The following is a 144,179-nucleotide window of genomic DNA, read 5'->3' on the forward strand; positions in this document are numbered from 1 at the left end:
CCTGCTTCACTCTTTTCCTCGGCTTGTGGGGGGTAATACTGTTTGCCTGTTGTTGCAGAGGTAGCCTCGGCTTGGATGATTGTCGGTAAGTCAAGCTGACATGCCATTGACGTTCCCTGCTCACGCTGCACCTACTTGTGACTATCCCATACTGCCTTTATGACAAATATCATCTGGGCGCACAATTTTTAAAGACACAGAAAATATTTCCAGGCAGAATTCAAGTTGAAATCCTGCATGTAATTGCACATGTCAGTCTTGTTTAAAATGTTAGCAAAAAAAAATAATGGCATTCAGCTTGGCTTAATGCATAGCTTTTCACGGCCAATTTTCTTAACTCTAGAAACCTGTCGCCAGGCATTCCTAAATACTAGCCACTTATTAGGAGAACACCACTTTTGGTATTCCAATTTCGGTTGAATAACATTATTTCCGTAACTGGGTCACAAAAAGATATTCATTTTTTTTTTAAAAAAAAAAAAGCCTCATTCCTCAAAAAGTATTTATTTTTGTCATTTTATTTCTTACATTTCTACACCGTCCCATAGCTGAAGCTCTCTGGGTTCACAAAAATTAAAACCTCAAGGTACAGCATAAAACAATATAAAATATAAAAGTTTAAAATTACAACCAGAATAAAACCTGTATGTATTTCACACAGGCAATCAGAATGGTTAGGGTTAATCGTGGATACGTGAAGGCCCTGTTTTGCTCTATAGTACTGCTGAATGGACAACTCTGTTAGCAGAAAACATTGCGGTAATCTAATAACTATTACTAAACAGTGGTTTCCTTTGATATTGTATTTTATATCATGTTTTTATACTGTTGTTTTATACTTGAATGGTTTTAATTTTTGTGAACCGCCCAGAGAGCTTTGGCTATTGGGCGGTATAGAAATGCAATAAATAAATAAATAGTCCCACATTAAGAAAAGGTGTACATACTCACACATTTGTGTGTGTGTGTGTGTGTGTGTGTGTTCTCCCCCTTAGATGCTTAGTGCGTTTCTTGGTTAAGAAATGAAGCTGACCCGCCTGGTGCAAGGGTACTATGCTGCCCTGCCTGCCATTGCTAGGCTGTCTGTGTAAATGCACGGCTGCAGTGAGGAATGCAGACTTGATGGCTAACGTCTGTCTTTTTCACTCAAACTTGCTGCCTTCTGGATGCTCTCTCTCTCTTATAAGTTGCTCTAGCTCTGAACAAGATCGCAAACCATGCACCAAGCCATCTTCTTTAGGGCAAGCAGCTTTCTCAAGCCCGGAGGCTTCGTCTGCATCCGTTTTCCCTCATTTTGAATCACTCCTAACCCTCCCATCTGGTTTTTTGCCATCTCTCCTTGCTGCTTTGAAGTAAGTCAGGCCCATTTCATATCACCCGTGCTGCCCGTATAAGTGCTTGTGTGTTAAGCGTACTTTATTCAAAATCCCCCCTTCACATAGCTGTGATTATGTAGCATGAACGATAGCTGTCCCGATTGCTCTTTATTTTGACGTCAGCTTCTATGTTATGATTAGAAAGGATGTTGTAGTAAGAAACAGTTAGTGGCTTCTCAATGAAGTTCCTACAACTTTGAGCACTTGGAGAGAGGCATTTCAGGGAGCTGTAGGGACATGTCTGTAATCTGTATATTTTCAAGCCCAGTTTCAATATTCCTTTACACTTGAGCTGGCTTCATTTTCTAAAGCTGGGATCTCTAGAGGCAGGTAGCAAGTTTTGGATCCCGTTCCAGCGGGGGAACTGAGTGCACCCCCTGGACTTTCTCCAGAGTGAGGAAAACAGGCTACTTGGGCCCAGAGCTCCATTGAGAGGTATTTCATGGGACAAGATGGAGGTCCAACATGTCTGTGCGCCATGTCTGTGCATTAGAAGTGCACATGCACGCACACGCCCCATACATGAACAGATGGGCCCTCTATGCATCCAGCATATCGCGGTTGATTGTGTTTTGCTATAGTATGTCTGAATACTAGACTGAATTAGAACATAGACCCCAGAGAAGTTTGAATTGAGCGAAAAGAATTCGTGTCCACTGTACTTGAGCATCCTCCTTTTGCTCCAACCTAGGTGATCACATTTGAAGGGGAAGGAAGAAGGGGATCTCTTCCCTCTTTCCCCTACCATGTGACCAGTGCCGTGTGTTTGTGCAAAATCACTGCACACGCACTCAATTTGTACATTCAGTTTTTGCTCAATCTCTGACTACAGCACCCTTTTGTAGATATAGAAGCATGAGCAGAATCCTGTTACTATTCATGGGCCTCTTGATCAGACAGTGAAATGTAGAATACTATGCTGAGTTCTTGCGCCTCAACTGCCCATGCAGCAGAGTTGTTTAAATGTTCCTCTTTGAAGGACTTTAGTTTTCTTTACTTGGAATTGCTGTACAGTGTGCATTTCCCAATTTATTACAAACAGGAGCACCCAGAAAAAAGAATCCTCTGGAATCAGAAGTATAAGCAGCAAAATTAAAGGCGTGTTCAAGAGTACCACAATGGAAGGAGCTGTGCTTCCCAACATGAATGAAGGAGAGGATGACTTTGTGAGTTGCCCTAACAATTCTGATGGCACAGTTGTCCTTTGTCCTGTATCTGCCTGCAGATCTAGCAAACCAATTTATCGTTGCTCCTGTTCTCCCATATCTTAATGTTTCCTCTTTTTCTTCATGTTATTCTTGCTAACTTAGTAACACAGTCGAATCAACACAGTCCCATGAGTTTAATCATTGAAGAAGCACCTTTACTCTCTTACATGTGAGAGAATGATGATAATAAATCTTTGAAAATTCTGAGTAGCATCCTATTGTGCCCAGGGCACTTGTGGGAATGCCCACTCTCGCAACAGGGCGTTCACCAGTCTACTAAACAGGAAATATATTCCATCCTGAAACCAAGAAACTATGAATCAGTTGGGATAAGTAAACTGGTGAAAATAAACAATACCTAAAACACCAGAAAATGTAACTTTTTCTCTACATGCTTCATTTCAACTCAGGATCCAAGCCAGTGTGTTTTGTGGATTCCACGTTATTATTAAGATAATTTATATCCTATGCTTTCTGCCTCGAAAGCGGCATTTGAGGTGACTTTTTAAGTCAGGGTTTTTGTATTCCCCCCACCCCACCCCGCTTTCCCTATTCTAGCTGATTTTCTATCAAAGTGAAGCTCACTCACAGGAACTCACATAAGGCAGTTACTCTGCAGCTTGAAAAAGTACAAAGTCGCCAACAGCAGAGGTTGCAATGTAGTGTCTTGAAAATTATCTCCAAGACGACATGGATAAAATGTAGCCTTTACTAGCACACATACAATGCAGCCCATTAAATATAGGGATAAACTTGATTCGCCCTCCACGGTTGTAGTTGTTTTGTAAGGGTAAGCAAGAGATCCATCAGCTGCAATAGTCAGAGAAGGAATTGAATAGTTCACTATCTGTGTCCAATATTTCTTGCAGCATGTGTAGGTAGGACACTGTAGGTAAATCCAGAGATGCTGTTCAAGCAAGAGACAATTATTTCTGAGATAGGTAAAAAAGAACTGAATGCTTGTTCCTCTTAATGTCAGGGATAACATTTCCAGATATTTGAAGCCAAGGAACACTGTTATCCTACCATCCCAACATAGTTCTGGAAACTGAACTGGGAGGAAAGCAGGTGATAGGTGGGGGTGAGGTTTAAACTCCCATACCTGCCCCAAATTTCTCTGCTGCAAAATGTGCCCTTCCACATCTAATTTCTAGTGAAGCAGCAGCTTGTGACAATGAAGTGGACGATTGCCTTTCATTCATTCATTACGTTCCTATAACGCCCAATCAATATCCAAAGCTCTCTGAGCTGTTTACAAAGATTAAAACCCTAAAAAAACCCACTTCTTTTTTCAAATGCTTTTTAATGCTTTTTAAATGTTGAAGTATGGTACAAAAGTTATTAAGACCATCCAGTATAATATTTCACAGCACATTTTGGTTTTAATTTAAAGAAAATTAAGGGTTGGAGTCTGTCCTATTGTGGTTTTCTAAAAATGAAATCAGTGCAAATCTTCCTTCAGGAAATGGGTGGTAAATTTGAGCTTTGCTTCTTGAAGACCTAGGGCAGTATCCAACGGGGCCACTGCACTTATGCAAGCGTTGTAGTGGTGATACAAGCAACCTCTACTGCAACACCAGTACGATGGGCTTCCTTGGAAAACCCATCATGCTAGCTTATGCTATTAGCGTTGCACTAGAGGACACTTCCGCTAGCAAAACACATCAGTTGTGTGAGCACAACAGCCCTATTGAGCACTGCCCATACTGAAGAGTTCTATTTGCAGAACATTATTGTTAAACTTTAAATGCCATCTTTTAAATTGTATAACAGTATTCATATTTGACACTATAATTTTGAAATTACTGCAAGCCTTTCTAAGTGGAATGGGAGGATACACTTATTTTACTTATCTGTCTGTATCGGCCTTCCTTAATCTGGATCCCACCAGACATTTTGGCCCACAACTCCCATGTGCCCCAGCCAGCATGGCTAATGGTCAGAGATCATGGGAGTTGTAAGCCAAAACATCTAGAGGAGCCCAGGTAGGGGAAGGTTGATCTATATCTATTAAATAAAATAAACTGTCGTGTCCATAATGTAGCTCAAAATGGTATCTTGATGTGTGAATCTTTCACTTAGATTGAGGAAGGGATTATGGTAATGGAAGATGATTCTCCTGTAGAGGCACTTAGCACACCTAATACACCTCGTAATCTCGCCGCCTGGAAAATTACCATTCCATATGTGGACTTCTTTGAAGACCCCTCCCTTGAAAGGAAGGAAAGAAGAGAGCGGATTCCAGTATTTTGCATTGATGTGGAGAGGAATGACAGAATGGCAGGTGGGCACTCTTTGAATATACGTATCTGACGCACTTGAAATGCTTACTTAGTTTGACATTCATTTTATCTTAAGTTGCATTTCCAAGGTGTGTTAGGTCTTGAAAAGGTGAAGAACAAACACATTGAAATCCGTTGTCTGAAACTTGTGCTTAACTGTTCTGGGATAGTGCTTCGGTTCAGGTGGCTGGGGCATTTCCTTAGGTGACTGCTGTTGTTTCAGGGTGCAATCTTACTGGGATGCCCGTCAGCCTCCCAACGCTGAGGCTGATGAGCATCCAGTGCAGAGCAGGAGGTGCGCCAAGGCGATCTTCGCCTCCATGCTCCTCCCGCTTTGCATTTTTGCCCATCTAGCTGGGGCTTTGCAGAATGGGAGGGAAGGAGGATGGAGAGATGGAGGGTTCTTCCCAAGCTGTTCTCCCTCATCCCCTCCTCTGCCTGCCCACAGAACCACACTGTTTCCATTCTCTCCAAGGTCACTTGGAGAGGAAGCCGGCGTGGTTCTCTGCATACTGGTAGGGAGGAAGAGGGGGCAGGGATCCAGGGATCTGAAAAATCCCATGCCCCCACCCCCCCAGAAGCTGTCTAGGGTCTGTGGGATCCGTTCCTCAATTTTCTTTTTAAAATGTTCATTTTAAACGAACATTTAAATGTTCACTAGTGTTGCTATCCATGCTTAATACCTTTTTCTCCATTCTCTTATATTTATATGTTTGGATATAGAATCCTCTAATGGCCTTCTAGGCTGAACAGGGCAGGGGGCGCAAAATCATAACTGTTTTTTCCCCCCCAGTTGGACATAATCCTGAACGCTGGTCAGTCTACAGAAAATACCTTGAATTCTACGTTCTTGAGTCAAAACTAACAGAATTTCATGGTATGTTAACCCCTACCACCTCTTTTGGGGGATTTGGCAGTCTTTTTACTCTTGACATTGAAAGGTTCTACAGGATTGAATTTAGACGTGTTTAAATTTTACTGTATTATCAGGTACATTCCCTGATGCTCAGCTACCTTCAAAGAGGATCATTGGACCAAAGAACTATGAATTTTTAAAGTCAAAGAGAGAGGAATTTCAGGAATACCTGCAGGTACAAAGAAAACTGCATTGCAAGTTGTGTGTGTGTGTATAGTTTTTCTGGGTTGGTCCTCCATCATCTCTCCATGCAAGCAATGTATATTTTTGTCACCTGCTTATTCATGTAGCACTTTTTAAATAAACGTGAACTCAGATGGTTTCTTATGTAAACTGTTTCGTACTGTCTTACTAAGCATAATTTCAAAGTTATTTTTAAAAACAGCATTGCTAGAGAGAAACTAATTTGAGCATAATCTCTAATTTTTCCTTTTGCTTCCCATCCTCAAAGAAACTTTCACAACATCCAGAGCTAAGCAACAGCCAGCTTCTGGCTGATTTCTTATCCCCTAACGGTGGAGAGACCCAATTTCTCGACAAAATGTTGCCTGATGTAAATCTAGGTATGTAAGATGCTGTAGCTGGAATTTATTATTATTATTTTACCACGTTTGTCCAAGTGCAAGTGTTGGCATCTGACTTTCTTGGATCAGTTGAAATGTCCTTTCCCACCTGTCCCTTAGCTGTTTTCAAACATCCATCTAATCTAGGTGTGATTATTGACACTTTTGGAAAATAGAGCGTTGGAACTTTCCAAGAATCTTCCTTTTGGTATAAATAGCATGTATAACTTCTCTATAACTTCAAAGTGTTTTTAAGTTATGCTAAGGTTTTGGGCTTGGAGCCAGAGAACCTACAAATGGAGCTCTGCTCGCAGAGGTGCTGCTGCTGGTAACCCAGGTCCCCCGTGTCCTCTGAAAATGTGCGTCAGAGTCTGGAACAGCTGGGGACGTGGCACAGGGAGTTGTAGGGAAAATGGGAAATCGGTAAACAAATTTCCTCCCCTCCCCTCCCACCAGCGAGAGCTTCTGTTGTATCAGGGACCCTTCCACAAATGGAGCCCTTTGCTCACTCAGAAAAGCAAAGCAGGATCCAAGTTTTTCATGATCTTAGCTTACTTTTAAAGTCACGACTGAGCATAGGAAACATCTACGCAACTAGATAATAGTGTGCACTACTTAAATCTCTCATAAATCAGGGGTGCCTGATCTTTTTGGATCCAAAGGGCTGCATTGGGTGTCAACTCCCCACATATGCAAGTGTACACACTGGTTGGGGGGAGGCTTAAACCTCCCTCCCCCACCCCGACCTTGGCAATCCTGCTGTTTCAAGGTCGCTAGAGGAGCAACCCCAATTGGGAGCACCGTTGGTTTGATGGCATTATTAGTGCAGAAGCAGTAATCCCAATCACTGGATGGGGGTGGTGGAATGGGGCAGCAGCAGAGAGAGGGAATGGGGGCAGGGGGGGAGGGCTGTATGTATACACTTGTCATAAGTGAAGCAAAACTGATAGAATATAGACTCCATATGTCTATAAAAATAAGAAGAGAAACATAGCATTAGCTGTGTTATGAAAAAGCTGTTCATGGTTTATTTTTTCCTATTTTTTAATTGCAGGCAAAATGATAAAATCTGTTCCTGGAAAACTAATGAAAGAGGTGGGTAGACTTTCTTCGGTTTGTTTGTAATCGGTACGTTTTACCAATAACGACTTGTAGATTTGTCCCATATAACTCTTACTTTGAAAACTTGCCCATTGCAACTATTGTCTGGTTAATTTCAGAAAGGCCAGCACTTGGAGCCATTCATTATAAATTTCATTAATTCCTGTGAATCTCCCAAGCCTAAACCAAGTAAACCAGAGCTTACTATTCTCAGTCCTACTTCTGAAAACAACAAAAAGGTACAGTATGTCCTCTGGGGAGAAACTGGGGGAGAAATTGACCAGTTAGGAACAATAATAGATTTTATAAACATAACCTTAGTACCTCTATGAATACCTGTCTGTGTCATGACAATTAATATATTTTGTTTGCATATGCTTATATCTGCTTTTTGGGCTTCTTTCCTTTCCTCGCTTTGGCCCACGTGATTCCAGCCAGCCAGCCTGGAAGGGTCAGCAAGGTCTAGCATTAGGCAATTGGTTCAGGTCCAGAACATTGTGGAGTGATTTTCCAGTAGAACAAATTATTCATTTACTATTTTGATTCAAAATGTGAGTTTGTAAAGCTGGATTTCTATATGCTTAAGTTTGTCTCCTGAGAGGGAGACGTGTTGGATGGTGAGTGGTGGTTGATCATAGGGAGTGTGAAGATGGTCAGAGTGTTATGTGGAGTGAAGATTCCCTTTCAATAATCACTGGAAGGCCCTGGTTTCTGTTACTTCGGCACAAGCTTCCCTTTGCAACTATGAGGTGATGCTCTCCACCTGCCGCAAATAATACTAACAAATTGTCACATCCCAACAAATTGTCACATGTGTTAGCTCAGCCATTGCTATAATCTTGTGAAGTAGCCTAATATCACCCCTTATTCCTGGTGGAGTTTGGCTGGCTTGCCACCTTGCAGGTCTGTGGCTGAAGTGAGATTCGAACCAGGGCTTCTTTCTCATACTCCTGGCCACTTTGCATGAAATGTGTACTCAGTGAATGATTATTCTCCGTGTTCTCAAGAAACTTACCACTTCCTACAGTAGAAGCAGTGTGTTAGCGTAGCCAAGATGCTTCCAGTCTCAGAGATTGGTTATAGAAGTTCATGAGGTTTTAGCAGAGGTATCCAGTTCCGTTTGGCTCGGATAGCTGTTCCGTTTTTAAGAATGCTGCCTGTAATTTCACCAAAGTGAAATTACATACCAAAGTGAAACAGCCTAAAAGAGCCAAGTTCGATCAACACTAATTTAGTGGTTGACGAAGCTATGAAATGCGGGTAATCTGAGTAAAGCTGCTGTTTTAACCTTCAGGTCAGCTTGGCATATGAAAGGATGGGCCTTCTTTTTTGTTTTGTATCAGATACCATTTGAAAACTTCTGATAGTTCCAACAATTCTGCTGTTCCATGTACGGATTCTCACTTTCCATTAAACTCCAACCTGAAATTACTGCAGGCTGCTCTTGTTTGTTGGTGAACTGAATAGCATTTGTGCTTTTTAAAAACTTGACACCCTTTGATTTTAGCTTTTTAACGATCTCTATAAGAACAATGCAAACCGCTCTGAGAATTTAGAGAGAAGACAAAATCAGAACTACTTCATGGAAATGATGGCCGTTGAAGGCGTCTATGACTATTTAATGTATATTGGTGAGAAATCACATTGACTTTTTTTCTTTCTTTTTTTTAGTGCAAAGCATAACCAGTTGCTTGTTGCAATTCTAACTCCATTAAGTATACTCACTAGCTTCAAACAGGATTAGTCTGTCAGTCTGGGGCCTGCAAGTGCAACAAGTTTTTCTTGTTCTTGTGGGGGGGGGGGGGTTGTGCCAGCATCAGATAATTCTGAATTCCAAGATTGAGAGGGTAGATGTTTCCTTGTTGGTACAATTCCCATGGTGCATTTGCATGCAATCTCCATCGTATTGTGGAAAGCTGAGTGAAAAGATTATAGCAACCTGTCTGACTCAGAATTCGGTCGTAACATCTGCTCATGGGGCCTTGCCTGTCTGGCCATTGTGATGTGTGTATGAATAGCGAGGTGATGAGCCAATCTGTACTTGTTGTAGAAGTGGGGTAAGAAGTGCAAGACACACCATTATTTAGGATGGTTAAAACAAAAGGGGACTACAAAGAGCTCCAAAAGGATGTCTCCAAATCTGGAGAATGGGCATTACAATAGTTCAGTGTAAGCAAGTGTAAGGTGATGCACTTTGGGGCAAAAAAATCTCAGCTTCATGTATATGCTGGTAGGGACTAAGCTAGCAGTGAAAGATCAAAGAAGAGATCTTGGGGTTGTGGTGGACAGCTTAATGAAAGTGTCAAGCCAGGGTGCGGCTGCCGTGAAAAAGACAAACTCCATGTTAGGAATAATAGAAATGAATTACGGAAATAAAACTGCCAATATCATACTACCCTTATATAAATCTATGGTGTGACCAAACTTTAAAAACATAAAAAGGGATATTGTAGTGTTGGAAAAAAGAATTGAGGGGCTGGAGCAACTCCCCTATGGGGAAAAGTTACAACTTCTGGGACTATTTAGCTTGGAAAAGTGGTAAGTGAGGGGAGAAATTATAGAGGGGCACAAAATTATGCATGGTGTGGAAGAATGTGGATAGGGAGACGTTTTTCTCCCTCTCTCAAAATACTGGAATCCGGGGTTATGCCATGAAGCGGATTGGTGGGAGATCCAGGACAAATAAAAGGAAGTACTTCTTCACACAGTGCATAGTTAGACTATGGCATTGGCTACCACAAGATGTAGTGATGGCCCCCAATTTGGATCGCTTTAAAAAGGGATTGGGCAAATTCCTGCAGGAGAAGGCTATCAATGGCTACTAGTCCTGATGGCTACACGCTACCTGCAGTATCTGAGGCAGTAAGGCAATGTGCACTAGTTGGAGAAACATGGGCAGGGGGCAGGGATGTTATTGCACTCCTGTCCTGCTCATGGGTTTCCCACAGGCAGCTTGTTGGCCAGCATGACAGAAGGCTGGACCACGTGCACTTTGGCCTGATCCAGCATGGCTCTTCATATGTCCTTAAATCCCACTTGTGATCAGGCTTTACAATTAAAAGCAAAGCAAGGACATGGTGAGATATGAACAGGCTTCAGCTCTGATCGTTTTGCATTTGCATGGGAGAGTCCTGTGCCTGTGGATTCACTACAATAAAAATTGTACAAAGCCTCAGGACTGGGGGAAAAGGACATTGGAGAGCATTGTGAGCCGTAGCATGTGGGCAGTTTTTTCAGACCTACTGAATGCCGGGGTGGGGTGGGGTGGGGTGAGGTGGGCAAGAGCGGAAGGAGAAGGTGCACTGTTAAGAGATGCTATGATTTGCTTGCATTACAAAAGGGAGCCATTTGCTAGTGTTGAATAGAGATAACTCACGGTCCAACCATGCCATCAGTATTGCGCCCCACCCACTTCAAATGATGAGGTTATCTCTTAGCAGCCAGGAGAGCGCCAGCATTATCTGCTTCTATTCCACGTTGTCTTCTTCACTCTTCCTTATCTTCCTTCTAATTTGATAGGGGAAGTAACTAAGACATTCCACGGCGATAGAACACCTATCCCCATGGTCCCACCATTCAGAAAGAACCCCAGTTCCTGGCGTATCTCGTAGTACTCATTAGCTACTACAACATCATACCAATATGTGGCTCGTCTCCATGTGCGCACGCTTCCTACCCAAAAATACCAGGCTCTTTAGGACATGGCTATTTATGTGTTTGTGGCACCAGAGCATAAGAACATGAGAATTACCTTAGTGGGTTAGATCAAGGCCAGGCTAGTCTAGGTCCCTTTTTCAGTAAAGGGCATTTCCAAATAGCCCTGGAAAGGGAATCGGCTATGCATGAAGGAAAAGGCTCTTCTGTTTTGTTTGTCCCAAGTATTTGGTATCCAGAGGCATTCTGGCTCTGGCTATGAAGGTTACCATTTAATTAGCACCACCAATAGCAAGTAATGTATCTTGCACAGTTGGCATCTTTTAAATATCTGCAAGATGAGCCTATCAATAGTATCAATTTGGTTGTTGTTTTTTAACATGGGGGCTTAGTCAAAGGTTTGGCAATTTGAAATGTTAAGTTCTAAAAATAAAGAGAGTGTTCATATGCTAAATGTAATTACAATGACCCTACAGGTAGAGTTGTTTTCCATATTCCTGACTGGCTTCATCATATCTTGATGGGAGGACGGATTCTCTTTAAAAACACTCTAGAGACGTACACGGACTACTACCTGCAGCACAAGCTAGAACAGCTCTTTCAGGAGCACCGCTTGGTGTCATTCATAACGCTTTTGAGAGGTTAGTGACAGGTTGTGCCACCTTAGGCAAATCAAGTGTTCTGTTGATATAGAAGACGTTGCTCCATTTTGTACTTGTAAGGCTTTCATGGACAGGTGTGTGTGTGAATGAGAGAGAGAGAGAGAGAGGAAGTGGGAGAAAGAGAGAGATGTTAAAAAATGGCACATACTGGAGCAAGAGCGAAATAAACGGCATTTATTTAGAAGAGAATGAAGGAGTTTTTTTGCATTTAACTGATTGAAGTTAAGCAACTAAAATAATTGAAGCAATAGTCAGTCTGTGGTGACCGCACTGCATTGCCCTAAAAAATCACTTTCGTTTGTTTCAGACGCTGTATTTTGTGAGAATTCTGAACCTCGCTCTTTTCAAGATAAGCACAAACGGGCAAAGCAGACCTTTGAAGAAATGATGAAATACATTCCAGGTTCAGTGTTTATATGGCTTGATCTATCAGGGAGAGAGCCACTCTAAATGACCAAAGTCCATCAGGTTAAATGGCACATGTTAATATAAACGTCCTTGGTGTATGTTTTTCAAAGCCTTCTAGTTTAAAGGGAGTGTAGGCTTTAGAGATGTATTGCATTGCTAAACCTCATGACACCCTTGGAATTTCTCAGGCAATGGCTGGTCCTTTCCCTTCTCAACATCGGCCCTTCTCACATGGAACTTGTAGTAATATTAGCAGCAAGTCATAAGCAACCGCTGAAAGCTTGTGATTTATTGACTGGAGCATCTTCTGGAAGCCTCATGCAGTTCAAATTCTGTGCTGTGAATTCAGTCGTGTGGAGTTCCGTGTGTAGAGAAAAGCAGTTTCTAGAGAGATGAGACACTTTAGTGCTTTAGATTCTGCTTTATATATAAACTTACAGACAGACAATGGGATTCTCAGTGTGTACAGTGAATTGTTGTTGAAGTTGTGCTCACAGCTTTACAGGAGGAAATGTCGCTATACAGACTCCTGAGGCAGCTGAAGGGAATATCTGCTGCTAAGTTAATCCTTCTGCAGCTTTTCCCTTCTTCCTGGAGGCTCCTCTGCCTGGACCATTCTTGCCCTCTGGAGCTACAGGGAACTTTTTTGGGGATTCACATGGAATGCCAGTAGAGCATCCATTCTTTCTTCATTGCTGAGAAGGTATATGCCACATTCGTTGGCACCCTTTTTGAATAGAAAGGGCAGTAGCCCCCAGCACCACCTTCTGAGAACATTCATCCAGATAAGAGTGGAAACTACTGCAAAATGGTTACCCCAAGTCTCATACCAGCTAAACATCGCAGGATATTACTACAGCATTGAAGGCCACGGAGAGGTCAGCAGAACCAACAGGGACATATTTCCCCAGTCTATTTCCCTGTATAGGCCACCAAGGTTATTTCCATCCTATTTGCAAATGTTCCATGAGGTCAAACAGCACTGTGATGAGTGCAAAGTTTTTCTCTCTCTGTGTGCGTGATTAAGAGAGGACTTGCATGTGAATCAATTTTGATGACTTCAAGAAAAGGCTTTTGTCCTAAGAACCCTTTACCGTAACTTAGGCAAGCTTATCTGATTTGACCGAGGTTGTATCGATCCAGAAGAGGGATTATCAAGGCAGAAACACAGATAAAGGCCTCGTGGGCACACCTGATTAATCATGGCATTTGAACAAAGCATGCTAAGCTGCTGTGCCCAGGAGCAGGGACGCCTCTTGGGTTCACTAACATTGAGATATGAAGCCACTCCTCTGCTTAACCTCTCAAATATATAACAAGCCTCCAGAACAACACACCTGGTAGGAGATATGGTGGCTGCCCAAACACGAGTTGTATACTTAAAGCTATCAAAAATGGTTTTGTGGGAATCGACTCATGTAATTGGCAGCCAACAGATCTCTTTTGTTGAATAGACATTTTGGATATCTTAAAGCTCTGACAATCTGAGGGTTGTGTTTGTATCCTTCCTTTGTATGAATTTTCATAACTGGTTCTGTCTTGACATTTTGTCTAGATTTGATAGGCAAATGTATTGGAGAAGAGGCCAAATACGAAGGCATCCGACTTCTGTTTGAGGGATTGCAGCAGCCTGTGCTTAACAAACAGGTAGGCGCTCTTAGGAGACAAGCAGCTTTGTATGGTGTCCCGGTGAGCCCCTTTCTTGTTTCTTGCCTGTCCTGTTGCTGAATGCTAAAGCATAGGGGTGGAATGCCAGATCCATGATTGCAGTGCCACAGGGAGATAGAACAGACATGCAATTAACTCCTTGCCTATAGCAAGTAATAATTTCTACTTGGGCAGGCACAGTAACGGCTGCTACATTAGCCTGGTCAGTTAAAGGCAGGCTGGCGACATCAAAGGCTCGTTGCAGTTTCCAGTCCAGAAATTCCATGTGTCACTAGGACAGGTACAGGCCCACTCTTTTTCCCTTAATAGCCAGTAGGCCAAAGGAAGACCAAGGATGCTGTACTCCAAGCTACCACTGAAGTGTCCTAGTCTTGATGGCTATGTGCTACCTCTAGTATATGAGTCAGTAAGCGTATATGCACCAGTTGCTGGGGAACATGGGCAATAGGGTGCTGTTGCACCTGTGTCCTGCTCGTGGATTCCTATTCAGCAGCCGGTTGGCCACTGTGCGGACAGAGTGCTGGACTAGTTGGACCCTTGGTCTGATCCAGCAGGGCTCTTACGAGTTCCAGTTATTGGAAGTCAGATGGAAAGCTATTCAATTGAAAAACGCCCTGGGGGCATTTGTCAGTTGGCTAGTACATAAATTTAATAAATAAATAGTAAATAAAAATAAAATAAGGCCAAGAGAGTTGTGATTTGCTTTTCTGGTCCTAGATTTAAGCACGAGTGAGAAGCTAGTACCATGGAAAAGGTCCCACTAGTTAAGACAGGGGAAGTCAAGGCCAGGGGGCCGTGGGTTTAAAGTAGAGAGCAAGGCAACAACACTTGACATCTGTGTTCTTGGTTACCCAAAATGTGGGATGATGGAACTTCGTTGCAGCTGGTTCAGTGCAACGTCTGCTAATGAGGCTTCTTCCTTGAGAACTGCCTGAATGAAGGTGCTCGCTTGCCACTCGTTCTCCTTGTCCTGGCTGGGTGCTCAGGGCAGTGTAGAATCTTAGTTCTACGTAGAATAGAGCCATTGATATGAATGGGACTTAAGTTAATTGTGACTAACTTAAGTCTTATTCATTTCAATGAGTCTACTTTATGTAGGACTAGCATTGGATACTCTCCTCGGTGTAGTAGATTGAGGAAGAGTTATTGTTCCCCCCCCCCCCCCCCGCTCCATCAGATCCTCCTGAACAAAATTGTTTGAAAGCAGGGGTGGGCGACCTCCAGCCTGCAGGCTGGTCACAGCCCACGGGGCCTCTTTACCTAGCTTGCCAGCCTCTCCTCCTGGGCCATGTCCCCTCCCTTCAGCCCCAGGGATGGCACATGGAGAGGAAGAGAGATAGAGATAGACAGAGATCGAGGATGAAGCTTGCTCCCTGTTTCCCTGCTGAGGCTCCCCCTGCCTTCCTCCATGGCCAGAGGGATGGAGGGTGGGGGAGCAAAGAAATGCCAAATGGATTTTGTAGGGAGCAGAGGGGACAGGGAACTCAGAGGAGGACGGAAGGGGGGAAATGTTAGGTGGCGGGGGGAGGTTGGAACCTGGCAGGGCAATTAATTGAGGTGATGTGCAGTGGGCTGAGGGGAGGAGGACGATGACACAGATGAGTGGCATAAAGGTGGAACCTGCTGAAAGCAAGCCGGAAGCGGAGGGGAATGCAGAAAGAGTGAAGGTGGCACAGAGAGAGAAGTGAAGGCGGAAAGTGAAATGAGACATGTGTTTGAGTCACAGAAACCACAGTGGAGGGCAGGCTGCTTACCTGTAACCGGTTATTCGAGTGGTTATCTGTCAGTTCACACAATCCAGTTACAGGTAAGCAACCTGTTGTTACTGGGCAACTATCACAACTCCATTCTCCCCCCCAACCCCGGTCATATTCTGTCTGATATGGTTTGGGAGTTCTTTCAGCTTATCTCTGGGAATCTTCATTGCCATTTGGATAGTAATTCGTCTGGGTTGCTTGTTAAGTCATGCATGCAGGGCTTTAGTCACTGGAGATTATATTACACATTTCTTTTATTTTTTAGTTAACTTATGTTCTACTTGATATTGGGGTTCAGGAGCTATTTCCAGAGCTGAAAGAGGTATGTCACAACACAAACTCATTGTTCTAACTTGTCTAATGACATGTGTTTCAGCTAGTGCAGGCAAAAAAAAGTTATATTTTATATGTAAGTTGTTTCATTCTTAATGGCACACCCTTGTTCTTGCAGTTGATTAATAGCTGTTGATAGGCCTATCATCACTGGAATTGTTAGACTTTCAGGTGATGTAGAATTCTTTGATGTTAGTGTCCCTCTCTGGTCCATGTCCCCATTTTCCTTCAATCTCTATGAAAACATTGGGTTGGATTCAGAAATCTTGAATTGTTCATATGTTGTGTGATGTTGTGCATGTGACCGTATGCAAATGATTGTGCAACACCGTTTGCTAGCGCTCATCTTGTGCAAAACGTCGCCCGGCACCTGGCACAAACAGAAGGGCACCTCTTGATTTCAGTTCACTTTTTTCATGCAAGAATCTTGCACTAAATGAGAAAAGGCTCTTCTGCACATGGAAGAGGCCTTCCATTCATGGAAGGACACCTTTGGATTCAACCCAATAGTTTTGATTCTTGTAAATCTTACAAATTACTGATGTATTACAAATTACTTATGAAGAATGGAGAACCTTTTTCACACTTTGGTTCTCAAACACTGTTAGTGGTGGATATGAAAAGATAAGAATTGCATGATAGATCAAACCAAAGGTCTGTTTATTCCATCATTTTTGTGAATTGCCCAGAGAACTTTGGCTATTGGGCGGTATAGAAATGAAATAAATACAGTTTCCAGTAGTGGCCGGTCAGATCTCTCTAGAGATTGGCAACCATGACAGACTAGAACCATTCCTTATCTTTAATCCCCCCACAAAGTAGTAATGAGAAATAATCCCCTCTGTGCATGAAACTATCATAGCTAATAGGTTGCAACAGAACTATGCTCCATGAATTTGTGTAATCCATTTATTGTCCCTGACCCCATTGTTGGGTGTGTGTTTTTTTACTCAGCTTAAGAGCTTCATAAGGAAAATGCTCCAGTGCCTCTCTTGTTTGGTTTAATTGCCCTTCATGAAGGAATTATGCTCTTAATTTGAGTTGCTCTTTCTCAGCTCTGTTATACCCAGTTGTATGCATAGCATGCTAACTGTGGGCAGACATAGACTTTTGGGTTTATATGCAATTATAAGAATTCCTTAATTGAACAGATGTGTGCTTGCTGCTGCAGAATAGGGATCTCAGTGAGCTTCTACTATGACTTGGGGATTTCAGCCAGTTTATGGCATATCCACTGGGAAGTTTCCTTGCGCAAGTCCCGCTGAAATGAATGGAAGCTTCACAAGGGCTCTTGCATGGTTCCCACTCATTTCAATGGGGTTTATGCGGAACTTCCTGGTAGATTGTACCCCTTGACTCATCACTGAATAAGTGAAGGTAGGTGTTTGGAATATTGTTCCATCAGCCAGTTTGGCGCTATTCTTTTGGAATTTGGCAGTGTTTTAGATTTTACCATCCTGAATGCCTATCTCAATATTTGTCTATGGCACTAGAGAACTTATACCTTGAACAATTTGTTAATTCATTGCTGTGAACTTATTTTACTTATTTACTACTACTACAATGCTAACTTCTTCCCTGGCTGAGTAAACTAAATCACTGGTATTTTCTCTTCTTCCCCCACCCCAAAATATTGCTGCTCAGATTTAAAGGATTCTTCCCCAGGATCATCATGAATGTAAACATCAGAACACTAAATTATCTGCTGTATAGATAGCTGCTATGTACTAATTTAATGAGTAGATCTGTCTATACTCTTGTACATTGCTTGTATATATAATTAATTTTAATTTCAGAAAAATATCTTTACTCAGAGATTGATTAAAGTTTATTATTGACTGAATTTCATGACCCTGTTCTGTCTTCTTCTTTTTTTAATAAAATGATTTTCGCTGTCTGAGCTAAAAGTATAGAAAACAGAATGTTATATGGGAACTGCAGCTGTGTCCTCAGACATGGCCTATATTTTTCTCTACCTCTGCTATTTGTTTCCCGTTGTTTTATGTCTATGGTGGATTAGTTTGGAAATGCTGGCTGGTGAGTTGAAGTAAACTACACCCATTTGAATTTAATATCCTGTCCATGGAGCTATGTGGACGCCAATAAAACTGCATCACGTTGTTCATGCTCCAGAACCAGAATTCAGTTCTTGATTAATGAAGAAATCAGAGTTCTACATACCAACTCTGCCTTCCTCAACCTGGTGGCCTCCAGATACTTTGAATTTCAGTTCCCATCAGCCCCTGCCACCATGGCCAATTGTCAGTAATGTTGGGATCTGTAGTCCAAAACGTGGAGGGCACAAGGTTGTAGAAGGTTGGCCTAGTTCTATTTATTATTCCACATCCTCCGGCCTTTTCTGACTAGTAATAAAATGTACTGAGCTCATAACAACTGTTTCATTTCATAGAATGTCGCTTTTGAGGTAAAGTAACCCCAGGCTCATATTGGAGGTAGAAATATACTCATGAAACCAAAATACTGTGGTGGCGATGCTTGTTCCATTTTTATGGTCAAAAGATACAGAAGGTTCAAGGATAGGATCACAGAAATAAAGACTTGAATGTTTGCTGCTATGAATAATATAAGGAGGAAATGATTACTTAATCAAAGGCCAAAAAGGTAGCATTCCTATCCCCTCCATTTCCTGGGTTCTTTTCCCTGATCCTTGATGTTGTTGGGGGCTTTCCTAACCCTGTCCCTATTCAAACGCTGCCTCATTACAGACGATAACCTACTCTAGCCCTTCCCCAACACAGTTCCCACCAGATATTTTGGACAACCAATTCCCATCAGCCCCTGCCAGCATGGCTAATGGTCAGGGATGATGGGAGTTGTAAGCCAAAACATCAGGAGGGCATCTGGCTGGGGAAGGGCGATCTACTTAGAAGGTGTTTGTTTCCTCTGTATACGGTGTGGGGTTCAGCCAACCTAGGACACCCTCACCCAGGCAATCTCCTGTAAAGCTCTTTGCTGGGGCAGCTGTGTAAAAGCACAGGTAGAAGACAGAGAGAGGATGGTAAGACATGCCAGCAGCATTTCTGGAACACCTCTGAACTTCCACCAAATTAGGTTTAGGTTATGTAATACTTTGCAATATGCCCTCACTTGGGATGAAGAGAGACAATCTGCTTCCTTTTATTTACATTTTTGGTTTACTTTAAATGTTCTAAAAATATATCAAGGTATAAGGCATATATACATATTTATTATAAACATGAATTATGTACATGGTTGAAACGTTACACATACCAAATATTTAATCAATATTAACACATTCCAGCTTACTCCAATAATAGTTTGCATACTTGCCTATGAGAATCCTTGAAATAGCTGATGCTTTGAACTGTGTACGTGGTTGCTAGAAGGTGGGAGAAGTCCAATGTCCCCACAGCAAATGAACATTAAACAATGAAGTATAGAAGTGACACAAATAATCCAAAAATCAAAGAAAGATGTCCTTGGAGTTCAATTCCAGCCGAAAACATCACACGACCATCAACTGCTGGAAATACCCTTCCCATTCTGGTGATATAATTGGAAATAACGGCAACATCAAGGTCACCTATGTTTTTTAAAAAACAAAGTGCATATTTGGCAAATTAAACATCTTAATTACACTAGGCTGGCCAATTAACAGCTATCTGATTAGTAAATTGTTTCAACAGCTGTTCTATGTTAAGTGGATTTAAACCAGGGGTGGGCAACTTGCAGCCCTCCAGTTGTTTTGGCCTACAACTCCCATAAGTGCTAGCCAGCATAGCCAATGGTGATGGATCATGGGAGTTGAAGGCCAAAACATCTTGAGGGCCACAAGTTGCCCATCTCTGGTTGAAAACAACAACCATGAAATGTTCTGAACACAGTCACTTATCAGTGTTGTACTAGAAAAAGAGCTTTTCTTGCCTCTCCTTGATGCCTGCTGTGATGACAGTGTCCTCATAGTTTATTCCCTAGACCAGGAATGGGCAGAAAGTAGATTTCCAAATATTTTTGACTTCAACTCTCAACGTTTGTGACCATTGTCTATGCCATCAGAGGCATCTGACAGTTAAAAGTCCCAAAACATCTGGAGAGCTACCTTCTGCCTAGTCCTGCCATAGTGTATGTTCTCTTTTACTAAAATATGTAATGATGTGTTACTGTAGTTACTTACTGAATGTCATGGCCTCCTTTCTGTTACAAAAAAACAAAGGCAACTTACAACAATGGTGACTTACAATTACTTAGTTGCCCACATCTAAATTGTAACACAGGGCGCAATCCTATTCGTGTTTAGACGGAAAAAAGTTATATAATTCCAAGAATTCTGGGAACTGTATGACTCCTCTGTCTAAATAGGCATAGGATTGCACCCTTAGACTCTCTCTTGGGTGAGGATGCATTTGTTGCTATTTTGCATTGAAGCTCAAAGTAAACAATGTTCTATTCTAAAGACTTGATAGAATACTATGCTGAGACCCTCTTTGTACATGTTGCCTTTCCTTGCACGCTTTCCATTACCCGTGAAGATGCTCCAATGTCAGGGTTCCATCTTTGTCTTTTAGTTTCCCGCTGACATTACAAACCAGACAAGCAATATTTGGACTGCAGGGAGGTCTGTTGTTTGTATGCTTAACATGTACGTAGACTGGTGCAGGTAAAATTATGGAGGTAGCAGCAACATGCTAGCAAAAGCATGTATAAAGGAGGTCTGACTGAAACTTCCTGCAACTCGAAAGAATCCAGGTTCCAGCTGTAGTTATTTCTTACATGTAAAGCAACGTTAGATTGGAGCCAAGCAGATTTTACTAGCCAGTCAATAAACAAAGCCTCTGTTAATATTAACACATTGAACAAGACAAATGAAACTCTTGCCTATGAATGTACTTGTCCTGGAAGCTGTGTGTGATTAGTACTTTCCCCACTTCAAATGTTTCTCTTGTTTCAAACATTTCCTTGATGAAACTTACTTTGCACTCTTCTTCCCTACTTTTGAGTAACATCCAAAACCAACCAACTTACATGATTTCTGTTGCAGATTAAATGAGATGCCATGGAAAATATAGAATTCTGTATTAGCAATATTTTCTACTTGAAAGGCTGGTCTCTTACAGGGTTTTTTAATGGTGGCATACATCCAACCAACTTGTACATATACAGCTCATTAGGAATAATGATACTTACCGCTACTGTGGTTATTTGAGCTTCCTATTAGCATGTGAAATCCATCTCCTCCTCCAGCAAGGAAAGAAGGTAAAAGCACTTTATACGTTTTTTCCATCTGGAGTGGTACATAGACTGGCACTCTACATTCTGTGCAAAGAACGTTTAAGCTGACCACTCTGCTTCCTGGACTTCGGGAGAGGTCATATACCACATGTATACCTATCAAGAAATACAAGTTTTACCATCAGCGGGGCGGGCAGCATAGGAAATTGGAAAGCAGGGGTGGATGTTTCTTGTGTGTCTTCTGCGTGGGGTGGGTGGGGCTCTTCTGCATGGGGTGGATGTTCAAGGTAGTTGTCCTTATCCTCATCATTTTACTTTCTCTGAAAAGGGTGACTGGTGGCTGTCATGGGCTGAGCCCATGGTCCCTTTAAGAGAACGTCTTTTGCTTCATCCCAGGGAGAGGGAGAGGGGTTTCTTTGTGTCTGAAAAGGGAGTAGCAAGTGAAATGCCAAGGCCGTGCTGGGCGAGAAGCGCCTGGCATCTGATAATGCCTCCCCGGACTGGTACCGGGGAGAATAATAAGTTGCAGCTGTGCAATGTCTGGGAGCATTCCCCCCTCCCTTTGGGAGAGGTGTGGGTTGCTATGGGGTTTCTATTGGTCAGGGTGGATCTGGTGAAAAGGGGGTCCCAGAAAGGGATAAAAGGCTTAGGCACCTAAGGGTCCCGTCTCTTTCCTGTCAGTGTTAGGAGGCCAGCGTGTGTGTGGTGAGTCAGAGCATCCAGGCCGGACCGGCTGGATGGCAGAGGCCCCATGCGGCTGCTGAGGGAAGGAGTTTAGCTTGAGTGCCATAAAGCCAAGTCAGGGTGAGCAACAAAGGTTGAGTCACAGAGTTAAGTGTTTTGTTTTGTTTTAGAATAGGTTTGGGTACAATTTGGGCAAGGGACCTTGCCGGACTTACGGCTGGTGGGGGTGGTTAAGTGGGGAGTGAGTGTGAATTCTGTTAGGCTTGAGCATGTGAAAGGGAAGGGTGAGGTATTAGTCCCTGCTGTCCTATGTGTGCCATTCCTTTGTCCGTGTTCTTCCCCCAAATCTCTTAAGTGTTAACCTTAATGTGTGGACCCTTATGAAAGTGTGTAGTGTCAAGAATAAAAGCATTTGGTCCCTACTTCTGGAGTGTGGCGCGGTTTCCCTGAGAACCTAGACTGTAAAGGGTTAACAAATGGCAGTGAAGGGGCATGTATCTGGGCTGGCTGAGTCAGACCCCCCTTTTCTGGCTGGGGAGCAATTCCACTACAGTGGCCACATACAGCAGCCATATTATGAATAGGCATGTCCCCCAGTAGCAGCTGGTGCCCACAACACTAACTCAGTATCCCAAATGTGCCCACCAGTCCCAAAATGTTGAGTACCTCTGAAGCCAATACTAAGCTAGGTGAACCAATGGTCTGGCTTTTTTTAAGGCAGCTTACTACGTCACAGCCCCAAGTATGAATTCAAAGCTGAATGATTTAATTAGCCTATCTTTCCTTAACTGATTCTTATTGTAGCCTGCTTAATGCACCCTTTAGGAAAAAGTAGCATATGAGGGTATTTCTTAGATAAAATTAGTTTTTCCAGAAATGAATGATTACAGGGTATAATATTAGGTAATTAACAGTCAGAAAGGGGTACTGACACATCCTACAACCACAAGGCGATCACCACCTTCTATGTGTGCTCCATAGCATGAAGGCAGTGTGAGAGAAGGATACACAGTTCATGCAGGTGCAGCCGAACCCTTGAAATACATCTGCTTACTTTGCTTTGGTAAACATACAGGCACTAGCATTCCATTCATTTTGCTGTGGTCCTCTGTGACCAAAAATCCCAATAAGCAGGTCTTAATCATGTCTGCTTAGTTCATTTGAACACTATTCATAAATACAAAGGTATTTTCTGTTACAGAGCATGAGTAATGCAGGATGGGAAGAATGATGATTCCACAGCAGGCTTGTGTTTTGTGGAGTGTGTGGCCGTGTTCAGAAGACACCTTAAACCATGGCTTTAACCACAGTGACAAAGGCAAAAAGCCTTAGTCATCATGGTTAAAGCCATGGTTTAAGGTGTCTTCTGAATATGGCCTCTGTGTGTGTGTGTGTGTGTGTGTGTGTGTGTGTGTTTGGTTCGCTTTGCTTTGGGATGAGGATATCCCTGTTGGAAGCTCCACAGAAGCCTGGACTTGTAGATGGCTTCCAGCATCATGAGCAAGCCCCTTGAACTGTGGCATCCATGTGGTTGTTTGTGAGGTAAAGCTAGCCCAGGGCTGATCTCCTCCTCCCTCCTCGGCTCCACCAGGACAGACAGAACTAGCCTCTAGAAAGATGCCGTGCTGGATAGGTCACTGTTTTGAAAACAGCAGAACATAAGCCTCCTTTGATTATTTAATGTTTACAGAGAATCTTTTGGACTTTGAACCGGCAATGCAAGCAAGCTAACTTACCTGAGACCTGTAGCAGTTCACCTGATCCTTGCCCATGTCTGTGAACACTGTGCTCAAAAGCTGCTTTCAGAGATGAACCTTTGATCTGAAGCAAGTCGAAAGTTCCTCCAAAAGGCAAGACAGAGAGCAGCTCTTCCAAGGTTATAGTACCTAAGGGGGATGAAACTTGTATTATACAATGATAAAAGATTTAAACAGCATATTAACATTGTTCATTTTAAAACAGAATACGAATAAAAATCATGGCTGGTCAGTTAAGGAATGCTTCCTGGAAAAGAGTTGTTTTCAGGAGGTGCCTGAAGCAGCAGTGTTGGTACCAGGGACAGGGAATTCCAAAGGAAAGGGGCCACCACACTAAAGGCTCTTCTCCTGGTGGTCTCCAATCAGGTCATCAGTCCATATGGAACCACTAGGAGCACACCCTCTGAAGACCTCAGTGACCAGGCAGGTTGGTAAAGGAGAAGGCAATCTCTCAGGTATCTTGATCCCAAGTTGATTAGGGCTTTGGACACAAGGACCAGAACCTTAAACATGGCCCAGTAGTGAATAGCAGCCAGTGCAGTTCCCTCAGTAAAGGAGTTACATGCTGAAAAGGGACAGTTCCCAGCAACAGATGTGCTGCTGCATTCTGTACTAGCTCAAGCTTCCAGAACAGCCTTAAGGGCAGCCCCACATAGAGTGCATGGCAGTAATCCACTCTTGAGGTTACTAATGCCTGTACCACTTTGGCTAAGTTCAAGTCCAGAAGAGGCCATGGCTGGTGAGTCAGCCAAAGCTGGTAAAAGACACTCCAAGCCACCATGGCCACTTGGCCCTCCAGCGGCAATGATAGATCTAGGAGTACCCCCATATCATATAGTCATATGTCTTCTGGTGCAATATTCACAGAAAAAAATAACAATGGAGAACAACATTTTTTTTATTCAAAGTGGGTAAGGGAGAGAGAAGAAGTCAAATCCAAACAGTGTTGAAATACAGAAGTAAATCATGAAATAAGAATCCCTAACGGCACAATCCTGTGCATGCTTAGACAGAAAAAAAGTCCTACAACATCCAGCATTCCCCAGCCAGCATGGCTGTCTGGGGAATGCTGGGGGTTGTAGGCCTTATTTCTGCCTAAACATGCCCAGGATTACACTCTAAAACTAGTTCGCTATGCGATAGGAAGAGTGAATGGAAGCAGCATTGCCTAAAAATAGCTCTAAAACTAGATATACCATTATTGCTTTGTTCATCAATGGGTCCCCGAATTCCACCACCGTTCATAATGCACATCGAAACATGATTCCACTGATTATCATCTGGATGTCTCAGGTTATTGTAAACCTAAAATATTCACAAAGTAAATAATTTCTGTCATTTTTCAGTCTTTTTGTTTTTTCTTAGCTTCAAGAGCTCCAGCAGGTCAGGCCAGCAATAAACTTCTTGCACAGTAAAAACAACAACTGAACAACTGTAGTTAAACACTTTGAAGCATATTCTTGGAATCTCAAAAGTATGCTCAAATCACAAAGGCTTATTACTCCATAACAAAGGCTAAATCTACAAATATTGATTGTGAGCATATTGTAAGTAATAGAACGAAGTATTTATTTATTACGTTTATATCCCGCCATTTCCCCTCTTTAAAGCAAGGCAGCGTACATAATCCTCTTCTCCGTTTTATCGTCACAACAACCCTGTGAGGTAGGCTGGGCTGAGAGTCTATGACTGGTCCAGAGTCACCCAATGAGCTTCCATGGCCAAGTGGGGGCTGGAACCCAGATCTCTGGGCTCCCAGCCCAATCCTCCAACTTCTACACCACTCTGGCTCTCCAGAAGAGGAAAATGTTGGGTAAGATAAGAGGTAGTGCTGGGACAGCAAGCCTGGATGAGGAGCCTCTCCCTCCCTGTAAAATACTAAGAGCAGACTTGCGTGAACACACCTAGACTGAATCAGATGAGGAACATGTGACCTTCCAGATGTTGGTAGACTACAACTCCCATCAGCCCTAGCCAGCATAGCCAGTGAAGGATGATGGGAGTTGCAGTTCAACAACATTTGGAAGGCCAGACATTCCCTATACCTGAACTAATTTAAAACAACATCAACAAAAACGTTGGTTGTATCCAGTGCTGTCCAATGGCAGACAGCAGATACCGCTGCTGGAATGGATTCTGCAGTTGGGAACCCTCTGGAGCAGATTCAGAGAGGGGGCAGGAAGGAGGAGAAGGAAGGGGAAGGCCCATTGCACCAGTGGAAGTCTGCTTAGGTGCCATTAAACGGAATCCTTTCCCTCTAAAGTCTGCAAGCGCTTTGGGTAAAGAAACGGTGAGTACAAGAGTGATTCCAGTGCACAGGAGGTTGTGGGCAGTTAAGGTCACCTCTTCTATTCATTATTTATTTCATCACCCACCCACCCTTTCTCCCAGGAATTCAGGGTGCCATACATGTTCCTTACTGTTCCCATTTTTTTAATCTGCCCAAAAACCCTGTGAACGCAATAAGGCTGAAAGAAAGCTGCTGACCCAAGGACACCCGCTGAGTTTCATGATTTCGTGGGAATTTGACTCCCTGGTTACAGTCCAGCAATCTACCCACTACATCAGGAGTGCTGAACTTTTAACTTGAGGGCCAGATTCAATTTTGGGGACTGTAGGGATGTCACAACGCCTGGAGTCCTTCAGACAGCAAACTGTCTGGAGATAAAGGGTGGATGTGGCAACCCCTATTGTCTATTGTCTAAGAGCAGTGCGTCCTGTTTGACTTCCAGCTTAAATCCAGGGAACAAACATGGTAAGAGAGCTAGTTTAGCAAACATAGGTAATGAGGAAAGTTAATTTCCTTACTCAAACAGGACAATGGCGGTTGACTCACCCAAGGAGGAGGGAGGAATTGAGGGAGCACGAAAATGGGTATATAAACTCTTGATATGTTCTTAATAAACATGATTTTACCATCATCACCTCTGCCTCTTGCGTCGGTGTGCGAGATTACTACAGGGGACGATCTTGGGGGCCACGGTCCAGTGGTGGGCGGGGCCAAAGCACCCAAAATGCCAGCCTATTTTAGTTTAAAGCTTTTATTGCCAGTAACTAAGACTTTGGAAAGGCATTTCAACCTTCTGCAATTGGGGGTTGTGGGGTGCAAAAGCCAGGAAATCACCAAACAATCTGTTATGGAAGTGCATTTTCTGAGCAGAACAGGATGTACAATTTCCTGTCCAGGTTCAAGCTCGGGGGAAACGGTTGCGGCCAGTTTGTAGTAGGAACTGGCCATGCACAGCACTGAATGACTGGCAGGTGCAACATCCCCTGAGCCCAACCACAGAAGCAGTTTTGCAAAATGGATTTTATTTTTGCTGGCTTTTTAGGGTGTTTAAAGAACAACAACACTCCACTGGTAGGCAATATCTTTATTAGGACCAACCTAAAAGTATTGCCCAACTGTGAATTTTGGATTCCCCCACCCTCCATAGATCAGCACAGCTGCTTTTGTTTTAGATGCATGTTCGATAATAATAAAGCAACTGACAACTATTCAAGCAAATGAAAACTCAGGCTACACCTCACAAATGAAAGGAAAAGGTCTTGCGTACCTAAAGATTGGAGGAGGGCCAGGGGGCATTGCTAGGTACCTAAGCGTTCCCACTCCCTGCACCACTGTTCACCCCATTCAGCAAGGTCCTCTGACCCTCTGTGTAACATTTGCTGTGGGGAGGAGGGGATGGGGAAGTCTGCTTCTGCCATCCCAGCTGCACATGCCAAAAGCTGGATCCAGCACATGTGTGGGTATATCTCTATATGTGTTTATCTCTATGCACACCCATGCATACTTAGAACTACTACAAATTATTTAAACTTCGCCAATGTCAGCAAAAATAACAATGAAATTAAGAGTGCCTCTGGGCATATGCAGAATGCTTTTATCTCAGAACTGAGCAATTACAGCCTCCTCCACTTCCCACACATTTAATAGTGATGGAATATATCCCATTCAGATCAAAGCCTCAGCATTCCCTTTTAAGAGATTAAGCACAGTCCACACCTGCTGCAAGAAAATTACAATCCAATCACATACAATCTGTTCTGCTCTGCTCAACAGCCCCCCCTTGTTTTTCCATCTTCCAGCAATTGTTCATAAGAGCAGGTGGGTTTTTCTTGTTTCATATACAACTCTCCTCTACCTCCTGCTTGTTAAGGGCAAGCTGTTCTTGAGTCTTCCCACCTTATAACTTAATGTGTGCCAAGACATTACCGGATATTTACCAAGGCATCTGTTTGCAAAACTAGGGCTAAGTTATGAGGAAAGTACCTCTGAGCATTTACCAAGTGACTTTCCCTCTCCAATGAAGCTAGAATCCTTGCAAAAAGACAAGTGATAATATATTTATTTATCACATATGCATATGATTGGCCTGAAAGGGTAGCCAAGTCAGTGGTATGGAATGGGGTGTACGGTTTAAGTCTGCAGTGCCATTCTCACAGTCCAGGACTTAGTTCAGAGTAAACATGCTGAAGATCAGGCTGCAAACCACTCCACAGAAATAACTTAGGCTGCAATTCTGTGTACACTTCGCTGTGAGCAAGCCCCATTGAATATAAGAGGATTTACTTCTGAGTAGACATACATTTATTTCTCCACCACTGCCAATTAACTCCTGTTTTATTAAGCTTGTATAATGGCAGCTGACAACCAACACAGACCCAGATGCCTTCCTCTGCAACTCTGTAAACTTATTTCCCCCACAGCTGGACGAGGTGAAAAACAAACATTCCTCTTGTCTGACAGCATAATGTCAAATACTAGGGTGACCCTATTTGGGAAACCAAAAAGGAGGACAACATGGCCACCCCTCAAGGAGGCGTGTCCACCCCAACGTGCCCAGCCCCCCAATGGGGAGGGTCCAGTTGGCCCCAAGGGTCACATGTCTGATCCTACAGTTCACAATTAAGACAAACCTGTTCTACATAATATGTTAATGTTAAAATCACTGTAATAAAGAACAAGTATCTGAAATTAACATGTATTTTAGTTGCTGTACAAATTTCTTTGTGGTAGTTCTTTTTGCTGTCTTCATGCAAGATCAATAGAAAAGAAAATCTATCCTTTTCCATTTTTCTAAAATGGAAAAAGGTCCTGGCTTAGAAAAAAATAGCTAAAGAAAACTGTGGCTAAGAGGGGGTACACCAGTGCTAGACTAAACAGAAAATGGGAAATATGCGATAAAGAAAGATCAGAAAAGGAGGCAAAAAGTGCAATCCTTTAGCCAGAAAAAAATCCTACAACTCCCAGCATTCCACAGCCAGCATGCATAGGATTGTGCCCTAACCAGAAGCAAGCCTCACTATGTTTAATAGGACTTATTTCCAGGTAAGGGTGGAGAAAGAAGAGAGAAAGAATGATTGGGTGGGTCACTGTCACAATCTTTTCTCAGGACTTTTCAAAGTGATTAAGCAAGAAAGAGTGTCTCTCTTTAAAACATTGTAACACTTTAGATGCAATATAAACTAGATTTTCACAAGTCAATTTCTATTAAAGGTCTTGCTCCAGGCATAGCCGTTTGCAGATTTTTATGTGTACACTATTGGGAGAACGCATCCACCATATGGCCTCAATGGTGAGTTTCTACCAAACCCTGTTACTATACCACTATCAAAACATCTGGCTACAAGATTACAGAGTTTACACTTTATTTACTTATTCCATTTGTATTCTGCCTTTTATCCTCCAAGGAACTCAAAGCGGCTATGACTGGACCATGAAGTGTGGAGTATGGTCTCTAATGCCCATTTGGTGGATGCCATGGCAGCTTTTGAATCTAAGGTTTTCTGTATTTAAATTTGATGAAACAACCCCTAAACGAACTTAATGTGACATGCAGCACATGGTTACTTTGTGCCTGAACAAAATGGGATATCCCTCTGATGAAAGGTTCTTATGACTGCTCTGTGAGCATCACAGAATCACTTTTAGCTTTCCCATATGGCCAAGTAGAAGCATGAGCAAGCATCTTTTTCTTTTTTAAAAAAAGTTATATAAATACACATGCACATGCAAATAATAGATTGCAATTTGACAAAGGAACATTCAGAGATATTCTAATTAGATTTTATCTAGTAATCTGTGGTCGAAGTTCATACTTATTGTTAATCAGCTTCAGAATGGGTTTTGCCTCTGTTAAACAAGGCAGTGCAGTCAATTCAATCTGCTATCATCCCTAGTCAATCATTGTTCATGGATCTAAGCAAAATGACCTGTGCAACCAAGTCAAGTAACTTCTTGTAGAGAGCACTATAAATTACAAACAGACTTCCAGGACATGTTAGTAACGCTTGGACTGCTGCCTAATGAACTTTAATGCTGCAATGCTTAAATTCATTTCCTCCTACAAGGCTGCTTTGCGAAGTTAGAAGGAATTTCCCTTCCTTGGACTCTTTAGAGGTTACTGAATCAAAATAGTCAGCACCACTGTGCATTTAAACAGCATATTGTAAAGGCCAGTGTACATGCTATGAGTGCCATGTAAAAGGAGTTTTAAATTACTCCATAGCTGCTCATGTGTAAATGTCTTACCACATAGATCGGTGTGGTTTTCTCCATGCCCCTGCAGAACCTCCAAATCCCCCCTCCCCCCACCCGACACCTTCATTGCCATTTCTGCTGATGCCACTTGTGCATAGCTCAGTCCATGTGGAGAGCAGCTACATGTTGACAGCCCCCACGTGGGGCAATTTAAAGCAGCTTCCACATGGCAGCCATAATGCACATTCTCGCCTTTTAAAACAAAGCAACGGATATGAAGCGACCCAGTATTTCTACTTCCACTTGGCCTTGTCTGAGATTTGTCCTTTTTTAGTTAGTTACTATTTGAGATTAATAGGATTTAGGATACATAAGGGATTTTAAAATGATAATAAAATAAAATAGGTACTCAAGTTGTCTCTCTCTCTCTCTCTCTCTCTCTCTCTCTCTCTCTCTCTCTCTCTCTCTCTCTCTATATATATATATATATATATTAATTATTTGAAAAGACCACTTCATTTGTAGAAGAAAAACTGTTGGTGGGGGGCAACCCTAAAAGGAAAAAGGAATGCATGTAGAAGTGATTCCCCCCTCCCCCAGATGTTAATCCTCTGTAAGTTTGGGGCAGGCAACTTTCTGGCTATCTCAGGTGTTTGCTATTAGTAAACCCGTGACTAATTCTACCATGCTGTCATCAACAACAGCTCCTGATCAATAGTTCCAATGTCCATACAAAGGTCTAATAAGATGTATTACAGTTTCCCTAACTCATCCCCAAGTGTAGACTTCAGACTTCATCCTCGACTGTAATGAAACCTAAGTGCATTTGCACATATTTATGCTGTTACCTTGCCCCAACCTTGCCTTGCTTCCCATCTCTCTGCTCTCTCGTCCCTGTCAGAATTTAGGCTGCAAGCTCTTTGAGGCAGGGACATGATTGCTTAAAAGCGTCACTGATGGTGCTAAATAATAACAACAGTAATGATAACATGAAGATACAATATTTTACTTAGGCCTGAAATCAAACTGATGCCAAGAATCTAATGCTAGCCAGAAGGCATGTGAAGTTGCCAATCACCTCTTTTCCCATTCTTCACTCTTATATTTAGAACATGGCGGATAGTTTGGAAGCTGGCTGAAAAGTGAAAAGCAAGAGCTGTCCTTTTGAGCAACAGCTAGACAAATGTAGTTTTAAGACAGTGTGATATCGTAGTGAGTGTGCCAGACTAGGACTAAGGAGACCCAGCTTCAAATCTCCACGCAGCCACCTTGAGCTCCTTGGAGGAAAGGTGAAATATAAATGTAACAAATTATATCAAAGAAAATAACCCTCCACAGTATCTTGCCTTTCTGAATGGAAATGCCTATAGGCTCATCATCCAGGATTTTCAATGGCCTTCCCCAATAAGGGAAAAACTCAATGGATCAAGTTAGAACAAAATTCCCTGAGAAATCTACTCAGCTGCATGTCTGAGTAGGAAAAAGAGCGTTACCTTCATGTTTCGCTTGTGGCTTCCTGGAGCCAAGTGGTTGGCCACTCTGGGAAACAGGATAATGGACTAGAGAGGCTTTAAGTCTGATCCAGGCAGCCTTTTCTTATGCTGAATTATCTGGGGGATCCAAGTTCGTATCCTAAACATTATGTCTGAACTTCAAACTTTACTAAGTGGATAATTAGAAAAATGGTGCACCTCCAAACTCTAATCTCAATGGTTAAAGCAGCGGCATTAAAAGTGAGACTCAAACGTTGGGGTTTAGCTAGCATAAAATAAGCTTGCTTTTTGATGTTATTTTCTTAAAAGAAAACAATATTTGTAGACAATTTCATATTTGGAATACAAACAACCCTTCATCTACGTAAAAAACTAGCAATGGAAAATTCGTTGGGTTGGTTCTCAAGGTGCCGTTCTACACAAGGAATGTGTTCTCTTGTGCAACACTCTAGTGAAATATGTGAAGCAGCTCTTCTGTGAGCAGAAAAGTGGGACTAAATCCAGAGATGCATTTTTGCTTTCGTTTTGGTGCAAGCTCTTGTGCAAATAGTAATGAAAGCATCATTTGTGACCCTGCTATTATAGCACTACAGGCATGAATTCAATTTTATCAATCTTCAAGGTAAACTTGTCACAGAAATAAATGAATACCATAACACCTACATCAAAGGAGTGTGTGCAGTCTGTTAACATGACAATCTCAAAGAACAGAGATAGTTCTTTACCATATTATGCAAAAAATGTCAAACCAGTTATCTGCAGCCTATGTTATTACTTTCTTACCACAGCATCACAAATCAAATTTCCCATGTTGCATTCTTGAAATCGGCATGCTTGACTGGTACCATTTAGATAAACAATAGTTTTCCCTATTTCCCTGGAAGAAAAATTCTGTAGATGAATCTTCATTTCTTCAACTTTTTCTTTCACAGTCAAATCTAAAACAAAAGATGAGTGATGAAAATAGCAACTTTGTTTTAATCTACAGCACAGCATTAGATTCAGTTTTCTTTGAGTTGAAGGCCACTTAACAGAAACTCACATCCCAGAAGTTTTCCAGCAAAATGAACATGTGGAGGATTTCCACTTTTAATAGGTGGGATCCAAAGAATCAATATGGGACCTGGGGGTCTAGTTCTGTGATTGGTGAACAGCAATCCTCCATTGCATGGAATGCAGTAAATTGTTCTTAGAAACAAGCGGTTTTCAAAAACAGTTTGTATTGTGGCAGAAAAAATCCCACTAGGTATGCCCAAGTCTCAGCCAGAGTGACTCTTTAAACCTGTCTGTAAAAAAAAAAATCATGTTCCTATAAAAAGCTAAAGTTTGTGCCTTAAATCCAGATAAATTATATATAAAAATATATATTTTAAAAGTGGGTTTATAATGATGTCAATTTATTTTGCCAAATGAAACAGCAAAGGAGGAACATTTTTTTTAAAAAAAGGCAAGAGTTCATGTTAGAATCAGACAACGGATTTCAAACCACTTTCTCATACCTTCGGGGATGCTGCTGTCTAGTAGGATAGGGTTTCCAGCCGCTCTGATTACATTTCCTTTATCATCAAATGTAACATTCAAATAACCAAGGTATTTCCCAAAGGCGTAAGCTTGAACAACGGGTACTTGGCGCCCATCATCTGACTTCACCATGAATGGATATTCATCAGCTGGTATATCATTTGAAGGTGGGGTGCCTGTAAAAATCACCAGAGCATGAATGATATTTCCTCCTTCCTAGCTCTCAAAGTGCACAAAATATGGAATAAGGAATATCGGCAGGTGCATCAATTGACTGTTCTGGGTCTCACACAGAGGAGGGCCAGGATCTCTTCTCGATCCTCCCAGAGTGCAGGACACGGAATAATGGACTCAAGTTAAAGGAAGCCAGATTCCAGCTGGACATCAGGAAAAACTTCCTGACTGTTAGTTACCTAGGGAGGTTGTGGGCTCTCCCACACTAGAGGCCTTCAAGAGGCATCTGGACAAGCATCTGTCGGGGATGCTTTAGGGTGGATTCCTGCATTGAGCAGGGGGTTGGACTCGATGGCCTTGTAGGCCCCTTCCAACTCTGCTATTCTGTGATTCAATGATTCTAGAAAGAAACTGGGGTGTGTGCGCAACATGTGATAAAATGGTTTGAGAACACGAGGTGAAAGGAACCGAGCAAGAGATGGAAGTGATCACAGTGCCCACAGTCAGCAATTGTGGAGGGGCATGGGGTGGGGGCGGAACATCCCCTTCCCCCTTTTTTCCCATGTCAACAGTTCACTGGAAGCTTCATTCGGAAATTTCCCACAATGTCTGTCTCCTGCTGGGAATGACAACAGTGGCTGGAGCATGATATCGTTAGCTGCACACACACACATAGCTGTCCAGGTGGGAAAGGCTGAATTTTTGGCAGCATCCCTTTCCTCAGCCCTGCCCAACCCAGTAGCTGCTCTCAAGCCTAAACTGCATTTTGATTATACAAATGAAGCAGAGTGAGTCCAACATCCTTCCCAAGTGGGTTTTCCATTTTTTTTTAAAAAAAAATGCCATTGTCTATTGCCACTGCTATACACACACACACACACACACACACACACACACACACACACACACTCAACATTAGTGATTGAGGATGCAATTTTGAAAGCCTTATACAGGCCTCATACATACTATATAGAATTACAGCAAAAGTAACCACAGCATTTTTATGTTATCTTGCCCATTACATCACTGCATTGCTGTGACAAATGGAGTTTTTCTTCTTCATAGGCCCTGCACTGCTGCGCACGACCTCTGAGGTCAGGCAAGTGGGGACTGGGGGAACACTTCCACTGTTGCGACAACCTGGTTGTAGAATTCTCTCCCCAAGCTAGCTCCTATTCTGGTAGCCTTTAGGTGCCAGTTGAAGACAATCCTGTTCCCTAGAGCTGGCCAGTTGACTGCTCCTCTCTGCATCAAGTTGGGAGTGCCCAATGCATGGCCAGTGAGGTTGAGGAAAATAAAAGGTAGCTTTTGGAGGTGGTGGTAGAGGGCAAAAACACCCATAGGTATCCATCCACATGCAATTGCATACACGCAGCCTGGGTCGGAGGCTGCAGCCAAAGGGGCCCCTAAATCTAAAGAGGTTCCTATATCTGTGGGGTGAGTTTTATTTTAAATCTTGGAAGGAGGAGAGTGCTGAGCATTCTGGGCATGGGACGGAGCTCAAGCACTTACTCACAGAGGGCTCATCTACACCAAGCAGATATTCCAGTATGAAAGTGGTATGAAAGAGGTCTATAAAAGGCAGGCGCCACACTACTGCTTTATAGTGGTATTGAAGTGCACTGACAACTGTTGGGGCCCATGACACATACTGTATACCACTTTCATGGTGTTACATCCTGCTGGTGTAGTTGTCAGTGCACTTCAGTAACACTATAAAGCAGTAGTGTAGATCCTGCAGGGCACTTCAATACCACTATAAAGCAGTAGCGTGGCTCCTGCCTTTTATATACCGCTTTCATACAACTTTCATAGTGGAATATCCTGCTTGGTGTAGATGAGCCCAGAGTGGCTGAAGGTAGGCAGTTGGGAAGGGCACTGTCAGGTTCTTAAAATTATGACATCCAGGCTAGTTTCTCAAAAAAAAATATGCTGCCTTTTGTCAGCTGGCTATAATAGAAATGCATACGCCTTATAGCTGTAATTCCCCCCACTTTGCCCACATTTGGCTCTGGTCTCACACACTGTTGCAACATAGACTTCAGCAGGTCTTATCAGGGCAATGCAGACTTCTGGAGGAGAACATTTTCCCATCCTTGTTTTAATGTATAACTGTTTACTGTGTTATCTTCTATTTTTACAGATGGGTGTGTGTGTTTTTTGGTTATTTGGCAGTTTCTAAACATTTGAATTCTTTTTTGGGGTTTTAGTGCTTTAAAATAGTTTTAATAGCTTTTATCTTTGTGTGTAAAGGTGGAATAAAAACAAATTTCATTCCACTCCAGCAGGATTCCTGGTCCTCAGGGACAAGGGGAGGCTGCAGCCAAAGGCCAGTGCATGCACAGAACATGTACTATGTGCTGCCCTCTGGACCATGACCTTGCAAAATTACAGGGCAAAAAAGAATGCAAAGTCAGGTGCAGTACAGGCAAGCAATAGTTTTCATATAGCTCTTGCAAAAAGTTTGCTCTTTTTGCCTTCTAGTCTGGGGAGTCTCCCCACCCCACCCTTATTTTACTTTGCAAAACTAGACCCCAGAGGAAGCCAGGTTATTATTTTGATATGGAAAAATACTAAACTGTAAGATGGAAATCCCAAAATGGGAAGGGAATGATTAAGGTCAGGTTCTCTGTTTACTAACACAGAAACCACTATTTATTTTGTTTTGTTTGCTAAAGGCAGTAGCTTCCTTTTCAAAAACAGAAAAAAGGAAAAACAGGTTCACAGGATGCAAGAAATACTTTATTTCAAAGGCTGACATGTTTCGGCCTGAGTTCTTTCGAAAGCCTTCCTCAGGGGGCTGGAATATTAAAAATGCATTAGGTTACATTTGTGGGACAACACATAACATACAAATGTATTGATATTTTAAGGTGAATTCAGCACATTGCAACAAGGGCCTATAACCATATATAAGTCTTAATACTCTTAATATTATATGTTGGCACTAGGGCCTATACACATGTATAACGATAAAAGCATACAAAAATGATATAAAATCACTTTAAATAAAAGTATAATGTACATATACTTATTAGAAGATGTCTTCAAAAACCCTGCAGGAATTAAGGCCAAAAAAAAAAATGACCGGAAAGTGTTACCAGGGCACTGCTGACTGCCCTGAAAAAATTGCCACTAGTTTTTATATTCCACAGCAGCCAGACAGCACCTCACTGCCATGAATGATTCTTTGTGAATGCTGGCACTGACATCACTACTAGTCTCAAAACCAGGCTCCTGGACGGATTTGTTAATAGTGGCGGAAAACTCAACACGTAGATGGTTGTGGTTGCTCAACTATGACATGCCTTTCAAAAATCAAACTTTAATACTAGCAAGGGCAAAAGGGCCTATATGGTCTGAACCTGCACGGACTGTATCTGTCTCCAGTTGTGACAAAAGATAAATGAAAATCTGAACATCATGATCAAAAAGAGGCATGTTCCAAACTAGGAAATTAGGGCAGAGGCTGGACTCCAAAAGTAGGGGAAGTCAAATAGGGCCACGGACTGCAGTTTGTTAGAAGGGAGGAACTCATTGACCAAATGTAGCCAATGTAATAACACATGTTGACTAGGTTAGCAGAAGGTCTGCAGGTCACAGAAGAATATTCTCATCCAGAAAAATAGAAAGCTCACAATGAAGTGAGTAAAAATGCAGGAACCAGCAGCAGCACAGTATCTTGCTCTGTCCTGCTAACATTTCAATCCAATTTATGTTTCCTTAGAAGTAAGCCACACTGTGTTCAATGGGACTGACTCCCTAGTAAGTGTGTTTAGGATTACAGGCTAAATCAGTTCCACACTGAACAACTGGTGTTAATGCAAGCTCTTTCTGACTAGAGATGCTGCTGAATTTGAAATGACCCAGTCCAGGTTGCAATGCTGAGTTGTATTATGAATCAAGCACCATTTCCCCAAAATGCTACATTCCAGATCAGAATGTAAAATAATACTCTGCACATACATGGTTAGTATTTCGTTTAAAAAACCAATTATTTTGTAGGTATATTCAGAACATTTCAGGCATTTAATGCCAAAACATTACAGGTCGGGAAAGCATATTTTTTGGAAGACAGCAAGTTTTTTTTTCTGTACACTTGCTGAAAAAGCTCAAATTATCAAGCCAATTTAGAACCAAGATTAGGGAGTTTGCCCATCACTATTTCTGAAGCCTTTTCAAATTAAACCACATTTTCTTTTACAGTACTTTAACATTACAAGCAAGTTTGCTATTCTCACTATAAACCAGTATCTAACAGGAGAGATGGCCAAACAAACCTTGGGAAAAACAAATAAGACAGCAAAGAGATGGCTCATATTGACATAAGTATGGGCAGAAAAAAAATGTCCAACCAAAAAGTCGTGATTCATATGTGACATGCTTGTACAGGCCACTGGAGAAACATCCAGCATCCTTAGTGCATAAAAGCAAACTAAAAGTCAACCACTTCCTTAGGAGAAAGGAAACTCTGAATAATAATAATAATAATAATAATAATAATAATAATAATAATAACAACAACAACAACAACATAGCTGTGACTAAAGTGAATTTTAGATGTAAAGCGAATTTTAGATGTTAGAAACAGAGCTCACAAACAATGAACTTGCAAAAACTGCTGCTGATCATTTCATGATCTTTTATACTCTTCAAACAAATAGGGGGGAAATCCCAACAGGCCAGACTATTTATTTGCTTAAGTCTGACCTTAAACTTTTCAAGGTTTTGTCCAGACTCTGGACTTGCAACAAGGAAGGGCTTTATGAATGTGTTTCTTACTGGCAGCTGTGGAGCATGGCTAGATAGAATGAGCCTTCCACTTTACGCCCATGTTCCAAATCCAGCAAATGATACATGCACTGAAGCCTGCATACACTGGTTGATCTCCTTCCTTGAATCAAGGCATGAGGAATTAAATATTTAGCAATACATCATACATGTGAAAATTTAAATTATTTGTTTAAGAAATTACATACCTGTATAAAGGAATGTGTTTGTATGCCCTCCAATCACAACATCCACACCTTTCACTTTTTGAGCGATGCTCTTGTCCACAGTAAAACCAGAGTGGCCGAGTGCAATAATTTTGTTGACTCCCAAAGTAATAAGTTTGTCTACATGTGGCTGCAATGCTGCAATTTCATCTTCAAAGAATAAATCCTGCCCTAAAAATGCAATGGGGAAAGCATATTATTTGCATTTTATTGTATTCTCACAAAACAGAATTTGCCAGAGCACAAGAACATCCATATTCTATATACAGAATACATGTGCTATACTTTCTGTTCTCTCATGGTGTATGAAGTTTCTTGTAAGCAATGGAAGATACATGGCTGCTGTGACGCGTCCTGTCCCCGTGTCGTCTCAACTTCACCCGAGACACTCACAAACTACCTGCCAGGACTATCCACGCCACTAACACCCAGGACCACTTCAATCCCCCCTTGTGCTAATGACATGTGTGAGTGTTAAGGCCTACTGCTGCTGCTCCTGTCTTGCCTTTATTCTTCGGGCCCCACAGCTCCACAGCCCAGCAACCTAGCCCTCAGTTTCCCATTCCGCTGCCACCATTAATTTTCTCCCCAGACACTCCTCCACAGACCACACCAGTTGTATGTAAATATAATTTGAATTTATTAACTTAAGTAAATGCGTGTACAAGCTTAATGGTTTCCTCAGTGCAAATGCATATTGGTTTCCATCACTTCTTTATTACAAGGTTCCACTATAGAGTCCGAAAAATCATCTACTTCTCTCTACTTCACAGAATTCTAACCTACACACTGTATCTCTCACTCTCTTCACCTACCACCTCATACCATCTCATTCACTTAACTATGTATAGATACATTTCTCCAGCTCCTCCCACTCTTACTCAGCCAGTCTGCACTCGCCCTCAACCATCCAATCAACACTTAGGCATTCAACCCCTCTTTACAAATTGTAAGTACCTTGAGGCCTACTTATTTCCTGGAACTTTATACATAATATAAACAATAACTTTGTATATATATATTTACATTTAAAGCATATAACGTAGCTGAACATCACAGCTGCAACATTTATTTTGCTGGCTCTGAATTTTCTTTGGCGTGTGGTATGGCAGGGAATAGCTTGGTCACTTAAGCGAAGAGTGATTCAAGTGTTTAATCTGGCTGACTGTCTTTCTGCACTTCTCTAAAATGTACTAGTTGTACATATCAAGTGCCAGGAGAACACAAAAAAGATCAATGCAGCTCAACTTAATAACCTGCTGTAGCCATGTGAGTGCAAACAGGTGTTTCTGAACAACCCATAGGATGCTACAGCTAATACAAGCAGTCTAGTTCTAACTTTGATCCATGTACCAGGCAAAGTCTAGTTATATTTTTGAAAGCAGTCAATGGCCACATCATCAACAAGTTGCTCAAGTAGTTGTTATGCTGTAGGGTACAGCAGCAGACTACCCCTTTCCATATTGCACAGTGGAACAGAAGGAAAGGAAAAGCTCCAGACTAGTGAGGCAGCGGGTATTGCTGCACTGGAGCTAGGGGCAAATCCTATTCTGGCAAAAGGCATTCAGTTGTGTTCTTTTGCTAGAGCTCTTTAGATGGCCCTATGCAATCTGTCAGCCAAGAGCTACACCATAGGTTTTCACCCAACTAGTAATGCCTCAGTCATATGAAATACTAGCTCTAGGTAGTCATTCTAATTGTGAATAGTCTTTACACCAAGGGTGGGCAATTGTGGCCCTCTAGAAGTTTTGGCCTACAATTCTCATGATCCCTTCCCATTGACTATGCTGGCTAGGGCTAACGTGGATGGCTGCAAGTTGCCCAGCCCTGCTTTACATGCAAGGAGTGGGGAGTAGAGATAAGCATGCGAACTCTGGCCCCTCAGTTACCATTCTTGGTGCCCTGTTTTTCCAGGGCTCTAAAATGTGTGGAGAGCTTCCAAAGCAGCTTCCTGCAGCAGGCAGTCACTTTCTGCACATGGCAGGTGGTGAGGACACAATGAAGTGTGTATATCTCTGTGTGTGTGTGTGTCAACGTGTGTGTGTAGGGGGAGAAAAACTAGTGGACTTATTCCTGCTCCCCTTTGTCATGTGTGAAGATGACACACAATCAGAATGACTGCATAAGGGCTACTTAGAAAGTAGAATCTACGTAGTAGTACATGACCTGTGCCCATAATTTCTATGACTGTGTACTCTCCTTTTACATTTTCATCAAGTGTTTCAACAATACTAAAATATAGTTATGATGAAAAATATAATTTGTAGAAGAACTTGACTTCGGGGATACAAATATGCCGTATTTCTTTGATTCTAAGACGCACTTTTTTCCCCGTCTCTAAAAATGTCTCTAAAACGTCTCTAAAAATGGGGTGTGTCAATCACGGGTGCGATTATTATTCTTAGAATCAAAGCTTTTTTTTCTGTTGGTGGTACTGAAATTAGTGTGCGTCTTACAATCGATAGCATCTTAGAATCGAAGAAATACGGTATCTTCCTGGAGTGAGGGCTGTAGTATTTAGGTTTTGGTGTGAGTTTTTAATTGCTGAATACCTCAGACAGCAAAATTTACTTATTATTCAACTTATTTTCCATATTTATATTCTGCATTCCCAGTCCACTGGGCTCTTTAAGTGATGTTTACAACAGATAAAAACAAACTGCTACCAAAAAAGCACAATAAAATCAGAGTAACAGTTAAAATAATGAACAGCAGGCTATGGATTGTATCCGAGGTAGTGCTAATGAAAAAAGTGCAAAACATATTCCAGCAGCAGTTACACAAACACTAATGCAAGCAAACACCTAGCATGATAAGTTGTGCAAACACTTGTGCAATAGCTTGCACACGTGTTTGTACAAGTGGAATCAAAGTATTGATTTGACACTTACATAAGGATGAAAATCAAGTTTCCACAAGCAATAGAAGCTTTGTGGTGGCAGAACTGACACCGCTGGATACAAGTTTGATTGTACTATATGTGTTAAGCAGCTCATTAATGCAAGGATGACTGTGTTATCACCCAAAAACTGTTTTGTGAATGGCTGCCAGGAAGGTAATTATCACTGTCTGTACTCTCTGCATCTCAATTCCCTCACTGTTTTTAATTCCATGAAAACTTATGCCATAATATATATTTTTAGTCATTAAAAAACAAGACTCCCGTTTTTACAAAAAAAATAAATAGAAGATCCAACCTCACCCTGTTCCCAAACAATTTCAGAAACTAATAGTTCTTAATTAATTTTCTATAGGTCAGGAGGCAAACAAAAAGCTACATTCCATTCATAATGCCTAGTTGCAGTATTAAAACAGCTATGGAAAGTATTCATTAATTCTCCAAAGCATTTCTGTAGCAATTTGTTAACAATCAGTCAATCAATGCCTCCTTACCCGTTTTGGTATGAAATAGCAGGACCTGTTGCGAAACTCCTAACAAACTTCAAGTTTCTAGGGACTGGATAACAGTCCATCAAAGAAAGAAAAACTGTTTGACTTGCTACCTGATCATTTTTTAGCCTAGATATAAAAGTTAAAGTTAATTTGCTAGATCTGTAATATACAGGAAGTGTGTTTTCGACGGGGCTTACTAAGTACCTTGGATAGCTGCCCTGTTCTTTTTGTGAACACTAGAAAAAGCTTGACACCAAGGAAGCAATAAAATAAAATAGTCTGTTGAATGCTAGCTGCACTTATTTCAAAGTTCAAAAATTATAACATGTTTTTAGGAAATGAGGTGAGGTTAAAAAGGAAAGTGTGATGGGTGGATGTTGTCGAGGAAATCAAGCTAGCTGGTTCTTTTACCAAATGCCCACAGGTATAAGAAAATGGCTTTATAACACATATATCATAAAGTTCATAGCTTCTTGCTTAATTAAAACCTATTTTTAATGTTACACTTGCTGCACAACTTAGCTGATGTTGAAACAACATGTCACAAGATAGTTAAACAGTTGTGACATATTTTTTAAGGCAAGCTAACCACAACTAGGAAACCGATGGAGATGTATTTCCTGTAGCTATATTACAATACCCATTATGGTGTTCTAGTCAGAGAAGTACTTGAACTCTGTATATGCCTAGGTGCTTTGCTTCTCATTGGTTGTTGTGTTGCATAGCTGTATTACATATTATGATTGGTGAGAAGGTTCTGCCATTGTATCTGAGGGGACCTGACCCTATAAATATGTTAACCTTTCCTGAAATTGTTGGGCAGTTCCTCAGGTCTTCTGGGACTGTCACCTTGCAGCACTGCAGGCTGCTCGTAATAAACCTTCTAAAGAGAGAGAAATTTTGTCTTGAGAGTCTGTGACCACCACTCAGCGAACCACTGGGACCCGTGGTTTCGGGTTCCACCACAATGTTATCTCAGTGCAGTTTTGATAGTCCATTCCTTCTTCAAGGCTAATTCCTTACATTAGCTCTCAGGTTAAATGTGTACATTTCAACCTTACAATGAAACCCAATGCACGTCTATTCAAAAGTAAACCCCATTGAGTTCAATGGGGTTTACTCCCAGCATGAGGAAGTAATTGTCAAGTAGGTATAGGATTGCAGGCTTACAATGCAATCCTTGGGATGTCTACTTATATGTAAGCCCTACTGAGTTCAACAGGTCTTATTTCCAGAGAAGTGAATATAGGATTGCAGAATTTGTGAATTTTGCCAGCCTGTCCTACACCTCATTCCTCCATCATGGTGATCTCTTATACAGCAAGCAGCAACAGTTTCTTTCCTTCTTTCCTTCCTTCCTTCCTTCCTTCCTTCTGTTTCTTTCCTGTAGGTTAGATATATCTGGCTATAGAAACTGTGGCTCCTCTAAATAAAACGATGGTCTTAAAAGATAGTCAAGAACTGTCTTTATATCTCTTCTGGGAAATTAGGAAAACAAATGCTGAAGTGGCTATACGTGTACATCAGTAGACATAGGTTCTGACTTATACAAGAAAAGATCTCATCTATTGCTTACTGTGTCCCCCACCCCTTAAATCTGTGGGCTAAAACATTTCAGAGAAAAGTAATGGTAGAATTACATATTCTGCAAGGTCTCATTATGCATATGTTGTGGGACGATTCTAAGATGTCCCGCTAGGAAGTTTCCAAATATTGTAATCTAGTTTTAAGCAAAGTATGTTCAAACAAGGGATTTTAGGAAACTTTCTTTTTAGTGTTGGAGTTGGGTAAAGCACAGGAATTACGCATAAATCAACTTTTTGCCACTAAAAAGGCATCGTTCAACCATAAATGGAAAACCATTACATTTCTGTTTATACAAAGTTGGATTATAGATGCTGTCAACTTGAAAAAATGTTTTAGGTAAACATGGCATAAAAGTTCGGCGTGTATGAAATTGTTTGTAATGTTTTGTCACATAATATCTGTTCCTCCCCATTTGCTGACTTCCATATATTACTGAATAAATAATTATGAACTAATTTTGTATTGCTGAATCTATATGTGGAAGCCTTAGGTTATTTTTCAGCTTAATCTTTATTATAATATGACGTATTCAAAACTTCAAGACTGATTATTTTAAAAAATCTGTGAGTCAAGCGGCGACTGCTGCAGGCCCAAGCTGAAAACCCAGATCAGCACCCTGGGTTCTCATTCTTTGTGGCTCATTCTGGTTTCTGAAGTGCTCAACTTCTAACTCTTCTTCCACTTTCTGCCACAGCACAGCCAGAGTAAGGGAGGTCTAAGTAGTTTTTAAGCAAATTGCAGCATGATCCTATGCTCAGTCACTCAAAAGTAAGGTCCATTAAGCTCACAGAATTTACTCCAAAGTATACATGGCGATTGCAGTCGTAATTTTCTTTAACCTAAACAAAAAATAAACACCTTGCCTCCTATATATTTTCAGTCTCATTTTTATTCATAATTCCAACTCAATCTGATGTTTTGCATTTGTACAATCATAGATATCGATGAATCACTCATGCAAATTTCTTGAGTTGTTTGGACAAGGTCAGTTCATGTTTTTTTCCCTGTTTTGGAAGAAAGGTTTCATCTCCCTGTGACATCCGGATCATGTGAGGCTGAGCAAGCCCTGGACCAGTGTCTGGACTCATTATGAACTGGATGAGAGTCAATAAACTGAAGCTGAATTTATGGCAAGATAGAACCCCTGTGGGTGAGTGGTTCCCAACTCTAGAAGATAGGCTCATTGATGGGGTTGCACTCCCTCTGAAAGATCAGGTCTGTAGTCTGGGGGTACTCTTAGATTCATCACTGTGGCTGGAGGCTCAAGTGGCCGCAGCAGCTTGGAGTGGCTTTTATCACCTTCGCCTGGTTCGCCAGCTACGGCCCCACCTGGATAGGGACAGCTTGGGCACAGTGGTACAGGCATTAGTAACCTCAAGACTGGATTACTGCAATGTGCTCTATGTGGGACTGCCCTTAAAGCTGGAACTCCTTTGTTGAGGGATCTGTACTGGCCATTTGCTACTGGGCCAGGTTTAATATTGTAGTACTAGAGTACAAAGCCCTAAACAACTTGGGACCAGGATACTCGAAGAAGTGCCTTACCCCTTACCAACCTGCCCTGGCACTGAGGTCATCTGAGGGCATGTTCCTGGTGGCCCCACATGGACCTATGGTCCGGTTGGAGTCCACCAGGAGAAGAGCCTTCAGTGTGGTGGCCCCCTTCCTATGGAATTCCCTGCCTTTGAGGCCAGGCAGGTGCCAACATTGTGTTGCTTCCAGCACCTCCTGAAAATGTTGTTTCAGGAAGCTTTCCTTGAATGACCAGCCACAGTTTTATCAGAACATTGTCCTCTTAAAAATGTAATTATTCTTTTAAAAATGTAAAAAAATGTAATTGTTTTTTTAAAATGTAATTTTAAGATGTAATTTTTAATTTTAGTAACCTAAAGACTGGATTACTGCAATGCACTCTATGTGGGGCTGCCCTTAAGGCTGGTCCAGAAGCTGGAGCTAGTGCAGAACACAGCAGCTGTTGTCAAGAGCTGCCTCTTTTCAGCATGTAACTCCTTTGCTGAGGGAACTGCACTGGCTTCCTATTGGCTACTCAGGCTTCAGGTTTTGGTACTAGTGTACAAAGCCATAAACAACTTAGGACCAGGATACCCAGGAGAGCGCCTTCTCCCTTACCAACCTGCCTGGTCACTGAGGTCATTGGAGGACATGCTCCTGGTGGCTCCTCATGTATCTCTGGCCTGATTGGAGTCCACCACGAGAAGAGCCTTGCGGCCCCTTCTCTTTGGAACTCCCTGCCCCTGGAGGACACGCAGGTACTAACACAATGCTGTTTCTGACACCACTTGAAAATAACTCTTTTCCAGGAAGCATTCCTTAACTGACCAGCCACTGTATTTATTGGTACTTTGTTTTAAAATGAACAATTTCAGTTGCTGTTTTTAATCTTCTTCCTTTTTACAGTGTTATTCTTAAGTTAACTGCTCCAGAATCTATTTTACACAAATACTGTAAATAAATAAATAGTATGGTGTGTTTATTCTTTTATTCTAATTGTTGTCCACCACTCCGAAATCATTTGGTTGGGGACCGATATATAAATATTGTAAATAAATAAATGACTGGAACAGCCTAAAAAAGCCCCAGATCTTTGCTTAGTGGGCAGAAATGTAATGCATTTATACAAATGGGTGAAACCAGGAATTTATGAAACTGGGACCTGGTAGCTATTTTGGCATAGTTAATTATCTTTTCTGTGTGATATGGTGCAGAGTACTTATGGATATTCACATGTCAGGAAAATGACAATTAATAAGTGGAATGCTGCAGAATAAGGCACCTTCAATCGTTGCAGGAAAAGAATTGTGAGCCATATGAAGAATACAGTTTAGATTCAGAGATGTCTTACGCAAGTGGTAAAGCAATTTTAGGCAACGTAGACCTGTCAATTTTTTTCAAGTTTCTTGGTCCTGCTACAGCATTCCCCATGACCCATCACAACACACTAGACAGTCCTGCAACCATCAAGAGCAACTTTGAGGCAGGGGGAAGCAAGGGGCTGTTGTGGAAGTGGGGATCAGAAAGGTCCCATTGAATACCTAGAACATAGCTGGTGCTAACCCTTTTCTCTTAGTGTGAGAATTGTGTTACAGAGTGGCAATTGTAGGAGTTATTACCTCATAACCAAAATGGATCAAAAATATAACTATATTTATAAATTATATAATGTGTAAAAGTATTAAAAGAAAGCATACCTGGATTTGAAAGAACAGGTGTCTCCTTTGTGGTATAGCCAACAATTCCTACACTTTCTGAGCCAACTTTTATAATTTTATAAGGAAGAACATACCCGGAGATGCGGCTTGCTAGGCGCTTGTTTGCTTTAATGTTTGCACTTACAACAGAGAAATTTACATTTTTGAGCAGTGGATCCAATAATCCATCAACGCCGTTATCAAATTCATGATTCCCCAATGTCTACATAACAAAAAACAAAAGAAAAGGGGGAAAAGATTATCTCCTATGGTCAAGAATCATAATTAATTTATACCTATGAAACAGAGAAATGTTGTTAATCACAATATGATCCATTCAATTTTGCTACATGAACAGCATGTTATGTCCAAATTCTTCCTCTTCAAATTCTCTTGCACCTATTTCTATCCAATTACCGATATTTAAAGATGCATCCCCATACAGCTGTTCAGTCTCTCGAATGTAGAATTCTTTAAAACTAGAACACTGTCAGTGTCCTTTCCAGTTCTTACATTGAGTCAGATTTTGCAATTGGAACCAATTAAAAAGAGTATTTCTGAATCCAAATATTTGAGCTTTTAGAACCCCTTAACAATTTCCTCAGGCATCTTAAAGCTGTTTATCTGTTTCTGAGGCTGACGCCAAAGCTTTTCAACTATAATCTTTGCCCAAATTGCTCTTCTGGTAAAAGACACCAAAACAAAGCTAAGGGACATGTTTGATACAAGGGGTCCCCTAGTCCCCAGTATTGACAGCAAATGAAAAATTCTTAACAGCGCTTCAAAATGAAAGTGTTTATTGAACACTTGAAAGGAACTTTTGTCCTGCCGTCTTTATTTTTCTAATTTTATAATGGTATAGATTTAACGACCAATTCAAATATGTAGAAATGGCACGTGGTAGGTACAGTCCTTCTTGGACTGTACTAAGACAGGAGATAACATTTTATATTTTTCCTTGTGAAAACAAAAATGTTTTTTTCCCCCTGTGTAAGACATGTAATGCCCCACCTGCCATCAGAAGTTATCCAATCTAGATAGGGCTGTAACAAACTATTTCTTCGTATTTGAGTCAGTCTGTAGCCAACTTGTTTTAAGCAAAGGGGAAGAGCAGAATGTGAGCCTCAAGAGACGGTCAAGTATACTTCCTTTCTTGTTTTTATCCATGATTTGTTTCAGTCTTACATCACTATAAAGAGCATCATTGGGAAAGCAAGCCACTTGGCCATCTTATCAGCCATGATGAAAGTTCAAGGCCTCTATATGAGCCACTGAAATATCACAGATCATTTCTGGGTCTGGCAATTCTGGGGAAGATTAACAGCCTGTGCATTCAATGCAAAAATATATATATATAAAGAAAGAAAAGAAGGATGAATCCTCCCAACCCCCATGGGCACGGAGCCTCCCCACACAGCTCCGTGCCCAGCCCCGCTACTTGCAGAGAAGAAGGGACAACCCGGGAGCGGCGGCCACACCATCCATGCTACTTGGGATGGTCCCAGGACCGTGGAAATATTGGGAAATCCGTGGTTCCAGATATCCCAGGAAAACTCCCTGGTCATCCCGGGTTGCCCCTGGGATACCCTGTACATCAAATGAACGCACATGGAGGACCTAGAGATTTATTGATTTATTACATTTTTATACCGCCCAATAGCCGAAGCTCGGGATATCTGGCAGGTGTAGACATGCCCTTAGTGTCCTTTAATATTCCCCTCAAATATTTCAAATATTTGTGGTGCATTGAGACAAAAAAAAAATAGCATTGCTGTGAGTAGCTTATATATACCATGCCTTAAAGTGTTGTATGGACCCACCCAAAATGTTCCTATGCAAATGAACATGACTCACATTGGAAAGTTTTCCAATAGAAACTAATTTTTCCCTATGCTATTAACCCTATGCAAATTATCCTGATTTTCATTAAGTTTTGAAACAGACTGTTGGGGGATAAATATCTGTTTTTAATATGTTCATATAATTGAGCAGAATTCTTTCAGGCTTGTATGCTGCACTTTTTACAGCTAAGCATTTAAAGCACACAAATCATCATGGTCAGGCTTATTTCAAAATGATTCCCACTATTTTTAACTAGGAAAGCTTCCACATGAGGCTTTTGTTGTCCAATCACCCTGCCTTAAACACCAAATTTCACATGAGGGCCAAACAAACTCTTCCATTTGTAACTCTCCCATGCTTTCCCACCGTTTCTTCCAGCTTTCTCCTGACCACGAAAAACAAGCCAAAAAAATCTGTTAAGAAGGGAAACATGGAATAACAGCACAATGCTTTTTGGTTGATAGTGTAATGCCAGGAGCTGTCCACTTGGAAGCACTCTAGATTTCACAACAATAAACAACATTGGGATTAAAGTTCTGCATACACCATGTATTTTTATACAAAAAGGTGTAGAGACTCTGTAATTCTGCAGAATGTAAATTTTCTGTAAATCCATCTTTCCTCCAGATTACTCAATTACTCAATAAGTAAACTAAGTTTCACTGCTAGTGAAATGCTGTAGATCACAGCAGCTGAAACAGCTTTTGGCAGCGAGGTCATGCTTCACTCCACTTGACAGCAGTTATTATCTTTATCAGCCAGTGGGGTTAACAAGGTTGCATTGCTGTTCTTGGCTCCTGGACAAAGAAATAGACCTCGGCCATTTTTCAGTCCAGAGGCCAGCAACAGTGCCAAGCAAGAATTGGCTTGTCCCTGGTATACAAGACACACTACAACCTAAACCTGTGCTGTGCTTAGGGATGGATGAACCTGTCAGGTCTGATTTTGCTCATTTTCTCACTTTCCCAAATTTAAGTTCGTTCCATCCCATTTCCACATCAGTTTGTAAACGTTTTTTTAAAGTCTGCACAAAACTTTGTGCATGTTTTCATGCTAAATCTGCAAACATTTTGTACACATTTTTGTATGCATTTTTCAAATTATAAACATTTCTGCAGATAATTTCCCCTATGATAAAGACTTCTTGTGCACACTTTTCTGTAAGATATGAATTCTGTATGATATGCAGTATTCTATACATTTTGAAGTGTGAACTTTGATCACAAACTTCAGCTGAAGTTTGGTTAGGTAGGGTGACCATATGGAAAGGAGGACAGGATTCCTATATCTTTAACAGTTGGGAATTTCCTTAACAGATAAGGGAATTTCAACAGGTGTTATTTCTATACATTCAGCACCTGCTGAAATTCCCTCTTCATTACAACAGTTAAAGCTGCAGCAGCCCTGCCCTCTTTTGTATCTGGTCACTCAGTAAGGGCTCCTGCAGCTTTAACTGTTGTGATGAAGAGAGGATTTTAGCAGGTGCTGCATGCATACAAATGACATCTGCTGAAATTCCCTTTTCAGTACAACTGTTAAAGATACAGCAGGAGCTAGACTAGAGTGACCAGATACAAAAGAGGGCAGGCTTCCAGCAGCTTTAATTGTTATGATGAAAAGGGAATTTCACCAGGTACTATATGCATACAAATGACACCTGCTGAAATACCCTTTTCTACCCAACTGTTAAAGATACAGGAGCCCTGTCCTCCTTTTCATATAGCCACCCTAGGTTAGGTAGTAAAAATGTGAACTGAATTAATTTCTGCTCCATCCTTAGCTATGCTGCTTAGAAAAGGGAACTGGGTATCCTGATGGCTGCTTTGGGCTGCAGCAGGAAAAGATGTTCCTTTGCCCTGACTCTGAGGCCAGATCTACAACAAGCAGGATATTGCACTATGAAAGTGATATGAAAGCAGCATATAAAAGGCAGGAGCCACACTACTGCTTTATAGCAGTATTGAAGTGCACTGACAACTGTTGGGGCCCATAGACACATACCATATAACACTTTCATAGTGCTATATCCCGCTTGGTGTGGCTCCTGCCTCTTACATACCGGTTTCATACCGCCATATCCTGCTTGATGTAGATCTGGCCGGAGTATCATATATCTATTCCTCCTGCAGCTCTCTGAGCTCAGAAAAGCAGATCAAAAGACCTCATCTTGATAAAGATTTTCAGAGGGCTCAGAAGTGCATGTGTTAGATTTCTGGACCCACCAGTGCAGGTGAAAGGATATAGGGTTCCTCTGCATATCCCAAGAAAGTCACACCACATAATGAGAAGAGCCCAGTATCAGCACCAGCCATGCAATCTGCTCTCCTATACAGAAGTCTGGCTGGTTTCAGTAGGTCTACTCTAAGCATAACTAATCCTGGATCCAAATCAATGATCCAACTCATAATCAATTTAAGCCAAAATACCACTGGGTGAGTGCTACTGATTATGAAGGAGGTCTTACTTTTAAGTAAGTTCCATTAGACCAAACAGGACTTGCTTCCAAACATGCATGTTGTTGACTAGGGTTGAAGACTGTGCCATTGCTGCATAGCTAGGAATAGCTTTGGAGGAAATCAGATTATTATTATTATTATTATTATTATTATTATTATTATTTATTACATTTATATACCGCCCCATAGCCAAAGCTCTCTGGGCAGTTTACAGGCCCCTGTGAAAGAAATGCTCTGTTCCATCTTTATCCACCAAACATCTGCCATTTCTTATTTATTTTAAATGATCCAGCTATGCCTTCCATAGGCTTCTAATGGAAGAATATGGACATGCCTTATACCAAATCAAATCACTGGCCATCTAGCCAACTAGACTACTATGTATATATGAGGTCACTATACACAGTATTTAGTACATACATTTGCTGACTCATACTGTGTTGTGTGCAAACATTATATTTTTACATGTACAGATACAATTATATGTGAAGCACTGCTAAATAGGTTTGCTTCACACTTAGGCTGACTTCGCATCATAGTAAGAATCGGGAAGAAATATGCCTCTTGATTAGACTGGCCAGTGAGTATGTGATGTGGCCCACCTAATGAAACCTTGATATGGTGCACCTTTGACACTTCCAGGTGGCTCTAATTACAGGTGTTGGTTGTGCTGGGCCTGGTTCAGAGATCCTTGCATGCAATGGCATCTTGTACATATGCTGCTGCATGTAAACTCCTCCGTGCTAAAGGGATTATTGGTGCTGGCAGCTTTGGCAATGCTTGGAGAGCAGGGAGATTGGAGTCCATGAATACAATCCCATCGTTCCTAGTGTAAGTCTCGGGGCAGGGACTGTCTCATTATTAATCTTTATAAGCCACTCTGGGAGTCTTTTTTGGCTGAAGAGTGGTATAAAAAAACAAATAACTATATAAAATCGCATGTGGTGTAAACAAAACAAATACATAACTAAATAAAATTTGCATTTTTAATTGTGCTCAGAAACAGTGTGGCAGCCAGCAAAGTTCTATAAACAGTGCCAAGATATCTTCATTTTGGGGTGTAACCATTATTGGCTGTACAAGAAATAGATAACTGGGGCAAGTCATGCTTTTCTGATATGAACATCTTAATAGAATTGCTGGATCAGACCAAAAGTCCATCTAGCTCAGCACTTTATTTGCAACAGCAGCAACACCTTATAGCATCTTAAGAACTAACACATTTACTCTGGCATAAGCTTTTGTGGATGCTGTTCACTTCATCAGATGCATGAAGTGTTAAACCTCAAATTGGCAGATTTATATATTCATGCTGAGTGACTGGGATGGGTGGAAGGAGTGATCTTGTCAATGGGAATTGGAAGTTTATGCCAGAATAAATGTGCCAGGAGTCTCTTCGTTGCTTTTGCTACAGCAGACTAACACTGCTACGCCTCTGCATTAAGAAAAACTTCCATTGGCTCAAAGGAGAGCTGTTGGTCCAAGGCAAACAGCAACGGTGGAGCCCGGATCGGGACTGCAGCAGGGAGCAAAGGGTTTAAACACTCCTACTTTTCACTTCATCCATTTCATTTCTATACCGCCAAATAGCTTCTGGATGGTTCACAAAAATGACAACGCCAAAATGCAACAAAACAAAACCTTAAAACAGAGTATAAAAACAACTATATACAGCTTTAAAAAAAAAGAAACAGAAAAAGATACCGCGACCTGATCAAACAACTGACATTAAAATCCCGACCATATGCCACCAAATGCCCGGGATCAGAGTAGGGCGCACTGTCCCCACCCGACACCGATTTGCTTTTAAAAGCCTTCGCAATTGTAAATCGCGGGGCATCACGTCGAGTTTGGCCCTCGGGACGAACGGCCAACCAGAGGTCTTGCTCCCAACGAACGGAGCAAGGCTGGTGCGGAGCAGCCCGTCCTTGGGTCTGCCCGACTGCAACGGGGCCGGCGCGCTCCTATTCTGAGGGAGGGAGTGGGGCGCGGGCGGGGGGAGCGAGAGAGAAATGTCCTCTCACAACTGTTTAGAACTGTCTAAAACTTCTCACTGGAAGGGAAAGGAGTCCAAGCCTCAGGCGCCCCACGGTGGTGGGGAGTTCCGCAGGACCCCCGCGCACCCTCCCCCTGGAGGCTGCCCGGCCCTCCCCGCGCAAGGCACGGCTCCATCCTGCCGCCGCGCTCACCATGGCGTCGTAGCCGAGAAGGTTCATGAACTGCACCACCTCCCAGCCCTTGAAGTAGCTGAACCAGACGGTGCCTTGGTATTGGTCGCCGGCGTCGAGGAGCAGCACGTTGGGGTGCGTGGCGCGGATCCGGCGGATCTGGGTGGCCCTGCGCGCCACGCCGCCGTAGCAGTCCTGCCCGGCGCATTTGCCCGAGTCCTTGCTGGTCTGCTCGACGCGCGCGTGGACGTCGTTGGTGTGCAGGAGGGTGAGCTCGAAGGCGCCGGTGCCGGCGACGCAGAAGGACGCGCCGAGGAGCCAGAGCAGCGCGGGCAGCAGTCGCCAGGACTCCATGGTCCAAACGCGCCCGCGCCCGCCCTTTGCCTCAACCGCTAACCGAGGTTTTTTAGGAACAGCCTGGCGGAGCGATGCGTGTGCGTGTATGAGAGAGAGAGAGGGGGGGGAGGGGAGCGGGGGAGACGACGGAGAGGAGGAGCTGGACGCCACCTCTCCAGTCCCGCCCGCTTCGACGGGAGCCCTCATCTTATCGTTCTCGCCCTGTCCCGCACCAACGGTTGGGAGCGGCTGCCTGACTTCTTCCTTCTCTGCTCCGCCCTGCTTTCCTCAACCCTTCCTGACCGTAACTTTAGGAAACGTCGCTCTTTTCTGGCGCGGGTAGTTACCTCCACCTTCAGGCTGACCCATCGTGTCATGCAATGATTCCATCTTGGAACCACTATCACAATTTGTGGACCATTATCTAAAACCTTTCATTCCAAAGTCGTATATCCGTGACTCTTAACTTTTTTTTTTTTACAGAGGATGCGTCAGATTCAGATACAACCAGAGGACCTGTTAGTCATCATGGATGCTCATTCACTCCACACCAGCGTACCATGCAGGATCAGGCACTTGACATCATATTTGCCATTTTACAAAAACGTGAAGTATGGCATCCACCTTCACATTATCTAATGGCTTTAGCAGATTTAGCCCTATGAAAAAAATATTTCTCTTTTGACAAACATTTTTCTGGCAGATTAAAGAATCCACCTACTGATTTTGTATAAAACTATCAGACTTGTGAAAAACAACTTAGTTGACTTATCTCTTATAAAAAAACTTTACTTGTGTTGTATAAAACAATTTACTTTATATGCAGTTGTGTGCTTTTTAGCATTGTTTAGTTTTGGTCTGCTAGGTTAGCCACCCACCATGGAAGTAAATGGAAGGGAGGACCCACCCTGAAGTTGGGACTTAGAAAGCCCTTTGGGTTAGTTTAGCAGCAACTCTGTTACTCTGCTAAAATCTTTGCTATCATAGAGCTCAAAATTAGCTAATTATGCCCTGGGGCAGTCTCTGCCTTTTCTGCTAATTTGAAATAGCTCTGTAAGCAGGAAGGCTCATAGTTCTGACAAATGGGGCACAGTTAATCCTTCGCTTCTGAATGTTCAGATATACCCATTGATAAATTACCACAAGGTGTTCTTACTATAAGGCACTTCTGCCTAGGGTATTCTGTATATAAGCAGTGTGTAAATTGAACTAACTAACAACAATAATAGGTATTGTATCTTTTACTCATTTTCTCTTAGGGTTGCTATCTCATTCTCTGGCAGAGCTCTTGTGCCTTTAACATACATGATACAGGCAGAGATCCAGCTTTTTGCCCGATACAGAGATGGTAAATTTTAACTGCTAAGCCAGACTTCACCAACCTATTTTGGACTTCACCTTCCATCAGCCTCAGCCAGTGGTCAGGAATTCTGGAAGTTGTAGCCTAAAACATCCAAAGGGCATCTGGTTGGGGAAGGTTGTGCTAGTAGTTACACTACTCATTGTAGTGTAACTACTACAACCAGTAAGTCACATGTCTCTGTGATTGGAGTAGGATTCCAAGCCAGAGGTTGTAATTTTGGGGCAACCACTTTAATCCAAAGTACCTGTCATTTTAAACATCAAACACTAGGTGTATAGTGCATCTGTGAAAGCTTCCATCCCATCCCTTTGTATTGCCACATACACTTTAAGGTCATCCCCGTAAATAAATACTCCATTTCAGAATTCCTTGGTAAACTATGCTTGAAATAACAGCAGCAGGCATGACAGAATGCCCTGCTCAATATGCTATGTGCCCCCTTTCAACTCTATTATTCTATTCTGTCAGGGATGCTTTAAGGTGGATTCCTGCATTGAGCAGGGCATTGGACTCGATGGCCTTATAGGCCCCTTCCAACTCTGTTATTCTATGATTCTATGAGCATTGCTGGATTCCTTTGGTTTTGTAGGCAGATGTTAAAGTTATGATTGAGACAATATGTAACGTGTTTGGGGAAAAGACAATTACAAAGAGTCCTGTAGCATGTTGGAAAACTAGCAGATTTATTATGGCACAAGATTTCATTGACTTGAAATGTCCTGCAACTTTGCTGGCTGGTTTTGTTGTGGCCAATGTTTACGTGGATGAATTTTGTGATTCATTTCTAAAATCCCATATGTTTTCATTTAATATAGCATGCTATGCCCTTTCCAGTTACTGAGAAAATTATGGTATTTGCAAGCAAACATTTTGCAAGAAACAGTGGACAATGTCCAACTTGACAACACTGCTAGTGTGAATTACATTTTGCCAATAGCATTTGTTGGCCTGGCAAGTTTTCTGAAGAAATCCATTGAGGCAGCAAATGCTATTGGCATTATGCCAGAGGTTGCTTGCACTAGAACAACATAATTTAGGTTAGTACTACTGTTGAACTGGATACTGCCCTTTTTATATTTAAGGACATGATTGGGCTTAATTTTTCGTTCGCACAATACATGTACAGTCGTTGCCCATTTTTAAATTCAGGATTCACATACCTTCCCTGAAGTTGTACGAGGTTTTTATCACAACATTGCTCTGCCCCATCCACAAAATTTACCAGGTGGAACAAACAATGACATCTTTCACTTGTGACCTTCCCATGTTTTCCCACCACTTCTTGCTAATTAGGCGTATGTAAAATTTTCGTATTTCTCATTTATATCTTCAATGCCTTCAAAGGTTTCGATATTACTTATGCTACACATGTTGCATGTTCTTACTCTTTAATTTCTTATAGCCTATAATGTGGAGCCATATATTAGATGTCTTGTAACTTTTCTATTCATTTTTAAGTTGAATTAGTGGCTTTTAAGGGAGGACAAAACTGGGGCTAATGGACAACCCCAGGTTCTACTAGTTACCTAGTACTATTTTCCAGGTGTAACATATGCTTTTTGCAATATGAAAACATGAGAAGTTGTTTAGGGCAAAGAACTTGCAATTTCCTATGCTGTGGACCTTACTTTCATTTATATTCTTATCTTTTATGCAAAGAGGCACAAAGGTAGGGTTTTTATATTCATATTCAACAAGGTTAACAGATTAATCTTCTTTGTATACATATCTTAGAGGGCTGTGTGCTTGGGAAAGATCATTCGCTGTTGGATCCTCCTAAGGACCTTCAGAGAGAGAACATGAAATTACTGCCAAATAAAGGTCTCATTATGCCAAAAAAGAAAAAAAAATCGTTTAATCGAATGAGAAATCTGCTCCTGCTTTTCTTCTTGGACCAGTTTCCTCAAATATAACGTGACCATATGGAAAGGAGGACAGGACTCCTGTTTCTTTAACAGTCGTATAGAAAAGGGAATTTCAGCAGATGTCATTTGTAGTATTGTAGTACCTGGTGAAATTCCTTCTTCATTACAACAATTAAAGCTTCAGGAGCCCTGCCTACTTGACCAGATACAAAAGAGGGCAGGGCTCCAGCAGCTTTAACTGTTGTGATGAAGAGGGAATTTCACCAGGTTCTCCGTATATACAAATGACACCTGCTGAAATTCCCTTTTCTATACAATTGTTAAAGATACTGGAGCCCTGTCCTCTACAGTGACAATATGGAAAGGAGGACAGGGCTCCTGTATCTTTAACAATTGTATAGAAAAGGGAATTTCAGCAGGTGTCATTTGTATGCATGCAGCACCTGCTAAAAAACCCTCTTCATTACAACAGTTAAAACTGCAGCAGCCCTGCCCTCTTTTGTATTTGGTCATTTAGGCAGGGCTGCTGCAGCTTTAACTGTTGTGACGAAGAGGGGATTTTGCAGGTGCTGCATGCATACAAATGACATCTGCTGAAATTCCCTTTTTAGTACAACTGTTAAAGATACAGCAGTCCGGTCCTCCTTTCTATATGGTAACCCTACTGTCCTTCTTTCCATATGGTCACCCTATCAAATGTGTTATTACTGCGTTCAAAGAATTACAGAATAGTAGAGTTGGAAGGGGCCTGTGAGGCCATCGAGTCCAACCCCCTGCTCAATGCAGGAATCCACCTTAAAGCATCCCTGACAGATGGTTGTCCAGATGCCTCTTGAATAGGTAGGAAGCTAACTTTTAAGTGTAATAAACTGATTGGTTAAGGGCAATGGGACACCACATCTGGAAGGTTCAAAAAGAAACTCTCAAACTTGAGCAACATTCCAGCAATATTTAAGAAAAGAATTTGGTCATATGTAGTTTGTGACGTAGGACTTCCAATAGCACCCTTGAACTAGTACACATTATATATTCCTTATATTATTGATATACAAACACGTACAATAAAACTCTTCTAAGAATGGGGTGGGTGGAAACTACAGTAAAATGAAGTTGATGGAACTGCTAAATCACAGAGATAAAGGCTGAGTCCAATCCTGTCAAGTCTAAGCTGATGGCATTTGAGCTAGCGATGACCAACCAAGAAAGAGATCTTGGGGTTGTGATGGAGAGCTCAATGAAAATGTCGACCCACTTTGCAGCTACTGTAAAGAAGGCAAATTCCATGTTCGGCACAATTCGGAAAGGAACTGAGAATAACACTGCAAATACCATACTGCCTTTATACAAATATATGATTTAGAATACTGTGTACATTTCTGGTCATCACACCTTAAAAAATATATTGTACAGCCGGAAATATGGAGAAAAAAGATAGCTAAAATGATCAAGGGGCTGGAGCATCTCCCATATGTGGGAAGGTTAAAACATCTGGGATTGTTTAGCTTAGAAAAAAGGTGAATAAGGGGAAACGTGATATTGTATAAAATTATGCATGGTGTGGATAGGGAGACATTTTTCTCCCTTTCATAATACTAGAACCTGAGGTCAGCCCATGAAGCTGATTGGTGGAGATTTGGGACAGATAAAAGGAAGTACTTTGTTATCCCAAGATGCAGTGATGGCCACCTGTTTGGATGGCTTTAAAAGGGCCTAGCCAAATTACTGGAGGAAGAGATGGATCCAGATGGATCCAGTATCAGAGGCAGTATGCCTATATACACCAGTTGCTGGGGCAAATGGGCAGGAGGTTGCTGCTGCACTTATGCCCTGTTTGTGGGTTTCCCATGAGCAACTGGTTGGCCACTGTGTGAACAGAATGCTGAATTAGATGGGCTCTGGTCTGATCCAGCATGGCTCTTTTTTATGTTCTAATAGGGCTACGCCTGAGCTAGAATGAATCATTTCTGGAGTTAATCCTTAATTATTGACTAAGGAGACAATCCCCACTGGACAACTGTTTGGGTTTATTTTAGAGTCAGGGATTATTTTGGAGTCAACACTCAAAGGAAGTATCCTAAGGGAAAATGGGAGGGCTTCAATTCTGGTGAACATCCATCTACAACCATCTATCTTGAATTTTAATAATGAAGTTGTGCCAAAGCTCTACTTCTGATATAGCTCAACAGTGCCTGTTGGGCAATCTGAATATACTTCTTTCACCAGGGGGGAGTCCACACACCGTTCCGAAGGCGCCCCGAAGCCCCTTGAGGGCTCCCCGAAAACGCTCATGTAGCACATACCTTAATCGTCCCCAGAAGAGGTGGTGGAGGAGGCGTGTTTCGGCAGCGCAGACTGCGGGCGGGCTGCTCCAGGCTCCGTTTCCCTTTAGCCAGCAGGCCCTGCGAGAGCTCCCAGCAGCGGGGCTGGGTCGTGGGAGGGAAGAGGGCGGCCGGGCGAGGAAAGGGGAGGGCGCCTCCCACGCCCCTGGGACTGCGCAGGGGCTGCCGCCGCCGCCCCGCTGCTGGGAGCTCTCGCAGGGCCTGCTGGCTAAAGGGAAACGGAGCCAGGAGCAGCCCGCCCGCAGTCTGCGCTGCCGAAGGACTCCTCCTCCTCCACCTCTTCTGGGGACGATTAAGGTACGTACTACACGAGCGTTTTCGGGGCGCCCTCAAGGGGCTTCGGGGCGCCTTCGGAACGGTGTGTGGATTCCCCCCAGGTCTCACTTTTTTATCCTCAAAAACACATCCAAAAATTTGAGCTTTGTAAACATATGAAATAACTGGTTGAAACTGACTAGGTGTTTTGAGATGTAAAGTTACAATCATTAGAAAGGTGGGTCCAACCACTACGTAATTTTCTTACTGCCTGCAACACTAACATCAGAAATGGAGGCTATCACATTATTGGGCAAAACAACAATCGATCTCTGTTAAGGGGCCAGCTTTTACTGCCTCATAAAAATAAGGGTTAGCTCCCTTTCTCAGACCATCCTCACTGCAGTGAACTGCATATAGAACACCAGATTCTCTTCAAATAGGTAACATGTAACCAGCTAAGGGCACAATTCTATCAGGTTGCCATCTGAGGCTTCCAAAATTCTTATGCCCTGCCAGGCTGCTACTAACAGGGTAGTAAGAGTGACTGAAGCGATTTTTGCCTTTCCATCCTCCTTTTTACTTCCCGCCCCCTCTAGATGGGCCCCCGGGTCAGTCTAGAGAAATTGCGCAGCTGGGGGTGAGGCCAGGGCTTGAAAGGCCGCAGGATACTGCAGAACCTACCCTTTCCCCTCCTTTCTCTGCACACCTGAACACCCGCTTTTTAACCTTTCTAAGGTCATCCGTGGTCACTTTACAACCTCAGGAAGCAGCCACCTTGGTTCTTTCCATGACAAACATAAGGGGGTATAAGGAAGGATCAGAAGGCAGAGTCCCCTTCCTGAAGTCAATGGAGTGTCTACTGCTTTGGAAGCAGGACTCTGACCTACCCTATCATCCCTTGTACCGAGTAAGTAGATTTATTAGGAAATGGTTTGAGAATGTCAGATGTCTCTGCAAGCTTATCTCTGTAAGAAGTTCCCACGGGATCTAGCTTGCTTACTCCCTGTTGCAGACTTGAAGCTGCTGGTTTTCTGAGAACTTCAGAGTGTTTGAAAGGAGGGGTCCACTCTTGGAAGCTGTCTCTCAGATTGTAGCATCACCTTGGTGGGTTGTGCCATCCCACCCTGTTGCCACATGGGCATGGCTTATAGGTCAGAGGACGTGTCTGCCAAGTGGCTTTGAATAGGCCTTAAACGAAAAAGCTTTGCTAGGTTTATCTCTCCACGCAACACCTGACCTCCGATTGGGGCTTTGAAAGCACTCTGCACATGGACGCTTTGCCATTTGGACTTTGGATATCTAACAATTGTGCCATGAAAAGTAGTGAGGCTTTTCATAGACTTGGACTTGCATTTGCTGTGGATTGTGTGTCTGTGGCCAGACTCAGGTGGCAGGGAGATGCCAGTCCTTAGCAGAAGGACGGGACTGCTGTGCCTGAGGTTTAACCTTCCCTGTGGTCATGGTAACCAGGGTCAGCTCAGTGGTGGCAGGCTGAGATTGACAAATGTGTGACCGATCTTCTCTGCCCGGCTCTGGTGGCTTAGAGCAACCTTTCCCTGGGATTTTGTTTTAGGCGATTGGCCATGTCCCTTTGAGGTGCCAGCATCTGCAGCATCTGGAGAAGCTCAAATCAGATGGTGGTGTACCCTAAACACCCTACCCGAGTGATTGCCTTAAGGATTGTATCAGAAAAGGAGCCTAAAGCTTTCTAACCATCGTTCCGCTTTAAGTGGTGTTGTTTGGAGAATGTAACCATTACACTGTTTACCGTGTGATTTCCTCAATAAAAGAAGTCTCACTGATGTGAGTGTCTCGTGACAGCTTGCCAGCACGTGTGAATACCAGAGGGAAGAGGCATGAAGATGACACATTTATGTTTTGAGGATTCTTGACAAAGGTTTTTTGTTATCATTTTTTGGTTAAGTCCTATGTTTCTGGGCTTTGGGAATGAAAACCCAAATCACCTTTCACATTTCTTTTCCTAGGGCTGGTCTGAAAAGCTGGTAGGATTCAGACCCTCCCCAGCTCTCCAAGCAGCTGAACAGACTAGGTTCATCCTGAGTGGTGGCAGCTTATCATCAGTAATTCTTTTTTCTCGGGAACCCTAGTAAAGAGGGCATCCACCAGAAGGAAAAGTTATATCCCATCTCAGCCCCCATCTATATGACAACGGGATTGCTCCTCATTGAATATAAACCTGAATTTTCATTGATTCGAATCTAGGCAAAGAGCGTTACACTGCAGCAGCAACAGCGATTTATCTCTTGATTTTTTTTTGAAGTGCAGTTATTAATGTGCACATGTGCATATACGATGATATGGAGCACAGATGAGCGAAGCTATAAATTGTATCTTTGGAGCTCCGGGGGGTGGGAGGATGAGGCAGCAGAGGAGGATGTGAGAGTGGGGGAAAGCAGCACATTGCAAAGGAAAACCCTCCAAAATGAAAAGGTTTCCCAGTGCAGGGCGTGGGTGGAGAGACGGTCAGCGCAGGGGAATGTGTAGCATTTAAACACACTGAGCTTTTTTCCAATGAGCGGGAGGGGGACTGAACACATCTCCTCCCTCTGGCTGCCCGTTCCCCCGTTTGTTTTAAAATTATAAGCTGTATCTGTGGAGCTCTGCAGAATCATATAATTCAAAATGTAAATAATGTGAAGGAATGAGGGAGCCAGAGGAGGACAGGATAGGTGGGAAATTGGCCAATCGCTTTGTTCTGCCCTGAAAGCTACGGTCGCATGTCAAAATGCGATTTAACTCCCCCAACGACGCATAACTATAACGCGGTGCAAACTCTGACGTTGATCAAAAGTCGCGGTAAATCGCAACTACAAATATGTGCATTATTGCATTTAAAACCCGGAGCTACGGCAAATGGACGGCTGCATCATGTGTCCTGAAACACAAATCTGCATGTTTAGGTTGGGGTAAAGAACCCGTATAGACATCCCCTCAGTCTCATAACAGAAATGATAGTTCAGGATGACATATACAAGTATGTTGTTTCAGGATTCTGCTGAATTGGAAATGACTGAATTCCATTCACTGCTGCTGACTTTATTTATTTATTTATTGCATTTATATACCGCCCCATAGCCGAAGCTCTCTGTGCAGTTTACAAAAGTGAAAAACAGTAAACATTAAAAACAAATATACAAAATTTAAAAACATAAGCATAAAAACAGCTATTCTGGGGTCAGTTAGAAACAAACAAACAAACTCATAAGCAATGCAGCTAATAGGGAAAAATAGTTGCTCTTCTAGTTTTGGAATTCTACAGTAGAAACGTGAACAGATTGTCCACACAAACAAATTTCCAGAGAAATGCACTTTATTTGCAATAAATGTCAAGATAATAGGTTGCCTCCAACTCTGGCTATCCACCAGTGGAACGGAAATCTCTGGCGGAATGGTTTCATCTCCCCCAGTGCAGTCCCCTGTGTGCCCCCCCCCCAGCTTGCTACGGAGGATCGGGGGATTATTTGGAGCAGTTGGGGGGGGGCATGAAGGGTGCAGAAGGAGGATTTAGGCCAATGCCTGCCCATTGACTTTTTTCTTTTTGGTAGCATTTTTGCATGATGTATACAAACATCCTGGATTATGTTGAATTCTATTTTATATTTAATAATCAAATATGAATAGAGGGAAAAACACATGTTAGATTATTACAGAAAACAGGATAGCAAACATTTTAAATGCCTTTTTTCTTCTTTGTTTTAGCCAGCATGTATCAACGACGTTAATGATTTTATGCTAAATTGTTTTAGGCCTCCACTTTATTGTAAAGACTCACTTGGGGCATAATTTTAGAGGAAATAGTATAAACATTTTAGGAATAAATAAAATACATCATGGGGAAAGAAAAGTACAAGAAGTGGTTTGTGGGATGGCTTTGTTTAAAACAGCTTTGCGTTCCACCCTGCTTTCACACAGCTGTTTTTACTTATATTTGCATCCTATCCTTCCTTCGGGGAAGTCAAGGTAGCATACAAAAGTTTTCCCATGTTATCATCACAACAACCCTTTAATTCAGCTGGCTGTGCAGGCCAGGAATAATAGGAATTCCAGTCCAACACATCTGGAAGGCACTTGGTTGGGACAGGCTGCCGAAATGTATGTTGGAATGAGTAGAAATAATTATTTCCCAGGGAATTGAACATCTCTGATACTAAAATAACAGCAATAAAAGTCTGGCCTTAGCGCCAAGATTCTGAAACCTAGACATCTAAAACTTGGTACGCATACTAAGAGGACCCTAGGGGTGTTACCTCTGCCTTACTTCGTTTATAAAATACATGACTTAGAGCTTCTTCAGACAAGTGTTTTATCCCACGCTTGTAAGTGGCCACTCACGGATTTTTGTGGGTCAGTTTGACGTTGCAGCGATCCTCCTGTGTGCCTCCGGCTCCATTTACTGGTTTTAACCATTTAAAAAAAGGCTCAGAAACTCTGACTCTTCTGATATACATCGCTATTTCCTGCCAGGTGCAGGAGAAGTTCCGCTATAAAACACCCACTAGAGGGCGTTGTCCTATTAAACTGCATTGAAGCTGTACAAGCCACGTGGCTGCTCTCTGTAATTGGAGCTCGTTGCAAAGCCGAGGAGATGCAGCTTCCGAAAAGTAAGGGAACACAAATCTCCTCCCTCGCTGTCTGAAGGAGTAGTTTCAACTAATTTTAATGCGTCCATGTAGTTGAAGCCTGCAGAAATCATTTCAGCCTCTAGGGGCAGACTTCTCTAACTTGCGCATAGCTTTGCAGTCCATATAGTTTGAAGCCTGGGAAGATTAGTGGGCAGCATTATAACCCTGCTCTGTCCTTCTCAGGGACTGGAGACCCTTCCGTCAGGGGGCTACAGGAGTGCAGCACAGCAGGGCGCATGCTTAGGGGTGTCAGCAGACAGCTTCACAGATGGGGTGGGCACAATTTGTTCAACTCTGCCAGCATTTAACTGCCCCTGAAGGCTCTGCTATATCGAACTAAAAGCTTTTTCAACCTGTGCAAAGCCGGGTCCTTTCTCTAGTTTTACGTAACCAAATAAGCTGCCCCGAGCAGTCCGTTACAGCTTTGCTGTTGAAAAGTGGGATCTCTAAATCCACTACTATCTGTTCATTCATCAAATCATTTTATTGCATTTGACTAATAGCCATTACAAAGAGAACAGCTTGATAGACCATGCAATAACAGAACATCAACATACAATAACAGAAATCAAATTAGTGAATTGCCTGCACAGTCCACTGCAATAGCATTCAGCGTGACTGCACGAATGTGTTAGCAAACAAAGCTGTTTAGAGTGTAACGTAAAGGTTGCAATCTGAAAATAACCAGCACATTTTCACATAGGAACTTTCCCCCTGTAAGGATGCCAAAATCTGCCCCAGGAATCTCTCCCTGGGATTTTTACTATTCTATGTTATTCTTGGTAAACTATAGAGAGGAACATGAAAATAGAGCTATGCAAACAGGAAGTCCACACCCAGACTAGTGATGTCCCTGAAGAACATAATAACCTGGTTTGTAGCATGAGTGCGTCCCGCTCATAATGCTTGGCTGCACTGCAAACTGAATTCATAGTGTAAAAAGACATTCTGCACAAGTCTGGCCAGTGCTGAGTGGACCAAAAGCCCAAAGCCAGTGGGCTTTATAGGCACAGGCATAGGGTGACCATATTTGGGAAACCAAAAAAGAGGACACCTAGTGTGTGTGTGGGGAAGCAGCTTTCTGAGTCCTGCAGAAAGTACGTTATTCCCCCACCACCTTAAAGAACCCGACTGGAGTGGAGGAGGGGAAAGGATTTCATTCTGCACCACCACCATCCACTCCAATTGAGGCCTTTTCTATAATGTCCACGAATGACCCATTTCCCCTTTAAGACCTCAATTGGAGCTCGGGGTGGGGGAATGATGTGCCTCAAGAAAGCATGTCATTCCCTCCTGCCATGCTAATGGCAGCCTTAAAGAGGAAGGTGTGTCATTCCAGGACATTATTGAAAATTATAGAAAATCCCCCCTGACACCATGGAAAGAACAAAAACCAGGACAAATCCGGGGAAATCCTGACAGTTGGTCACCCTACACAGGCACAAACATTATCTCACATTAAACCTTTACTCTCTGATGGACAGTATAAGCCAGTGTGGCCATTGACTGGAAAATTAATGGAAAATGGGCAAGGAAGTCAAGGATTCCTCGTCTTATTCAGTCTAATAGGCAGCTGCAATGTCTCCTTGGCATTGTGGATTCTTCTTGTGGCACACAGTAATTCAGATGATGATAGGCTTCTTCTATATACTTTTGCTATGTTGGGTCAGCTCGAAAGTTTATCCTTCCTCAATTTAGAATACCAGTTATACAGAATTAACTTCCAGTGCAGCGGCCTAGGGCTCACTGGCTCAATCTGGGCGTCATGTTCCTGCTCTGCAGCTGTGACACTGCTGTGACAAATACTGCAAAAGAAGGGATAGGGCTGCAAATGTTAATACATCGTAATATGTGATATGGATGTAACCTAATTATTCTGGTCTGCTTCATTTAGTTTCGTGTCCTTCTGTCAGAAGTCTAATTTCCAAAAAATAACACAAATGAATGGAGCTTAGAGATCCTGAAATAAAGAATTTCAGGCGGGGTAGCCATATTAGGGTGCAATCCTATGCATGTTTAGAGAGGAAAAAAGTCCTACAACTCCCAGCACGCTCGCTGGGGATGCTGGAGTTGGAGGACTGCTGGAGTTGGAGGACTTCTCTCTCTCTAAACATACATAGAATTGCAACCCTTAGTCTGTTGCAGCAAAAGATGCAGAGTCTTATGGCACGTTAAAGGCTATCAAATGTATAGCATAAGATCTTGTGGACAAGAATCCATCAGGTGCATGTAAACTTATAGAAAAATGACAGATGTGTAAATTCTGTGGTATCATAGAAACACATCAACACTAGAAATCACAACTTTTCAAGATCACAGTACTATTGTAAAACAATCCAGCATTTCCAAAAATTTAACACCCCTGCGACCTGACAACAGGATTACATGTCATTGCAATAAACGTGAAATGCCTCACACAATATATTTCCCAAGAAAGGGCATTTGTATGCATTCCTTTGTTGTTTATTCGTTCAGTTGTTTCCAACTCTTCGTGACTTCATGGACCAGCCCACGCCAGAGCTTTCTGTCGGCCGTTGCCACCCCTAGCTCCCCCAAGGTCAAGTCTGTCACCTCCAGAATATCATCCATCCATCTTGCCCTTGGTCGGCCCCTCTTCCTTTTGCCTTCCACTTTCCCTAGCATCAGCCTCTTCTCCAGGGTATCCTGTCTTCTCATTATGTGGCCAAAGTACTTCAGTTTTGCCTTTAATACCATTCCCTCAAGTGAGCAGTCTGGCTTTATTTCCTGGAGTATGGACTGGTTTGATCTTCTTGCAGTCCAAGGCACTCTCAGAATTTTCCTCCAACACCACAGTTCAAAAGCATCTGTCTTCCTTCGCTCAGCCTTCCTTATGGTCCAGCTCTCGCAGCATAGGTTACTACGGGGAATACCATTGCTTTAACTATGCAGACCTTTGTTGTCAGTGTGGTGTCTCTGCTCTTAACTATTTTATCAAGATTTGTCATTGCTCTCCTCCCAAGAAGTAAATGTCTTCTGATTTCCTGGCTGCAGTCAGCGTCTGCAGTAATCTTTGCGCCCAGAAATACAAAGTCTGTCACTGCCTCCACGTTTTCTCCCTCTATTTGCCAGTTATCAATCAAGCTGGTTGCCATAATCTTGGTTTTTTTGAGGTTTAACTGCAACCCAGCTTTTGCACTTTCTTCTTTCACCTTTGACATAAGGCTCCTCAGCTCCTCCTCGCTTTCAGCCATCAAAGTGGTGTCATCTGCATATCTGAGATTGTTAATGTTTCTTCCTGCGATTTTAACTCCAGCCTTGGATCTATGGCATCTTAAATTAGTCCATATACTTGTAATTGGGACAGGAGAGATAGAAATTAAGAGTAACAAAATTATTTAAATAGTTTAGAAAAAGATATTCACTAAAAACAATCCCAGTGGGGGGGGGAATATATATATATATATATATATATATATATATATATATATATATATATATATATACACACACACACACACACACACACACACACACACACACACCTTTTTAAAAAAGAAAAGAAGTCTATATTTGCTTGGAATCGAGCACTACTAAATGTAGTGGAATTTGAGTAAATATGAATAGATTGGGCTATAAATGCCTTATCTGCTAATACGTAACATCTTGCAGGAACAGCATCTCACAAAACCAGAAAATGTTTATAAAGTACACTTGGATTAGTCAGGATATCCTTTGCATGGTTTAATGCTGCCCTCTGCTGGAACAGCACTGTCAACAATTCTCATCTGTTTTATTTTTGGGTAACTAATTTCTTTTTAAACACAAACTTCAGTATGGGTAGCATTTTAGGTCAAAATAGAAGATAAAGCCATCACAACAAATTACAGACCAATTGATATAGTGCAAAAATGTATACAAAAATTCCAGCTGAGTACAAGTGGCACAAACTATTTGCGTAGCAGACACGTCACCAATGCACAGAATGAATTGTGCCCCTTAGATTCCAGATGTCCAGAAGTTATACTATAATCCTACATAATTGGGTTTGTCTTGTCATCATGAAGACCTGTCATAGATAAACTGGATGCTATACTTTAAAAAAATTGTTTAGTGTTGAAGGCCTAGAAATCAGTTTTGATTTATGAAAAAGAAAATATGGATTATGACCTGCTACTGCACACATCTTGTTTTATTATTTTAAAAGCCCATGGTTATACAGAAGGATTTAAAAATGCTAAGACACCTTTTAACGACATGTAACAGCAGTAAATTATAAACAGAATCTCTCTCTCTCTCTCTCTCTCTCCACAGGGCCCGCCATCTATGACAGAGAGGTGAGTGTGTGATATGGTGTATATGATCAAGTTGACTCAGGGCACAATCCTATACATGTTTAGACAGAAAAAAATCTCACAACTCCCACCATGCCCCAGACAGCATGGCTGGCTGGTGTTACAGTTCTACTTTATTTAAGCTATCTGATTATAGTCCAGTACCTTGGGAGCCTTCAGCTGCCTGCTTACTCCAAATAGCAAATAAAAAATATTTCTAAACAACATGGCCAGCAAAAAAAAAAAAAAAAAAAAGGAATTTTTTTTGTGTGTGGATTCAATTTTGTTTTTTGTACTAACAAGAATTAGTAAGAGAAAAACATTTTTGATCATTTTTTCATTTTTATTAGAGATATACTTATAACATCACATCAAAATATATTGCGCATATAAAACATGTTTTGTTGTTAAACAGAGCATTATTATATATTTAGCTCTTAATAGCTTAAAAAAGAAATAAAATTTCCTAAACATTTCATATTTTTAGACTTCTAGTCTTAATACCTTAAAAAGAGAGAGATTCATTCTAAGTACTAAGTTCCTTATTTGATACTAAATAGGCTGTTCAGTTGACAGGGACACAGTACATATTTATATATATTTTTGTATAGAAATTACTTAATAACTAATATTATCTTGTTGCTGTTTATTCGTTCAGTCGCTTCCGACGCTTCGTGACTTCATGGACCAGCCCACGCCAGAACTTTCTGTCGGCTGTCAGTAAACAATATTATCTACTGTCCAATAAATTAGGGCTCACAGTCTTAATTATTTCTTTGTTATTAAACATTATTTAGAACATACATAAAAGGCTTACACATACACCTTTCAGAGCAGATAAGATTAATTTCGAATTATACTTTAACACAACTCAGTTCTCAAAATTGGTCAATTAAACTTAAGTCTATTTCCCCCCTAGACATCTGTATATCAAGCTTTTTGTTGTGTATACTTTACACAATTTTTTTTTTGCTCAATTCATAAATGGAAACTTTAAGTACACCTTTGACCTGAAATAATACAGACTCACACCTGTCCATTGCTCAAATAACTTTTTGGCCCAAGTGATAAGCTTTAAATCCACATTTTCTGGTTGGACACCATCCAGGTCATTTTGCCCATTATTTTTATGCTCCTTACCGAGAATTCATTGGGAACTTCCTTGTGTCTTCTCTATTGGTACCAGTTACCTTATTATTTATTAAATTCTCTGGATTCCTAATTACTTTTGTGCAACATGCTTAGTTGCCAGGGGCTTTTGCTTTGTGTGTATGCGTGTGGAATTTTTTCTAGCCCTACTTGGAGTTACCTGGAATGGAACCATGGGACCTTCTGCAGGCAAACTAGGTGCTCTATCTCAAATATTGACCAATAGTTCTGTCCTGTTTGGTCTTTGGCTAGTTTTCCAATATTTGGCAAAGAGGGACCTTGCTATTAGGGGTGTGCATGGACCCCCCGCTACGCTTCACTTCCAGATCTGCAATTTTCGGATCGGGCCGCTTTGCCCCGCCCCTGCTCCGCCCATTTCCGCTCCGCTCCGCTCGGAGCTCCGTTTCCCCCCCCCCATAGGCTTGCATTGAAAGCTAAAAAAGTAAACAACTTTTTTTCTGTTCAAGTTAGAAACCTCATGTTTGGCACCATGACACCTCACGGACGTATACACACGCACGCCAAGTTTCAAGGCAATCCCATCATCCCCTGATTTTTGGGGAATTTATGAAAATCGGGCACCCCATTCAGACCCCTTGGGATAGCTCCGTCAATTTGCACGTTAGAAACCTCAAACTCGCCACCATGACAGCTTATCCATGTGTCCACATGGACGCCGAGACTCAAGGCAGTCCCATCATCCCCTGATTTTTGGCAGGGCTTAAACCTGCAGACAGCTCAATGGGGCCATTTCAAAGGAAATCCCAACATGCCATGAATTGGGGAGTAGAGATAAACCTATGAAATCTTCTTCCACACTTGAAAAATGGATTTGGAACTTCCAAAACTCCAAGTGAGCGCAGGAAGGACTTCTCCCCTGAGTCAAAGCCAGACACACACAACATCCCTGCAAGGCGGGCAGGGGAGGAGAGAGGGAAGGCAGGCAGGCAGGCAGCAGACATTTCTGGGGGCATAAGGAAGTGAGCCAAGGATAAGCCAGTAATGCATATAAAATGGAATAAATAAATAAATAAATAAATAAATGAAGGAGGGGTGGAATTAAAAGCAGCAGTGTTGCTGAATAAACAATAAGAAGAACTTTTAAAAAAAGGCTATATCTGTCTTTTACCAGCAATAGGGGGACGTGACCAGGGGAAGCAGCAGCTGCCAATTTGACTGGTGGTCAACCAGTCTTTTAAGAAGCAAGGCTGTCAGTTCAACTCATGAAAGCCATTGCTTCACCACAACAGAAAAGTGGAACTGTCACTTCAACTCATGATAGGCATTGCTCCACCACTAAGAGAAGTAGACCGCTCACTTCAACTCATGATAGGCATTGCTCCACCACTAAGAGAAGTAGACCGCTCACTTCAACTCATGATAGGCATTGCTCCACCGGGTTACTCTCTTTGGAAGGCTCTGATGGCCTTCCAAGTACAGGAGAGAGTGGGGGCACGTCCACAATGAGATGCCCTAGGGGAGCTCATCCCCTTGCACCACATCTTTTCAGTTGTTCCCCAAAGTTAGGGTGGGTAGCAGTGGTGTGTTTCTATCTCTTATTATTGGCTTAGTATATTTCACAGGTTGTGTTTGTGCATTTGGTGGGGCTACTGTTTTAAAAAACACTGGGAAAAGTCCGTTCAGACTAAGAAAGAGAAGTTCCCAGAATCCCAAGTTACCCGTTTTGCCTATCCCCTCCTCCAACTTTGGGATCATGTGATCATGACCGGGAGTTGACTCTGCCCCTCAGCAATCGAAAAGGTAATCTTTTTCCCGCCTTTACCCTACTTTTTAAAAACTTCTAGCGCGCGACCCGCACCACACAGAGAGCTGAGAGTAGTCTCAAAATGACCCCCATCCACGACTCTCTGAGCACAAGAATTTTCAGAATGATAGCTTAAAAAACAACCCAGTTATCCCCAATTCTTTTCCGCAATGCAATCCTATGGGCGAAAACCGCCGTTTGACCCGCGCTGTCCCTATTTGTAATGTTCGTTTACCCGATTTTAAAAAATTCTAGCACGCGACCCGCACGACGCAGAGAGGTGAGAGTAGTCTCAAAATGACCCCCATCCAAGACTGTCTAAGCACAAGAATTTTCAGAACGATAGCTTCAAAAACAACCCAGTTATCTATGGGCGAAATGTTTGAAGATGGCGATCGGAGCAGTCCGCCTGAAAGAGGAGCTCCGAAAAATGGCCGCTTCTCTTCGCCTTGCTTCTAGGGGTCCGCGGTCCGCTTCTACTCCGCCTCTGGGCAAGGCGGAGCAGGCCAATTCGCTCCTGCGCTTCCAATCGGAGCGGAGCACATGCCTACTTGCTATCGCTAAAATATGTAGAGCTGATTCTTGCTTATCTGCGGAGAAATGTGCCTTAACATAATTCCATAGGCACAGTTTTAAACCTCTCTATCACCCCCCCTCGTCTTTCTACTTAGTTGAAAACCACCCAATATTATCACCTTTCCTCATAGGGGACCTGCCTCAGCCCACGATCAGTTTAGTTGCCTTTTTCTGCACCTTTCCCAGCTCCACAATATCCTCTTTGAGGTACACGGTTTTCAGAACATCATACTTCTATAAGCGATGATTTATTCCACATTAGTTTGGGTAATCCTGAAATAGCTACAATATACAGTATGTTTGCCAAGCATCTGAGTGTTTTGGTGTCCATAAGATGGTGCTATATTTCCTCTTACCAAACAACGCTTGATTTCTTGGATTTGACTCAGCAGTCATATAGTTCTTCCATTCCTTCTCATTGCTGCCAGTGAAAGTCCCAGTCAAAGTTTATTAATAATCCTTTGTTTTGGTTGTGTGGCTTTCAATGATGACAGGGAGAAAACCTGAAAAATCAGTGGAAGTTAATTCATCTTTATTGAGTTATAATAAAACGAATAAGCTGTGAGGACACAGGAGGTCTTGCAGTTTCCCCACAACCAAGAGGATCTCTGTATAGCTCAGTAAACAAGTGTCACAGAACCTTGTGAGTCGCTGGCTGCTTGAATGGGCAAAGAGAGCTTAACAGTAAAATGAACAGCTAGCAGATAGAGGCTGAAAGCAATACCGTATTTCTTCGATTCTAAGACACACTTTTTTCCCTAAAGTAACAGCTCTAAAAATTGGGTGCGCCTTAGATTCGATGGCGCCTTAGAATCAAAGAAATACGGTAATTACATTTGTCGAGTCTGCAGCAGGACAGGCGGGAAAAGAGGGTAGGGGGTGAAGAGCGAGCGAGAGAGAAGGGAGTGGAGAGAGAAGCGGGGGGGGGAGAGGGGCAATGTCTCGGAGCATCTCAAACGTTGCCGCCGGGAGCCGGCTGGGAGGGACCCCAGCTCCGGCAGGCCAGCGAGCTTCCAAAGAGCTCGGCCTCGCCTCTGTTAAGGAGAAGGGAAGCGGAAGAATCACCTGAGCAGCGGTGGTTGGGCTCGCCCGCCCACCCCCTCCCGTCCATGTGAATGGTGCAGACCAGCTTTTGAATGCATGTGTGGCTGTCTGTTCCCAGGCAGGGGACGATTGGTTCCTGCTTCCCATTCATGTAACCTGCCTCTATGCGTGTGCGTGTGGGTGCGCGCACGCGTGTCTGTGTCTCGCTCGCTCCCTGTTCCTCTCCCCCTCCGCTGCGTGTATGTACCGTAAAATTGCTTTGCTGGCTGATTGGAGAAATTTATTTTTTCTTCGAATCAAAGCTTTTTTCCCCTGTTGGTGGCACTGAAATTAGTGTGCGCCTTAGATTCGATGGCGTCTTACAATCGAAGAAATACGGTAAGTAAAGTCCAGACTTTGTAACTTTTCCTTATCTGTGGCAAATGTCATTATTGTCTCTGAAGTGGTGAGAACAGCAGGGTCACTCCTGGAGGAGGCCGCATCAACACAGGCAAACAGTGCACTTTAAAGGAGAAGTAAAGGAAGGGCGGAGGCTCAAATGAGGGTTCAATCATCAGACAGAGCCAGACCAGGGCATTTTGTACCATTCCATGCACTGGCACTTGAATACTGATGCTGGGATAATGTCATCCATCACAATTGGGGGTAGCAAGCTAGTTAGGGGGTGCAGGACAGGCTGCATAGCACATACAGTTATGTCCTCCAGCAGTAGGGAACAGCTGAGAGGCTTAACAGCTGGGATCGTCCTTCGCCTTTTCTGTCTGAACATGCATGGGATTGCATCCTTAATTGTATTTTGTTTGATTCAATAATAATAATAATAATAATAATAATAATAATAATAATAATAATAGATTCTAAAACTTTCAAGGCAGCTAAACTGTTTTCTGAAAGTAAAAAGCCAAAGGGAAGTGAAAATAGGAAGTGATGTAGTTGTCAAGGATTTAAAATTCAAAACTTTCCTTTTAGTGTGAGTTCCTTTAAAAAAAAGAAAAGTCATTAGTGTACCCTTTATTATTGTACTCCTACCAGCAGGGGGCACTCCTGATCCTACAGAAGAATGTTGAGTTTTATTTATTTATTTAAACTGCCCTGTCTAATCTGGAAACAAGCAACACTCAATTTATATCTGGCTGGCATCTGGATTATGAGTCAGCAGATGATAAAGTCAGATATTTATGACATCTTCATTTGCCACCCTTGACAGAGCAGTACTACATACCATATAAGTTGAGCTCAAACATTAGTTGATCTCAGTAAATTAGTTCGAGGAGCTAACTTCTCAGTGTAATATTTAGGCTGTGAGTGAAGCTTGTGAAAATAAATGATTTACAGCAAGATTTGTGTTTCTTTAGTAGTGAGCCTTTCTAAATAAGGCTTTTATTGTGTGCATATGATTGCTCACTCACAGTAGTTTGTGGCTCCTTTACACAACATGTCATCCTCCAGGGCCTAGCCCAGCCTTTGCAAACTTATCACTTTTTTCTTTTTTTTAGATTGAGGAAAGTGCAGTATTTTCCTGAATGGCATTATAGTTTAGCGTGCAACTGTGCAATTCTGCTGTACCACAGCACCATCTTGTGGCTGTATAATTAAACATATAGAAAGGCAGAGAAAGAAAAACCCTGGAAAAAAAGCAAGGGAATTGTAAGGGAAGTGGTCTTAACTCCACAAAGAACTTGGAAGCAATAGCCCAAGTAAAGGTATGGGATAAAAGCTTCATGTGGGGGCTTCTTCAGTATTACTGTTACAGGTTGAACCAGTTATGGGAAAGCTACTCACTGTGTGCTGAGCAGAGCAGAGACGGCTTTGCACAAGGAATACAGCTTCTGGAGAGGTGTGAAAAAGGCTGAGCACAATCCATGGGAGAAGGCAAATGGATGGCTTAAAGCCAGCATGGATAAACTAAACTCCTACAATTCTGATGGATTCAAAAGGTCTTGTATCAAACCTCACAATCCACACTATTTTCCAGTTTGGATTGACTGTCATGATAATTAAGCTCCAGTGGACGATGGTTTTCATATGCATCCACACACAACGCAACCACATGGGCTTCACATGGTAAACCACAGGGTGAAGGCCAGATACAAAAGAGGGCAAGGCTCCTGCAGCTTTAACTGCTGTGATGAAGAGAAACTTTCACCAGATGCTGCATGCATACAAATGACACCTGCTGAAATTCCCTTTTCTGTACAATCGTTAAAGGTACAGGAGGCCTGTCTTCCTGTATCTTTAACAAGTAGGTCACCCTACTTTTAAAAAAATGGCACAAAAATGCCATCTTCTAAAGTCATATGAAAAACAGCAGGTGCCGTTTTTAATCACCAGTTGCATCTTCACAAGTTGTTTACAAGCATTTGCCAAAGATATGTAGACAAAATATGAATGCAGCCTAGATCCTATGCGTGTTTGCTTATAAGTAAGCCTCAGAGAATTCAATGGAACATGCTTTCAAATCAGTGCTTAGGATTGCAGCTTTCATGTAGTTAGCATTGTTTAAACGTCCATCGAAGCAGAAGGTCCCCTCATGCAAATTTCAAAAGCCCCCAGCAAGGAATCAGCGGAGACTTCTGACATGAGTGAACTGTCCCTCCCCTGACAGTCTGTTGGGCAGGAAGTAAATGGGGCAGGGAGAGAGACAAGAGGGAGGCTTTGGCTGTGCTGGCACGTGCCACCAACAGATCACTCCTAAAACAGGAGTGCAGAACCTCAGACCCAAAGGTCAAATCCAACCCTCTGCGGTTGCCTAGATGGTCACACCACTTTCCCCTGACCACCAGTCATTTGGTGGTGGCTTTGGTGTAGTTGTAAGGCTGAGGGCATGCCTACACCATGCCTATATACCTAGGTCATCCCTGTGTGTCCAAATGACTCACAGGGGATCCCAGAGTCAACTGCGGATGACCAGAGACTTTCCCCGGGATAATTGAACCTGGGAATTTCCCATTTTTTCCATGGTCCCAGGACAACCCCGAGGACCATGGCTGGTGTGGTGTGGCCTCCTGGGTGCTCAAATGGGTACGCAACTGCACAGGGTGGCTCAGTGCCCATGTTGGGGGGGGCAGCAAATGTTGGGGGGGGGGCAGCAAATCTCCATAGAGATTTCTGTATCAACAAACTCTCTTTTGATCATTCACTTCAACGAAGGAAACATCAACCAGCCACCCCGAGCCATGAACATGAAATCTGCTTAACAAGAGATATGGCCACCATGGCTGGCCTCCAACAACTGTATTAATAGCAGCTATGACAAGTGGAATACCAGAAGACTTGGCATGATGTTCTACTATCTTGAATTGTCCGGTGAAACTAGACACTGTATTGGCAAACACATGGACCCAACCTTACTCTTTGCTGAGATGATTGGAAAGCAGAGATGCTTGAACTTTGCTTGCTGATTCTATCTGCAAATGTCCCCTGAGACACCCACTTTTCCACTTCCAGAGCCCAGCTGGTGGGAGAAATTATATAAATCTCCATGGGTGGGTGGGTGGTACTTGCGAGGGAGAGTTGGCTAGCAGAGAAAGGGTAACAAGCACCCCTCCTCCACTGATTTCCCCCTGGAAGTATCCCCACTCCTGCATGGGGGAAACATGGGGTTGAGAACTCATAATGGCTCATAATGTCTCTACAATACCTCAGAACACAGGAAACCACCCACCCACCCACCTACCCTGTTAAAAAAACCAAGACACCACAAAAACATTCCCCAATCTATAGAACATATCCATGAGATATTTATAATATAACACCCCCCACCCCCCATGAAAAAGAGAATCTGTACAGGGTTCTTTATCTAAATTACCCATTTATGGTAGGACTGATCAGCTCCCTCCAAAAGATCCCATAAAGAAAGTCAGTTTTTTCCATAAATTAGTTCTACATATAAGAAGGAAGAAAGAATGCCAGAAGCAAGAAAATCCTAGAACTTTTCATTAGTTCAATATAGTTGGGTGTTGTTGTTTTTAAATCCCAAGATATAAACGTTGTTAGCCTTACATCCCTTCACCATCCCCAATTCAGTGATTTTTTCCACCTAGGTAGCTCCATTACTCACCTTCCAATGGAAGAAAAAGATACCTACTTGACTAGCAATTCCATAGAGCGGGGAGCTCTGTGTATATATAATGGAGCATCAGCATGCATGGGGCTTTGGACAGAGGCACAAGCATTTCAATGTAATTCAATTGTCTGGTTGAACTCTGCTCTCAGATAAAGTGTTTGAAGCTGAGTTGCCCTAAATGGCCAGGAATTGAATGGAGTGTGGGCATTTAGGATTAAGATCTATAAAACATTATGTGCAGGTAAAATGTAGTATCGTTCTCACTACAGAAAGAACTCTGTAGCTGATTAGATATATCCTAACTGTATAGAATATCGCTAGCAAAGATAAAGACAATTTTTCTCTTTCTCACCAGCCTGCTAGATTTCAGCTCTCACCTCGTAACTATAAATAATAGCTCTGGGGTTAGTTTTGTTGCAGACAGGGACAGGGAAAGGCAAGAGGAAAAGCAAAGTATTTCTTCCTTCTCTCTCTCTCTCCCCACACACACCCTTGTGTCACTGGCAAACTACGGCTCTATTGTGGTCAGTGGTAGGATGTGTAAAGTAGTGTTTGAGATTCCATAAAGGCCTGTTTTGTATTTCAAGCAGACAAGTACGTGTGGTTCAACTGGCCATGGGATGCTAATGACGGCTACAAGGTGGGCAGAACAGGAGGAAAGAACTGTTCCCTCAACATGAACAAAAAGGGCAGAAACAAAGAATACACCTCACCCTCTTGGTTTAAAAATATATGACCATGGAGACATAAAGATGACATCTGTAGAGAGGGAAAAGGTCAACCAGGTTTGTCTTTCTCCATCCTCTCTAAAACAACCATTGAGTACATTTTCAGCCACAGGCTGAACTTTAGCTGCGTTAGGAGTCTTTTAAATGGTAACGTTTGTGGGGGGAATTCAATACTTCTGCGGCTTTTTCTCCACGTATTTGCAGGAAAGGCTGAATTATAACAATAAAAAGGTTCCTATTGTAAAACGACATTGGCCATGGCCAATGCCTCCGGATATTGTTTTTATTTTAACCTACCACTTTTTCTCCTTTCCTCAATAATACTTTTTAAGGATGAAAAAATCACTGCTTTTTTATTAATGTAAAGATCCCTTTGTCTAGTTTAATTTATGGAACTTGGTAAGAGGTTTGGAGGAATCATTGGAGCTTTACTCGCCTATCACCATTGCCCTGGCCTTCTCGGAGGTGAAACAAAGAGGTCTCACAGAACTTGCTTTTCATTCTTCAGGGCCCCCATTTGCTATTATTTTAAAACAAAATTGAGCTGTGAATCCTACTACCCTTTTATACAAAGTGGCCCTCTCTTTTGGTATTGAAGGGCAATATTTACCAATGGATGGCTCTTCCAAACCCTGGAATAGTAGCCTCCCCCATCTGGCCAGCTGGGGGTTAAAATTAGTTTTTGTCTGGCATAGTATGTGGAATTGACCGATACAATATTAATGATGTGATAGATAACTAATGTGAGTAAAACATTTTATTGTAAAAATCAATCAATCAAATGACTGTTAGAGCAGTACGACAATGGAATCAGTTACCTAGGGAGGTTGTGGGCTCTCCCACCCTAGGGCATTCAAGAGGCAGCTGGACAACCATCTGTCAGGGATGCTTTAGGGTGGATTCCTGCATTGAGCAGGGGGGTTGGACTCGATGGCCTTGTAGGCCCCTTCTAACTCTGCTATTCTATGATTCTATGTGTGCAAAGGTGTCACTTTATGAAGTCAGAAATCCTGAAAAAAATCACACTAGGTTTCTATTCTGATCTTACGCTGAATGTCCATAGGGCAGGGTCAGGCAGGTTCCCACTCCTCCTAACTCATGTTCAGCCTACATTCTTTGACCGGGGATCTACACTACTGCTTTAAAGCGCTTTATAACAGTTTTGACAACTGTTGGGGCCCAGGACACACTGCATATACAGGTTTCAAAATGTTTTCAAAGCGCTTTAAAGCGCTTTAAAAGCAGTAGTGTAGATCCCCCCATGTGAACAGGGCTGGATTATTGAAAAATTCAGACTAAATGCCCAATCCGCTACATGTTTACTCAAAAGTAAGCCCCACTGATTTCAATGATGCCCACTCCCAGGTATGTTGGAATACGAATGCAACTTAGGCACTCTTTGGGGAAATCTTGTTTTTGTAAAGGATTTTTTGCCTAAATGTATGTAGAGAATGTTAATACATCTTCATGAACAGAATGCTTCATGAAGATGTTAGATTCCACATATGGGGGATCTTCAGCGCCCAAAGAACCAGAATGCTTTCCTCAGGACAGATTTTTTTTATTTTTTTAAAGAAAACTTAAAAACATTTTTTTTAAAAAAAAAAAAACCCTCTTCTTTAAAGGAGGAAAACAAGACTTTTAATAAAAATCAATAGGAAGAATTTTATTCTAAGCTAAATTCAAACAAAAACTGGCCACTACATTCAGTGGGATTCAGCATATTTTTCCTCAAATGGGATTCTTGCCTTAATTAAAAAAAGAAAAAAGTTCAGGCTGAAACACACAAATCTCCAGAATAAAAAGCTAACAATCTCAAACTCCAGCAGCCTGAAAAATCTCCATTAACAATTTTTGTTTTAATCTAAGATTGCTGTCCGATATTCATTTTTTTTCTTTGTTTCTCCTCCTGCCCCAACCCAAGGAAGCAGGAGGGTTTTTGCAAGTGGAAAAATATAGCGAATATTTCTCGCCCAGCTGTTGTCAAGATGATTTTCGGATGAGAAGAAATGTCTATTCTATTCCTACAGTGAGAGATTCAAAATGAGTTAATGACAAGAAAATGGTTTTCAAGCAGTTTGGAAGAAGATGGTTATGATTATGTGTCCATGAAATGATGGGTTCCAAACTTTTTGATATTTTTTGGAATGATGTTTTTTGAATATATAATATACTTCTGAAGTGGTTAATACCGGGGAAAACAACATATCCTTTCCCTTAAGGTTTCCCATTCCCTAGCCTGTGTGAAAACCATGTGGAGATTTACCCACAGGCTGGTGTTTTTGAGGGGAAATCTTTGGTGGGCCGGATACATCTACAGATTTTACATTGCTTATTCATGATTTGGCATGTAAATGATTTCATGTTGGTTATTTTTGTTCTTTCATGTATCTATTTTAAACTATTTATCCGTATTGACATGTCCTTATTCTGCTTATATTCCTTTTTCATAGAGAAATTTCAAGAGAGGTGTCAAATGTATATTTCACGTGTGTGTGTGTGTGTGAGAGAGAGAGAGAGAGAGAGAGAGAGAGAGAGAGAAAGAAAGAATGCATATTTTATGAAATAGGGGTCTTGGATCCAAGTCAAGGTGCTGGTTTTGACCTATAAACTAGGGCTGTGCACTGCTTTGGATCCAAATTCTGAATTCAAAGCAAGTTGGGTGAGGTCCAAATCGAGCCGAAGCAGTTCAGGGAGGTCTGAATAGCTTTGGGCCGATTTGGATCAATTCAGACCCTTTCCCAAGCACATATACACATGAAAATGGGCACCATGATAGCTTCTAAATATATAACAAGTCATGCCAATTTTGAAGCAAATTGGATCATCCCCTGATTTTTAGGGAATTTTAAACGTTTCCCCCATTTACAAAACTGCATTTATCTCCGTCATTTTTCAAGATACACACATGTAACTGGGCACCATGACAGCTTCCACATAGGACCTCAGGCATTCTGACCTTGAAGCAAATTGAATCACCCCCTGATTTTTAGGGAATTTTTAAAGATTTCAGCATTCCCCCCATTTACAAAACTGCATTAATCTCTGTCATTTGTGGAAGCTATCATGGTGCCCTGTTACATGTCTTTAACTGTAAAAATGATGATATTCCCTGGTGGTGGTGAGTTTAAATTAAAAAAAAAACTTTCTCCATTGACGTCAATAGAGCATTTTCTTTCTTGTTTTAAATCCCCCTTGCAGGGGGTGGGATTTTGCAAAAGCAAAAACAATAAATAAATAAATAAATAAATAAATACATGTGAAGGTGGGTGGGTGGAAGTTTATCCCCACCCTCCTGGATTGCCATGGTCCCAATTCAAATCAGGACTGTGCGTTCTCTCAGATGGAGAAGACTCTTAGCAGGGCCTCCCCACTTGAATTTATAAAAGAATGCAGGCAGTTCATGAAATCCAAAGAAGAATAGCAATAAAACTACACTTTTTTAAAAAAGTGTTGCAATTGATCCATATCAACAAATTAATTATTGTAGTTCTCATCTCTACCAGGAGCAGGTCATTTGTAAACCTATGGTGTCTTAATTGTCCATTCAAGACCATAGGTTGCTATTGTTGCTGGGAAAATCCATTCTCCCCGCCCCCCAGCTACTGTGAGGATTGCAGCTAACGAACAAGGAATTCTGTGGGGTGAGATGGGTGGCAGATGACATCAGTGTCCCTGGCCATCAAAAAGTGCCAGCACTGGAGCCACAGGTGACGGCTTCTTCAGATGACCATTTTATTGCACGCTTGCATTTGGCCACTCATGGAAATATTTGTAACAAGACCAAGTCCAGATGGGTTGTGAGAAATATGTGACCAAGGCTAGATCTACACTACTGCTTTATAGTGGTATGGAAGTGCACTGACAACTGTTGGGTAGGGTGACCATATGAAAAGGAGGACAGGGCTCCTGTATCTTTAACAGTTGCATAGATAAGGAAATTTCAGCAGGTGTCATTTGTATATATGGAGAACCTACGGAAATTTCCTCTTCATCACAGCAGTTAAAGCTCCAGGTGCCTTGCCCGCTTTTAAATCTGGTCACTCTAGTATAGCTCCTGCAGCTTTAACTGTTGTGATGAAGAGGGAATTTCACTAGTATCTCCATATATACAAATGACTCCTGCTGAAATTCCCTTTTCTATGCAATTGTTAAAGATACAGGAGCCCTGTCCTCCTTTTCATATGGTCACCCTACTTTTGGGGCACAATCCACATTCCATATACCGCTTTTATAGTGTTGTATCCTGCTTTTTATTCCACATTCGACACAAGGTGTAGATCTCTCCCAATGTGTATTTCCCCCCTTTAAAACAGGAGATGTTGATATTGATCAGAGTAGCACGTGGTGGTGGTGGGTGTTTAACCCCCCCTCCCCACAATGAAATTTTTGTGATATAAATCATTCTTCCTGAAGCTGCCTTTAATCCCATTGATTTCAAAATATAGGAACTGGTCTTGATTGCTTCAGGGGTAATAAATGTTTTATGGGGTGGGGGAGATTTAGATAAGTGAAATGATGCATCTTCCCTCTCCAAGACCTACTGCTCTGATCAAAATCTTAGCCTCCCCATGTCTGCAAATAAAAAAGTTGGCAGGGAGATCCAGCTATGGATTGCTATGTCATGTCCCGTTTGGCCTTGAGAGATTAGCTGAATAATATAAACAACAACAACAAACTTTGAGCAAGACAAGACCAGGCAGACTTATAAAAGAGAAAAATATGATGCAAATTTTGGGTGACCATATGGAAAGGAGGACAGGGCTCCTGTATCTTTAACAGTTGTATAGAAAAGGGAATTTCAGCAGGTGTCCTTTGTATGCATGCAGCACCTGGTGAAATTCCCTTTTCATCTCAAAGCTGCACTAACTATACTAGAGTGACCTGATACAAGTGAGGGCAGGTCTCTTGCAGATTTAACTGTTGTGATGAAGAGGGAATTTCACCAGGTGCTGCATGCATACAAAGGACACCTGCTGAAATTCCATTTTCTATACAACTGTTAAAGATGCAGGAGCCCTGTCCTCCTTTCCATATAGTCATCCTACACAAATTAGGAACAAGGAGTGTTGTTGTTGTCATCATCATCATCACACACACAGACTTATATTGTCAGACTAGCAATGAACAACAATGTTTCCTGGAATATTGTTCTTCCAAGGTCTTTGTCCTGATATGTGGTTACTGGGTTACAGCCTATTCCCTTGTTAATTGCATTCCTCCTGGTTTGCTGTATGGACTAAAGGGATTTGGCTGAGTTTGTTCCCATGTGCCTGCACATCTAAGCCACAACAACAGCCACCCTGCCCTATTTGGCTTTTGTTTTACAGGCCTCACCATTTGCTCAAATGCTTACCTTCCCATGCCTGGTACACCTGCTTGTCCAAAACGAAAACCACATCACTCTAGTTTGCACCATATATTTGGGTTTTAAAATCTCATTGCCACCCCTAGTTATTTCCTCCTGCAATCCTTGCCAGATCTACGGCATGATCTCCATTGCCATTCCCACATGTGGTGCTTGTTAGCACACCATTGCTTCACTTTACAAGGCCCACTATCTGGCTGGTTAGTTCAATGCTGTCAATGAAAAGCGCCTCTCATTTTATGTCCACTTACAAAGAAGATGGAATATACAGAATAGCAAAGACCCAGATAGCAAACCTGAGGAAGCTGCACCTTGTGCACCATATGCCATACTGGAAAATATATATTCAGGGGAAAGTTAAATGGAATGGGATATAATATGCTAAATGTTACGTACTAACATAAATTATATAAATTATATAAGTTGTTGCAAACTATTATTTGCATATTTTTCCACATAATGGGGAAAAACCCAAATCTGTCTGTGTACAGATGCTGGAACAGACAACACTGTTCAATCCACGAAACACGCCCAGGGAGGATTTCACACAATCTGGACATCCTTAACTACAAGACATTTCCAGAATGAAGCACCTCACCCCACACCCCAACCCTGGCCATTTGTTAAACATCACCTTCGGAAATATCCAGACTTTTCCAATTGTCAGACTACGCTCAGCCCCTGAATGGTTCTTTATAAGGTGCAAGAAAACCTTAGGAGAGATGAAAACAGTTACAAGTTCATAAACGTGTGGTCAACAAAACTTTGGACTGTTGCCATTTAACTTTCAAACACTCTACAGGACTTTTCTAACTCCTTCCCCCCTTCTTTGCTTTACAACACACTCACTTCAAAAGACACCTCCAAAAGATCTTGTGAGGCCTTCCTTCAAGCAAATCTTCCTCTTACTCATACTCAGGGTACAACCAACAGGCAGATTTGAAAAGGGTTGTGGGGACAACTAAGCAATTGTAGGCAGGGGTGTTGCTAGGCACTGAAAAAATTCTGAGCCTGAGCCCATACGTCACAAATCTGCATAAAATCTGCATATGCTCATTTATAAATTTATATGCAAATATAAAATTACTAGGATACATTGAAATTTCACAAGAGACAAAGCTAGCCAATTAATTTCTCCTCCAAAGCATGTCAAATAAAATAAATTACTCAATTAATTTGCAGTGACCCAGATCATATCAAACCAATGTAAAAGATTTTTTTCTAAACCTAATTGCCATAAGGGATGATGGGGGTGGTGGTGGTGTCACAGCATATGGGAAGGGGTGAGCGCCTCCCCTGTTGCAATCTGTGATGTTTTACTGATTATGCTTGTGTTGTTAAGTTGTTAAGTATAAAGTATTAAGATTTGCAGAGTTTAAAAGAAGTACTCACTGTTTGTTTGTTGCAGATTGGTAAGTATAGGTCATAAAAGAGTTAATGCGTGCTGGATGAAGGAGAGTGCTGAATGGATGTTTGTGTGGAGTGCCTGGATTGGCTGTGTGAGAAGGGGAGGAGTTGGAAGGCTGGAGAGAATAAATAGGCTGCTTCTGAGGAGAAAAAGTATTGAGCGCTTTGGGTTAGAGATAGGAAGGGTCTGTGTGCTTGTTGTTTTGGTGGATTAGCATGTGGGAATGAGAACAGAGGAGTTTAGAGTTGGGTAGAGTAGGCAGGAGTACTGCAAGTTAAATATTGTGTAACATTAAAGTGAATTAACCTATGAAACCATTGCGCTTTGTGCTCTGAAACCATATGCTTGTAACCAAGAGAAACCAATAAGCTTTGAACCTGCAAAATCATCTTGTTAAATAAATAACATTTATTTTATCCTGGCGTGGACATTGCAGTACCTGGGGAAGGGTACAGGTAATCATATGGCGGCCGCAGAAGGGAGAAGATTGAGTCAAGGGTGCTGATCTGTGCTGCTGTGGGGCCCTAAGCAGAAGTAGGTGTGCCACAGGGACAGAGTTGGCATCTCTAGCCCTGATGTGTGCACCTGAGCTGGGTCCTTAGGTGTCAATAAAGAAGTAAATTGACCCAGAAGTAAACCCAGTGGAAGGTGGACATCATGTCACAGGTAGTGGCAGCAGGTGGGATCCAGAAGGGTCCAGTGCCATTGCGGGCATCACACAATCCCGTTGAAAATTGTCTGCTGCATGGCAATTAAACTGAGAATAAAGCCTCCACCATTGGCACCAATGGACACTCAAAAGTCTGTGGGATTGAACTGGGGTCCTGAGAAAGAGAGCCAGTGTGGCATAGTGGCTAAAGTGTTGGACTGGGAGTTGAGAGATCCGGGTTCTAGTCCCCGCTCGGCCATGGAAACCCACTGGGTGACTTTGGGCCAGTCACAGACTCTCAGCCCAGCCTACCTCACAGGCTTGTTGATATAAGGATAAAACGGAGAGGAGGATTATATACACTGCCGGGTTCCTTGGAGGAAAAAAGGTGGGATATAAATGCAATAGTAAATAAATAAATAAATTTGGGGGCAAAGCTCCTGCTGTTTACAATGTATCCCCCTCATTGGCACCTTGTAATTCTGTTAGTGCAGAAGATCTGAACCTGAAATATAGGAAGCTGCTGTCCAGATGCCCCTGTCAGGTGTTTTTATTTGATATCTTGGTGGACTTTCCCACTGACTTTCATTTACATCAGACAGTTTTCTCTTCCATTGCAGCTGCCTGAAGAAAAGTGAGATGTATGTTATTGTTTCTGTTGTTTTTTCCATTGTTGTTGAGATCTTGAGCACTTCACACCATGAGCTCTTTGGGGGCTCCTTTTCTTGGGGATGCTGGAGAGAGACAGGGAAGATAGCAGCTGATTGGCTATTCCAGTACCCCCTTGCAGACATTGGGCCTGTATGTTATATGGAAACGTAACTGTTGCCACTGCTTCTCCACCGAGGGGATACATCTTCCTTCTTTTTGGATTGCAAAATTAAATCGGTCCATTGAATGGAGTTGGTCCATTTCCTTTTCCAAGCTACTACTGCTCAAGAGGGATCAGGACCCAGAGTATCCTGATCATTGATCCAAGAACCAGAGTAATCACAGTTTCCCCGATTTTTAATTAAATAATTCTTTATTAATACATTTTATCCCACTTTCCCCCCTCTTACGAGGAACACAAGGCAGGTTACAGAATTCTCCTCCCTTCCATGTTATCATTCTTCACAATATCCTAGAAAATATTTATTGTTTTTGCCAATGCATTTCAAACTTTTGAAGTCCTTCTTCAGGGCAATTCAAATAAGAGTATAATTTCAATTTTCTCTAGAGCAAAATGATCTATGTGTGAAATGTGTTGGCAAAAACAAGAAATATTTTCTAAGATATATCTTTGGTTCCACCCTTTGCCCTTGACTTTTCCCCCCTTGCATACAAATGACACCCGCTGAAATTCTCTTTTCTATACAACTGTTAAAGATACAGGAGCCCTGTCCTCCTTTCCATATGGACACCCTAGTGAAATGCCCAAAGTCACCCGGTGAGCTTCACAGCTGAGTGGGGTCTAGAAGCTGGATCTCCTGAGTCCAACACTATAACCAGTACACCACATTGGCGCTCAACTGGCATAAAAATTGCCAATTGGCATATGAATTGGTCAAAAATAATTTTAAAAGGAGTGAGGCCGGATCTACACTACTGCATTAAAGCACTTTATAACAGTTATAAAGCACTTTAACTGCTTTAAAGCGCTATAAAACTGTTATAAAGCGCTTTAAAGCAATAGTGTAGATCCAGCCTAAGTGGGGTGGAATCTTCCATCTCCCTCATGGTCTATCCCCAGCGTCCACTACTCCAGGGATTTTTGTAAAAGCATCTACCCCTTCCCCCACCACACATACTATTCATATGTGAACAGGTCGGAATCGTGCTTAACCAAACCTGGCTGGCTCCACCACGTCTAGTTTTCTGAATGGATAAACTGTGGCTGCATGTGGGCTGCAGGGCTTAGAAGCACAGCAAGCCTGGATCATCACCACTCCCACACAGATGTGCCCTAAGTCTTTGGTAAATAGGGTTGCCCCTATTATCAATCTGTAGGGGTTTTTATATTTCCACCATGGCTCTTCAACCTGCTGCTTTTTAAAAAGAAAGAAAAAAGAAACATCAAAAAGCATACAGTGTCACTATGCCGGCTTATCTTGAGAATAAACTCTGACTGCCTGTAAGAACTCCCCTCCCTGCGTAGAGTGAATTTTGTCTCTAACAGGGTCAATGGAAAAAGAAAGGGAGCAGTAGCTTGCTAGGCATGTGGCATTTCCTGGAAGGATAGAATGGATTCCCCATCTGAAATCAATAAATAGCAGTTTGGGAGGAATTTTTCAAGAAAGAAAAAATCAGTTATGAAGTTGACAGTCCTGAAGCGCTCAAACCGTTCTTACAGCTGTGGAGTCCTTAAAGCCAATGAGCTCCAGGAAAAATGACAATGGGTTCTGGAATCTCTCCCATAGCAGCGTCTGGGCATCAGAATAGCTCGTTTATTTGACAATGTTAATTCATTAATCATTGCCGATACTTTTGTTGAGCCCGCTTTGAAGCTCGCCACAACTTTTCTTTTCCTTTTCAGATGAAATGTGGTCAATTATAGCAATACATCGTTTGTCAGAAGGAAGGCTCTGTCCCATGCGAAGTCTATTTCCTCAGTTCTTCATCATCCCGTGAGCTCCCAGCTCTCTGATATTTTCCAATTCTACATTTAGGAAATGCTGCGTGGCTTTGACAGGGCTGAGATTTGCACTTATCACCACACCAAAGCGCAACTGCCCCACTACATTGCATGGCCTCCCTCACCACTCAGGCCTGGACACTACTGAGGTACATTTTGCCACTAATCTTTTTAAACACCCTTGTTATTTTAAGCATTTTACTTGAAATAGGTGCCTAGACGACGGACTCTCATGCATGCAAACAACTGCAGACTTTGATGTTACATGCGCATGACAAGAAAGCCACTGTTTGTTATGCTGTTTTTAAGCTTGTCTTTTTTCACTAGTAGACATACATCTTAATGCATTCCATAGGTGAAGTGGCAAGAGATATACAGATTGTGCATAATCCCTTCTGTCTGTGTTTTGTGGATTACGCACTGTCACCATTTAAAGAGTGTTCGGAAACTCCAGCTGGTTCAAAGAGCTGTAGCCAGATTGCTGACCGGGGCTGGTTACAGGGCGCATACAACTCCCCTGTTAAAACAGCTCCACTGGCTTCCAGTCTGTTTCTGGGCACAATTCAAAGTGCTGGTTATGACCTATAAAACCCTATATGGCTCGGGTCCAGGTTATTTGAAAGACCGTATTCTCCCTTATGAGCCTGCCCGTGCTTTGAGATCTTCTGGGGAAGCCCTTCTTTCTGTCCCACCATCTTCACAGGCTTGCATGGTGGGGACATGGGAGAGGGCCTTCTTGGTGGCTGCTCCAGTGCTCTGGAACTCTCTTCCCAGGGAAGCTAGACTGCTTCCCTCCTTGATGTGCTTTCGGAAGCAGACAAAAACTTCTTTGTTCCGGCAGGCCTTTGACGAATAATCTGGGCCTCCATCTATGTTAAGGACTTGTGAAATTGTTGTGTGTTTTAAATGTTTTAATATTGTAATATATTTCATTTAATTTTTTTGGTATATTTCCTTTCCTAGGTTTTAAAATGTATATGTTTTAAATTTTGTAAGGCCGCCTTGAGGCCCAGTATTGGGCAAAAGGCAGGATACAAATAAATATAATAATAATAATAATAATAATAATAATAATAATAATAATAATAATAATAATAATAATTGTTCCAGCGTCTGTTCACAGACGGATTCACATTTTTCCCATTGTGCGGAAAATATGCAAATAATTTCGTAAGGTTTGCAACAATTTATGTTAGTATGTAATATTTAGTGTATTGTCCCTCATTCCATTCAACTTCCCCCTGGTATATTTTCCAGCATGACAGATGTCTCAGCGGAAACTTGGGTATATTCCTGTGAATGAATTTGTGTAAATTTTGGTAAAGTAAAATAAATAATTAAATCCAAAAATCTGTAGATTCTGCAGGTCAGATTCTTAGAAATCGAAATTCATTTTAGTCCATTTCAAATCTCTCCAGCATCCCTAGTCATGGCTTTAATAGTTTCTGGGGATCATTTACTTCATGGGAACAATTTACAGTGTGTATTGTAAATCAAAAGTTGCACATGCTGTAGCTGAAATATTATTGATTCAGGAATCCAAATTCAGTTACATGAACGAGGGATGCTTCAGGATTTCATTTAGACTATACTGACTTCATTTGCAGTTCCTGGATTAGATCCATCTGAATATCTTCAGGTCTGGTTATGGTACAGAGACATTTTTGGTCACCTTGACTATCTATACTGGCAACTGGACAAGAGGACTGTTGGTTTTGCTTTATCTGTTAGCAGCTTTGGATATCATCAACCGTGGTATCTTTCTGAGGCATCTGACTCAGATGGGATTTGAAGGCATTGTTTAATGGTAGCTCCAGCCCTTTTTGGTGGGGGTGATCTGAAAGGATGGTGCTGGGGAATTCCTGTTTGATTCTGTAGCCAGGGGGCTTCGAGATTCCATTTTGTAACCCATGCTATTTAACATATTCATGAAACCACTGGGACCCCCTACCAAAGGAGGCTAGGTTGGCTTCCTCTTTGTTGTATTTCTGCTGGCAGGCAAAGCCGTTTTAATTCAACTAGGACATTTTTATTCAAGTAGAGGGATTTAATTTATTGGTTGCTGCCTATTTCTTTTATTGTTGTTTTCAATTGTGTTTTTAATTTATTTGTTTTTTATGGTATGTTTTAATTAAGATTTGTTTGTAACCTGTGTTTTATTATTGTTAGCTGCCTTGAGTGCCTTTTTTGTTGGAGGAAAGGCAAGTTATAAATAAAATAAATGTATAAATAATACGTGGAGTGGAACGCAGCTGTCCTTCAGTTTTCAGACTTGCCTGTATCTTGGCTCCAAAACATACCAAAATGGGTATCAAATGCATCTTGCAGATTAAAATGTATAAACATGTGCATGAGGTTTAAATGTGTACAAAATACATATTTTGTGTCTTGCGGGGGTGGGAATATTATAAAACAATGTTAACTTCCATGCAGCTTTCTTAAACAAAAATGTGCAGTTCGATGTGAAAATGGGACAGAATGGATTTATGAATAAACACATATGAAACTGACCCGGGCTGGAAATATCAGTCCCAAACATGAACATGGCTTTGTCTATCCCGACATTGCTGCAAATCAACTCAGAGCAAGCTAGTTGGGCAGTGGCTGTAGATGACCAAGGATTTCTTTTGCCAAGTTTGATCTTGTCTGGACTGGTTTTATCCCATTTCCCTTTCTGCATTGTGAACTGCCTTAAATACTTAGTGGATCCTGCTGTAGAAATTCTCCTGGTTCGAAAGCTTCTCCTCTCTTTAGGAGGAGAGCAGGCTTTCCTTTCAGGAAAAAGCCCGTAACGATGACAAAGTTCAATTCTAGCTTTGCATTTTCAACATTAAAAAGAACGTTACATATTTGTTTTTCAAGTTATGGCATCTAATTTTTTATTTTATTTATTACATTTTTATACTACCTAATAGCTGAAGCTCTCTGGGTAGTTCACAAAAATTAAAACCATGAAAAGCATAAAACAACCAACAATTTAAAAACATGAATACAAAATACAATATATTTTAAAATACGTCTGTAAATTGTTTCTTAGTATATTCAGGCACCTCATATTTTCTACATTAGTTTGGGGTACTTGTTCTTTCTTAGCTTTTTGGGGGGGAAGGACATTGTGGCCATTAGCACTATTTATGTTGCACTAGCAAAAACCAACACTTGCACAACTTCAAAACCATGATGGGAAACCTGGGACACTTAGATCCTTCCTTAAGGCAACTTCAATTAAAAGGTTGCCTTAAATTAAACGGTTGTACTTTTTCTTTTGTAAATAATCCCTTGTTTTCTCAGTTCTCTGTACTTATAGGATGACTAAAGTACCTTCGGGTAGCTTGATCATTTATCATCCTGACAAGAGGAAAGGAGGATTTTAACATGCATGTACCCAGATCCAGCTGCAGAGGCTGCGCATATGGAAGCAGGTTTCTTGATGTGTAGCCATAGCTAGATGAAGAAATCCCATGCAAAGAGTGGTCCTTCCCTATTCCAGTTGCTGGGGCTGCATGAGTGTAGGCCTATCAGAAAATCGGTGACATCACATACATAGCTGTTTTGCAGGAATAGCTGGATTTAGCACCTTTCCCTTCCCCCTTATGAGGTCATCAGCACAATTGCTGATTTTTTGGAAAGGTCTATGTATACATAGCTAAGCATTCAGTTGGATTGGGGCCTCTCAGCTGCAGATGTATGGAACATTTGGGTGTGTCCAAAAGCACTCAACCAAGAAAAGTAGATTTGGGGAGGAAAAAGAATCAACAATGCAGGTCTTGTTATTATATTTGGTGGTCAAAATCCATCTCGGATCGTCAGCTGTTTCACAAAAGTGTGATCCTGTTCCCCTCCGACCCCCACCAAAGTGGCACTAGTCAGTAATTAATATCTATGGGGAGACACTGATATTTTGCTTATGTGAAGCTGCTACCAAACCAAGGTTGCTAAACATATTTCCTGGCAGCCATTTTATCAAAACCTTGAAATATATATTTAAAATATTCCAGACAAATATATTCGAAATGCTTTCATTTCCACTCCTCTTCTCTTTAGTCAAGCATTCCACTGAGGGGTTCATCAGACAAGCGTTTTATTGCACGCTCGCTACTGCCCACTTACGGATGTGCGCACATCCTTTAGATGTCGTTGTCCGCCTCCCTTGTGCCTCCTGCTCCTTGCACTCATTTTTCCGTCGCAAAATAGACCACTTTTACAACAACAACCACGGAATGTGCTGTGACCTCCTGCTGTATGCAAGAAAAGCAGTGTGATAAAAACAGCCCCTGAATGGGCCATGTGGTCTTTGTTTACTTCCTGTTTCCCCTCCAGGCAGAATGAGGAAGTAATGAGAGACAAAAGCGGGGGTGGAGAAGTGACGGTAAGGAAACATGATTTTCCCCTGTGTGATGACGCTCTGAGACTTGGGGATATATTAAAAATTCCACGACACCCATTCCCTTAGAGGCCAAATGGACATTACTTTAAATTGTATCTAGCAGCTATGTGGTGTTTTTTTTAATCCTCTAGAAGAGTGGTAGGGCCCCAAATTCAGATCAGAACTTTAGTGTGGCTGATAGGAGGGCTTTTAAGATCTGGATTGAGCCTCCTAAACCTAATATAGAGTAAAAATGTGTGTGTGTGTGTGTGTGTGAATATGTAGCTGCTGTAATGTCTGTTTGGTCTTGAAAAGACTGCAGGAGAGTAGTCAAAACTTACAGTGTCTGAGTATCCCTTTTTGATCTATGTTGAAGAGCTTAAACCTCTTGATAATGTCCTACATTAACTTTTTGGGGTTCTCAAAACATTTGATTTTATAGAAGGACCCTTCTACAAACTCTAAAAGATTATCAACTCTTATCACACTCATTCCTATGTGTCTTCCTTTGTAATTCTTGGAGTCCAAGGAGGCTGTTTTCCATCAGTGTTAAAGTTCTTTTTATCTCTGTTTGCTGACATTTTAACTCGCTATGAAATGCTTGATATAGCTGTGTTTGCAGAAGATTGGCAGGCACAAGCGGAACTTCGGTCGGCGGCATCTGCCCACCATCTTGCTGCGCAGCTGCTAATTACCTTGACGTGCAAATTTGCCATAACGACTTTATTAAAGTATTTCCAAGGGCCAGATCGGTTTTCTTCCCTAGCAAAGGGAGAATGTTGAAACTATTTTGACAAACCTTTAGCTTTGAATGCATCTGGCTTCTCTTGAGCTATCTTCAACCAGAGCAATGTCAACCGATCTACGCTCCAAGTTATGAACCAAGCTTTGTTCATTTGGCTTTGAAGCATCTGCAGTTTTCTTACAACTTTGGACTGCTTAGCACATGATTAATGTTGCAGGCTGATACCACTTTTGCGTATGATATCAAATGGCCTTGGGTGAATGCCATCTTACTGGGTGAATGCTCATGCCACATGGAACACATCACATCATGACCAACAACTGGAACTTCTGGCTAAGTGCACCCACAGCCGTTAATCACATTTAAGAACATAAGAACAAAGTTCCATGCTGGATCAGACCAAGGGTCCATCTAGTCCAGCACTCTGTTCACACAGTGGCCAACCAACTGTCAACCAGGGACCCATGAGCAGGATGCAGTGCAACAGCAGCCTCCCACCCATATTCCCCAGCAACTGATGCATATAGGCTTACATCCTCGGATACTGGGGGTAGCACATTTGATACACAGTTTCTTACAAGGACTGAAATACCTATGTAGGATCATGTGTGAACTGGTCATGAGTGGGACTAATTCAGCAGTCATGCATGATTTTGCTGCATATCAGTTATTAGAGAGCCAGTGTGATGTAGTGGCTAGAGTGTTGGACTCGAGAGATCCTAGTCCTCACTTGGCCATGAAGCTCACTGGATGACTTTGTTCCAGTCACTGACTCCCAGCCTAACCTACCTCACAGGGTTGTTGTGAAGATAAAATGGAGAGGAAGAGGACCATGTAAGCCACCTTGGATTCCCTGCAAGAGGGGAAAAGATGGGATATGATAAATAAAGTGGTTATAATATATTATATTATGTTCGATAGTGTAGATGCTTTTATCTCCCTTTTGCTTCTCTGTATGGACTCTATGCCAAACTATTAATAATTCAAAATATTAAACCATGTACAAAAGAAGAACATATTTAAACCCAAGCTCCTGAAAATGTTGTTCCTATTGAATAAAGAACATGACTAGTCTAGAATTTTACCTTTTTGGTCAGTGTTACTCATTTTGACAGTAAAAAGTTGATCACGTTTAAAAGGAAGAAGTATTTTGTATTTATCAATCAATATAAGTGATGTCTGTCTGTCAGCAAAGAAGTTGAAATGTTCCCTGTTGTGGCAATTAGTCTGTTGCTGCTCTGCAATGCACCTTTTGCTGTGGTAACGAACCAACCCGTCATAGGCCGTGCACGTGTGCGCACACACACACACATTCTAATAGATGACATTCCCTTTCTCCTTGTTACGGATTAACTGGCATGAACATAAAGGTTTGCATCTGTATTAAAGATGTTACTGATTGCTACATGAATAATGCAGAAAACTGTCATTGCCTGTGGAGAGTTAGTGCCTTTGTGTGTACAATTCATCAAGATTTTCTTCACATCAAGAGCAAGCCAAGCATCTTACATTAACCCTTGAAATGTAGAACTATTTACAATAGCAATTTTGGGTCTACGAGACATTTCAATGAACCGTCAGCTACTACAGTTCTCTGGTTAATGATAATTTATCAGCATCAGGTATACAATACTTAGGCCTAATCTACACCTGCCATTTATCCCGAGGTGGTCACAAGGTCGTCCCTGCGTGTCCAAATGACGCACAGCTGAGCCTGGGGTGAACTGGGGACGAGCCCTCAGTTCTCCTGGGATAGCTGGAACTGCTCCCCCCCCCGTTATTTCTGTTGTCTCAGGACCATCCCAAACTCCATGGGCAGTGTAGCTCTCCCTCCTGGGGTCCACCCTCTTCCCAACGAATAGTGGGGCTCAAGAAACGGGCACAGAGATGTGCAGGGAGCGTCCATGGGCATCAGAGGGGAGGGGAGAGCATTTTTGCCATCTGTGGGATGGTGCTTGGCATCTTCCAGTGTTGAGTTTCCTGTTGTTGTTTTTAAATGGTTCCTTCATGCAGGATTGCGCCTGCGCAATTGAACAATTGTGCAAATGTCTCCTCTCTCTCTCTCTTTAAAAAAAGGTGCCCCAGAACGTCCCTCTTTAATTCCAGGAGAACTCACTGGCATGTGGCACCTGAGGGATGATCCCAGAAGTAGAGAACTCCGTGATTGTTCCTCCTCACTCCCTAGATGGCTGCAGGTGTAGATGAGCCCTTAGTGTTGAGCTATTTACTAACATTTAATCAGGCCATTCTGGAATATAACAGGGCTCAAAGAGTGCTTATCAATGGAACCTTCTCAAACTGGGGAGAGGCAACGAGTGGGGTGCCGCAAGGCTCAGTCCTGGGCCCAGTGCTCTTCAACATTTTTATTAATGATTTGGGCGAGGAGGTGCAGGGAACGCTGATCAAATTTGCAGATGACACACAATTGGGTGGGATAGCTAATACCCTGGAAGACAGAAACAAACTTCAAAGTGATCTTGATAGGCTGGAGTGCTGGGCTGAAAACAACAGAATGAAATTTAATAGGGATAAATGCCAAGTTCTACAGTTAGGGAATAGAAACCAAATGCACAGTTACAAGATGGGGGACACTTGGCTCAGCAATACTACAAACGAGAAAGATCTTGGAATTGTTGTAGATCACAAGCTGAATATGAGCCAACAGTGCGACATGGCTGCAAGAAAGGCAAATGCTATTTTGGGCTGCATTAATAGAAGTACAGCTTCCAAATCACGTGAGGTACTGGTTCCTCTCTATTCGGCCCTGGTTAGGCCTCATCTAGAGTATTGTGTCCAGTTCTGGGCTCCACAATTCAAGAAGGATGCAGACAAGCTGGAGCGTGTTCAGAAAAGGGCAACCAGGATGATCAGAGGTCTAGAAACAAAGCCCTATGAAGAGAGACTGAAAGAACTGGGCATGTTTAGCCTGGAGAAGAGAAGATTGAGGGGAGACATGATAGCACTCTTCAAATACTTAAAAGGTTGTCACACAGAGGAGGGCCAGGATCTCTTCTCGATCCTCCCAGAGTGCAGGACACGGAATAACGGGCTCAAGTTAAAGGAAGCCAGATTCCAGCTGGACATCAGGAAAAACTTCCTGACTGTTAGAGCAGTGCGACGGTGGAATCAGTTACCTAGGGAGGTTGTGGGCTCTCCCACACTAGAGGCATTCAAGAGGCAGCTGGACAACCATCTGTCAGGGATGCTTTAGGGTGGATTCCGGCATTGAGCAGGGGGTTGGACTCGATGGCCTTGTAGGCCCCTTCCAACTCTGCTATTCTATGATTCTATGAGGGCAAAGCAATCTATAGTACTGTATATATAGTCAGTTAGAATGCTTTCTTTGATAAGCCTGATTTTCTGTGTTGTGCACATTCACCTGTATGCCACTGGTATATCAGTGACTCCCCCTTGACTCATCCATGGCACATTAGAATCACAGAATTTTAGAACTGGAAGGAACGTTGGAGGTCATTTAGTCCAACCCTCTGCTCAGTGCAGGAATCTTGCAAGTACAGCATCCCTGAGACATGGGACTCATCTACACCAAGCAGGATATTTCACTATGATAGTGGTATATAAAAGGCAGAAGCCACACTACTGCTTTATAGTGGTACTGAAGTGCACTGACAACCGTTGGGGCCCATGACACATCTACACCAAGCAGGATATAACACTATGTCTGTGCCATCGCTTTCCTGCTCATAGCATAGGACCAAATCATCTACATACACCAACCAGTATGTCCATCTGCCCCCCTTCTGCCTGGTATACTTCTGATGTATTTCTTTCATTAGTTTATAGAGAGGCAAATTTATAAGGAATTCTAACTAACAACATGGGACTGCTATATGTATTATTATGTAAATATTGTATTATTCCTTTTAGGAAGCCCAGCATATTTTCAAAGGGAAGTGACACCACACAATTGTGGGAATTGTAAAGTTAGCCCCAGTAAATCTCCAGGGAATACACAGCAGTCCGGTATGTTAATTCCTTTGTCCTATACACACACCCTTGTGTCCATATTTAAAATAACAATCAGTTATCTGTGTTTGGTCCATTTCCCCATGTATGTATATTCATGTAACATGTTCTTTTTATATATTGCATTTTAGTATTGGCTACTGACGAAGACCCTTTGTCAAAATGCGTTTGGCCTCTTTCTATGTGGTTTTAACTACACATTGGTCTGTGCAATATGTTATTGCACTTTTAGTGCAATATCATTGTTAATCTTTATTTTATATTTTTGTATATTAAACATTATGGTTTCATTGTATAGACATTATTGCAAGCCATCAACTCCTGTGAAACTTCCACCAGATTTCAAAATCATTGAAGAGGATAATATTTTACCATGTGACGATATCAAGAAGGAAGAGACAGTGATAAGGATGTTGCAAAGTGTTGGAGGATTAACAAACCAAAGTACACTGACATGGTCTGGCATTCATGCTACAGTCTCAGAAGATAATGTTCCGCTACAACATGTTGGTTTTCTCCCAATAATGTCTTGCCCTGTGACAGCATATGATACTGTGTATTCATGTATGAAGAATTTTCAAAGCTTGCTTCTACATCTTGATCAACAAACACTGCCAGTTGCATGTGATGAAGGCGTTTTCCTTATTGCTGCAGAAATTCAGTTGGTCACAATGAATTCCCAGACCTTGTGCTACTCCTGGGATCCTTCCATATGACTAAAATTCTACTTACATGCATTGGGAAATACATAATGGGCAGCGGGTTAGAAAACGTCCTCATTAAAAACCATGTTTTTGGACCAAAAGCAGTAGAGAGTGTCCTCAAAGGTAGCAATTACGTAAGATCAGTAAAAGGAATGTTTATGCTAGCAGAAGTAGTAGAGAGGCTTAAACGGAAAGCATTTTTGAGTACCATTGAGGATGATGCCGGATTAGCAACAGTTCCAAGAAGTTCCAAGAGCTGATAGCAACATCAGAAGAAACATTGAAATCCTTGGATGATTTCACACAGGAACAAGCTAAGAATTCTGAGCAGTGCAAATATCTGGAAGGATTCTTGTATCTGATACTGTATTTCTTCGATTCTAAGACGAATCTTTTTTCCCATATAAACATTTCTAAAAACGGGGTGCATCTTAGAATCGCAGGTGCGTTTATTATTTCTTAGAATCAAAGCTTTTTTTTGTTGGTGGTACTGAAATTAGTGTGCGTCTTACAATCGATAGCGTCTTAGAATCAAAGAAATACAGTAAGTCTTTTGAAGAACTGAATAAGAGTGGACAGGGAGGGGAACTGGAACCTGTCCCTGCACACAGTGAAGGATGTCCTTCCAATTTTCCAGAGTTTTGACAGAATCAACTATTTGAGATGGGGTTCACTGTTCTTCGAGCAAATTCTTAATCTTGAGACTCGTTATCCTGATGTACTGTATATGACCAGTTCAAAAAAGGTCATTTTGTTGTTCGAAGAACAAATGGCAAGTTTAATGCAGTGGGAATTGACATGGCTCTCGAACAAACAATAAACCGCTCTCAGAAGTCAGCTGAAGGGATCATCGGCCAACAAAAAGAAAGGAATACATTGCTGAATGGGAGCTTGCTTATCATGAAATCCTCATAAGAACAACTTTTCAAGGGCTGATGAACATTAAACCATTAGACTATGAGCTGATAATGCATCATGAATTAACAGGAAGCCTCAGAAGTAGAATGGAAACCAACATCCAACAGATGCTCCAGTATGCAGAGAAAACCCATACCTTGTAAAAGGTGAAGTCAAGCTTCACAACATTCTAACCAATGAATTTGTTCCAGCATTGAATGCCCAGAAGATGCTCCAATTTCTGACAACTGCACAAGAAGTTTTCTTCTTGTTTCGAGAGAAAAGATTTATAACCCGCTCAAAACCACTATCGGTAGTTATTCACCAGCAAAAACTCTCAACTTTTCTAAGTCCAGCACAACACATGAAGACAAAAAACCAAACTGTGAAAAATGTCATCAAAGGTCAATTGATGGTTCAGAGAAAAGTTGCTATTGCCAAAGAGAGAGGAATGACAATGGCAGAAATTCTAACCTACAATTGATTTGTCACCTTCTTCGTTATTAGATGAGAATGGTGCTACTACCAAGCCCATGAAGTCTCAACTCATGTCTGAGTTGGCAAAAAAAGTAGAAACCCCAAATCTCAGAAATTTCCAAAAAGAACATACCCTGAAAACCTGTGCGGTTGTTAATGTCATGAATCTGTTGCGAAACTTGCCAGTTAAGGGAAGTGACACATTTGAAGACCTATTTACAATCCTTGACAGTAATGTGAATATGCCGTCTGCATATTCAGTCGTGTTGACTACGTTTTTGTCAGCTACCTTCAAACGTCAATAAAAAATGCTGAAAGATCTTCTGCAACCACTACATTGACTTCCATTGCTACCAATACAAAACTTCCTGTACAGATGGAAAGATTTTGGGTGTCAGTTGACAACAAAAGTTTTATTCAAGATGCCCTGAGCAAGTTTCTGAAGACGGTATCTGCTAATCAACAATGGGAAACTATCCTTAGTGGTCTGTTGCTTGAAAGTGGAATACCGGACATACCTACTCCTGCGTTAGCAATAAAAGGTGGAAGCTTCACAGAAATCAAGGATACTCTTCAAGTAACTATTGAGGAGGCCGATTTTCATATTATTCCTCACATTTTCCACGCCGTTAAACAAGGCTTGCAGCGTGTTGTGTTGTCAAACGACACAGATTTTTTTTTGTTACCCATTCATTTCTACAAGTTTCTTAATGATAATGGACTCTCTGAACTGTGGATAAGAAAGGCATCAACAGATATCATACCAATTCATATCTTGTGGACAAGATAGGTACTACCACAAACATCCTTCTTGCTACCCATTTTCTGACAGGGTCTGATGTGACTAAGATAGGCACCAAAGTGTCATCACTCAAAGCAGAACCAGAAAAATGTCTGCACAACTTTGGTCGGTGTTTTCCACCAAGCACTGAATCCTTTCAGCTAGCTGAGGAATACTTGGTGAAGGTTCTAAAACCACGTTCAGTGTGCAAGACATTTGATGCACTTCGATTGGAAATAATGACCCAAGCTACTATTCCAAACATACAAGGCTTACCTTGCACAAGCTCTTCATTGCAAGATCACCTGAAAAGATCATTTTATATGGTATACTCATGCTCTACAGTGTTGATGATGGACAAACCATTAGCCCCAACGGATTTCGGACAGACAATATATGCTGATGACCCAACACTCACGCCAGACCCTTGCATTATTGAGCTACCTGAAGATGGATTACCTGTAGTTGCAAAAGCTGTCTTACCAAACAATGCTGGTGCCGCAAAAACAATGTTTCTTGTACGTCCTTTTGCAAATGCAAAATGTCTTGTGACATTCAGGAACATGTTTAAATTACTTAAAATGACCATTCGTTTTTATGTATTATAATTTCATTGTAATGCTTCAATACATTGTATTCTATTCCCATCGTGTGTGTTTTTACTGTGTTTTCAACTTGAATATTCACAGTGAAAGGTCCTAGAGGAGTAAAAATAGTCTTATCTAATAGGAAATTGTATAAGGAATCCAAAAAACATGTTATTTAGTATAGGTATACTGACAAGAACAGAATATTACGAAATTCTGTATTTGCAACTGCGCTTATATTCCCAAAACAGAATGGCGTCCTACAAAATTTATGCCCGGGTTGCCAGATGTCTACCCAAGATTTTACCCTTCCTTCAGGCATGCCCTAAAAGCATTTGAAGAGAAAACTTGTCCACCTCAAAATTCCTACGGGTCTTATGGTCAGTGACTGGACTAATATGTGAGTAGTAAAAGACAGAGGAAAGAAATGGTGGTTCAACTGCTTAATGAGGATGGCAAATTTATAACAAATGACAAAGAAAAGGCTGAAGTTCTCAATTACTAGGAATTGAGCACTTCAGCCTTTTCTTTGTCGTCTGTTATCAATTTGCCATCCTCATTAAGCAGTTGAACCACCATTTCTTTCCTCTGTCTTTTACTACTCACGTTATCTGAAGAAAGCCTTTTTATTGCTTTTAGCATCCCTCGCTAATCTCAGCTCATTCACAGCTTTAGCCTTCCTGACGCCATTTCAGCACTTCTGAGCCACATGTCTGTACTCTTCTTTTGTAGCCTGGCCTTCCTTCCACTTCCTATATGTATCCCTTTTTGTTTTCAGGTCATCTCTAAGTGTTTTGTGGAGCCACATTGGTTTCCTCTGTTCTCTTCTATCTTTTCTCCCTGTTGGAATTGTTTGTAACTGTGCCTTTAAAATTTCCTTTTTTAAATACTCCCACCCATCCTGCACTCCTTTTCTCATTAGGCTCACTTGCCACGGGACCTTACTTATTATAGTTCTGAGTTTATTAAAATCAGCTTTCCTAAAATCCAGAGTACGTGTATGGCTACGCTCGACTTTTGTCTCCTTCATAATCAAGAATTCAAGTATGACGTGGTCACTTTCCCCCAGAGTTCCCGTAACTGCCACTTTATCCACTAAGTCATCCCTATTGGTCAATAACAAGTCAAGGATTGCCGATCCTCTAGTTCCTCCCTCCACTTTCTGTAGGAGAAAGTTATCACCCATACATGTCAGGAATTTCTTGGAAGGGCCGCTTTTGGCAGTAATGGTCTCCCAACAGATATCAGGGTAATTGAAGTCCCCCATCACTACTACATCACACTTCCTTGAAACACTGGCAATTTGTTTCTCAAAAGTTTCGTTCTCGTCTTCTCCTTGATTGGGTGGTTGGTAGTAGACTCCGATTATCATATTCTTTTTATTCCTTGCCCCATTTATTTTAATCCAGACGCTCTCGACGGGGCTCCCAGTCTCATCCGCCTGTATTTCTGGCCAGTGATAGGTATTTTTAACATATAGTGCAACTCCACCTCCCTTTCTATTTCTTCTGTTCTTTTTTGAACAAGTTATATCCTTCAATTGCTATATTCCAGTCATGGGAGTCATCCCACCAAGTTTCAGTTATACCTATCAAGTCGTATTTGCCTTCATGTAATAAGAGTTCAAGTTCATTCTGTTTGTTTCCCATGCTCTGGGCATTAGTATATAGACATCGAAGACCATGTGTTTTATAGTCTGGCTTTGTTCCTACATTGTTGCAGACACTATTTTGGGACACTATTGGAGCTGTTCTCTGTACTGTGGTGCATTGGCCTTCATCCATTGTTGCCTCGAAATTTACGTCTCCCGCCCCCGTAAGATTCAGTTTAAAGTTCTCCTGATCAAGTTCTTCATGCTGTGGCCGAACTCATTCTTTCCAGCCCTTGTGAGGTGCAAACCATCCCTTGCCAGCAGTCCATGTTCCAAGTAGCGTAGCCCGTGGTCCCAGAATCCAAAACTCTCACGACGGCACCACCTTCGAAGCCAGTCGTTCATCCGGAGTATTTTTCTTTCCTTTTCTAATCCTCTTCCAAGAACCGGGAGGATGGATGAGAAAACTACCTGGGCCCCAAAGTTCTTCAGTTTCCTTCCCAGAGCTTCAAAGTCTGAAATGATTTCTTCATAGCTCTGTTTGGCGACATCATTTGTTCCCACATGGATGAGAAGAAAGGGGTATGTATCCGTGGGCTTTATGAGCTTCGGTAACCCTTCAGTCACATCTCTAATCTGTGCTCCAGGGAGGCAGCACACCTGGCGAGTCCATGGGTCTTCACGAAATACTTGGGTTTCAATCCCACGCAGCAGGGAGTCTCCCACAACGACTACTCTTCTCTTCTTCTTGGTTGACCTACCTTCTGCCTCTTGGTCAATGTTGCATGGTGTCTCCTGTACTTCTTCCTCTGCAAACTGTCCTTCAGTCTCATTCTCCAGAAGCTGAAAGCGGTTCCTTAACTCTAATGGTTCCACCGGTGCAGAATGCCTTCTAGTTCTTCTGCTCCTGTCACTCTTTCCCAGAGAGTTTCCTCTTCATTGGCTTTCCTCCCCTCAGCATACTCCACTTCTGCTTCAGCTGGCTGATGCTCATCAATCTCATGTGCTTCTTGCTGCTGTTGCAGTTCCACCGTTCGGTCTAAGAACTTCTCGACTTCTCTTATTCCTTGGAGGGTGGACACTCGCCGTTCAAGTCCTCTCATTTTTTCTTCCAAAAGTGTCACCAGCTTGCACTTGTTGCAGGAATACGCCATGTTGGCTCAGGCAGAAATACTTCAAATACTTGAAAGGTTGTCACACAGAGGACGGCCAGGATCTCTTCTCGATCATCCCGCAGTGCAGGACATGGAATAATGGGCTCAAGTTACAGGAAGCCAGATTCTGGCTGGACATCAGGAAAAACCTCCTGACTGCTAGAGCAGTACGACAATGGAACCAGTTACCTAGGGAAGTTGTGGGCTCTCCCACACTAGAGGCATTCAAGAGGCTATATTGGGATCTCAGTGAGATGGCACTCAGTAACATTAAGACCGGAGATGCGCAACTCAAACCTCTGCAAAAGCTATGTTTACTGTTTAAAAGATGGAGGTTGCAAAATTAAATATTCAAAATTAATTTAATATTGAAAGTTTTTCAATACCATTAATGGGTCAGGACAAGCGAGCTGTGCAGCTTTAAATAAGCAGCACCCCAAGCAGTGGTGTCAGAGCGTGGGCAAAATGAACCTGCACAGAGATGATTCATATCTCCCCTGCTAGCATATTGAAAGACAAGTGGAATACATTTGTGGGGCCCATGAAATCCCAGGGCCTGCTCCCAAAGTCATACGAGAGAGTGCGGGGAAGGACACCTGTATATGGCTCAAAGAACAAATGGTGGGAGGAGGGAGATATAACCCCTTCCACACAGAGGGTCACATGCGGCACTGATCCACTCAATCACAGCCCAAACAGGCCTACACCTCAGCAATGTGCACCCAGAGCTCCCGTTTACTCTACTTGGCTTAGCAAGATCAAGCTGTCGGGACTTTGCTGCTGACATTCTCAGCCAGATTGCAGGTGAAAGTGATCATCCCAGCTAACTGCTTAGCATCTCCTTCAATCAACTGCAGGTTAGGCCTAGAGACACAGGGGGGAAAGCATCATCAAGTGGAAGCACAGGCCTTTTGGCCTTCTTCCCACTCTGTCCATTCCCAGCAACTTTGGAGTGTTGGACACACAGTATTTAATTTATTTATAACATTTTTTATACAGCCCAATAGCAAAAGCTCTCTGGGCGGTTCACAAAAATTAAAACCATGAAATGCATAATAAAACAAACAACAGTCCAAAAACACTAATACAAAATACAATATAAAAAGCACAACCAGGATAAAACCACTCAGCAGAAACTGATACAGATTAAATATATGGAATTAAAACAGCAAAGTTATTACGGTGCACAATGGGTTACTTCTGATTGTATTACATACTCCTTTAAGGATGTGATTAGGAAGAAGTCTCGTCGCTGCACCATGTATAAATTTTCAGAATTATTCGAATGTAAAGGAACTTTTCAAATATCAATGCTTAAATGCTCTAACTACATTATTTGTTGATGCTAGTGTCTTAAATCAATTAATAATTCATATATAGTAGTCCTAAGTGAGTTTTTTTATATTATAGTGCAGACAGTGTCCCATACGTGACAGAGAATGTCCCATACGTGACATCAAAAAAACATTTCTTTGACTGAGCTAAAATGTAAAAATTGAGTCTAACATGGATATAAATGTGAGGTGATATCTCAGGAATTATTAGAAAAAAGTTGAATTAGTTTCAAGTTCACAGAAATGTTTAATTGAAGATAACCATGTGCACTGCGATGGGAATTCTTGTGTCCCATACGTGACACAATATTAATAGCATCTAAGATTGTTTCTTGCTGAATTTAAAGTTACTAACCTTGTTCTGCTAGTAATGACCATTGTATTTATATGCTGCAAAATAAATCATTTCACTTTAAACATTAGTAGTATATGCAAAAGATTCTTTGTCCTGAACTTGAGTATAAATGTCCCATACGTGACAATGGAATGCTCCCCTGGCACAAGTACAGCAGATGCAGAAATATCTGCAGTGGTTCTGCAAAGGTGACTTCTGGAAATTATTCTTGGAGATACATAGATGTAAAAACTTGTTGAATGTGTTTTTAAACAACTTGCCTTGAATTTCTGTTAAAAACCATTTTGCTGTCCCTAAACTAGCTGGAAGCTTCCAGCGTAAGATGCTTCCATCTATGTATCCCCCCGGAATCATCCCATTCAAAATTTTGCGGATGCAAACCGTTACTGCCGGTTTCAAGGCTCTGTCAAGGAGCTGGGACCAAACTACCAGGCAGCACTCAAGGGGCCAAAGAAACCACTCAACGAGCAGCGGTTTAAAGCGAGGCTGCTGGGCCCGGCGGCAGCGCCTCCTTCCCCGCTTCCTCGCTCAGGTGCCCTCCAGGTGCTTCGGGCGACAGGGCCCATCTCCTCTGGTTGCCGCCCAGGTTAGCTGGGGCTGAGGAGAAATGCCGCCCTGCTTCGATGGGGGATTCGCTGCGGCTCGTGGGCCCGGAGTGGGGCGGGTCTCCGTCGGCTCCACGGGTACGTGAGCTCCGCCTCCCCTGCCCGGCGCCCTCCAGTCAGATGGGCTGGACTACAGCTCCCATCGCCCCCAGCCAGCCGGGCTGCACGGCTGGGGCGAGGGGAGCAGCAGTCCGGCCCATCGCGGGGCGCAAGGGGGCAGAGGCTGGCCTGGCCTTGACGGGACAGCAGCGCACCTCCTCGCCGCACAGGCGGTTGTAGGCGGCCTCTAGATGCGTGAGCGCGCGGATCTGCTCCATGGAGAGTGACGAGGAGGCAGCAGCAGCAGTGCTGCCGCCGCCCTGCGCTCCCCTCAGCCCGGAGGCCACCGCCCCTAGAGAAACGAAAAGGGAAGAGGCGCGCTCGGACAGAGCGGAGCTTCCGGGTTCCTCGTGGCGTCGTGGCTGTCCGCTTCTAACTCGCGGAGCGCTGCACGAGGCCAACCCCGGGAGCGTCCGGGTAAGTGCTGAAACGTCCCTCACGGCCATCCCCAGAGCGTGGGTAGCGCACATGAGCTGTTTTGGAGTAAAAGATCCTAAGAGGCTGGGACATAAGCTACATCTAAAACTCTGAGTTTCAAGGTTTGAAATTCGTTGGCTCATACAAATTAAGGTGCAACTTAGAACCAATAGGTTCTAAGGGCTTTATCATGATAACATAGATGGGTTTATCCCAATCGATGAGAGTTGAATAGACAGTTCTTAAAATACTTGGAAGAAGACTAAAAGACCCAATCCATTATCTGAGTCTTCGTTAGTTATTAGGGTACAAAGGACTAATTAGAATGTATAGTTTGTTTGGGGGGAGTTTGGTTTGTTTTAGGCAGGGTTGGGGAAAATGAAGCATATATGAATCTTAATTGCATGTCATTAATTCCTCTTTTTTCCTTTTTCTTTTTGCAGTAAATCAAGTATCCTGCTGCACTATGGTAGTAAGACACCACTTTACCTTGTTGGAAGAATCTGGGGACGTAGGATCTTAGCCAAATATTCAAAATGGTAATGCAAAGGTATCTCCTAACCTATATGGGAGTGGTGCTTGCTTTATACTTTAATCACCTCATCAGAGCCATTGAAGTCCCTCGGGATCGTGAGTCTACTGATTTATTTTCACACTTTCACAATTAATATCATTAGGAAGTAAGTAATGAACTTTAATGGTTAGAGAAAAGACTGGATGTCAGCCCTGAGTTATTTTGTGTATCCTTGAGGTAGTCATCCAAACTTTCATGGCCCTTGTCCAAGTTGGGGGAAAGGGGCAGAATCAGAAATTGTACTTCGAACTAGAGACTATATTCAAGTTAAGCTGTTTATGGGTAAGGAGGTAACTTGAAAAGTATGATGGCAAATTAATTCACATAACTACAAATTGGCACAGAATGTGTGGCAAATTTAAAGTGGATTTTGGATGTTCAGGTAGCTTGATTGCCCCATTCCAGGGCCCAATCAATTTCCCTTGCGTTGTGAGGTCTGTAATATTTTTTGTACATCTCATTGTGTCAAGATGATCATCCTGTCCAGAAGCTCGTGGCTATGTGGCTGGCTGTAACATACTGTAAAATCAAGGATAGTCTTGGTCATGTGAAGTGGACCTTCTGTTGTTTTGTACTAGTAAGTGTAAAATGTTTGAGTACTGCTGTCTTTAAGAACATAAGAAGAGCCATGGTGGATCAGACCAAGGGGCCATCTAGTCCAGCACTTCGTTCACACAGTGGACAACCAGCTGTCGACCAAGGACCCACAAGCAGGACATGGTGCAACAGCACCCTCCCACCCATGTTCCCCAACAACTAATGTATACAGGATTATTGCCTCGGATACTGGATATTGTACTTAGCCATCAAGACCTAGTAGCCATTGATAGCCTTCTCCTTCAGGAATTTATCCAACCGCCTTTTAAAGCCATCCAAATTGGTGGGCATCACTTCAACTTGTGGTAGTGAATTCCATAGTTCAATATTGCAGCTCATATCATTTGCTTCTGCACTGGTTCCCTGTTCTGCTTTACATTGTATTGCATTGCATTGTAAACTCTTCCTTCTTATGTTTAAGACTCATTGCATTTTAGTAATGTTACCTGGCCTGAGCCCCTGGGATGGAATGAGATGGGTTTGGAACTTTTGCAAATGTCGAAGACATCACAGAACATGTTGGCTCCCATGGCTAACAAAAGCTTTTCATTTCTATGGTTGCAAACAAAAACAACAACCAGACGAAAACAAATCCGCATACAAATGTGGGGTGGGAAGAATGAAGAGGCAGGAGTCAATGAATCGAGAACACAGTGAACTTGAGAACTCCTCAAGTCATGGGCCAGTGCCGAAATTGAGGGTGCTAGAACGTGCAACAGAGTTGAAAACACCGGTTATTAGTTCACACTAAATCTATTTATGTGGCTACAACATGCCATCTGGATTCCTTTTAAATTTTCTAAGCACATTTGAGACCATGGAATGAGGAAGGCTTATTAGCAAAATTTCTCCAATTATAACAGAAAATAATGTGACCTTGGGAAAAGCAAGAGGCAAACATGGAAAAGCCTATTGGAGAATCACCTGGGCAGGAATACACACACAGACATGCACACACAAGTTAAGCATCATCTATTGCCATAATTCCTTGTCAAGTACATGAAAGCACTCTTACTCTCATGTATGGCCGGCTGCCTGAAGACATCTTTGTTTTACTCAGGAGAGAAAATGATGCCAGTGATATTTTCACCGATGAAGTCACAGAGACCCATGCTTCAGACTGATTCTGAAACCACTGGGGAACGGCAGGCAGAACACTTCGTCTCCTTCCTGTCGAAGCTCAGGGTCCCCACATGCGCAGTTGTGCATGTCTGGCAACTCCTCAGCCTCATTCATGGGATTTTACCCGTGTGTGTGTCTGTGTCTAGATGATGTCATTTTCCATTTGTAACCCTCCCGTTTCCGTACAGCCCCTGTCTTTTCACTTACTGTGTGCAATCTGTTACAGAGGGAAACATAGGGTTGCCACACCATGCCTTTGATAGGTAGCATGAGGAGCCATCCATTTGAAAGCAGCTGTCTTGCATTGTTGCATGAGACTCCAGTGATCACTGTCCGCTACCTTGTCAGGAGAGTTGGGGCTCACCTACACCAAGCAAGATATTCCATTATGAAAGCGGTATATAAAAGGCAAGAACCACACCAAGCAGGATATAGCGGTATGAAAGTGGCATATGGTATGGGTCAATGAGCCTTAACAGTTATCAGTGCACTTCAATACCACTATAAAGCAGTAGTGTGGCTCCTTCCTTTTATATACCACTTTCATGGTGGAATATCATGCTTGGTGCAGATGAGCCCTTAGCTTCCATTTCTAAAGTGTTAATAAATTGAGGTTACCCTGAATTCTACTAGTTTCCTTTCCCCAAGCTGTTCTTTCTTCCCCCCCTCTTCTCCTCTCTACCCCACATGGTGTGTATCAGAATATACAGGTGGGTGGTGCAACAAAATGTTGCCGTCTATCATCCACCCTGATGGGAGTGTTCCTGTTTATAGTGTCAGCCAGCCAGCTAGCTATGCCCTTGTCCAAGATACTATAAGCTGTAAGTAACTGAAGAAAGGAATTTCACCTCAGATTTCCATTTTTCTTTTCTCATTGACACTCAATATTTGGTGGCTTACGAGCATGCTCAGTCCTCACAGACCTGTTTTGGGATGTAGGAAGTCCTTGCCCCCTTAGAGTATTTTGATTTTGCACATTTGCAAACCTCAGAGTTCCCCCAAGCATGAATTGTAAAAGCAAAAAAAGCACGACCTCCTCTGGTGTATTTGCATTACTCTACTATACCACAGTGCCACCTAGAGGTTATGTAGCAGAAAAGCGGGAAAGGAAACACTCTTTGGTGCTCAGATCTCAATTCTGCAACGAAACCAAAGTAGCTAAAGAGGATTAACAAACAGTGAAAAACCTTGTGTAGGAATGCTCTTAGAGAGTCTGGTTTTGACATCCTGTTCCTTTGTACCAACAGCAGTATTCAAGCAACAAAAGAGGGCTTTGCAACTGACAATACCTAGGCTGGATCTGGCTGCCAAAGGCCCTCACCCCGTCCCAGTTGCCAACCCAGAAGCACAGAGGGATGTGATTGTGGTAAGCTGATGTGAAAGGACATGTCCACAAATCATCTTGGCCAACTAGCCCAGCACCAGCAGCTCTCCAAAACTAGTCACTAATTAAGGCATGTCCTTCCAATCTTTGGAGACCATGAAAGCATGTCTGAATAATCTGTGAAGTTGAAACAGTTAAAAGCTTTGTTTTAATAAAACAATTCAGGAGCAGTCGCTCAAGCCACCGATTAGCTGCTCTATCATTAAATCAAGGGTATCTCTAAGTGCTCAAGTCAAATGGGAGGGAGAGAAGAACCAAACTTGCTTCAGGGTGACACCAGGTTGCAGGCAAACACAGCTGATGCTGTCCAGCCCCGTTGCAACGACTCACAAGGGAGCAAACACCAAATTAGCTAGGCGGTGGGGCTTGAGACGTAGCCGACAGACGAAAGGGATTCTGGGATGGCCTGAATAGATTCTGTTCTTGTCCAAAGAAAATGAACACAAGCATCACATCTGCTGGTCATTAAAGAGCTCTCAGTGTGGCTGAGAGACTCAGTAATAGATTTTAAATTGCATGAACAAATTGTCACTGGCGCTTGCTTTCTCTTCATGACAGTGAGCAACAATAAAGCTGCAGCCAAGGTCAGCACAGCCAATATTTCTTTCGGGAAGGTAGGACTGACCCTTAGCTTCTTTCTAGCCAAAGGCCAATTTATTATATCACCCACCATGATCATCGCTGGAACTTGCAATGGAAAAGGGAGAGGTTTTCATTTCTTAATAACCATGCGTAACCCCTGCTTCCAAAAGCAAGCCGCAAACTAGCTGGAATGTCCTAAGGCAGCCTTCCCCAACTTGGTACCCTCCAGATGTGTTGGACTGTAACTCTCAACATCCCCAGCCATCAGGGGATGGTGGGACTTGTAGTCCAACACATCTGGAGGGCGCCAGGTTGGGGAAGGCTATCCTAAAGTTTATCCTCAAGGTGGCTAGGCATTAAGTAGAGTCTTCCTCAGGGCTAGCATCAAGGGTAGGCATGGTTGGGCACCTGCTGTGGGCCCACACCCCATGCAGGACCCCCTCTGGAGTTGCACCTCCTCTTCCCCATGGCAGCCTGTTTGTCTGTAGAGGCTGTGGCTCCGATTTTAGTGAACTAGTGAATCCATTCTAGGTTTCAGGCAGAACTCTAAGGGAGCTATCCAAGCTGCTGAACCCTACCCTCCAAATGGGATTGTCACCTTGGATAGCTCCTTTAGAGTTCTGATTGGTTCTGACTGAAACCCAGGGTGGATTCACTGCCCCACTGAAATAGGAACCACCGCCCTCCACAGCTGCTTGTCCCCCTGCCTCTCACTTGGCCCAGATGACCACAGTGGTGAGGAGCAGCAGCAGATCCCCCTGCCTACTTGTTCGCGGGCTTTGACTATCAAGCAAGAGGTGAGATAGTGGAGGAGCAACAATTACAGCTGGTGACAATGGCAGTGAGAAGGTAGACTTAGGGAGGGGCCCATGGAAAGTGGCTTGCTCCAAGGCCCTCCAATACCAGGAACTGGCACTGGCATTGCTATATGAATATCTCCAGCCGTGGCAGGTGGAAAAGTTCTCTACTCCTAGATGCTTCTTCTTTGGAGCTACCAAGGGAGGGATATCCCATCCTCCCTGGAAACTGATGGGAGGTGATGATGGAGGCAGGAGGGTGTCTTGGCCAGCATCATGCAAGCAAGCATTGGCTGACTGGTGGAGGCATTGCTAACAGTGGAGGCAAGGCCAGCATCATGCAAGCAAGCAATTGCTGACCGATTAGCATCATCTGGGAGGTGAAGACAAGCTGGAGCATGTTCAGAGGAGGGCAACGAGGATGATCAGGGGTCTGGAAACAAAGCCCTATGAGAAGAGACTGAAAGAACTGAGCATGTTTAGCCTTCAGAAGAGAAGACTGAGGGGAGATATGTTAGTACTCTTCAAATTCTTATTTTATTTATTTCATTTTTATACCGCCCAATAGCTGAAGCTCTCAAATACTTGTAAGATTGTCACACAGAGGAGGGCCAGGATCTCTTCTCGATCATCCCACAGTGCAAGACACGGAATAATGGGCTCAAGTTACAGGAAGCCAGATTCTGGCTGGACATCAGGAAACACTTCCTGACTTTTAGAGCAGTATGACAATGGAACCAGTTACCTAGGGAGGCCGTGGGCTCTCCCACACTAGAGGCATTCAAGAGGCAGCTGGACAACCATCTGTCAGGTATGCTTTAAGGTGGATTCCTGCATTCAGCAGGGAATTGGACACAACAGAAGTGAAGGCAGGAGGGAAGACACCTGCATAACAAATGGATGCACAGCCGTTATTGCATTAAAAAGAGTAGTTGCTTGGAAAAGCTTTGCTAAAATCAGCCCCCTCTAGATGTGCTAGACTACCACTCCCAACATCCATAGCCAGGGATGGGCAGAGGGGGGCCAGTTAGCATGGGCCTACGTTTTTGATGGGGCCTACTCAATGGTGCAAAAACGTTTGAATAGATTAGCTGTTTTGAACATTAACATTGACAAGGCAAAGTTGCTTGATTTTTCTGTTGTTGATGAATTTGCCCAAAGAAAAGCACGTAAAGCATTTCTGAATGTGAATAAATTATGTTTTATATACATCTTGAATAAATGCTTGCCATTATCTTTTTTTTAATAAATCGTTCTAGTTCATATGTATTTAGAACTGATTAAAAAATACTTAATGAGCAGTTTGTCATGGGGCCTACATTTCCCATCTGGCCGGGCCGATTACCAGCTTTGCCCAGCCCTGTCCATAGCCAGCATGCTGGCTGTGAATAATGATAGTTGCAGTCCAGCACATCTGAAGGGTTCCAAGCTGGGGTAGGGTGGGTAAGAATGTTAAGGAAATATCCATTTCTGATACAATCAAGGTAGCTGAAGAATGGGATGGGGGGAGAAACGTTATTGTTCTGCATGTGTCAGAAAAACTGCCCCCAGAACTGCAGATCTATAATGGAAATTTCAGATAACCAATCTATCAAATGCCAGCTGTGCCCGTGATGCTTCAAAAACACCAGCCTGCCCACCAAAAAAACAGTTTCCTCTTCCATTCCCATCATATGGAAATCAGATTCAATGAAAAGGGGGGAAAATGTGGCCGTAAAATAGTTAGTATATTGAAAGGGTACTAAATAAAGTGGTATTTATTAAAACAAAATGAAATACAGGATTATAGATAAAAGGCATTGGACAGGCTTACAGCATATCTAGAAAGATTGATTTAAAGAGTAGTCTTCTGTCCTGATGTCTGAGAAATGAATTGATGTGGGCACAGAAGGATTTTTTGAAAAGAAAATGTCCCAGATTCTTCAGATGCAACTCTAAAGTTAATATAGTTCATAAAACTGCATGAGCTTAAGAACTCAAATGGGATTTCCTTAAAGTAAAGTCCCTCCACAAAGGTGTTTCATATTCTCTCAAAGCCAAAAGGGTGCAAGCTGAAACCCTAACAGTGAAGCACTTGAAAACAGTGACTAAGGTTCGTTTGGTTGCCGTCTATCATCATGTTCAGCTCCAGAAGGGCCTCACTGGCAATTAAAGGCTACATTTGCATTTTAGTGCTTATGCCAACTACTGGGACCAATTTACAGAAGTATTGGAAATGTTTTAGAATGCATGACAAATTGAATAGAGTAGGACCCATTTGGTCCCATTTTCATCTGTTCTAAAATAAATGCAATGAGTAACAAATGGCCATACTATTTGGCATCCACTCCTGGTGGCCGCCATTTTATTTTCCCAGAATGCCCTCAGACACTGTGTCATTTAGGGGCATTCCGAGGAGAGAAATGGTGGTTGCTATTTTTTTTTAAAAAAAAATGGCAGCCACTATTATCAAAATAAAATAACAGCTGCCCAGAGCAGTCTGTGAAACAAATGGAGTAATGAAATGAAAACAAACAAGTCCTACACACCCTGATCAAATGTTTCTGTCGGGTTACTTTTGGCCTGTTTGGATTGAATGTGGATCTGGTGAATGTTCATATGAATTATGGCAGCAAAATGTCCTGAGCCGGCCCTGTTAGGATGGGAATGCTAATAGGAAATATGTCATTTGTGCATGTAGTGCCATTACATACTTTAGTCACTAGATGGCACTGGACTTACTAGTATCTGGAGAGAATTGGGAGTTTCCTGTGGCTATTCTGTTCCTGTTTCAAAAAATAAAATAAAAATAAAGTTCTTGTCTAGCTTCCTGAGTGGTGTTCTCTGAACCTTCCAGGACACAATTATTTCTCTTTCAGATATATGGGACAAAACTCCCTCCCACATGTGCTTTGTCCCTTCTGTGCAACCTCCTCCAATATATATATATTTTCTGATGCTGCTACTATTTTCTTAATACTTCTTGATTTACTCACTTTTTTAAACTATGTTTTTCATAATTATCTGCTATAATAAGAAGCGATATGAAATAAGTTCCTGTGTGATAGACTACTGCAAGCTTCATGGGACACAAGGGAAGCGAGAATGTCATTTAGCAAATTATTCTCTATGTCTTTATTTTATTGCTTAAAACACACAGCAACAATTTGGCCCTCATTCCATCCCACTCCAGAAAGAGCAAAGGCACTAATGGCAACCGATTTTCCTCAAGCATTTTCACTTGTCATGTTCTGACTTGCCTATGGAGAATTTAATGACTAAAGGTAGTATTTCATTACAGCCTCTGTGATCTGGACAGAAAGGGTTTGCAGGCTGCATTCTCTGGAGATCTTTCTGCCTCATTGCCCTTTACTGCTGGAGAGGCTCCCAGCAGAGCAATTCCTTTTCGTTCCTGCTGCTGGAGCAACCATGCTCTCAGAGGCAGCCTGGTTTTGGCACGGCATCATAGCTGCTGGAGGACTTACATTTGCCGATTGTAATTGTTAAATGCATCTTCACATCTAACAAAACAGGTTAAATTGCATCAGCTGGGTGTGTATGTGGTCACCAACCAGGTCTGGTCCAAGATCCTTTGCTGTCTGAGGCTAGAGACAAGACGGTGCCCCAATTCCATGTACAGAACCTGATTGGACTGGCAATTAAAAATCTTATTGGTGATGGCACAGCGACTCCTGAAGGCAGTAGCCTAGCTTTGGGGGCACAGAGCAGGCTATATCACCCATGTGGCTCTATCCTTCAACACCTTGCCACCACTCCCCACCATCAGCTGCTGCCTGAGGCAGCAGGCCCACTCTGCCTAGGGCCAGCTCCAGAGACTGGCAGTGTGCCCCCTACTGGGGCAAGGGCCGTGGCCAGTAGCCAACAATGCCGACTCTAAACCAAATCCATGGAAACATGTTTAGGTATTTTGCTACTTTTTTGGAGGTATTTTTATTAGCATTCAAGAAAGCTAAAAAGACTGATCTCTTCCGGCAGGCCTATCCAGTGGAATTTTAGGATGTTTTTAGAATGTTTTTAGGGTGTTTTAACAATGAATATTATGTTTTAATTCAGTTTTATGTATTTTATATTTACTGTTTTTCCCTGCCTTGATCAAAATGGAGAGGGGGAAATAAATAAATTTATTATTATTATTATTACTATTATTATTTTCTTCTTCATTTTTTCATAATCCCTTGGAGGGAGGAATATGGTACAAAATGTAGATGTCTATGTCATTAATCAGAATAGCACTGAAGGACATTTTAGAGAACATATAAAAAAGTGTGTGGCAGAGGAATGCACATTGAAATGATCCCCAGACGAATTCCTGAGGTAATTCCTCAGGCTTCTGATGAATGTGACGTTTCACAGAACAGTCCTTCTGGCTCCCATGTCCAGTGTGTGTGTATATATTTATATATCTATATATCAGTATAGTCTATTAAACAGAAACATTCTAATCTGACTTTAGGTACTTTTACAACAATAGACAAAACGATAGTACCTTAAAATCATCAGGGCTGAAATCCTGCAAACATAGGCAGTTTAAATCTCATTCAACTCAATGGCATTTAAGTGGGATAGCAGCCAAAATATTTTGAAAACAGATCCATCAGTTCTGAGCAACTGCAGAGATTTGTGTCTTGTGAAACTGTTAATCCCCCTGCAGTGTGTTTCTTGTAAAAGTTTAATAATTCAATTTATTTAAGAAGATAACTCTTCTGAAATGCAAAGTGATGAACTGAAACAATATTTAAGAAATATGCAAACTATGAGCGGGAAACCTACAGAAATATGTCTCTAATAACTGTCTGGATTTTTTTTAATGCTGTTAGAATCTCATTAAACCTAAATCGAAAGCTTACTTGGGAAACAATTTAAAAATAGATATTGAAACCCAAGAATTCACACTCTTCTGTATTTGTTCTCATTACAATGCACACCTAAGAATTCAGTAATTTTTTCCAGGTGTTTTAAAATAAAAACGGGTTTACATTTGTAGCTAGTTTCAAATTTTAAAGTAAACAAGGTGCTTGAATCGAAGGACATGGTTTGTCCATGATATATCCCATCTGGGAATGTTTATTTTAAACACATCATTAAAAAGCAGCCAGTTTAATGTTTTTAAGAAATTTCCTACCATGCTAAAAACATTTAGAGGAAATTCCCTTTTTGCTAGAAACACTTAGATTTTTTTTTCTCCTCCTGAGCTCCAGTTCAGTGACAGGCACGATGGGGTGGAAACACAGATGTAGTAAGTGGCAATTACTTTTCACATTGAGGAAAACAAAATTAAGGTATAAAGCAAAAACTTGAGGGGAAAACAGCATGTTTGGATATGATAAGGAGAAGTAAAATGCAGGCAAAAATACGTAACACTTGAATGTATGGCAAAATGGAGGCCCTTTTGGATAATTTGGTTTGTGGGGACTCACAACTTGAGCTTCTTCTGAAGGCCACTGGCTGGCACCTGCCATCTTTTCTGTTATCATGCAAAATTACTCCCAAAGGTTTTGGGAAGAAAAAGTGGCCACCAGCCAGCAGTCTCTGTAAGACATTCCAGCGGTAGGTGGAAACTCCTTCTTCCCAATTTCCCCCCAATTTCCCAGGGATTTTTTGGGCCCATCTTTCCCCCTCCCCAACATTTGAACTGGAGTTCTTATATGAGAATGTTGAGCTCAATGGTAGTAAAAAAATCCACCACCTTATTTCTGCAGCTCCAGCTATGAGAACAGGCCAGGTTCTTCCCACCTGCTCTCATCATACATAACATCCTAGTGGCAAAGAGCTTACCTTGTTTCATGTACATGTGAGATGTATGCATGTATTTACGTCATTATTTTGTGGCCAAGGTACATCTCCTGAAGCACTTACATGTGCATGTTTATTGCATGTCATGTTTGCAAATGTTTCCTTGTTCAGAAGTAATGCCCACAAAGGAAAATTGTCATGTGTGAAACAACATTTAACACCATGGAGAAATCATGGAGCCAAGAGATGAGTTCCCATCCATGTGTATGCATTAAAACATTTAAATTGTTTTAAATGTTAGCTGTTTTTATGCTTTTGTTTTTAAATTTTGTATAGTGATTTTTAATATTCAGTCTTTTTAATCTAATCTTTTTAATCTTTGTAAACCTCCCAGAGAGCTTTGGCTCTGGGGTAATATATAAATGTAAATAATAATAATATGTTGACTGATTCTGCAAATGGTTTAATCTGTCAATGGGCCAGTTTGCAAGTCACAGCGGCAAATCATGGATTAATTAACCCACAATTTCCTGTGATGCAGGCTGCATAGGAGCTGCGTTCCACTTGGCACCATCAGAAATTATCAGCATGACATTCAAACCTTGATTGATGGGTTGCTTAAGGAGCTAAACAATCTATAGAACCCAAAATCAAACCATGGGTTAACCATCCAGATTTGCACATCTTGCTGACAATCTCTGATCACACTGATTGGAGGTTGTTTACAAAAAACAGGAAGCGTCATGCAGGCAGAGTGTATCCCTGTGAATCATGGGTTAAATAATCCTCACTTTGCTGCCGTGTCATGCAAACTGGGTCAATGTCTCAGCACAATACGTTCTAGTTGGAATATTTTAAAGTGGATCAGTAAAGTTGCAATTTTGATGCATGGTATCACAAGTTCAATTTCCATGCAAAAATGGCAGTTCATAGCAGCCTGATATCACTGTTGTTTAAAACAGATCCACGTGAATTAGCTTTGAGTGGTTCTGTCTGGAGCAAATGAATATTTAGTTAACTCAGGAACATAGGAAAAATTGTGCTGAATCAGACAAAAGATATATCTAGTCCAACATTCTATTTGCCCAGTGGCCAACCAGACCACCTCTGGGAAGCCCACAATAGGACATGAATGCAATAGCACCCTCGCGCTCATGTTCCCCAGAAGCATGTTTACAGAGACACACTGCCTCTACAACTAGAGTTGATATACTGCCATCATATGCGACCCTGTTGGTTCTCCTGGACCTCTCAGCGGCTTTCGATACCATTGACCATGGTATCCTTCTGGATAGGTTGTCTGAGCTGGGAGTTGGAGGTACTGCGTTGCAGTGGTTCCGCTCCTACTTGGATGGCCGATTCCAGAAGGTGGTGCTGGGGGATTATTGCTCTGTGCCGTGGCTCCTAAGCCATGGGGTTCCACAGGGCTCTATCTTATCCCCTATGCTGTTTAACATATACATGAAGCCACTGGGGGAGGTTATCGGGAGATGTGGACTGAAGTGTCATCAATATGCGGATGATACCCAGCTCTACCTTTCCTTTTCATCAAACCCAGGTGAGGCAGTGGCTGTTCTGAACCAGTGCCTGGGCACGGTAATGGACTGGATGAGGGCTAACAAACTGAGACTCAATCCAGACAAGACGGAGGTACTGTTAGCGGGTGGTTCATCTGTCCGGCGAGGTGATGTTTGCCCTGTCCTGGACGGGATTGCACTCTCCCTAAAGGATCGGGTCCATAGTTTGGGGGTGCTCTTTGATCCAGAACTGTCACTTGAGGCACAGGTGAACTCAGTGGCAAAGAGCACCTTTTATCAGCTTAGGCTGATATACCAACTGCGCTCTTATCTGGACAGAGATAGCCTAGCTACAGTTATCCATGCTCTGATAACCTCTCGTTTGGATTACTGCAATGCGTTATACGTGGGGCTGCCTTTGAAAACGGTCCGGAAACTTCAACTGGTACAAAACAGGGCAGCACAGTTACTAACAGGGACTGGCCAACGAGACCACATCACACCAGTCTTTTTCCAGCTTCATTGGCTGCCAGTCCAGGTCCGAGCCCGATTCAAAGTGCTGGTATTAACATTTAAAGCCCTAAATGGCTTGGGGCCAGGCTATCTGAAGGAACGCCTCCTCCCATATGTACCTGCCCGGACCCTAAGGTCATCCTCAGGGGTCCTTCTCCGCGAGCCCCTGCCAAAGGAAGTGAGGCAGGTGGCTACCAGGAGGAGGGCCTTCTCTGCTGTGGCACCCCGGCTGTGGAATGAGCTCCCTAAGGAGGTTCGCTTGGCACCTACATTATATGCTTTTAGACGCCAGGTGAAGCCCTTTTTATTCTCCCAGCATTTTTACAGTCTATAAATAATTTTTAACTTGGTGTTTTAAATTTGTAATTTTGCATTGCTGCTGTTTTTATCTGGTTGAGCTTTTATATTGTATTTTATATTATGGTTTTATACTGTTGTTTTATACTTTGAATGTTTTTAATTTTTGTGAACCGCCCAGAGAGCTCTGGCTATTGGGCGGTATAGAAATGTAATAAATAAATAAATAAATAAATAAATAAAAGAAATCATAATAGTAGCCATTGATAGCTTTAGCCTCCATGCATTTGTCTAATTCCCCTTTAAAGCCTTCCAAGTTGGTGGCCCAAATTGAGTTTCAAGGATTTAGATTTGCCCCACCCCCACCTACTGGCTATCTTAAACTGGAACACAGGAAGCTGCCTTATATGGAGTCAGACCATTGGTCCGTCTAGCCTAGTATTGTCAACACTGACTGGCAGCCCTCTAGGGTTTCAGGCAGAATTCCTTCCTAGTCCTCCCAGGGGGCTGTCTTGATGTCATCTTTGCCCCCAGGGAGGCTTCAAATCCGTGCTGTGTCGATTAGATAACGCAGCTGCAGATTCGAAGCCACTCTGGGGCAAAGAGGTGAAAAGCCAGGGACTTACCCCAACTTTTCCAGCCAGAACGAGGTTGACCTGGCACTTCCACCAGTCTGTCCTTGCTCGGGGGCATTCCTGGGTGGAAGGTGACCTCCTATTGGTCACCGGAAGCTGCGGGAAAGGAAGGGTGTGAGCCCAGCGAGCATAAAGCCTGCACTGCCTCCCCTCGTTAGGACATCTTGCTGCCAGTGCGCACCAAGGATGGGGGGGTTTGGTGGCGGCGGAGTGCCAACTTGGCACTGTGAAGACAGCCCTGCGGAGACATCAGGGATTGGATCTGGGAGCTGCTGCATGCAAATAATGGTTTCACTGGTACAAACAGAGTCACAATGTTAGCTGAACCACAGGTGTAGGGATCCCCAGAACCAGTGAAACCATATTACAATAGGAACTGGAAAGTTATGGAGTAGATGTGAAGCAAGAACTACCTCTTTGATGTTTGGGATGGTTAGTTTGGAAAATGATAAAAGTAAAGAGACCCATGTTCACCTTTGTACTTATTCTGCCAGAAGGCATGACTTTGGCCTCCTGGGAGCCATATGGCTGTAGCTAGTCTTTAAGCTACTGTACCTTCCTCACATTTCTTTCTGAAAAAAAGTCACCCCAAAAACAACAGGCTTTGCAGATGAGGTGAAAATGAGCAAAGGCCTAAGGCTGCAATTCCCAAGCATATTTACATGGAAGTAACATCTGCTGAAATGACCTATGACCTACTTCATAGTAAAATTATTAGAGTTGGTCTATTGATTATGCACTATTTTTAGCTACCATGTCAGTTTAAAGGGCCTACCTGAGTGAAAAGGATGTTTGCTAACATAATGGGACCCAGGGGCATTGCTAGGCACTTAAAAGATTTGGGACAAGCCCCGAAAGAAAATGGGGTTTAAAATTTGCATAAAATTTGCATATGAAATAAGTACTGGGAATTAGGATTCCACAGAAAGCAAAACGAGCCGATAAATTTCTCATCCAAATCCCTCAAATAAAATAAATGTTTTAATTAATTTCTAACCCACCCAAGATCATCCCGAATCAGTAGTTCCATTTCCCCACTTCTTTCCCAAACCACCACAATTCAGAGAGAATACACCGTCTCTCTTTCCCTCCTGGAACAATCCCACCCCCACCACCCCGCATTCAATTAAGCTTTTTTAAGAAGCTAACATTGACACCAGAAGGTGCTTTGTCTAAACTTAATTGCTATGTGATGGAGGTATTCAGAAAGGGGAGTATGCAGAGAGGGAAGGGTTAAAACTTCCCAATCGGCATCCCCCCAAAGAAACCCCCCCCCCCCGCATGCCAATTAAGCTTAAAAACCCCTCCAATTTGGCACCAGTAGATTTTTTATGAGCTTAATTTCCCTTTAGGGCAGATGGAGGGTGGTGGCAGGTTCTAGCAGATAGGTGGGGGAACGTTAACCCTTCCCTCCCCAACCACAATCCCCCTTTGAAATCACCCCCTGCATTTCAGTTAAGGTAAGAAATAAATCTTCCATTGATATCAATGGATACTAGGAATATATCCATGCTCTGGGAAATATTTTCAGGCCCAGGGCTGCATGGGCCCAGGCCTACCAATGCTTCCTATTGCATATTACCTAAAGGCTGTTAAGGTGTTTCATATTGCTTATAATTGATTTATTGCCCTCAAACTAGGCTCATTTACTTGCCAGGTATGTCTTTTGCAAATAAAGGCATTGGCTTTTGTTAATTTTTTAAAGGTGATGATGTATTAGAAAAATGGCATCCAATTTTCTAGACACCATCATCCTGGAAAGGCTTCAGAGTTTCCCACCCGCATGTCTGGAAAGCAGATGATTAAGTTGAAGTGCACTGTAAAACAGATGATTAAGTTGAAGCCCTCACTGTCACCTTTCTGAACTTTTGACACAGTACATCTAGCAGGGCATAAAAAATGTAACAGTGTTCATCGCATGGCCACCCACAGAGATAGTTGCCATCATCTAGAGTTTTCACATTCTAGGTCAGCGGCTTTGGCTGCTTCGTTCCTCTTGTCTTGACCATTTCATGTTCGTTGTTCAAAGGAGAGACATGGAGTACAGAGGGTTTGGCTTGTTTTGATCGGTTGTTCTGGGAATTCCAACCAAGAGGACACACAGAGAATACCTGGTGCCTCATATCTGTAGTGGGGGGTTACAGCAGTCCTTTGTGTATATGAGAAGAGCAGCACTCACCAGGGTTCTTTCAAAAATTTATTATTACAATTTGCTGGAAAACCCCGGGCAGAAAAACATGGATTGAAGAAAAAGAAACAAGTGCAACTTCACAGAGAATTGTCCCTGGTTGAAAGCTCTCTAAAGCTTGTTCACAGAAAGCACTTCACACCCATAAAGCTCATACACACATCACACAGTCACACATGATCAAATGTTGGAGGAGATGTGGGGAAAGAAACACATCATCTATGGTGGATGTGTTACAAAACTAAAATGGTTTGATTCTTGACCAAACGCTTGCGTTATCACCTGAACTTGCTGTGTGGAGTATTTTTACTGATGCCAGCAAGGATGTTCCACACAAGGACTTCATCTCATTCCTCCTGGCAGCAGCTAGGCTTGAAGATGGAGGGACAATACATTTGCCACTCTTAACTCATACTATGAAAGGGTATGGAATCATGTGCTAGTGGAGAAGTTAATGCAACAGATAAACCCATGTAAAGGGTGATCAGATGCGGACTTGTTTAGTTCAGCATGGTACAATTCTATTATTTACTTAAAAGAAAAGAATAACCTGGCCAAACGGCTCCCTATTGCCCCACCTGAAGTTTTGGCAAAACCCATTCTCTCCACTCCTTCCTTTCTACTATGCAGGGTAGCCAGGTGATAATTTGGTTTAACGTTTCAGGGTTTTAGCCTTCAGAGGGCATGTCTAGACTGGGGGAGGGGGGATGATCTCACACTATTCTGCTCACGAGATCCTCCCCTTTGTCCAGACGCGAGCGTGACATCCTGGGAGGAAGGAGGGATGTCGCGCCTGCCATTTTTTTAAACAGAAGGAGGAGTGCATGTGCTCTCCAACTAAAAGTGAGCTCCATGCCCTGTACCTGGTTCCCGCCTCATGTTTACTCATGAGGAGGCAGGATGAAACCTGGTCAGGCGCCCACACCTCCCACGGTCTCAGGACAATCCCAAGACCACAGGAAGAATTGGGCTAAAAGGGCCTGCCAATATCCCGGGGAAATGGAGGGATCATCCCTCCCTGCCCCCGGGATCCCCTGTGCATCATGTGGATGCACAGGGACGATACCCAGGATATCGCCTGGTGTAGACATGCCCAGAGTCTCAAGAGGAAGGAGAAACATATCAGGATAGGAACCAGAACCAAGGGCACTGGCTATTTTCTGCTCGGTTTGAGAGGTTTCACCATTTGCGCCTCCCTCAAAACTCCTGCATGACTAAGTCTTAGGACACCAGGAAATCCTACTAACATCTCTCCCTTTTCTCCATTCTCTACTATGATTCCTTTTTGAATTCTAACATGCTTTAGAATATTGGTTTGGGTTTTTAATGGTCCTTTGATAATGCCTGTGGCCTGTGACAAAAATCCATAGATTTCTGTCAGCCATAGATAATCAACATCTTGTGTGGAAGAACAGGTGGGCAGCTGGTTCTCTCTCACTGTTGAATATGAGCGGCCACCTTCTTTTTCTTTGGCTTCTGATTTGGAGAGTGTATCCATAATCTGTAATGTGAGAGCCTTCAGGGGACTGTTCATTCATTTCAATCTCTCTTCACCATTTTACACAAGGAGGATGTCACAGCACTGAAAAAGCTATCTGGTGTCAGGACGCCTTCTCAATAATTCAGAGGCTATTTAGAGGCTAAACAAAATTTCCTGACTGCTAAATTATTAACTGCAGTGTGTTTTTATGGCTTAAGGGACAGTGTAGTTAGGTATGCATTGTCAAAGGCCACGAATTATCCCAAGCAAGTGTTTCCTGAATCTGTTCTTTCTTAGTATTTTAATTTTGCATTTTCTATGAAAACTTGTCTACATGGTGTGGTTTTTTACTGCTGATCCTCCCCAAAACCCACAGCATCACACTTGCAAAGTGACAACCACCACAATACATAGGCAGGATTGAACATAGAATATCCTGCTCCGAAACTTCGCAGGATCGGTTACATGGCTGCGCAGCAAATAGCGACTAATGATGGGACTCTGAAAGCATTTTTTCTTCTGCTCAACTCCATAGCAGTGAAAGGATGCCTCCATGCTTCAACTCAATAGGTGCTCAGCTCACACTCTCTAAGCTGTTCTCCTTGGTAGCTGCAAAGCTTTGAATCAACAGGTTCCCCCCCCCCCCCCGCTCGCTTGCATGCTCATGAAATGAAATGGCGGAGATACTTCTGAGTACACATGCAAACACCCACTCTCGTACCCTCTCTTTCACTAAGTGCACAACTGCACAATGGCAGAGTGGAAAGGCAGTGACTGAGCCCATGTTCTCAACAGTGCAGTTTCAAAGTAGCAGGGCTGGCTCCTCTCCCCATTCCTGTACTCGGCAAAGTGCAATGGAAGGCAATGAGTTACTTCCGGGTAGCCACATTTAGCCCTCTGCTCCGCCCCTGCCCCACGCAACTTTTCCTTCAGTCAATCAATGCCACTTCTACCAGTCTGCGCCAAAGCCAGCTGAGGTCACATGGACTCCCAAATCTGCAGTGATGGGAAAATCCATCACAGTTTGGGAAAAAATGGATTTAGGGCAAGAAATGCCATGCTAGCTGTGGAGAGAATGTGTGACATCTGACACCATCAACTTGGGATGGAGTAGAACCAGAGTAAAAGCTCTGTGTTTGGAAACATTGTTTTCTGAATTGTCTACAACAGCCATGCTGGCTAGTGTTGATGGATGGTATAGTCCAACATATTTGGGGGACACCAGGTTGGAATGATTGGTCTAGACTAGGTTGGGACTCACAGCTGTGTCATACTTGGGTCATACCTAGTGATGGATGAATCAATCATTTTTGCTCATTTTTTATTCATTCATTCATTACATTTCTGTACTGTTCAATAAGCAAAGCCCTCTGAGTGGGTCACAGCATGCTAAAACACAATTTAAAAAACCCTATTAACATTCAAAAATTTCAAAACAATTTAAAAACAAGTTAAAAACAATTGACAATAAAACTACCAGGATGTGATTCGAAACAAAACAAAACCCTAAAACACCCCATCATATGCTAGTCATTAAGTTCTTTCCATGCTATATATGAATACATTTCTGATAAATTATTATCAAAAATGGACCAAAAATAAAATTCTTAGCCATCTGCACTGGCCATGTAGTGGTTGTACTTGTGTACCATGAAGCTGTTAAAGAGCCTGTCAGAAAGAAGAGTTGGCAACCCGGGCAGGATCTACACTACTTCTTATAACGGTTTATAATGGTTATGACAACTGTTCAAGCCCAGGACACATTACATATACAGTTTTAAAAGTGTTATATCCTGCTTGGTGTAGATCGCCCCCCTAATTCAGAAGCACAAAGATGGCTGAATACACAAGGATCCAAACCCAGAATTTTAAGAACTGAGCATTCAAAGCTCTGGGCCTGGAGGGACGAATTTGGACAGTTTCACTTCCTCCCATGTTTGTATTTTTCCATCTCGCATTCTTTCCATTTCATTTATGAAGAAATGTGTGAATTTTAGTAATTTCCTATATTTAAAAAAGAACCAAATAGTGATCTCACCCATCCCTAGTACACCACCTTTGGGTCTGCTTCCAAATAAAGCATAACTGAGCTTTGCAAGTCATTCTTATTTATTTTCCGAAAATACCAACAAATCAATACAACCCATTTCAGTGTGAGTGAAATGGTTTCAAAAGGATCATAGTCATTTCAAGCCAGCTCTAATGAGAACACTTCCTGAGTTATGCTTCATTGCTGCACATAGATGACTTGCCCCATCATAACACCTGATAGGTTTATTTGCTACAGGACTTCCTTTTATCTGTTGACTCTCCAACCAATCAGCATACATGGGATGTCCCCGGGTTCTACTATTATGACAGGGAAAAATCGCTTCCTATCCACCATGAGTCACCATCCATCATGCACCCATCTATCATGTCTCCCCTCACTTGTCCTTTCCCTAAGCTAAGCTAAACAGTCCCATTGTTTTAGCCACTGCACTACAATGTCACTGGACTACAACAATCTTCCCGTGGATGAGTCTATAATTTAAACCAGTCCAAAGTAGGGATCCATTTGTGGAGTGGAGCTCAGTGAGCTTTTGCTGGCTCAACATCTGCCACGTCGCCCAACTTGGCCTGCACTGAGTCAGGTCAGCTGGCTGATTTTCTGCTGCTGCACGGCAGGGTTGGTTGCCCAATGGGGGGGGGGCTGTGGGAGGAGAGCACTACGGTGCTCTTCTCTCACCTTCCCACCCATGCTGCTGTGCAAAGGCAGAAAATCGGCCAGCTGGCATAAGTCAGGCAAGCTGGCAGATAGAACCTTTCCCTTTTGAATTTCCTTCTGTAAATGCATTTACGGAAGAAAAGTAAAAAGAAAAAAAGTCTCCCGATTTTGGGATGAAACCCCCAGCTCAACTTGTAAAGGCGGGCTGGGGTTTTTGCAGGAATTCGCCGGGCCATAAAAAGGCTAGATTTTCCCATAACACACATCCCGAGCCCTAAGTAGAGCTTGCCAGACACATTATTCAGCCTGACTTGCTTCATGTCTAGGTTGTCCTGCCTAGCTTGGCTTAAAGTTCCCAGGGGAGCTGATCTGAAGCAATTGCAGGTGAGGCAGAGTCAAATTTGGCTATGTAGGATAACGAAGCAAGACAAGGTAAGGCAAGGTCTGTTAGGATGTTGGGCAGATCTATGCTGGCTGGAACTCACTCAGGAAGAGCAACATGCAGAGCCTTCTGAGGCTTTAAGAAGCCATTGGCCATGCTGGTTGAACATGATGGGAGTTGAGGTCCAACACATATAGGGAGCACCAGGTTGGGGATCCTGGCAATTACAACATAGCCCTGTTCAGTGCAACATCAAGGAGCAACTCTGTATTTGTTGGCAACTTACCCAAAGGCAAAAAGCATCTGAATTAGTACAAATGGATTGAGGAACATAGTTTTTCCTTGCTGATCTTTACACCAAACTTCTGCTGTTCCTAAAAGGCTATCCGCAAGGTGACGCTAGCTTAAGGATTTGGTCCTTTTTAAAATCAAAGAAAATCACAATTATAATAAAACACTGCGTTACTTTTTTTATTGAGAGTGATATCATATTTCTTGATTTTATTCAAGTCTAACATAGTTATTTAAAAAGCCTTATTTTGTAATGTTTTCATCACACTTCACTAATAAAGTATGCACATCTCTTCATGTTCCTAAGAATAAGATGAATTCCTCTTGTATTTTCAATAATTGTTTTTTCAGTGCCTAGAACTACTTGTGAATGAAGACGTTGCTTAGTGTGAGGTGTAAATCATGCAAAATAAGTCAGTCAGACCCCCAGGCTCCTTCCTTTCCTGTCACATCCTCACAACCAGTGCAGGTCCTGCCTTATACAGAAGTTCTAGGCATCAGAAGGAAATGAAAATTCAGCTGGAGACCAAAGGGTTCATCAGGGAGCACCCATGCGCTCCAGAGCTTCTAAGGTTCTGCTCACAAGCTTACTTTTTCCTTCTTCCGCATTGCTGAGTATGCCACTTCTATAAGGCCACCTCTGCAATCAACCTCAAATGTAGCAGAAGAAGTTATGCTAGAAGCTTGCATGTAGAAGAGGCACTTGTGTGCACCTAAGAAGCTTGAGAAAGTTACAGGGACATGGCTTCTTGTCAGCATTATTTATCTCAAAGGGGCCACGTCAGCACATTATGTTTTCTTCATCCTCCCAACACCCACAGAGAATACTATCATTATTCCTGTTTCACAGAATGGAACTGAGCATGAGAGATCTTGATGATACGAATTCCTGCTTAGATAGACAGCCTTCTGTGAACTCTTCAGTCCACACTTAATGTCCAAGGAGTGACAATTAAATAAACCAGTGAGTTATCCTCCTATCTGCGCTGAGATTTTGTAGATACGTCTCCTTGGTCCAAATCTGGGATCCATACCGGCATGTGGGAGTGTGGGTTCATGTGTGGAGATACATGACTGAGTCAGAACCCATGCAATGGGAATGCAGTCTGCTTTTAGGAAAATCTGCCATGAGCTCAAGATTACAAGGCAAGACCCGTTTAGATTGATTGATGTAGGCCATGGCTTGACCAGGCCTATATCCCAGGATTGTCCTGGGATCATCCCTGTGCATCCAAATGCCACACAGGTGATCCCGGGAGCAAGCAGGGACGACCCCTCCATTTGCCTGGGATAATCCTTAGGTCTAGCTAAGGCCTTGGATGCACCAGAAAGAGCTTCTCATCATAAATATGGGCGGTCATCATCATCATCATCATCATTTTTTTAAAAACAGTGCATTTCAAATACTAGTGGTTGTGTAACTTTTTAAAAAATAAAATGGAACAGACATTGACTATTTGGCACAAGTTTAGAACAAACATCTGTGAAAATAAGAACAGAAACCATCAGCTGATGAATATTCATTTCACTATGGCTATTCCATATTTTATGTATTTAGGGGGTGGGGGTCATATGACATGCAAAGCCTTTCTTTGCCTGTCCATGAGCCATCTGTTCTGCACTCTCTGTTACCACTTCCTCCCTCTCCACATCCTTTTTTCCTTTCACCTGTCACCCATTCTAGCTGCTTACTCACAAAGATTTTTGTCTCTTCACTGCCTTGCACTTACTCACTCACTCACGCACACACACACACACACAGAGGTTTCCATTTAACACCCTGCTTTGCATTCATTTTGCTTATGCAAAATCTAACCTTAGCGTCTCAGATTTTTTTTCTGACCTAGTCTGATATAGTGGAGATAATACTGGAAGGTTCAAGTTTGTATCCTTAGGTGTATGCTTGATTTGGACAAAGTTCCTCTTAATCTTACCACCATTGAAAAAGTCTTTGGGCTTTTCTTTAGATTTCCTCAAGCTCCTTACCATAAGCGTCTGTTGCTGAGTCATAGGGAAAATGGGTGGTCTTGAACCATTGATGTAAAATGGGAGGGAGCCATTGGGTTGTTGTGCTGATAGCGCCATCCAGGAGATCTTTTTAGTGATGGGGTTCCTCTGGGCAACTTGCCTCAGCTTTGGTAAAGATGAGAGCTGTGGTGTTTCCATGATCAGGAAGGCAGAGCTGCCTTTTTCTTGATATTGCCACATTGGAGCTGGAAGGTTCTCATCCATTGCTTTCAGAAGATCTTTGACTCTTGTGTCTGGAAAAGCCATTGGACTTGGGCCTACAATTCTGTTTTCAGCTGCTGACCTTGGTGTTAATCTACTCGTACATGACATGGAGGACCTCTGAGTTTGGTGATTCATTGAATATGTTGGGTTATTTCCTAAAGCAGAAGGTGGCTTCTCCACTAAATATGATTTCCTTACGTCTGTGAAATCCTTAGCCTCTTTTACGTTTTCCTGTGGATCCAGTTGTGCCAGATTTAACACCTCACATGAAAAATTTTCTGGAGATTTTGGAGGTTCAAAATGCACCAATTCTCTGTCTGCGAACTTGGAAACTAAATTGAATATAGAATATATGAAATCAGTTCATGCAGAAATCATACTTGCCATAAAAAGCAGAAGTATAAATATGTGTTCTCCTTCTGCTTTGCAATTGATATTCAGTATGAGTAAGATTTTGTAAATTGCTCTTGCAATTTTTTTTAAAATATATAAAAACTGGTACACTATCCAGCTTAATGTTGGGGGATTACTGCTGAGCCCCATGGCAAGGTTCCATCTCCCCCCAACTTTTGTTCAACATCTATATGACACCACTGGGAAACGTTATCCAGGGGATTGGAGCTGGGAAATTGTGAAGTTTCTGAACCAGTGTTAGTGAAGGGGCTGGATATGGGAGAACGAACTGGCACTTATCTAGATAAGAGGGAAATGCTTTTGGTCATAAGGACAACTGATCCAAGGGTAGAGTTACAGCCTGTTTTGGATGGGGTTGCACTTCCTTTGAAGAAGAACCAGATTCGCAACCTTGGACTGCTTCTGGACCTAGCATTGCTCCTGGATGGCCAAGTTGGAGCCTTTTGCTCTCACTGAGCTTTTCTGAGCTCACTGAGCTTTTCTGCTGGCTGAGCAGGAGAAGGGTTGGTCTTAGATGATTCCACCCTTCCCCTGTAGTCCCCTATGTCCTCTGAAAATCTGCTCTGGAAGGCTGAAGCGTTGTAATTGCAATGAAAGCAAGGTAAATATTGATCTATGGATAGAACAATATAGTTTCCCTCCTGTTTCTGTCAGTGGGATCATTCTGAGTAGAACTTCACTTGGGGATGCTTCTGCCAACAGAATAAAACCCTGTATCCAATACCATTTCAGAAGGGCAAGGGGGTATTGGCAAGATTCAGGAAAAGCCAAAATCCTATTCAACCAACTTAAGGTTGCAAACAGCAGCAGCAATAAATCCCACAACAAAACCACTGCAACTCAGTAGCATTTGTTGTTATTATTTTTCTGTCTTTTTGTATCTCATCATCATCATAACAACAACAACAACAACAACAATAATACAGCAGTGTTATCAGCACAGGACAAACAGCTACCCTTTTTCTTTGTAAGTACAAACTAGCAGTGAATATCAGCCTCAGCCACTTGTGGGCATTCCAGGTGGAAGGCATATCTATTCCAGACATGTCTCTTTAAGAGTAGGGCCCCAATCCTTTCTTTGTTACACCTTCCAAAAGGACACATGTTGAATTGTAGATCCACGTGCCTTGCAAATTTCACAAGAGGCTCATGCAGTTTATATCTGGCTACCCATCTCCAAGTATAGATGTAAAGTTTGGACTGGCTCTAAGTCCTATCACAATTTCGTGAATTGAGGGTGAGAAATGATATTATATTTCCCATTTTATAGTTTCCCCACCTACCCCCAGCAATCAGCAAATGCATGATCAAGTACAAAATGTAATGTGAGAATCTGCCCTCAAGATTCAGCCCTATCTTTTCTTTTCCTTCCTTTTAATCACAGTACTGCTCACTTCCGCTGTTACACACTTATATCATTTTCAGATTATCAAGGTAAGCAGTGTATACTACCTTCTGGTAAGATTTCTTGGTTTTCTAGTGTAATGGCAATTTCATCCTCCTGGATGGCATATGGCATTTCTGAGTTCAGCACAGATGGAAATTCAGCTTTACTCTCGCAGTTTTTCAGCTTTTCTGCTGGAACCACTTCTGTCTCTTGAGAAACTGGAATCTCTGCAACTTCCCGTAGGTTTCCAGGTGGTTTGCCATCAAGCTTTTCTGGCGCACTTTCCTTCTGCAGATACATCAGACACCTGTCATTTGACCATAAATGGTAAGGAAGCTCAAGAAACTGAAATTGGGTAAGAAAGTTCAGCTATCTGGCTCTAATTCTGTTATTGTGTCTGCAAAAAAATGTGGGCTTAGGTACTCACTTTTTCTTTTCTTACATGGAATTAGTAATCTATATACAATAAACCTGATAGTATTGAAAGCAGGATTGTTAAAGGAAGTTCTTGTTCTCCAGATGTACTTGATATCTCTTAGGAGGGCCAGATCATACTCTCCATAGATCTATATTTGCATTGCTTTCATTGCATTTACAGCCCATTCAGTTTTCCCCAAGTCACACAGTTTGATCATAAGAATGTTAAGAAGGTCCTTGCTTGGGCAGAATTCCATTTTGGGGAAGCTCTTGGAGGCTGCATTCCAATAGTGGGTGGGACCAAAGGCAAAAGGGGCAGTGCTAAATGAAAAGGGGAGGGACCAAAAATGTAAAAAAACAAACAAAAAACCAGCAGCATATTTTAACTTAAAGCTCTTACTGTCACTAATTAAGCCTAATGAGAAGCATTTCAACATTTTAGGATGGAGAAAAAACTGTGCAAAAGCTGGCAAACCACCAAATGCAGGTTGGTTGAGAGAAAGGGGGTGGAGCCAATGGAAAGGGCCATGGCACTCTGGGGGATTCCAGAGGGCCAGATTGGGACATGAGGTTCTACACCCCTAGTCCCAAAGTCCACAAAATCTTTTCCCAACAATAGCCAACCAGCTGCCTTTGGGAAGCTTATAGGCATGGACTGAAAGTGAAGGTCATTTTCTGTTACTTGTCCCCAGCATCTGGAAACATTTAGAGAAACACTGCCCTTGAACATGGAGGTTCCATTTAGCTATTGACTAAAAGTCATGGATAGATCTTTAAAAATAACATCTCAGCTACTACATCAGTTGGAAGTGAATCTCATATTTCCGTAAGTGAATGGTCTGTTATGTGAAGAAGTGCTTTCTTGGGATCCTATGAGTCATTGTGCCACCATCTTCTTCACTCCAAGGGGACATAGTGACAAGGACATGGATTTAATGCCACAACCTGGGGCAATGCGGCACAATCACTAGCAGACCGAGACATCACCAAAAGAAACCACCCCCCAAATGCAGCAGCAGTATGCAAATCCATTGTATGGTTCAAAACTGGGCAGACAGGGCCTAAAAGGGGCCCAGTAAGGTGTGCTTTACTTATGCATCCATTTTGCACACCATGGAGACAGCTATGTTAACAAAAATCCACGGCACTAATATTAGTATCTACTAGAACATGATTGCTGTCACTGGTATGAAATTGATATGGAGCTGCTCCAAGCCGCTTGCTCTGATCTAATGTTTGCTGGGTTGTGTGGCCAACCTCGACGCCTGGCCACACATTCCATGGCCTCAGGCTCAGCCTGGGACAGTGGAGAAACTGGGCTCAAAGGGTAGGGCAAGATTCCTCCCTGATCCCAGGATCCCCTGTGTGTCATGTGAATGCACAGGAACTATCCCGGGGATCGCCCCAGGATTTCGCCCCATCTAGCTAAGGCCTTAGTATCGTAGGGCACATCTCTTCTACAAACAGTTGTTGTTGTTGTTATTATTATTATTATTATTATTATTATTATTATTATTATTTCTGTAACAATTAAAATTTAAAAAAGAATACTAAACCACTCACATTAAAATGTACAGTGCAATATAATAACAATACAAATAGGGTGACCATATGAAAAGGAGGACAGGACTCCTGTATCTTTAACAGTTGTATAGAAAAGGGAATTGCAGCAGGTGTTGTTTGTATAAATGGAGAACCTGGTGAAATTCCCTCTTGATCACAACAGTTAAAGCTGCAGGAGCTATACTAGAGTGACCAGATTTAAAAGAGGGCAGGGCACCTGCAGCTTTAACTGTTGTGACAAAGAGGAAATTTCACCAGGTTCTCCATATATACAAATGACACCTGCTGAAATTCCTTTTTCAATACAACTGTTAAAGATACAGGAGCCCTGTCCTCCTTTTCATATGGTCACCCTAAATATAAATAATAATTAATTTTTTTACAGAGAGAATGACAACAAAACAGGGCAATGTTTTAATTATCATGGCATCCCCCTAAGAATCCCAGGAATTGTGATTTCATGAGTGTGTGCTGAGTCCCCCTCTTAAAACTTCAGTCACCAGAGATCACCAATTTCAAAGAAAATGAAGGCTGAAATCCTTACCATAAGAAGTTGCTTTATATTGACCCTGTTCAGGCAACACGCTAAGCCTTGGTGGTTAAGCATTTCCAGCCCTACTTAGAGATGCCAGGAAATGGACCTGGCACCTTCAGCATGCAAAGCAGGTGAGACATGGGCCCCATCAGACACAATGGAACTTGCTTCTGAGTAAACATGTATGAGATTGCATTATTAATCTGTAATGTAGATATGTCCTACTAGATCTTTTGACACTGAAACCGGTGTAGAGTAACTGTTTTTATAACAAAGGTTTTCCCTGTTGGGCAATCCTATTTATAGCTTTTGTCAAAACTGGTATAATATATAGGCTGGCTGGCTCTTCCCCTCTTGAGCATATTTTGTGACTTTGTAGAGTACATAAAATTACTGAGGCTTCCAGAATCTAAAACTCCTCTGAGTTGGTCCATCGCTAGCAAATATTTTCAAAACTCACATAAATGCAATGATATAAGTTATCTTCAAGGACTTCCTCTCCTTGAACCATTTGTTTGAGGGTGGCTTTTTTCAAAAAGGTATTGCTGAAACCACACTACATGAGTGAGGAGCAGGAGATGACATAAACATTTTTTTAGCAAATGCAATCAAAGCGTCTCTTAGGATTTTACACACTCCTGGTTAAGAAAACAATTTTCATCTTAGATTTTGCAAACTGCCACCTTATATACAGTACATCAGAAAACTTGCCATGGCTAGTTTTTATAGCCAGGCCTCTTAAGGGCTAATTGATTAAGCACCTGGGCAGGAAGGTTTTTGGCAGGAACACTATTTCTGCAAGGCTTAACTATAAAGTTTTGGATGGCAAATTGTAATCATTAGGGTTCCCCTTCTACAACAAAACACATAAAATGCAAGCAGGTTGCTTGGAGAAATCACAGAGTGTAAAAGGACAGGCCATGTTTTATGCTGATCCAATATTTTATGGCTCAAACCTGTTTGCTTGCAGTCCTTTAAAAGCCAAATTTCCAGTAGGTTTTCCCACCAAACAAAATTACTATCATGCCTAAAGCTAAATCTTTTGTGACCAGCTGTTTGCAGTCAGGATTTTAGAAAGTGAGATGTTAAACTTTAATAAATTGAACCTTTAGGGTCTTTCCAGACAAGTGTTTTATTGGACAACCAAAGCACAGTTATGACTTAATTGATGTATGGGGGAGGGGGCAGAATCAAATATCTTTCCCTATATCTACTGTGGGAAATCACATTTTCTCCACGCTAAAACTGCATTTTTTTTCGCAACTGGGAAAATGTGACACACACACACACACTCACCTAGCACAGCTATTATAGTCAATAGTGCTATGTGAACTTGCCTTTGGGCGAGTGGAAGTCTGTGCAATGTTGGATTTAACCCTGAATGATGAACGTGGATGTGTGAACTTGTTGCTATTTCGAGGAGCTGTTAGTACAAATGAACTGCCTGTATATCTGAGATCAACTGAAGTCAAGGGGGAAATATATTCAGTTACATGGTTTTCTCAGTAAGCGTAAAAATCCAGAGTGGGAGACAAGAGTATTTATGACAATGTAAAAGAAGTACAACTGGGAATGATGGATGGCATTCACAAGGGAACTGTTTAGTGTTAATATCAGAGGAATTAACAAAGAGGAACTAGTCCTCACCAAGCACTAGTTAAAGGCACCACAGGGAACAGATCTGCAGTGGTAGTGAAATGGATATGGACAAGATGAGGATAATAGAAGATTTCAGTCTTGAGCTTCTAAGGTTCCATTTTTTAAAATATCTGATTCAAATGCAAGTCAAGGGATTCTTAAATTGCTCTGTATCGTCCCCACTGGAGCATTAAGATGAGCCTTGTTTAATTTCACATTGCATTTTATTTTACAACCCAAATAGAAGGCTAGTGAAAGTATCTGGCTTTCTCCCTTAGCCATGTCAGAAAATAAATCCCCATGAATGATTCTTTTAAATAGTGTGTGTGTGTGTGTATGCTAACCAAGTATTTATGAAATTCGATCTAGAGGAAAAATATGACCAGCATAGGAATGTACTGGAAAGGTTCTTTAGCTTATTTGAGGCTTTTATGCTGCAACCCTACACCCACTTACCTGGGAGTAAGTCCCACTGAACTCAGTGGGGCTTACATTTAAGTAGATGCATATATGATTGCACTGCAAGTTATTCATTCAATAGCACTTTGTTGTAAATCTCTCATTTGTTTCATTGTCTCCCCAGCCCCACCCCAAACATAGCAAAATGTCTAGATGATGAAGCAGAGGTGATATTTGACTTGTTGGCAAAATGTAAAGATGGATTTCTGGTACTTTCAGAATCTTTTGCAAATATTGAATGTATACTGCCTTACATTCATCTGGTATTGAAGTGTTCTAACTGTTGTTATGCTTACATGTCATGCTTACTGGTGATCACATTCATAATGAATGGGTGACTTCTTTGCTGTTTTAACCCTTGTCACCAAACCATCTTCTGTGATCTTGCTAAATCCTATGATAGTCCTGTAATATCACCAAATCTCACATTTGTGCAGAGTGAAGTAAGCATGCAAAGTGTTTATGTAGTCTGTAAACTACAAAACCCATGATGCAGTGCATCCTGCAGTGAAATAACCACGTGCAAGCTAGACTAATGCTGCAGTCCTATACACATTTCCCTGGGAGTAAGTCCCATTAAATACGTGGTACTTAGTTTTGAATAGATAGGTATAGGATTGCACTGTAAGTGTTTTTCAATCTTAAGACTTATGAGCCCCATCCTCTATTTTGTCCCTGAGCAAAAGCACATGCACAAAAGCAAGGAGAGCAACTGAGTTTACTAAAGGTATGGTTCACAATGAGAACTGTTTTTAGGGGTGGGCAAATCTGTCCATTTGACTTTCTCTCATATTTGGATTTTTAAAATTTCAAGTTCTTTCTCTCCGAAATATGAACATTGTGAATTCTAAAAAATTCTTATAAAAAATGAACTGAAACAAAATCCCCAGCAACCTGCGCTAGCCAAATTCAATAGGTGCAGCTATTCCCAGCATGGACGGGACCATGATGGTTCCACATAGATCCATCCTCTGATTGAAGTCCACCAGGGGAAGAGCCTTCAGCGTGGTGGCTTCCCTCCTATGGAATTCCCTGCCTCTGGAGGTCAGGCAGGCTCCAAACTTGTACTCCTTTCGGCGCCTCCTGAAAACATCTTTATTCCAGGAAGCCTTTCTTTAACATGCAGCCCTGAGTCTCTGTATTTCCTTCTTTTAAAATTTGCTTTAAGTGTTTTATTCTGTTTTTATTTTCATTTTATCTTGTATTTCTGAAATTTTTCAATGGGGAGCAGTATATAAATATTCTAAATAAATAAATCAATAAAAAAATAAAATGTACCTTCCTGCCATATAGTATTAAAGAGGAAGAGCCTGTCTGCAAAAACAGGTGGCAACTCTAAGTACTACTATGGTTGAATACACAAAGATTCAAACCCAGCTTTTAAGAGCAAAGGACTCAAAGCTCTGGGCCTGGATGGACAAAACCATCAGTTTTGGTTTCTCACACATTGTTTTTTCGTTTAATCTCAAGGTGTTTTTTTTTTTGTTCCATATAAAGAGAACTTTGCAACTTTTGGTAAATTATTATCTAAACTGAACTGAAGCAATGTTCTCTCTCATCTTTGTGAGATTTCAATAAGCTAAATTTCCCTATATAAATCTGATACTTGGGCCTGAAAATTGGAACTGGAAGTTAGAATACCTCAGGCACATTTCACATGCCACTACCTGAGCACCTTGTTGTGTTGGGATACTGAATTACAGGCAAACATCAAGCGAGCCTTTCAAAAGCAAACGAACCTCAGTATAACATGCCTGAAAACTCCACTTAGCAAGAAGTACGCTACTACTAGAGCCCAGTGTCTAAAAAAGCAATGATTTTTGATGCACTCTGCCCTTGGCATACATAGTAACCCTTAGGTAATCATAAAAACAGAGTGTCTAAGGTCTTGGAGTAAGAACTCCTTCTCAAGTTTCCATTTTTGTCACAAGAGTTATTTCTGGACGTACTCTAGTGAGCTGATTTTATGATGTGGGGAACCTCGTGTAATTAAAGTATTTCTCCGCCTGGTAAAGTGAGGAGATACCTGAACTGTCTGGGAAGGTGCAGAAATGACTGGTTATGATTCAGTACACACCATAGCAACATACTGAAATTTCACACAGCACCATAACTTTATGAGTCAAACGTATCTGACCCTTACCCAAAATATGTTTCCCCGCTACAGTTAACATTCTAATGTGTATTTTCAGTCTAAGAAATGTTGGTTTTGGTCAAATATTTCCAACCCCACTTATACTTTAAAAGTTAGATTCTGGCTTCCTGTCTACCTAAAGCAAACTGTTTATGGCTGTGCTGTTAGCCCCTTAATAGTGATGGTTACCAATGGAGGAAAATGAAAAGATGTCTGAAGTACTTTGGCTCTAAGCAAGTTCTGCTGTAATCCAAGAGGGGGTGTTTTTTGTTTTGTTTTGTTTAATAACCCACATATTTCTGCATTAAAGAGTCAGGGCTAAAATTAAACATGATGTCTTGAAATACCACACAGAAGACAAAAGGAAAAGTTTCCCAGATTTTTCTGGGGGGAAATCATGGCTTGGCCCACAAATACAAGCTGAGTCAGGTGCTTACTGGGAGTCTGTCGAGCCTAAAAAGGGCTGGATTCCTCAGCAATGGACATTCCTAAAAGTACTTTTCTATATTCCTATTTCAAACTATAGATTCCCTCTAACTCTGATTGTATATGTAATATATCATGAGTGCAGGGCCAGATCTACACCAAGCAGGATATAACACTTTGAAAGCAGTTTGAAAACGGTATATGGAGTGTGTCCTGGGCCCCAAAAGTTGTCAATACCATTACAAACCATTATAAAGCAGTAGTGTAGATCCTGCCCAAGTGAAAGCAATTGATAAATATTTATTTATTTATTTATTTATTATACAGAACAACATTGGCCCATAAAACAGGGAAGTAGTGTTCCTGGGCTAAGAAAAACATAAGGTGGATTCAAAAATCATACAGAAACTTCGGAGTTGCTTGAAATCCCATTGCATGGAAACTGTTTTATCTCTGGATTCTCACAAACTGGCCTTCTTCACGCTGGCTGAAACAACTGCCTAAGTTTTAGTCTGCACATAAGAACACAAGAATTACCTTCCAGGAACAGATCCAAGATCCATCTAGCATGATCATTAAGAACATAAGAACAGCCATGCTGGAACAGACCAAGGGTCCATCTAGTCCAGCACTCTGTTCACACAGTGGCCAACCAGCTGTTGACCAGGGATCAACAAACCAGGACATGGTGCAACAGCAGCCTCCCACCCATGTTCCCCAGCAACTGGTGCACACAGGCTTACTGCCTCAGATACTGGAAGTAGCACGTAACCATCAGGTCTAGTAGCCATTGATAGCCTTCTCTTCCAGGAATTTATCCAACCCCCTTTTAAAGCAATCCAAATTGATGACCATCACTATATCTTGTGGTAATGAATTCCATAATTTAACCATGCGCTGTGTGAAGAAGTACTTCCTTTTATTTGTCCTGAATTTCCCAGCAATCAGCTTTATGGGATGACCCCGGGTTCTCGTATTTTGAGAGAGGGAGAAAAATATCTCTTTACCCACATTCTCCACACCATGCATAATTTTGTACACCTCTATTAGGTCTCCTTTTAGCCTCCTTGCTAAACAATTTCAGCTGTTGCAACCTTCCCTTATAGGAGAGATGCCCCAGCCCCTTAATCATTTTAGTTGCCCTTTACTGCAACTATGTGTGTGTGTGTTGACCAGAACTGTACACAGTATTCTAAGTATAAAGGCAGTGTGATACTGGCAGTTTTATTCTCAATTCCTTTTCTTATAATACCTAGCATGGAGTTTGCCTTCCTCCTGCAGCCACACACTGGGATGACGTTTTCATTGAGCGGTCCAACACAACCCCAAGATCTCTTTCTTGTTGGTTCACTGCTAGCTCAGATCTCATCAGGTTATACTTGAAGTTGCATCACCTTACACTTGCTTAACATTGAACTGCATCTGTCATTTGAATGCAAACTCTCCCAGCTTGGAGAGATCCCTTTGGAGCTCCTCACAATCCCTTTGTGTTTTAACAACCTTAAAGAATTTGGTGTCATCAGCAAACTTGGCCACTTCACTGCTCACTCCAAATTCCAAATCATTTATGAACAAGTTGAAAAGAAATGGTCCCAATACAGATCCCTGTGGGACCCCACTATTTATTTCCCTCCATCGGGAGAATAGACCATTTATTCCTACTCCCTGCTTTCTGTTCTTTAACCAGTTACTGATCCATAAGAGGACCTCTCCTCTTATTCCATGACTGCTAAGTTTGTTCAGGAGTCTTTGGTGAGGGACTTTATCAAAAGCTGGCTCTTAAAGTGGCCAGCAGAAAGCACAAGGTCCCACAGGTAGCCAAAGCTTACAAGCTAGATAAAGTGGTTGCCTCTGTTTCTGTACAAGCCAATTAGTATGCCATATTCAGCTAATAGCACTACACCAATACTGTCACTTTGGCTGGAGATACACAATATTTTTCAAGACTGTCATGCTAAAAGAAAACTGGAAAAACTGTGTGACCAGAGATGACGGGGAGGGGGGGAAGAAGTGATTGTGTACATTACAGCTACTGATGCCTCTATCATACTAACTTTAGCCCTCTAGTCCAGAAAACCCCTCAAGTAGAGGACTGCCCTCTGAAAGGCCTTCAAGTAGAGGACTGTAAAAGAGGGCACATGGCCACCTTAAGGTCCTCAACACTGAAAGGATTGGGGTGTGAGAATATAATAGTATCTTGGGCTAGTATCCAATGTTAATCCTACTTTGAGTAGATCCATTGAAATGAATGGAACTTGGGTTAGTGATGGCTAACTTAAGTCCCCTTAATTTCAATGGATCTATTCCATTGAAGAAGGACTAACTTTGGATATCACCCTTGACCTCTATAAAGGCCAGTTCTCAAGGGCTTTTATCCAATGCATTTCTAGCTATCAAAAAATGGATTGCCTCCTTAATTTTTAGGCATTTACTAGCTGTCCCTCCCTCTGCTTAAATTATCATGGGATTTCCCCAGCGACTAAAGTTGGGGATGCAGAATCGCATTGCCCAGAGAGGTAGTTTTCAATTCAAAATCACGTTGTTGCTGTTGGTTGCCATCTAAAGAAGCCCGTAGTGAATGTGGAAAGACCCGAGAAAAAGAAAGCCTGGTAAAGTCACTGTTTTTTTCCTTAAACACTCAGTGGCATTTTGAAAGTGAGACTTTTGTAAGACTTCTGTAAGACTGAGCATAGAGGGAGATTCACACCTTAAACCACTCAGATCAACACTTTCTAGGAGGCAGCTAGCCCTTTCCCAGTTCCTACAGAAATCATACTAGCTCTGACTCCCTCAGACTGTCTCAGCTGCAATTCAAGCTCCCTAGATTTTCACAGATTGAATTAGCACATTCCTTAGGGTATGGGAAATCCTATGACATTCCTAGTCCACCAATTAGCTAACACAGAGACATGCCCAGACAAGATCTGGCCAAACTACATTCCTTAGGGAGGAGGGAGACACCATTCAGACATTTGCTCAACCATAGATTGGTTCATTATTTCACTGTTATTAATTCACATCTCACCTTCATTGTCCTGTATTCTTTTTGATATCTAATTAATTTCTTCAGCAGTAAGTAGTATGTAGCCATGACTGAAGATGGCTTGTTGTTTATCAAGAGGGTGACAACTTCTGAAAGGTTGAGCTCCATCGTTTCGGTCATGTAACTCAACACAACATGATTCAGCTCATCAGGGCGAAGTCTGAAAAAGAAGATGCTAAGGTAACAGTGATCAGCAAACCCCTTTAGCTCACATTGGAACAGTCCAAAGTGGCATACATAATCCCCCTCCTCTCCATGTTATCCTCACAACAACAACAACCCTGTGAGGTAGGTTGGGCTGAGAATATGTGACTGGCCCAAAGCCACCCAGTGGGTTTCCATGGCTGAGTGGGGACTAGAACTCGGATCTCTTGACTCCCAGTCCAACACCTTAGCCACTACACCACATTGGCTGTTGCATGTGAGGAGGGGGAGTTACCCTTCTTCCTTTTCTATCCTGAGGTCCTTACAAAAATAATTCCTCTCCTAGGGCTAATTACAGTTTTGATGGGGGAGAATTTTTCTTGTGCACACACATAAAACAAATGTCAGGGAAGACTAGGCTAGAACCCCTCTCTAAAATAAAATGATATATATGAACATTTATTTATTTATTTATTTATTGTATTGAGAAGAATTCAGCCCCACCTCCAAAATAGTGGTTGGCTGCCTCTGTCAATAGTATTTCTGTGTATTATTATTATTATTATTATTATTATTATTATTATTATTATTATTATTATTATTTTGCTCCTGTCCAAAGCTTGGGGGGCACAATATGATTTCTAATCAGCAGCAAAGCTTAAAGATGCCTCCAGAAATGGATTTCATTGTGCGAATACTAGGGATGTGCTCCGCTCCGATTAGGAGCGTAGAAGCAGTAGCGGATTGGCCTGCTCCGCCTTACCCAGAGGCGGAGTAGGAGCGGACCACGGACCCCCTAGAAGCAAGGCGAAGAGAAGCGGCCATTTTTCGGAGCTCCGAGTTCAGGCGGACCGCTCCGGTCGCCATCTTGAAAACATTTCGCCATAGGATTGCATTGCGGCAAATAATCGCGCATAACTACGTTGTTTTTGAAGCTATCATTCTGAAAATTCTTGTGCACAGAGAGTCGTGGATGGGGGTCATTTTGAGACCACTCTCACCTCTCTGCATCGTACGGGTCACGGGCTATATTTTTTTGAAAATCGGGTCAACCGCGCGGCTCAAACTGCGTTTTCGGCTTTTCGCCCATAGGATTGCATTGAGGGAAAGAATCGGGGATAACTGGGGGGGGGTTTAAGCTATCATTCTGAAAATTCTTGTGCACAGAGAGTCGTGGATGGGGGTCATTTTGAGACCACTCTCACCTCTCTGCATCGTACGGGTCGCGGGCTATATTTTTGTGAAAATCGGGTCAACCGCGCGGCTCAAACTGCGTTTTCGGCTTTTCGCCCATAGGATTGCATTGAGGGAAAGAATCGGGGATAACTGGGGGGGGGGGTTTTAAGCTATCATTATGAAAATTCTTGTGCACAGAGAGTCGTGGATGGGGGTCATTTTGAGACCACTCTCAACTTTCTGCATCGTACGGGTCGCGGGCTATATTTTTGTGAAAATCGGGTCAACCGCGCGGCTCAAACTGCGTTTTCGGCTTTTCGCCCATAGGATTGCATTGAGGGAAAGAATCGGGGATAACTGGGGGGGGGTTTAAGCTATCATTCTGAAAATTCTTGTGCACAGAGAGTCGTGGATGGGGGTCATTTTGAGACCACTCTCAACTTTCTGCATCGTATGGGTCGCGGGCTAGAAGTTTTTAAAAAATCGGCGGGAAAAATACCTTTTTCAAAGGGCTGAGGGGCAGAGTCAGCTCCCGGTCATGATGATCCCAAAGTTGGAGGAGGGCATAGGCAAAACAGGTAACTTGGGATTCTGGGAAACTTCTCTTTCTTCATCTGAACGGGCTTTTCCCCGTGTTTTTTAACACACCTCGCAGGGATGTTGTGTGTGGGGTGCCCGATTTTCAAAAATTCGCCAAAAATCAGGGGATGATGGGATTGCTTTGAAACTTGGCGTGCGTGTGTATATCCCCATGAGGTGTCATGGTGCCAAACATGAGGTTTCTAACTTGAACAGAAAAAAAGTTGCATAATTTTTTAGCTTTCAATGCAAGCCTATGGGGGGGGGGAAACGGAGCTCCGGATCCGGATCCGGAGCTCCGGGCGGAGCGGAGCGGAAGTGGGCGGAGCGGGGGCGGGGCGGAGCGGCCCGATCCGAAAAATGGCGGATCTGCAAGTGAAGCGGAGCGGGGGGTCCGTGCACACCCCTAGCGAATACCCTGCCCCATTCATGGAAAGGTCCAGATGATGTCATCTTTGATTTGTAGTAACTGTTATAGTGGAAAAGACAGAATAGTTGCACAATGCCTTTTAATGGTAGGAGCCCTTGGTCAGGAAGCAAGCTAAGACTGCTATTCAGAATAAAGTGGAACAGAATCAATTTCTTAAAACACCACATTTTTCTTTTTGAAAGTTAGAAGTTTACTTAGAAGTAAATAGCAAGGGCTTGAATGGGCTCCAATTGCATTTTGTATAACTGCCATTAAAGCAGATTAATTTTTGTTATTTTTTAAAGTAAAGACTAGAATGAATTAAAATTCAGTTTTGTGTTGCTGCTGCTGCTAATACTGTTTTGAAGTAAAGACTAAACTTAAATTAGCTTTAGGCCAAGGAAATACTACTCATGAGATGAAAAAGAGTGAAAAATAGATGAAGATTGAAATGCATTACCTATTTTTATATGTGAACAGGTTCAGTGATTTCCTGATATTACTGTCATTCAGCCATTTGTCTTTCATTGCCTCTTTAATAGAAGGTCGCTTCGCTGGATCAGGTTCAAGTAAGGAGTTCATGAAATGAACTGCTCCTGTGCAGGAATTCCAACAAAATGGCATTAATTACAGCAATCTTCTGCATGACACCATAATTTCAGAACATCCCACCCGCCCCTTTCCCAAGCAGAGTCCACCAACAATACCGGGGAGAATGGAAGAAACGCTGCTTTTGGTGCATCATGGCACCAAAACTCACCCCAGCCATGGGCCAGATCTACACCAAGCAGGATATGACACTTTGAAAATGGCTTGAAAATGTTTCCTGGTCCCCAACAGTTTTCACTACCATTATAAACTGTTTTAAAGCAGTAGTGTAGATCCTGCCTTGATATCTGAGAGCATAGAAATGACAACAGAAACTCTGTTGAATTTTGGATTCTGATGGAGAAGCCATTTGCTCCCAACAATTATATTCTCCTTCCCTCTCTGTCTTACAGATGCACACAAAAATATAATTTTTTATGAGTGGCCAGTCACTCTGCAGTTTTCTAATTACATGATATCCATCAATCCATTTAATGTTTTTCTAGGTGCTAGTGCATTACAAAATAAGCATTATACTTTTATGCTTAGCTATGAAGAAGTTAACAGGCTAATTTGCAATATGGATCACTGCTTTAATTTCTCATGGTTAAAGTGCTCTAAATTAGGATAACAGTGCCCAACAAGAGTTTTATAGGTTTTAGGGTTGTTGCTGGGTTTTGTTTTGTTTTGTTTTTAAATGGAACTGGCTTTAGACTAGTCTGTAATTCTTAGCTAGGGAACCGTCCAGAGAGCTTTGGCTATTGGGCGGT

The 144,179-nt window shown here is 42.2% G+C and overlaps 2 protein-coding genes and 1 long non-coding RNA gene across 5 annotated transcripts in view; 2 read left to right on the forward strand and 1 right to left on the reverse strand.

The window, feature by feature from the left end:
- The window catches only part of SNX14 (sorting nexin 14), a 39,838-nt gene extending 22,067 nt beyond the window's left edge, over positions 1–17,771 (forward strand). For both annotated transcript variants that reach the window (XM_063124905.1, XM_063124906.1), the window contains exons 16-28: positions 2,419–2,542; positions 4,667–4,868; positions 5,660–5,743; positions 5,857–5,957; positions 6,234–6,345; positions 7,400–7,440; positions 7,566–7,685; positions 8,954–9,077; positions 11,577–11,741; positions 12,070–12,165; positions 13,726–13,817; positions 15,861–15,917; positions 17,573–17,771. In XM_063124905.1, coding sequence (XP_062980975.1) covers positions 2,419–2,542; positions 4,667–4,868; positions 5,660–5,743; positions 5,857–5,957; positions 6,234–6,345; positions 7,400–7,440; positions 7,566–7,685; positions 8,954–9,077; positions 11,577–11,741; positions 12,070–12,165; positions 13,726–13,817; positions 15,861–15,917; positions 17,573–17,578 — 1,324 coding nt within the window. In that variant the 3' untranslated portion in view covers positions 17,579–17,771. The remainder of the gene's footprint in view (positions 1–2,418; positions 2,543–4,666; positions 4,869–5,659; positions 5,744–5,856; positions 5,958–6,233; positions 6,346–7,399; positions 7,441–7,565; positions 7,686–8,953; positions 9,078–11,576; positions 11,742–12,069; positions 12,166–13,725; positions 13,818–15,860; positions 15,918–17,572) is intronic.
- Positions 17,772–19,116: 1,345 nt separating this feature from the next.
- Positions 19,117–53,339, reverse strand: NT5E (5'-nucleotidase ecto). The gene is made up of 9 exons (XM_063124910.1): positions 52,926–53,339; positions 46,439–46,661; positions 38,232–38,420; positions 33,057–33,254; positions 32,341–32,495; positions 24,777–24,885; positions 23,560–23,709; positions 21,095–21,295; positions 19,117–19,493 (listed from the first exon to the last, which is right to left on the reverse strand). Exons 1-9 carry the CDS (start codon positions 53,256–53,258, stop codon positions 19,333–19,335), a joined length of 1,719 nt encoding a protein of 572 aa, XP_062980980.1. The 5' UTR covers positions 53,259–53,339; the 3' UTR covers positions 19,117–19,332.
- LOC134397903 (uncharacterized) lies at positions 52,935–68,699 on the forward strand. Of its 2 annotated transcripts, none has more exons than XR_010025388.1 (4): positions 52,935–53,039; positions 53,724–53,851; positions 67,981–68,003; positions 68,659–68,699. It is a non-coding gene; the product is annotated as an uncharacterized LOC134397903 (long non-coding RNA). The 2 variants fall into 2 exon arrangements; XR_010025389.1 differs by lacking the exon at positions 52,935–53,039 and adding an exon at positions 53,476–53,579.
- The last annotated feature ends 75,480 nt before the right edge of the window (positions 68,700–144,179 follow it).

Source organism: Elgaria multicarinata, chromosome 4, assembly GCF_023053635.1.
Source record: "Elgaria multicarinata webbii isolate HBS135686 ecotype San Diego chromosome 4, rElgMul1.1.pri, whole genome shotgun sequence".
In the NCBI taxonomy this organism is placed as follows: domain Eukaryota; kingdom Metazoa; phylum Chordata; class Lepidosauria; order Squamata; family Anguidae; genus Elgaria; species Elgaria multicarinata.

Coding starts and splice junctions, on each gene's coding strand:
- NT5E (XM_063124910.1), bottom strand. CDS start 53,258: ATGGAGTCCTGGCGACTGCTGCCCGCGCTGCTCTGGCTCCTCGGCGCG. Junction 32,496..33,056: donor AGACAGCAGCATCCCCGAAG/GTATGAGAAAGT, acceptor CTTTTGTTTTAG/ATTTGACTGTGAAAGAAAAA. Junction 24,886..32,340: donor ATTTGATTTGTGATGCTGTG/GTAAGAAAGTAA, acceptor TGAATATTTTAG/GTTTACAATAACCTGAGACA.